Raw genomic sequence first — 137912 nt, 5'->3', positions numbered from 1 at the left:
TGGCAGCTCCACCTACTCTCCACCATATCTTGCTCCTATGCAGTCCTCCAACAAGATCTCCCAGATGGATGAGGCCTCTGCTTTGGGGCCTGTGCACTGGTGCTGTCAGGCCCTGTCTTTGTCCCTGCAGTACAAACAAATATCATCCCTATCGAGACAAATTCTGAGATGGCTAGGCTTACAAAAGACCGTCCAAAGCAAACACAGGCCTTAAGCACCATGTGCAGCTATAGATTACACAGTGCTATGAAGGCCATTAACATGCTTTGTCATGGAAACCGCATGCGTGAGAAAAGCCTCAGTCAGATGAGGAGAAAGTTTGGTGAGAAGCTCTTGTCCTTGCTAGCCAGGACATACAATAGGGTTAGGTTTAGGGTTAGGGTTAGGCTAACCCAGGAGGGATTCGGGCCCTGTTGGAAACCACAGAATGTGTTTTAGACAAAAAGGTCACCAGGGAGCACTAAACCACAGCAAACGAGTCCAGGGCACCAGGGGGTTCATAGGGGTCATTACGCTGTACTGTGCAATATGTAACCCAAACAGCAGAGGGCGATAGGGAGGTCTAAATGAGATAGGGGTGTATTTAGCACACTAAGTGTGTTCAGAGCCCATGGGGAGTTCATTGTAAAAGGATATCATGCAGGGTCATTACACCGTACCGTGCAGTATATAACATGTACCAGCAGAGGGCGTTAGTCTCAATGTTAATGAACCATACTTATTAATCATACTGTGTACCTTAATATATTTAATGTCTTTGTTCTAATAGTTTGTGCTTTGTGGTAAACACAGCAAATGGTAAGGTAAGTTGATCAGTAAATTTTAAATGGCTAATTTTAGCAATAGTGTATGAATATAAATTATTACTACTATTATTATGCTCATATTCTCTAATTAGACTTGACATGGAACACATAAACAAAAATACCTATAAATGTTCAAGTCATCTAGTTTTAACTGTGCTCCAGTGAGGGACTGTGCTAAGATTAGCAAACATGTGATTTTAGCCCACACCACAAATGATTTTAAGCCACAGCACGAATGATTTTAAGCCAAACCACAAATGTTTTTAAGCCACACCATGAACAACACTCATATTTGACCAGCATTCCTGCCAATAGCTTGTCCACCACTGTATTTAACACGGTATTTTTCACAGACTCGGGCTGCTACTCAGGTAAACATATCACTAAGACATTTATATGCAAACTGTCCACTTGGAGGCGCAAATTCCTAAATTTCACCAAATTTCAATACAAATCTGATGCTTCCTTTAAACAACTATTACTAATTCACTACTTACTGTAAAGAACTTGATGTAAGTAAGCAAACCTAAATCATTAAAATAAAAACATAAAAATCTGTAGCTGGTAAGAGTCTCACATAGGCTCACATACAGGTAATTCACCGTCCCTAACCCTAAGGCTAGCTATAACTCTAAGCCTAATGCTAATCCTAAGACTACTGTTAAGACTAACCATAACCCTAAGCCTAATGCTAATCCTAAACCTAACCTTAAGCCTAACCATGATGGAGTGAGATGACACAGACTGTACATACCGCACAGCCCTGCAAGGTTGATGCCATCCATCAGCACAGAGCATCATTTTCTGATGTCATTTCCTCTTTCATTTTCTGTGCAGTCATTACTGCACTAATGACAGTCTCATCATTATTCTTTGCTTCTCTGACTGGTGGATTAAGGATTAACATGCTAAATAAATATCACAAAGTGATTCCCTTTGCATTGGATAAATTGGTTACTATAGAGCATATTCCCTCATATGTGCCACTGGTAGAAGTCACAGGAGTAGAGAAAGTGCAGTATCAGTATATTTACAGAGCAGGGTCTAGTGATGGACTGAGCACTGATGCCACAGTGTGAATTTTGGAAAGCTGTAAGCCAGGGGCCCAGTGAAAAGCTAATAAAGACTGAAAGGTCAGTAAGGTATGTTATCATGAAGGCATATGAGCATTACAGGCATGGCTATGACTGCTGCAAGATGGGCGGCGAGGGAACTGACTGTGTAATGATGCGTTATTTCCATGCACAATTCCCTGACCTCATAACCTCTGTGGCCTAAACAAACTGTGTCATTACGTTGCTCAAACTTGAGCAACATAAGCGCAACAATGCCTTTCCAAGTGGATAAAACCTTCTATGGCAGCACATTTCAATAAAGGGGAAAACACGTATTATCTCTGAAAATGCAAAAAATCCATCCATCCATCCAGAGCATTACACCTGGCTCTCATGCTGAAGTGCAGGAGTGCCCGCACATGGTGGAGAAGGACCGCTGCGGTCAGACCTTGGGGATGTTCCATGAGCTTCTTCTGCATTGGTGCACTAATAAAAACACACATGGGAAAGTGCCAAGTTGCCTTATCACAGGATGTGCCTCTGCCATCTCCAGCCTGACCTTGTTAGGGGGCATCTCACCTGTGAGGTAGCAAGTCCAATGCTGTCTGATTTTCACCGCAGATATACTGCCCATTCATTTTCTCTAATTTATATTTATTTGGTTCCTGAATGATTAGCAGGATGTTTGTGTTGTGTACTGTTTGCTGTTTTAATTTGTTTGCACTGTGTTTACTTGTTAACACCAGGGGCAATGTCTTTGCACTTTGTCTTCATTTCACACTATATGTTTTTTTTTTATGTCTGCACTTTATGCACCTCACTGCTGTTTGCACAAGAATGTCCCCATTGGATCAATAAAGTTCATCTTCTTCTATCTTATTAATAAGACATGCTGCAAAGGACCCACTGCCAGTCCAGGCAGGAGGAAGCCAGGTGAGAGGAACAGCAGCTACTTGCTGACAGGGCAAAGATGGACCAACCAGCATCAGGTGAATACAACAAAGAAACTCACCGTGTCCATGCCAACATCAGTCAGACCTCAACACAGTCAAAGCACTAATTGTGTTCATGCCAACATCAGTCAGACCTCAACACAGTCAAGGCACTAATTGTGTCCATGCCAACATCAGTCAGACCTCAACACAGCCAAGGGACTCATTGTGTCCATGCCAGCATCAGCCATACCTCAACACAGCCAAGGGACTCATTGTGTCCATGCCAGCATCAGCTATACCTCAACACAGCCAAGGGACTCATTGTGTCCATGTCAGCATCAGCCATACCTCAACACAGCCAAGGGACTCATTGTCTCCATGCCAGTATCAGCCATACCTCAACACAGCCAATGGATTCATTGTGTCCATGCCAGCATCATCCATATCTCAACACAGCCAAGGGACTCATTGTGTTCATGTCAGGATCAGCCATACCTCAACACAGCCAAGGGACTCATTGTGTCCATGCCAGCATCAGCCATACCTCAACACAGCCAAGGGACTCATTGTGTCCATGCCAGCATCAGCCATACTTCAACACAGCCAAGGGACTCATTGTGTCCATGTCAGCATCAGCCATACGTCAACACAGCCAAGGGACTCATTGTGTCCATGCCAGCATCAGCTATACCTCAACACAGGCAAGGGACTCATTGTGTCCATGCCAGCATCATCCATACCTCAGCACAGCCAAGGGACTCATTGTGTCCATGCCAGCATCAGCTATACCTCAACACAGGCAAGGGACTCATTGTGTCCATGCCAGCATCATCCATACCTCAGCACAGCCAAGGGACTCATTGTGTCCATGCCAGCATCAGCTATACCTCAACACAGGCAAGGGACTCATTGTGTCCATGTCAGCATCAGCAATACGTCAACACAGCCAAGGGACTCATTGTGTCCATGCCAGCATCAGCTATACCTCAACACAGACAAGGGACTCATTTTGTCCATGCCAGCATCAGCCATACCTCAACACAGTCAAGGGATTCATTGTGTCCATGCCAGCATCATCCATACCTCAACACAGCCAAGGGACTCATTGTGTTCATGTCAGGATCAGCCATACCTCAACACAGCCAAGGGACCCATTGTGTCCATGCCAGCATCAGCCATACCTCAACACAGCCAAGGGACTCATTGTGTTCATGCCAGCATCATCCATACCTCAACACAGCCAAGGGACTCATTGTGTTCATGTCAGGATCAGCCATACCTCAACACAGCCAAGGGACTCATTGTGTCCATGCCAGCATCAGCCATACCTCAACACAGCCAAGGGACTCATTGTGTCCATGCCAGCATCAGCCATACGTCAACACAGCCAAGGGACTCATTGTGTCCATGTCAGCATCAGCTATACCTCAACACAGGCAAGGGACTCATTGTGTCCATGTCAGCATCAGCCATACGTCAACACAGCCAAGGGACTCATTGTGTCCATGCCAGCATCAGCTATACCTCAACACAGGCAAGGGACTCATTGTGTCCATGCCAGCATCATCCATACCTCAGCACAGCCAAGGGACTCATTGTGTCCATGCCAGCATCAGCTATACCTCAACACAGGCAAGGGACTCATTGTGTCCATGTCAGCATCAGCAATACGTCAACACAGCCAAGGGACTCATTGTGTCCATGCCAGCATCAGCTATACCTCAACACAGACAAGGGACTCATTTTGTCCATGCCAGCATCAGCCATACCTCAACACAGTCAAGGGATTCATTGTGTCCATGCCAGCATCATCCATACCTCAACACAGCCAAGGGACTCATTGTGTTCATGTCAGGATCAGCCATACCTCAACACAGCCAAGGGACCCATTGTGTCCATGCCAGCATCAGCCATACCTCAACACAGCCAAGGGACTCATTGTGTTCATGCCAGCATCATCCATACCTCAACACAGCCAAGGGACTCATTGTGTTCATGTCAGGATCAGCCATACCTCAACACAGCCAAGGGACTCATTGTGTCCATGCCAGCATCAGCCATACCTCAACACAGCCAAGGGACTCATTGTGTCCATGCCAGCATCAGCCATACGTCAACACAGCCAAGGGACTCATTGTGTCCATGTCAGCATCAGCTATACCTCAACACAGGCAAGGGACTCATTGTGTCCATGTCAGCATCAGCCATACGTCAACACAGCCAAGGGACTCATTGTGTCCATGCCAGCATCAGCTATACCTCAACACAGGCAAGGGACTCATTGTGTCCATGCCAGCATCATCCATACCTCAGCACAGCCAAGGGACTCATTGTGTCCATGCCAGCATCAGCTATACCTCAACACAGGCAAGGGACTCATTGTGTCCATGTCAGCATCAGCCATACGTCAACACAGCCAAGGGACTCATTGTGTCCATGCCAGCATCAGCCATACGTCAACACAGCCAAGGGACTCATTGTGTCCATGCCAGAATCAAGCCAATACCAGCATCATATCAGTGTGTTCAACAAGTAGCTTAAGCTCAATCAAAGGAACATGACCGGTCAGAGGAATTTCTTAAGTAAAATCTCTGGGAAAAGGTTTTATAAATTAATTAAATGAGCAACTTGTAGGTGAACGTTAACTTCCACCAATCTCCAAACCAGCAGATACCTCCTGGCCCAGAGCATGTCAGCTCAGCTGCTCCTCCGAATCCTCCCTCAAGGCAAAGGCAAGAGAATCTCCCTTTTCATTATTTTCTTTCCAATGCTTAGATTTCACTGAAGTTTATAATCAATGTTTCACATGTATGGATCGAAATCAGCATCAGAATCAGAATTATAATGCTTTTATTATCCCTGAGGGAATTGCCTAATGATGATTTTCACAGTGCCAGGCTGCATATTCATGGGTCTCATCGTGAGTGTGTATCTGTTTGGTCTGATGGGTTTCTGGGCACTGCATACTGAGCAGTAAGTGAATGGAATCGAGGTGTAAAAGCAGGACATGGAGATGCCTAGGGCCGCATATCATGTGACGCATCATCTCGTGTCTCTGCCAGCCAGCGAGCCAGTCGCACATATGCTTGCGTTTCATGACCTCACTCCCCTAAAGATCCTGTTTCCCTCAGCTGAGAGCTGGGCTATGCTTACATCTGCTGCCGTGATTATTAATTATTCCTCAGAGATGACTTAAAAACGCAGGGAGACTGCGAGCGGGAGGAAACACAAAGGCCCGCAGACAGGAACAAAGGCTGCCACGTGGGGCCTATTCTGCAGGCGCGGGCCGTATTCGCTGTGCGTGAGGTGCAGACCACCGAGGCAGATTTCCCTGGGGAGAGGGAGGCCAGCGAGATGAAACGGATTTCAGCCGAGGAGCATCTAGAGGTTTCTCCAATGCCAACGTGCATCTGGTCCCACACTGCCTCAGAGCTCTCATTTCAGAAACACGCTAACATACGCGCACTCATCTGCTCACACAGCACACGCTTCACAATGGGTATGACTAACCCTACGACAGTCTGCTAGCCCATTGTGACTAACCTTACGGCAGTCTGCTAGCCCATTGTGAAGTTGTATTTCCTTGTCTGTCCTCTGATCTACATTTAGGAAGACCATCAGCTGATGATTATGAAGGCGCAAACACAAGCCAGATAGGCCAGGCAGGACACAGACAGGCCGGGCAGGACACAGACAGGTAGACCCAAGCTCCAGGTTCGCAGCACGTGTGGTTTGTTTTGTGCTACACACTAACGATGAAGTTAAAGAGCAAAAAACTGGTGGATGGCTTCCAGTCAATGGGGAATCTGTTGTAGGAAAGGAGAAAATCATGACATCAATGAGGAAAAGATGACACCTACAAATGAAGACAGGAAATCGACCACCACAGATGAAACCACAATTAATACCACAATTATTGCTTTGTGAAAAACTCTCAGAAAGTGCAGTCCATCTCTCAGGATGCCAGGGCTGGGATGGTTTTAATTCTGATATTAAGTGTGAAATTCACGTTCACACGGTCTGCCAGACATTGGTGAAAAGTTTGCATTAATCCTGATAAATAACCAACACAACGCCCTAATAAAACCGTTTTCTATTCACGTACAATTATTATAGCTTAATCAGCAATACCGTAGCTGTGTACCTATGTTATATATTTTAGGTTTTATACGTATCCGTTTTTTTTAATAATACAATCATTTTTATTCGCATGCATATTGCGAGAGCTAAATAATATATTCGGATCACCCTATTCCCCTGCTTCCTAAAATAATTATCCTGCCTTGAATATATAAATCGTGAATAAACATGTAAACACAACCCTGCCCGGTGTATTTCATCACTGTCCGCCTGGATGGTAATTAATTTGGCAAGTTTCAAACGAGCCGCAAAATACTGCTTACGGCTCGTATAATCGCATTTTCACGCGTTTTAAACCCCGCCGTATGCGCTGGGGAACAAAAAAAAAAGGCGAGAAGGAAAGAAAAGGTTAAGTCGCGGAGAGCCCGGCCACCCCCACCGGCTGCTCCAGTCACTTCCAGCCAGCGAGCAGTAGGTGTCCGCATCTCCGCTCCGGCACCGACAGCCACACACGTCGACTGGGGGACCCGCAGCAGGCAGCACGGCGTCTGGCACGGCGCTGTAGCCCTTTCCGCCGGAGCCGGTGCGATGCGCCTTTTGTTTTGAAGCGGCCAGCCTCCTGTTCAGCCCACCCAGCCCCCGGTCCAGTCTCCGGTCCAGCTCGTCTTGCGCTGATGCGCCGCTCCGTGCTGGCAGTCTGCTAGCGTCTGGATCGTCTTCTTTCATCGGGAATCCGGTAGGTGATGCTCCGTTTTCCCCCGCCACTACACTCGACCGGCTGATCCCTCCGGGTCTCTTACCCCGGTATCGGTCCCCACTTCGGATATCTCCCTTATGACCTTTGATCCGAGGGTCTCCGGCGGACCGGACCGCTGGTAATTAACGGCACCTCGGATCCGGTTGTAACGGTACCTTACTTAACGTGTGTTTTTCTTAGCCTCTTTTATGGATCCTTCTCTTTTGCATTAAACTTTCTTCATAATTTAATTATTGTAACCTATCCGAGTCGCCTTTGCCTTTTAATTATATATAAAATAAATGTATATCTAATACTTAAAAATACGGAGGGTGAGCCGTGGGTATTCTTGTGCATTTTTCATTCATCGGTATCATTTAAATGTCGGATATTGCATGATATTTTTTTTTATTTAGGATATATTGTATGCATGTTTTGCACAGTGGCAATTAATGCAGAAAACATCCAAAGTGCTCTATCACATACTGCGTCTTGAAAAGTTTCACTCTAAAACTAAAGGACCGATGACTGATGACATTTCTCGACGCCTTAAGGTGAGACATTTCAGTGTGCTTATAATCCGAACCATTAAAAAACGTCTGGGGAGATGGAGCACATTAAACTGAGCGCAGATCATCTTTTTACAGCCGGTAATATATTTATTCCCGCCTGAGGAGGCCCCATCATTTGGAGGCTGTGCCGCTGCCCCTTTGTTATCTGCAGAGCGAGGGTGCGCGTGCCGCGCGTATCAGGTGTGCTGATTAAAAGCAAAGCACCAACACAGGCTACATGTCTAATAGCCTTTTATCTAGGGAAACAAAACCCAGGCAGGCTAGCAGGAGGAAATGGAGTCCCGTCAGGCAGCTGACACAACAGTTGTCGAGTGTTTGGCTCCGGCTTGGTCAGGCTGAAATCTGCCCGCAGTGGCCATCTTGGAGTCCCTGGGTAACTGCTGTGACCTGGAAGCAGAGGTTCTCCTCAGAGAATCGCCAGGGCTGCTCAGTGGCCCAAAAATATGACCCCTCACCTAGATCTCAGTGTGTCTTTGTCTAGTCCAGGTGTTTAACGTGGATCAAAAGAACAGTTTGTTATAGTGCTTTACGTGGGCTATCCAGAAAACATATGTCTGTATGCCATGAGAAAAATTAACGAAATATTTACCGAGGGTTTCATCCTGAGCTTCCTTAAAAGCACGTTTAATGCTCCGCGCACTTTTTGTAATATTGCATAAAATGAAAGCTTATTGACTGTCTGGTGCTCAGGCACTGTGACAGCTTTAGATGTTCTGTAGGTTCAGCTACTGATCTTAGAATCATGAAACCTGGCTCCTCTTTTCATCCCTGGCCTTGTTTTGGGTGAGCTTAAGACCGACATACCGCTTAAATAATCGACTTCAAATATATCAGTTAAGGCAGTCATTAAATAACAAGGGGGGCATTTGGGACTCCCAGGCTGCTCTCAGCAGAGTTTCATAATGAAGGGGTGTCGTGTCACATGTAAATATTGGTGTCTCTTGTTCCAGAGACGATGGCCAGCACGGTGAAGAGCTGTTTGTAACCCAGTACAGCTTGACGAAGGTGAATTCAACCCTCGCACTGCAGATTTCTTGTCAAACCTCCAGTAAACTACGGCCATGTCGAATATAAACAGCGCTCTCTGTGTCGAGAGCGGACAAAACATTGACTTGTCACTCTTACAGAAGGATAATCTTCAGTTGGACTCGAGTGGATTAAACACAGTTTTGGATTATAATGCAGAGATGGAACGCTACCGGTCCTTCGCAAACTTCTACAAAACGAACGGGGCATTTCCACAGACTGCGAAGATTGCTCGCATAACCACGCCAATTTTCCCCAGCGCCCGAATCGGCGTGTCCCCCTGGAACTGCGATAACGCCATGCTCTGGGGAAGAAAGTCAGCAGCAATCAACCCTAATAGGACCAGCATGCAGAGAAATGAGTCCCAGAGGGGCGAGAAGGTTGGCGTGCCGCCAGAGACGTTGCAAATGGCAAATAATAATTTCCTCTCCACCTTATCCCCTGAACACTGCAGACCTTTAGCGGGGGAATGCATGAACAAGCTGAAATGCGGCACAGCAGCTGAAGCGGAGATAATGAATCTCCCAGAACGCGTCGGAACTTTTTCCACCATCCCGGCTTTAGGGGGCATCTCATTACCTCCCGGGGTCATCGTCATGACAGCCCTTCACTCCCCCGCAGCCTCGGCCGCCGTTACAGACAGTGCGTTTCAAATTGCCAATCTGGCAGACTGCCCGCAGAATAATTCCTCGGCGTCCAGCGGCAACCCGGCCAAGAAGAAGAGGAAAAGGTGCGGGGTGTGCGCCCCCTGCAGGCGGCTGATCAACTGCGGGGTGTGCAGCAGCTGTCGGAATCGCAAAACCGGCCACCAGATCTGCAAGTTCAGGAAATGCGAGGAGCTGAAGAAGAAGCCCGGCGCGTCGCTGGAGGTGAGCCGTGCAGCCTTTCGTGTCACACAGAGCGTTAACCTTTTATTTAGCCACGTTTAAGCCCTCGCTGCCGCATCCACGCCCAGCCCCGGTACCAGAGCACGCTTGCCTTCTGAAATCTGCCTGCCCGCCTGGCCTAATTGGCGGTAATTAGGGGCGTTTGCGCGGAGCACAAGCTGAGCTTGGCTCAGACGCCCCTAATTGCTGCCAGTCAGGCTGGTGCTGGAAGGCGTCCGAGCGGCCCTGGGCCTGGCGCCGCTCCAAGCTGAGCTGGGAAATGCTTTTCAGCAGCACTGATGCCTCTCTGCGCTCGCTCACCCATTTTAGCCAATTATGTAAACTGGCTGTGGACGGGCGAATCAATATCCCACGCATGTTCCTGCGGGGGGGGCAGGGTTGTGCGCACGCACACGCGGCGCCCCGCGGTCAGCAGACCAGGGCTTTGGGACCGATTAATTGGCCATTGGCCCTCAGTGGCGCTGGCTGGCTGCCGTCTCTAGGGCCCAGTCTCCCCCCGCGCTCATTCGTTTAAATTCACTCTCAGTGTTTATCACTGAGCAACATAAATGCTGAAATCAGGCAGAGGGGAAGAGGGAGAGTTGTTGTTGTTGTTGTTGTTGTTTTTTTGAAGTTTTTTTAGGTATCATACAATGAAAACTGGACATCAGACTGCGTGACTTAATTATGTTTGTAAAACGATTAATTTACATGTCCCTACACCAAGAGGATTTTGATATGCTGTTAATTGAATTGTGTTGCATTTGACCACTTTAGATATAAACCACTAATTAACTAATTTGAGCCTGCGCTAAAGAGAGTTAATATGTCTTTTTCGCCTTTGGTAGAAGGTTTTTTTAGTTTCTTTAGTTCAAAGGTCAGTGGATGTCTCTAGAGACTCCTTAATGTACAGTTGTTTTGTTTATGAGCAGAGCGAATCCAAAATAATTCTGGTTAATTAATGATAAGATCTCTGTAAACATGACTGTATGTGTCTGGTATCAGTTGGACATCTGACGGTGATTTTCTGTGTCACCATGTAAAACCGATTCATACATGAAGTACAAATTTTCCTTTCAAAGTGTGAAATGAAGTAACACCAGAGTAGATCTGAAATGCATATCTGGTCACACCAAGATAGTTTGAAGGATATCAATTCCTAGGACAGACCGGAGAGTAATGTCCCCAGCCGGGTGCAGGACAGCTCAGCAGTGCCCCTGCTGGTTTCAATGGCCCTAGTACCTAAGACATGTTCCCTCATATTAACGAACACCTAAAGCTATGCAGGTACATGTTCTTTTTGCCATTTGTCTGGAAATGTAATGGTTTCTAATAAATATGTCAATATTTTAATGGGTTCTTGCATTCAGGTCGGTATCAGAGCCACTTATCAGCATCTTACAAAATCGATAAACAAGCTTTAAACTGTCTGTAATGGCTGAGGTTGCCAACAGTCTTACTTACAGATGAAAACCACTTCTCCCTCATTCAAGCTGCAAGTTTATTTACCAGAAGCCTTTATAGAAATGCAGCTGGGTGGGTTCTTATTGTGGTATTAATCCTTAAATGGAAGTGGGCAATTTACCAGAGTAAGTGTGGCACCTTTCTCTTGATAGTGCTCTCGGTATCCGTGGCGATCTGCCCATCACAGCTTTCTGACTTTGCAGCCGCTCCCTGCCAGGGTCATCCCCATACAGAGACCCCCTGCTTGCCTTGTGTGGACGTGATGATAAAATCTACAAAGGCTCTACATTCTCTGTCTGTCCTGCACGAGTAGCAAACTCTGACTTTGGCTGGTGTGTGTTCACCTGCGGATCCTAGGGGGTATATCCAGCCTCATTAGGATTCCCGCCCGGCGCACAGCGTGGCGCACACACACACACACACACACACACACACACAGACACAGACACACACAGCATGCCGCTTCACTGTGCGTGCTGTGATACATACTTTCTGCCTTGGGGGTAGTGATAAGACCCTGGCACTCAGGCACATTTGCCTGTCAGTGTTTCCACTTGGGAATCACCCTGAACTAATTATGTCTTAAGCCGCAGTGGAAAATGCAAATCACAGTTTTACTCACACCCCTGAAATCAGAGAGCCGATTTACTCTAATGCCCATTTAATTTGGTTTGCTAATGCAGGACATCAGAGGGCTTCCCGGTCTCTGTGCTGCCCAGTGTTGGTACTTCCGGGTCTCAATGCTGCTTCGTCCTGGTGCTTCCTGGTCCCACTCCTGCTTGATCTTGGTACTGTGTCATTTGGTCCCCCTACTACCATTTGGCCTTGGTACAGCCCAGTCTTGGACTTGCCCATTATCAGTTCTTAGTTTCAGTATTATCTTATTTCTGTCTTTGTACTGCTTGGTCCAGGTCACCGCTAGGTCTAGATACATCCTAATCTCAGTACTCCCCAGCATCAGTGCTGCCCATTCTCAGTACTGCTTGCTCATGGTGCTGCCTACTCTCAGTACTTTCTGATCCCATTGCTTCCTGGTCTTATTACTGCTTGCTCTCAGTACTTCCCGGTCTTGGTGCTTTTGGTATTGATACTGCATGTCTCAGTACTGCCTGGATTCAGTACTACCTGGACTCAGTGATTCTTACACTTGTTAATGTCTGGTGTCGGTACTTCCTGGTCTTCGTACTGCCTGGTCTCAGTACTTCCTGCTTCCGGCACTTTCTGCTCTTGGTATCTCTTACTGTTGGTGCTTTTGGTCTCAGTTCTGCCTATTCTTAGTCAGAGGCCTGTTCTTGGTAATTTCCTCTTCCCAGTGCTTTCTGGTCTCGTTGCTAACTGCTCGCGGTACTGATCGGACCCAGTACTTTCTGTTCTCGACACTGCCTGCTCTTGGTGCTGCGCAGGCTTGGTACTTTCTGGCCTCGATACTGCCCGGACTCATTACTTCCCAGGTTTGGTACTTTCTAGTCTTGATACTGCCTGCTCTCGGTACTGCCCGGACTCAGTACTTCCCTGGTTTGGTACTTTCTAGTCTTGATACTGCCCACCCTCAGAGCTGCCTGCTCTCAGTACTTCCCGGACTCATTACTTCCCAGGTTTGGTACTTTCTAGTCTTGATACTGCCCACCCTCAGAGCTGCCTGCTCTCAGTACTGCCCGGACTCAGTACTTCCCAGGTTTGGTACTTTCTAGTCTCGATACTGCCCACCCTCAGAGCTGCCTGCTATCGGTACTTCCCAGGTTTGGTACTTTCTGGTCTTGATACTGCCCACCCTCAGAGCTGCCTGCTCTCAGTACTGCCCGGACTCAGTACTTCCCAGGTTTGGTACTTTCTAGTCTCGATACTGCCTGCTCTCGGTACTTCCCAGGTTTGGTACTTTTTGGTCTTGATACTGCCCACCCTCAGAGCTGCCTGCTCTCAGTACTGCTCAGACTCAGTACTTTCTGGGCTGGAGATTGCCTACTCTCAGTACTGCCCGGACTCAGTACTTCCCAGGTTTGGTACTTTCTGGTCTTGATACTGTCCACCCTCAGAGCTGCCTGCCCTCGAACACCTATAAATATATACACTTTTGCTCTCTAATATTTTTCAGCATGTCTTCTGCAATAGAGGAAGGGATAGCTTCTCATGCTATGTAACACCCTCATTTTCTCAGGATCTCAGGATCTGAAGCTGTATTTTACAGTCTGGGGCAGGAATGATTTTAGTGTGACAGCAGCACGGCCTCCTGAATGACGAGCGAGGCTGTGGGCACCACCTATGAAAGTCATCACTACCAGTGGGAAGCTCATTTAAAAATACAAACAAAATGTAATTACGCAATTACCAATTATATAATTACATTGTGCCTCTTGTTGCAAAAGTAGAGATAGTGACGACCAGCTCAGTGGTTTGTAACCGTGTCATCGATCGCTACTGGTATGATGAAAAGGTCGCTCGCGCAGACCGTCCAGTGACGCTGTGGGCTGGTAATGAGCGTCTTTCTGGAAATAATGAGGAGGTTCCCGTTTGATGTCATGTCTTAAACCTTGTTTAATCCCTAGTTTACTCTGTTTCGTATTCACCATTTCATGTGTTTTTTTCCTCAGCATTTTGTTAGTAAAATAAAAGTTTAGTCTATTCTGCTGTCATAATAATTTGTTTAGAAGACCATTTACCTTTGAGCACCCGGTCCCCACTCCTGCCTGGCCATTACTATGTCTGCTTATGGATGCTGGTGGGTTGTCAGCTTCTTATAGACCTTAGAATCATAGTTTTTTATTGGGCTGTAGAGGGGTGGGGAACAGGACTGGGCAGGTGGGACAGGATTTTGGGGAAGGCGACAGGTGGAACAAGGGCTGACATAGTCAGTGTACGGTAGACGCTAATTAATAATTTTTTTGGAACCCAAGAACTGGTAGTAGAAAACAAGATCACTGGTCTCTGGAGCACTGTGAAAGGCACGTATCCCCCCTCCCCTACCCACAGCTGTGTGCACATATCTCTATTAGGCTCCTTGTTTGCTTTGTGTATGTTGAATAAATACAAACCAATAACAATGGGGCTGCACAAAGCCATTTTAATGGCACTGGTTTCATCTTAAAAGCAGGTCAGTTGTATGTTTTCATCCTGCTCCTGGATCCTGTCAGGCAAACTGCTCTTAGCCCATGAGTAACTAACCAACGAAAATGTCCTGGTGAATTGTGTAATGCTTTCACTATCAGGTTTGCACACCGGACACGCCGCGGGAAGGGTCCCAGTGAATCGTGTAACACTGTCCCTGTCGGGCTTGCACGCCAGACATGCTGCGGAAAATGTCCCGGTGAATCGTGTAACGCTCTCACTATTGGGTTTGCGCACCGGACACGCTGTGGGAAATGTCCCGGTGAATCGTGTAATGCACTCACTGTCAGGTTTACACACTGGGCAAACTGCAAGAAATGTCCCAGTAAATAGTGTAACGCTCTCACTATCGGGTTTGCACACCAGACATACTGCGGGAAATGTCCCAGTGAATAGTGTAACGCTCTCACTATCGGGTTTGCACACCAGACATACTGCGGGAAATGTCCCTGTGAATCGTGTAACTCTCTCGCTGTCAGGTTTGCATACTGGACATGCTGCGGGAAATGTCCCTGTGAATAGTGTAACGCTCTCACTATCGGATTTGCATACTGGACATGCTGCGGGAAATGTCCCTGTGAATCGTGTAACGTTCTCACTGTCAGGTTTGCATACTGGACACGCTGCAGGAAATGTACTGTGTGACGTCTCGTCACGGGGTGTGACTAGATTTTACTGGCAGTGTTAAGTCAGCGAGAGACAGGCTGACAGTCTGCGATCAGGCGGCGTGCATGCCGAACGCACCTCGGAGCTTCAGAACCCTTGGCAGCAGCTGATGGACACTGATCCGGCTCTTAGACATTCTTCAGCTTAATGAGAGGATGAGAGTGAAGATCCTCGAGGCTCATTTGCGCTCACGCCAGTAATTGCTTGGCCGTGTGTTTCACTGCTATCTGCTGGTATCCCTCCTGATTAAATCTGCGAAGGGAGACACCTGCCCCGACACGTGTTCAGCAGCTCTTCAGGTGAACGTGCAGTTTTATTCAGGGTTCCTCGGGGTGGCTGAGGAGGAAGTCTATCCACAGACCCTTCTCAGCACGTTTTGCCCCAATAGTGGGTTGTGTAAGGTGAGGTCAGATGCAGAGTGCAGCATCACTAGTGCACACTTTCCAAAGACTATGATGCAGGACTGATAAAAACAGCGTGAAAACTATGTTAGTCCAGAAAAAGAACAAGTCAGCTTTTACACTTAAATCATTTGAAGCAATGTTAAAAGCTATTGGTGTAATTTTTACTTTCCAGCTGTTTAAAGGGGCTAAACATACAACAAAATGAATCGTTGAGTCCTACTGGGCTTTTCACTAACCTGCTAATGTTAATTCCATTAGTGCTAATTGGGCTGCCTGCCAGACTCTCATGCTAAGCCAGGTAGCTCTAAGTTCGGCTCCCAATGCCTTTCCGCTGCCAGAGCTCAGGACCTTCAGCAGAAGGTGCTGTCGCTCCCTCGCCCTCCCTCTCCCTCCCGATGTTCGGTGTGTTTCCTGTAACCTCGCGACAGTCTTGCATCTGCAGTGTGAAACGGGGCTGCTTCACCTGCAAACCGGGTCACATCCGCACGATAATCAGCTGTAATGCTGGTGGGGCTGATTGCCGGGTGACACTTTACGGGGCGTGTGGATCGCTGGCGTCGCTGCGGACATGGCGCCCCGTCCTGTCAGATGGCGTGCTTAATGAGAGGCAGCTCCAGGAGCGGCACGCTCTCTATCGTGTTTGTTTAGACACTCTCAGAATAGGTGGCGGTTTCTGCCCGGCTAATGGACAGCTTCTCTGGAGGGGCGTCTGCGGGACCTAGAGTGACAGCCATGCGGCTCACCGGAACCCGCTGTGGTAAAAACAACAGGCCCATCCGATTGGGCCTAGAAGGAAAATGGGAAAACAGCCATAAATAAATACAAACCCGGAATAAATATCTCCTAACGGTTCTCCACCTAAATTGCAACTCCACGTTCCCGTTGAGACAACAGGGTTCTGTCATCCCACCACACAAACCGCTTAATTACGCCGGAGTCCCCGTGTGGCACCTCGGGCTACTCGCCGAAGCGGGCACCGTTTTTCCGGCTCACTGTGTCAGCTGCAATTTACACTGATCGCTTTATTCCCTGGACCTGGGCGTATATGAAGCGCCGACTCGCCGTTTTGCTCTTCATCTCCAGTTTTTCCCTCCTGGTGTAGCGTGAGAGCCAGGGACCTCGCTCCCATTATGGGTGATTCAGCCCCCACCCCACCAGTGGTTTGCTGAACATGTTAATGACTTTCAGTCTGGGTTTCTTGCTCAGTGGTACGACAGCAAACCTCTCCTACGTATAGCGTCCAGTTTGCTCACAGATGGTGACCTGTGAGTGAACTGTGAACAAAGGGAGGGAAGGAAGGAACACATTTATGGTTGACACAGTCCCTTACAAAAATGTCCTACGGTAATTACCGCACAGGTCCTGTCGTAGAATACTACACAAAGTATGCTTTATTTGTGAGGTGTTTCTGCCTGTGGTACTGCAGATATTCCTGTGGTATTCCTGAAGTATGTTCCTGTGATACTCTGGGGTTTGTGTGGTATTTTGGAACATTTTACCACAATAGGTTTGTGGTATTTTTCTAGTATTCCTGTGATAACCTTGTGGTATTTCTGTGGCATTAGTTGCTTTTTCTGTAGTATATTACATGCATGTTCTGTATTCCTGTGGTAGCTTCATGGTATTTATATGGTATTACTTGCTGTTCCTGTAGTATACTACAGGGAAGTTCTGTAGTACTCCAGTGGTAGATTTGGAGTATTCCTGTGATAAACCAGTGGCTAATATTTTCGTAATGTATTCCTGTGGTATATTCCTATGGTAATGCTGTGTTCTTTATTACTTCTCTTATGGTATCTTAACACACAGCAAAATGACCAATGATGCAAAATGGGGTCACAATATTATATATAATTTGATATTTAATTGAATGTCTTGCGTCCTTTCCCATGTGACTTACGCCTCCACACTGGGATATAGCTGCCTAACTGCTCATGGAAATATACAAAGTAAATAATTATTGTAGATTAGATTTAATGACATGATTAAAATAACACTTCTAATAAACTAGTACCACAAACGTACAGAGGAGCAGTCTCATCACCACTGGATCCATCTTGGAGGGAGACCTTCTCCATCTGCATCACTTTTGCCTCCTGTTACGGAGTGGGAGACCATCTCCACCCCTGTGAAGGTCTGAGCCAGCAGGGTGAGCAAGCCTACCACAAGAGCACCACACGTGATATTTTCCAAACCACACAATTGTGGTATCACCACAAGTGTGTACCACAAGACGTGCTGTAGAATTCCGATGACATCATGTTAGGATGTGGTATTTATGTAGTATATCACAGGAACACCAGCTGATTTTTTTTTAAGGGGCACCATTTCTGGTGATGTGTTCTGTGTCTGCGTCTGCATGTCGCTTCCCTCCAGAAGCTCCTTGGACCTCTTGCAGGCCTTCCTACACGCTAATGTGTTGGATAGTCAGTGTATGTCTGTGTGTGTTTGCACTGGAAGATTCAATGAAGTGAAGTGCGCCGTGGGGGTTAGGGTTCTGGCTTCAGCTGATTCACATTTATTTGGGGATTTTAGCAGGATTCAGGTCATTTGAACGTCGTGAGGCAATCGCTCCTTAATCTTTCCCACGTGAGACAGACTGCGGTCTTTCACCAGAGTACTTTGCGGCTGTCAGTGATCCCGGCCTGTGTTTTGCTGTGCGCTGAATGTGGCTGCCTGCCACTCACTGTATTCTTGTGTCAAACATCTGATGCTTCTCCGGCAGAAATGCTTTTACATTTTTGATGGAGAGCCTGAAGTCAGGCGTATGAAGTAAATGGCTGCCCTCGGGCCTGCATTGCCAGTTCAGGCACATTTTACCTTTGTATTCCTACCAAAACCAAACCTGCTCACTTTCTTATGATTGGAGAATATTGTGAGTTTAAAATATCGCTGCTTACATTACATATTTTGGCATATTGCAGAACTTATCCAATGACTAGTTATCTGTATGGTGAATTACTCACATATTTATCAGGGGATCAGTAAGTAATTAACAGCTGTGCCATACAAATGAAGTTAACTATATTAGAGTTACCCATGCTGGGCCTAGTTGATACAAATATTCGCAACTGCTTATTCAGCACAGTGTTGGCCCTGAATGGGATGAATTCACTGTAAATATTCCAGAACAAATATCCATATTCATATTTCCAGTTTTTGTCATTCCTTTCTGATGTGTTCTTTCTTATCATACATTTTGCAGATAATGTAATAGAACTACGAAAAGTGAGCTTGTATTTAAATGGCTTTCAGCCTTTGCATTCTGACAATTGTATGTTAAATAGCAGTGAATCCACTGGACCAGGAGCCTCCAGTCTTACACGCTGCGCACTGCAGTACACTGGCATGTCCACCCCTGCTGTGAGCACCATTCGCATGGATTCATGGTTCACTGCGTAACTTGAAATCCTTCATTTTTTATAACATGCTCATATGCACTTACATACACCACGTTCATCTGCCTGTTACTGGCGGAGACAGATCAGCACTGTTTTCCTTTGCGTATATATGTGCAGTTGAAATTTTGCTTTAATTTAATGTAATGTTTCAAGGTTCATCATGCAAGCACAACCACATAACACAGAACCTGCTGGATCCTGCAAACCCAGACCAACATGACAGGGAACCTGATGGATCTGGCAAGCCCAGAACCATGTGATAGGGAACCCACTGGATCCCCTGAGCTTAGATCCACATGACAGGGAACCCACTGGATCCGGCAAGCCCTAAACACATGACAGGGAACCCACTGGATCCGGCAAGCCACATGACAGGGAACCCTCTGGATTGAGTGAGCCCTGCTTTGCATTTTGATTTCGGAGGCCTTGCAGAGTGTTGCCTCATTTGCCTCCCTCTCAGAGACTCCCTCATCATCCAGGGTGACGCTTGGCGATGCCTTCCCCGCTTCAGAGAATTTTTAGATTTCGGTCGGGGAAGCGAACATTTCCGTGACAGATCCCCTGGTAGCATCACGCGTCTGCGCTCTGCCTGTGAATCACAGCTCCCCTTCCTGCCTGCGCGTGTGTACACACCCCCTCCTGTTTTACAGGATGCCACAGCAGATGAGCGAACGGCTAATTGAGATTGCGGCTTGTCACTTAGTAGCAGACCTGAAGGAATGGAGAGGCGGGCAGGGCAGCCTGCTTCTCTTCATGGGAGTGAATTACACAGCATTGCAGAATGGGAGATCCTGGACAATTACTAACCGCTGTCTTAGGCCTGTGCTGCTCATGCAGTGTGTAACAGCAAGCGCAGTGTGTAACAGCAAGCGCAGTGTGTAACAGCAAGCGCAGTGTGTAACAGCAAGTGCAGTGTGTAACAGTAAGCATGGTGTATGACAGCAAGCGCAGTGTGTAACAGCAAGCATAGTGTGTAACAGCAAGCACAGTACGTAACAGCAAGCGCAGTGCATTACAGCAACTACAGTGTGTAACAGCCAGCTTAGTGTGTAGCAGCAAATGGAACGTGTAACAGATGGTGTGTAAGGCTTCTCAATCTCGTTGCATTAGTCTATTGCAGCCACAGTTTAAGATGTTCTTGACAGTCTTCAAAAAATACATACACCTTAAGTTCCCAATGCTACAGCAAATCTGTAAGGCCAGGAAGGTCATGGGGTAGGAAACATTTACAGCTTGTATCTACATTTTATTGAACTCTTTTAACCTTAGAAATAAATCTGCATGTTTTGCTAACATGGGAAATCTCCAACTGACCCCATAGAGAAGATTAATGTCCCTTGATTGATTTTTGTGACATTAAAATATTGGCCCTTTAACCATACAGGGGTGCTGCTGTGGTCTCGACGTCAGGTCACAGTGTGAGTCACAGCACCCAATGCGAGTCACAGCCCCTGCACAAGTCATAGCGCTCAGTGCGAGTCACAGCATGATGCCTTATTTTACTTATCTTTAGTAACCATTCCGAAAATCAGCTATCAGTTCTGGGCACTGCCTAAATCTCTCTCGATCTCTTAAGCCTTTTGCTCGCTTGATTCCCTACAGTGGCGTGGCTCTGTGTGCCATCTGCTGCAGAAGGCATTTGGATGGATGGATACATAGGCATACTTCATGTATAAATGCTCAATTACATTTGAATACCAGCATAATTATACTATGAGCATTCTGCAGAATATTTTTAGTTTTGTGGTCATATTTCTCAGTGATACACGGTTCCTCCCCTTTGCCGTGACATTTGTGACATCCTGAGTCCGTAGCCTCATGCACTCTGCATCCCAGCTTTACCTCATGGCCAGATGAATACATGTTATGTAATTAGCAGGCCTTTTGCTAGCAGAGCCTTCCATTTGTCTGTTTGCACGGCTGGATCATGCTGCAGCCTGGCTGGTTGGTTCACTCACTGTCCGTGGTCGACCTGCCGGTATCACCAGGGCAGCCAAAGCCACTGGACAGGATCAAACGAATGACACGTTGTCAGTCCAGCGGTGACAATGCAGTAGCTCAGTATGCATTTTGAAATAAAAAATGTACAGTTTCTCCTGTTGTCCTCTTATGCAAGCACTTTATTATATTCCAGAGTATTGAATTATTGACACAAAATCTTGGAATCTCAGGAACGGACTTGTCTGCGTATCTTTGAGGCCTGTGCCTCTCACTCATATTATTCCCTAATTGTACAGTCTTACTGCTGGCTGGTCCGGCATTTTGGGCCACATTTAATCTCAGAAATAACAGGAGCATCTGGGCAGGGAATCATACAGGATGTGCTTAGCGTGTGAGCGTGACGTCAGCTGCAGGAATGGGCACGATTTGGCCCCACGAGCGTGTGTGTGGTGTGTGAGTGTGATGTTAGCTGCACGAGAGGGCCTGATGTGGCCCCACGAGCGTGTGCGAAGTGTGTGAGTGTGATGTTAGCTGCACGAGAGGGCATAATGTGGCCCCGCGAGCGTGTGCTTATATGAGTCTGATGTCAGCATCTGACTTGACATTGAAGGGCATCTGACATCCTGTTTGCCATTATGTGACATCCTGAGTGGCCAGAGGACAGATGTGATCTTTCTGTGATTCCCATTCAACATTTTGTTTCTTTGGCATAAATTTGTTTTCTCTGCTCAGATACAGACAGACAGGCTGAGTAGTAACATGTAATGTTCATGCGTGTGCACATATGCACATATGTGTCCTCTGATTGGGCAGCGACCTCATACAGGCTCTGCGTGTCTCACACGCCTAACTGCGGACGTCCTTGTGTGTGTAGCTGAATAATAGAGTGAAAAGCAAGGTTTTCCTCTGAATAGAGGTCGAGGCAATCAGGCAGGGGCGTGTAAATGGAGCCGCTGTTAATGCTACCCACCCCCCTGAGCCCCCCCGACTGATTGTTCTGCCTTGCAGGCTTGAGCCGTCCCTCCCCAGCACTCCTGCAGAATAACATGGCTGGAAAGGCGTAACACGTCTGTTAGGCGCTGTCACCTGTCAGGGCCGCTCGCCCCACGCCACCTTCCTGTCTGCTTGTTTCCTTTTTGTTTTAATTCCCCTTTTTGCGTAAGATGCTCACTGATGGTTGTCACTGTGCGGCGAGGTGGCAGACAAAGGTTGGTAAACTTCCTGCTTACGGAGAGAGGTCCCGTCGGCATGAACACGCAGACGAGTTTAAACGCAGACGTGCAAAAGCCGAAATAATGCGGCTCCTCGTGAATTGGAAATGATGCTGGGCTGCGGCGAGGGGGTGCAAAATGTATTGGTAACTATGGCACCGAGCCAGCAAACGAGGAGAGGGAGGGAGAGCGAGAGAGAGAGAGAGAGAGTCTGGTGTCAGGCTAGAAATTATTTATTTATTTGGAAAGCTGTCAGAATTTCCTCGGAAGAATTGCAGTTGTGGAAGGTGGCGTGCTTCCCAGGTCCAGCGTTAATAAATAATGGGCATGTCAGGGTAACGCATGGCCCCGCGTTATAATGAGCATCCGGGAGCGTGTGACCAGCGTCCCGGCCGCCGATTTATCTTCCTGCGTGGAGGGACGCTCTGTCTCCTGACAGCACGCCAGCCACGCTCCCCGTCGCCGTGCCGCTCACAGTCGCGCTCTCTGCTATTTTTAAGCCTGTCTTTTTCCATCCCGATGCATTTTTCATGTTTCACGTGCCAAAGTTCCAAAGACTTCATTTGGGGAGGGGGGAGATTTGCGTTTCTCAGCAATATCCTGCCTCAATTACAGAGGGCTCCAGATTTTATGAAAGGAGGAAATAGTGTGTCCCAAAAAACGGCAGGGAGGTGGCGGGGTTGCGGAGTTCAAAAGGGTAATTTATCCCCCGTCTGTGGGTGCGGTGGCGCTATTTAAGATGCGTGTGGGGTTTCATCGGGGAATATGAGTGCGGGGGGGGGGGGCTGGGATCCTCGTGGAGCCCCTTGGCGTTTAGCTGCCGACTGTTTTCGCCTCTTCTGCTCCATCACCCTGACATTAGCCATTGATTCCAACTCCCCGACACTGCTCATTATCATCCACATCACACCAGGCAGCGGGCCCCAGGGGGGGTGAGACTGAGGGACAGGCTAGAAGACAGACGCAGGCACAGGCTATGAGACAGGACAGTTCAGACTGGCTTTACCTTGCAGCTGTAACAGGACACACAAGTCCTTTCATGAGCCCATGGCTTTTCTTTCAGTCCCTCCATACCCGAGATCCCTCTGCCCTTTGGGTCTCATTGTGCTTTCTGTCCCTCCATACCCAGGATCCCTCTGCCCCACGGGTCTCAGTGTGTTTTCTGTCCCTCCATACCTGGGAACCTCCTGCCCTATGGATCTCAGTGTGTTTTCTGTCCCTCCATACCCGGGAACCTCCTGCCCTATGGATCTCAGTGTGTTTTCTGTCCCTCCATACCCGGGCTCCCTCTGCCCCACAGGTCTCATTGTACTTTCTGTTCCTCCATACCCTGGGATCCCTCTGCCCCACGGCTCTCATTGTGCTTTCTGTCCCTCCATACCCGGGATCCCTCTGCCCCACGGGTCTCAGTGTGTTTTCTGTCCCTCCATATCCGGGAACCTCCTGCCCTATGGATCTCAGTGTGTTTTCTGTCCCTCCATACCCGGGAACCTCCTGCCCTATGGATCTCAGTGTGTTTTCTGTCCCTCCATACCCGGGAACCTCCTGCCCTATGGATCTCAGTGTGTTTTCTGTCCCTCCATACCCGGGATCCCTCTGCCCCACAGGTCTCAATGTGCTTTCTGTCCCTCCATACCCAGGAACCTCCTGCCCTATGGATTTCAGTGTGTTTTCTGTCCCTCCATACCGGGGATCCCTCTGCCCCACAGGTCTCAATGTGCTTTCTGTCCCTCCATACCCGGGTTCCCTCTGCCCCACAGGTCTCATTGTGCTTTCTGTCCCTCCATACCCGGGATCCCTCTGCCCCACGGATCTCATTGTGCTTTCTGTCCCTCCATACCCGGGATCCCTCTGCCCCACGGGTCTCAGTGTGTTTTCTGTCCCTCCATACCCGGGAACCTCCTGCCCTATGGATCTCAGTGTGTTTTCTGTCCCTCCATACCCGGGAACCTCCTGCCCTATGGATCTCAGTGTGTTTTCTGTTCCTCCATACCCGGGATCCCTCTGCCCCACGGATCTCAGTGTGTTTTCAGTCCCTCCATACCCGGGATCCCTCTGCCCCACAGGTCTCATTGTGCTTTCTGTCCCTCCATACCGGGGATCCCTCTGCCCCACAGGTCTCATTGTGCTTTCTGTCCCTCCATACCGTGGATCCCTCTGCCCCACAGGTCTCAATGTGCTTTCTGTCCCTCCATACCGGGGATCCCTCTGCCCCACAGGTCTCAATGTGCTTTCTGTCCCTCCATACCCGGGTTCCCTCTGCCCCACAGGTCTCATTGTGCTTTCTGTCCCTCCATACCCGGGATCCCTCTGCCCCACGGATCTCATTGTGCTTTCTGTCCCTCCATACCCGGGATCCCTCTGCCCCACGGGTCTCAGTGTGTTTTCTGTCCCACCATACCCGGGAACCTCCTGCCCTATGGATCTCAGTGTGTTTTCTTTCCCTCCATACCCGGGAACCTCCTGCCCTATGGATCTCAGTGTGTTTTCTGTCCCTCCATACCCGGGAACATCCTGCCCTCTGGATCTCAGTGTGTTTTCTGTCCCTCCATACCCGGGATCCCTCTGCCCCACAGGTCTCATTGTGCTTTCTGTCCCTCCGTACCGGGGATCCCTCTGCCCCACAGGTCTCAATGTGCTTTCTGTCCCTCCATACCCGGGATCCCTCTGCCCCATGGGTCTCATTGTGCTTTCTGTCCCTCCATACCGGGGATCCCTCTGCCCCATGGTTCTCAATGTGTTTTCAGTCCCTCCATACCCGGGATCCTTTTGGCCCATGGATCTCAATGTGCTTTCAGTCCCTCCATACCCGGGATCCCTCTGCCCCATGGGTCTCATTGTGCTTTCTGTCCCTCCATACCGGGAACCTCCTGCCCTATGGATCTCAGTGTGTTTTCTGTCCTTCCATACACGGGAACCTCCTGCCCCACGGGTCTCAGTGTGCTTTCTGTCCCTGTATAATTAGTGTTGATCTACCCTACAGGTTTCAGCACACTTTCTACCTCTTTGTACCCGGGTCACTTCATCCTGTGGGTCTCAGCAGGCTTCCTGTCCCACCTTGAAGTGCAGTGTGGGCATTATGGATGGTGCTGAGCCACGCTTCCATTCAGACGGATCAATGCCACCAGTATTGATTCCGAGCCCCATGTTTATGCGAACCTCCTGCTCTACATTTCCTCTTTTGGGATTCTGCAGCTCTGTCCCTGGGTGTCTGACACTCAGAGATTCTCACAAGGCCTTTTTACCATGCAAAGTCACACCTCTTTCTTTAATTGTAAGGAAATGTTGCTTGTGAGCCCTGCCTGCTGCTCTTAATTAATGAAGACGATGGATGAAGGTGTTCAGAGCACCGATGTCGCCTCAGCTGGCCCAGTGCCATGTCATTCACTGGCCGTTTGATCCTCCACAGCCTGCCAAGGTGGCTTCCTCACAGCTTCCCATCCAGGAACTCTACACTCACATTCAGCTCCCTGCAAACCTGTACTCCAGATGGTACTGGAGGCTTGTTTTTTATGTTGATGGCGACTGGCCGATGTCAGAGGTGTGTACGTGAGGCGCGGCGTGCCGGACTCATGCGGGACAGAGAGCACGGCCGCGGGCATGTGTCGTATGTTATTATGTGACAGTGTTGGCCCTGTTCCTTCTGTCAGAGATAAAAGGTGCAGAATGAAAATGGCGGCTCATACAGTATGTATCCGCGCACGATATTCATGCGCTATGTAGCAGCTTTTGGGACGCAACGGTTTAATAATTTTGCATTTTCTAAAATCTGACACCATTTTAGATGTTTATATTGAACTCTTCTCGCATACCGTTGTCCTTTGTACCTTTAACCCAATTCAAATGCAGATTTTGAGGTTTTCAAATGCCAGTTGTTCATGATGTGGGTGAAGCAGCAAAAATGGAAGAGCAATGAAATAGGCAGACATCACAGAAGGTGCATGGGAGACGAACCCTGTGCCCTCGCAGGGTCAGACTCCGATTCCAGATCATGTGGGTTTGGTCCCACTTTCATTTAAAGGACCCACACTCTGTGGGAGGCCCATTAAGCCAGTTCTGGCTCTAAGGAGATGCACACCATACAAACAGTCCTCAGATGGGTCATTTTTGGTGACAACCGGAACCATTGATTCCCTGTCGTGTATGCAGGTACAATATGGCTGAAGGTTAAGATTGTTTTCATTCTATGTAAAGAAATACATGAATAATAAGGGGACCGCAGATGATGGCCGCCGTGTAGATAATCAGACAATGTGAGCATCTTCATGTTTCAGCACACGCCTCTCTCGCTTCTGTGTTTGTGTCCTGTAGAGGGCGCCGGTGAGCGGGGGCGAGGCTTTCCGGTGGTTCTTCTAGCGCTCCAGCCGCAGCACCACCACGCAGGTCGACGTCGGGTGGCGCACTGGTCTGTGCTCGCGGGCCCTGGAGAGCCGGACTCCATCTTTCCGAGCGGAGAGAGTCGGAGGAGACGGAGGAAGTGGAAGGTGTTGGAATAACCCTGTGATTCCTCTCTCGTGTAATAATGTCCCTTTCAGCTGTATCATCATGTATATTTTTGATGTTAATCAATGTTTCAGTGTTGTGACTGGACAGATGACAGTCATTTCTAATGGACTCAAAAGACAATCATGGCAAAGAAACTGAATAAAGATACAACAAGGATGAGCGTGCAGCACAAAACTACAGAATAAATCTGGAGCAATAATCTCATGGCTAATCTCACTATCGCCTCCTGATCTGACTAAGTGCTGCTTCACGGCCTTTAGTCTGGCTGTGCTTCACTCAACATATTGACCTGGGATTTTTGCACACACACGCCCTCACACACACTCAGACGCCTCCCTTTCTGTTTATTCCCAGAATCTGAGACCGCCGTCTATCTTCACAAATGACCCACACAGAAGGGGCTTTTCTGTCAGCAGTACCCCCCCCCCAGAACAGAGCACGTCGTCTTGTGGCTGAGGGGGGTGGGGGTCTCGCACAGGGATGGGACTGTAACCTGAAGGAATTTCAGGTGCAGGTCCAACGCCTTGACTCTTTGAGACACATCATTTTCTTTAAAGCCATCTGACATATATATAACTTCAGAGGAAGATGCCATCATTTTTCACAGAATGATTTTAAGAGTTTAAGGATTTCTTAATAAGTATGTGACATGACAGATAAGCGTTTTAGCAGTTTATGTTGTTTTAAGTCCAGTGGGAATGAGAAGCTGGTGAGTTTTATTAGCATATTCCTGGGATGACTGAGAGTCTCTGGCAGTGCTACGCTCGAGCAGCCTGGCACGCACCGTCCGGAAGGTGAGCGAGGTCCCGGGTCCGAGGGTGAATAGCGCACATTCCAGCTCAATGATTAATTATTCAATAAGTTGCTCATTGTCTTAATCCCTGCTGTTGCATGTATAAATGTGTTTTGGTTTGAAGGGTTATTAAGGATTTGTATATTGCTGTTGTGATGCTTTTATGTGTTCAATAAAAAAGATGGAAAAAGCTGATCTAGCCATAGAGTTTCTGTGGCAAGGAGAATTAAACGTCACTCAGGACTGAGCAGATTCTGCCAGCTTGTTTGGATCAGTCGCAAGTGGCTGCAGAATGTTCCCTGGCCGGAGCCGTGCCGAGAGCAGCCACTACCCCCCACCCCCCCCCGAAGCTGTGTTAGGGTCTTCCTACCTCAAGGCTCAATCCATCACCAGGCCAAGGTGATAATACAGATCAGAGGGCAGCAGGGGGAGGATTAAAAGCCAGCATGCCGTTCCTGACCCCCCACGGCAGGGAAGATGCTTAGAGCGGCCCCCACGACAGGGGAAACTCTCCTCCCCACCAGCATTTCGCTTTTCTGTTTTTGCAATACAAAAACATGATCAGGAAAAAGTGCTGAGCTTGCAGTCCCCTGAACATGTGCAATTCCGACTATATGAAAATACACATAATAAACTGCATGTCATTTCTTCATACAAGCAACAGACATTTCTGAGACTATCAATAAGGAATAAGCATTTTTTTTACCTTTTCCTGAGCCCCGTGCTTATGCTCACCACTGCGGGCTTTTCCTCGTTCCCGTTGACATTACCTGAGCACACGGATGAGCTGGCTGATGGCTTCGCCTGTAACAGTGAGCTGGAACGCCGCGGCTGAAAATCTTCTCCCACGGCGGCCCCGTGCGCCCGATGCCGGCCTGGATGCGGGATTTCGGCATGACATCTCCTCTGCGACGCGCTGACAGCACCGGAGGATGCGCCTGGGGATCAGCGTGCCGTCGGTCGGTGCCGGGAACGGCTGACGGTCCCGAGGTCTCTCCGGTGTGCAGAGAAGATCTCAGACGTCAGAGACGGTAGCCAAGCAGGACAAAGCAGGTGGGATTCAGGAATTGCTGTGTGTATGTGTATATCTGTTTGTGTGTGTATATATATATATATATATATATATATATACACACACACACACAAAGCATATATGACATATTATCTCCCTCGGGACAGCAGCTTTGGATTCGTCATGGCAACGTTACACTATGGTGAGGCAGGGGGCCGTGTTTGGTGTCAAGGGCCCCATAGCCGCCGTCTTCCACACACCGGCATCCTGCCTCCACTCTCATCACTTATTTAGCAAAACATGGAGATCACCGTGCAGCCAGCTGGGGGAGTGTGAGAGAGCACCATCATCCCTGACGGAGGAGACGGATCCGATGGAGGCCGTGTGGCCGCAGTGGGGGGGCGGTGGAGCGCCAGTACCCTTTGATGGGAGTGAGATTTACACACGCTCGCGACGGGCAGCGCACATAAATCTCTGAAGTTGTGAGGGCCGGAGGATTATAAATCCTCACAGCATCGATCGCGCTTCTGTCCCGGGGGCATCTCTGAAGCCCAGTGGAAAAAAACACTCTGGATTTATAAATGTTTCGCAGCTAGAGAGACCATGATGCAGACTTTTAAGGCATCGGCCCTCCCTGATCCCAAAACGTGACATTAGTTATGATCGCTCGATTACGAGTGAAAACCGGCCCCTTATTTTGCTCACGGCTGGATGCTGGATGACGCCTTGACCTGCGTGTGAGTTTCCCCCACCAATCTAATTTAATCAGTGTGGAGATAAGGGGATTAGGTGAATCGATTGCTCGACACAGTCTGTGGCATGTGGTTATGTACGTTAATGTCTACATGTTCCTGTAGGGACAACTTTGGGGAAAATGTCCCTTCAAGAATACGAAATCCTGACCTAATGTTATATTATCTTAAAGCAAAACAACTTCTGTGTTTTTGGATTTTCGGAATTTTTCTGAAATCAGTCCATGCAGTAACAGGCACATGTGCAAATGATTTGGTAACCACAGGCTGGGTACGCGACTGGGTGACCGCAGGCTGGGTACGCGACGGGGTGACCGCAGGCTGGGTACGCGACGGGGTGACCGCAGGCTGGGTACGCGGCGGGGTGACCGCAGGCTGGGTACGCGACGGGGTGACCGCAGGCTGGGTACGCGGCGGGGTAACCGCAGGCTGGGTACGCGGCGGGGTAACCGCAGGCTGGGTACGTGGCGGGGTGACCGCAGGCTGGGTACGCGGCGGGGTAACCGCAGGCTGGGACTCCCTACAGTCATAGTGCATCTGATCACGATGTTCGGAGTTAATGAGTAAATGTTACCAAAATGGAAGGCAACAGCAGCCACTCTGTGACTGGACGAAAGAGCGGCCTTATAATTAAAAGGGTTCATTAACAGAAAGTTTCCGTAATGAACTCGCTGTTATTCAGCCAGTAGCCGTAAGCAGCTGAACGCTGTCAGCACAGCATGGGCTGAAGCTGCATTTCCCTTGAAAGGCACATGTGCAGTTAGGGTTTGGATAAGCCCTGTCATTACAGGCATGTCTGAGCCACACGAGAAGCCCATGTGTCGCAGCCCCACATGGCAAAGGGAATCCTCACCCAGCTCAACAGAATGCTACTTCCAGCAAGCAAATGAGTGCTTTTGCATATGATATGTTTATGATATTAGAACCGGCTGCCTATGTCACGCAGTGGGGCCCGTTTGGGGGGGGTCGGGGAGGTATGCCCCTCACCCCTAATCCCACTGCAGCAAAACCAGCACTGAGCAATGGAGCTGAGTGAGGATGGATCTCGCGTCCTGATATTCCGGCTTCCTGTTCAAAATGGCACATTTGATGGATACAGTGAAACATACAGCAATGCTTCAGGGGTCCTGTGTCCTACCAGAGAGGAGCTGTGGAGTCTCCTGTGGAGCTGTGGAGTCCTCTCTTCACTGTCCTCCTGGAGCCAGGAATTTTAAGTCCAGTGGGAATGAGAAGCTGGTGAGTTTTATTAGCATATTCCTGGGATGACTGAGAGTCTCTGGAAGTGCTACGCTCGAGCAGCCTGGCACGCACCGTCCGGAAGGTGAGCGAGGTCCCGGGTCCGAGGGTGAATAGCGCACATTCCAGCTCAATGATTAATTATTCAATAGCTGGTTGAACAGGTCAGGCATTGTGGTTGCGTATTAATGAGTACCACAAAATGGCAGTAGCTGAAAAAATGGAGGTAACATCGTGGTCTGTCCCGAACCACTTCTTGATGAACAGCTCCATGACCAGTCTGCTCTGAGCTGCCCCCTAGAGGCCAGTTAGAGCCCCAGGTCACTCAGTCAGTCCCTATTCTCAAATGCTGCGGCCCATACTGCCCCCTACAGGCCGGTCATGGCCTTGGGTCACACAGTTGGCCCTTACTCCAAAAGGCTGCCGCCCATAATGCCCCCTACAGGCCGGTCATGGCCTTGGGTCACACAGTTGGCCCTAACACTGCATTCTATTTACCTCAGAGGTCAGGACCCAGAACTGGGAACGACATCACCTACGAGATAACAGCGTTCCAATAAGGAATAAGCATTTCAAGTCGGAAAGCCATTTAGCAGTGCCAGGGACCCATTTCAAAAAGCAAGATTTCTTGTTTACCTGGATCATTTGTCAGATTTAATTTACCCCAGTTTAAATACCCATTATCTTCTTTCACTTACATTTAGCCCAGAATACCTTAAATCCGACAAGTTGTCCACTTGAGCAAGGAATCCTGCGGGCCCCAGTTCTTACCCGGTAAATTATTAGCTATTGTTAGCAATATCAGTGGATAACAACATGCTATGTCATATTTTACTCATGCAAACATCATAACAACAAGTCCACAGATAGTGGTTGGACAGTACTGTGTGTACGACTAATTTAATGAGCCACAAATAAGACATAACTGCTAATAAACAGGGCAAAACCACAGCTTTAACTTCTGTTGGTATAGGATACAGCCATCTTGAATTCTGAGTTTGGGGTTTTGTTGATTCGGTTGATGCCGAAGTAATAGTCAAATACGTAAGATGGGAAAAGTCCCATTTCACACTCTCAAATTTTAAGATTTGAGTTTCAAAGTGGGGGGCAGGCAGGTGCATATACAGCTTCTGAAGGCCATACTGCCCCTTACAGGCTAGTTATGTCTTGGGTCACAGAGACGGCACTTACTTCCAAAGGCTGCCACCTGTACTGCCCCCTAAAGGCTGGTCAGAGCCTCAGGTCACTGAGTCAGCCTATACTCTGTAAGGCTGTCATGCATACTGCCCTCTACAGGCTGGTCAGAGCCTGGGATCACATAATTAGCTCTTGCTCCCAAAGGCTGCCATCTATACTGCCCCCTACAGGCTGTAGAGAAACCCGGGTCACTGAGTTAGCCTTTACTCCCAAGGGCTGCCCACTACTGGTTGCTTCATCACCAGGCTGGCTGCATCTTCAGAGTCTGTTTGCTTTCAGAGAAACACTCTCAGTGCCAATAACAGCTGCAAATTCATGAAGAGTAAGGAAAGGGGACGATGAGCAGGTACCTAAAAACCCATCATACCCAATCACTGGAAACAAAGAGAAGGAAGAGGTGAAGCAGTGAAGATAATGCACTTCAGAGTCACTTACTAACACTGTCACTTCAGAGTCACTTACTAATGCTCTATCACCTCAGTGTCACTTACTAATGCCCTGTCACTTCAGTGTCACTTACTAATGCCCTGTCACTTCAGTGTCACTTACTAATGCTCTATCACCTCAGTGTCGCTTACTAATGCCCTGTCACTTCAGTGTCACTTACTAATGCCCTGTCACTTCAGTGTCACTTACTAATGCTCAGTCACTTCAGGGTCACTAACCTTCTGACACTTCAGGGTCACTTACTAACGGCCTTTTACTTCATAGTCACTTACTAACACTGTCACTTGAGGGTCACTTACTAATGCCCTGTCACTTCAGTGTCACTTACTAATGCCCTGTCACTTCAGTGTCACTTACTAATGCCCTGTCACTTCAGGGTCACTAACCTTCTGACACTTCAGGGTCACTTACTAATGCCCTGTCATTTACGAATGCCCTGTCACTTCAGTGTCACTTACTAATGCCCTGTCACTTCAGGGTCACTAACCTTCTGACACTTCAGGGTCACTTACTCACACACCTTGGGGTGTGAGTAGCTCATCTCGGGGTGTGAGTAGCTTACCTCAGGGTGTCAGTAACTCACCTTGGGTGTCAGTAGCTTGCATCAGAGTGTTAGTAGCTCACCTCAGGGTGTTAGTAACTCACCTCAGGGTGTGAGTAGCTCGCCTCAGGGTGTGAGTAGCTCGCCTCAGGGTGTGAGTAGCTTGCGCTTCGTCAACCACTCTTCCACCTGTGAGGAGTGGGAGGGCAGGTGGCTGCCATGGTTCCCATGGACCTGCCCCATCTGTTCTCAGTGTGGACAAAGATATTTGTGTATGTATTTTATTGCTTTTTGTTTGCTCAGTAACCCTAGCCCTGAACACACCGCTGTGTACAGTGTTCATCTCTTTTCCTTTCATCCCCAATCAAATGGCAATTCTTCCTTTGTTTATCCAGAAACTAGTACATTGTGCGGTGCAGCCCCAGTCAGCTAACTGCTCAGCTTGCCCTTCAGTGTACCAAACAGGAAGTGCTCTGATCTTATTTAACTGACTATTCAGGTGACCAGCCAGGAAGGTCACCACACGTGTGTGAATGCTCCTCACCATGTGTATGGCACAGTCTGCATGCACGTGTGTGAATGCCCCTCACCATGTGTATGGCACAGTCTGCATGCACGTGTGTGAATGCCCCTCACCATGTGTATGGCACAGTCTGCATGCACGTGTGTGAATGCCCCTCACCATGTGTATGGCACAGTCTGCATGCACGTGTGTGAATGCCCCTCACCATGTGTATGGCACAGTCTGCATGCACGTGTGTGAATGCCCCTCACCATGTGTATGGCACAGTCTGCATGCACGTGTGTGAATGCCCCTCACCATGTGTATGGCACAGTCTGCATGCACGTGTGTGAATGCTCCTCACCATGTGTATGGCACAGTCTGCATGCACGTGTGTGAATGCCCCTCACCATGTGTATGGCACAGTCTGCATGCACGTGTGTGAATGCCCCTCACCATGTGTATGGCACAGTCTGCATGTTGGCTTCCTCAGAGATTCCACTTTCAGTAGGTATCACTTACAGCTTCCAGGGCTGCTGCCCCTCCTCCCCCCCACCCCCAACGCATCGCTCCCGCTCTTCTCCTCCCCTATCATCAGGATTTGTGCATCTTAACCCTGTAGCACAGGATTTGTGGTTATGTGTGGGGTCTTTCGTGGTGACATGCGGGTTCTTTCATGGTGACATAGGGTCTTTGTGGTGATGAGTGGGGTATTTTTGGTGACGTGTGAGGTCTTTGTGGTGACGTGTTGGTTTTTGTGGTGACATGTGGGGCCTTTTGTGGTGACATGTAGGGTCTTTGTGGTGAAGGGTGGGGAGTTTTTAGTGATGTGTGGGGTCTTTGTGTTGACTTGTGAGATCTTTCGTGGTGACATATGGATTCTATCATGGTGATGTGTTGGGTCTTTGTGCTGACACGTGGGTCTTTTGTGGTGATATGTAGGGCCTTTGTGGTGACGTGTTGGGTCTTTGCAGTGACGTGTAGGGTGTTTTTGGTGATGTGTGGGGTCTTTGTGGTGACGTGTGGGGTCTTTATGGTGACATGTGGGGTCTTTCATGGTGACGTGTTGGGTCTTTGTGGTGACGTGGGATCTTTGTGGGGATTTTCTGATGATGCGTGGGATCTTTATGGTGACTTTTGGGGTCTTTGTGGTAATTTGAGGGACTTCTTGGGAACATGGAGTTTTTGTGGTGATGTTAAGGGACTTTGTAGTGACATTTGGGGTGTTTTTGGTGACATTTGTGAATTTTGTAGTGAGGTTTGGGGTCTTTTAAGTGATGCGTGGGGTCTTTCTGGTGACATTAGGTGTGTTTGTGGTGTGTTTGGGTCTTTATGGTGCCAATTGTGGAATTTGTGTTGACATTTGGCATCTCTGTGGTGACGTGGGGTCTTTGCAGGGACATTTGCGTGTATTTGTGTGTGTGCGTGTGTGTGTGTGTGTGTGTTTGCATAGATCACATTTGAGGACCAAATTGTCCCCAAAGTGTAGTAAAACCTGAAATTTCCCTACTTTTGGGGACATCTTTTGAGGTCCCCATTTGGTTAACCTCAGTTTTATAAAAACCTGTGAATGCAATCAAAAAAGTAAAGATGCCAAAAGTCTTGTATTTGGGTTGGTTACTAATGGTTAAGGTTAGGGATGGGTAGAGGTTAAGGGTGTCATGATTGGGATTAGGATTTTTCCCATAGAAATGAATGGACGGTCCCCATTTAGGTAGGAAGACCAACTTGTGTGTGTGTGTGTGTGTGTCTGTCAATGCAGCAGAAAGTCATTTGAATGACCGAGCAGCAGTGTCTGGGGTTAACACCCCCTAACAGTGACTTCCAGCCCCCTGTGTGCTGTATATGATACGAGTATCAGCCCCCCCATCCATGACAAGGTGTCTGTGAGTGCACGCAGCTGGCTGATGAGCAGGAGCAGCTCGCGATGGACGGTAACCGTGGAGATATTAGCACGCGCTGCGCGTCTGTGAGTGCGCGCGGCTGGCTGATCAGCAGGAGCAGCTCGCGATGGACGGTAGCCGTGGGGATATTAGCACGCGCTGCGCGTCTGTGAGTGCGCGCGGCTGGCTGATGAGCAGGAGCAGCTCGCGATGGACGGTAGCCGTGGGGATATTAGCACGCGCTGCGCGTCTGTGAGTGCGCGCGGCTGGCTGATCAGCAGGAGCAGCTCGCGATGGACGGTAGCCGTGGGGATATTAGCACGCGCTGCGCGTCTGTGAGTGCGCGCGGCTGGCTGATGAGCAGGAGCTGCTTGGGGCGGACGGTAACCGCGGGGATCCGGCAGCGAGCCACAACGCGGCAGGCAGAGGGAGGGATCAGGAGTGCAGCTTCCTGATTAAGGGTGAATGATTGCCAGGCGGGGGGAGGGGAGCCGAGGGGAGGGGGCGATTTAACACTGACGGAAAGCCTCAGACGTCTCCCAAGGCCAGAGGCAGCTGCGGGCTGTAGATTTCCGCTGGGCTGTATTAATGGAACTGTTCCGCACGTCCGTTTTTTTCCCAGCTTTCTGCTTATGGATTGATCCTTTTTCGCTGAAGAAAGTAAACTGTTTAAATGAATCTCAGACATTCATGCGCACAGGCTAAACGCTGTGGCAAACGTGTGAGTCACACACCTGAGGTGAATAAAGCCGCGAGTGTATGCCGGCACAGGAAGCGCAGCTGAGAGCCACTGCTGTTCCTGCCTGCATTTCAAAATGGAGCAGAGTTGCACTGTCAATATGAGCACAATTAAAGAGCGTTCAGGCTGCGAAGCTGCGCTGCAGCGACTGCCATTTACCTCCAAGGCACATGCAGACAAAAGACAGCCCACATTTTAAAAGTACGAGCATCTGTGTCATTGTTATGTCTGTTGCCTGGTAACCAGCATTTTCATGAAGAGACCTTCTCTGAACTGCATGATGTGAGGAAAGGCGTGCATTCCATTCCAACTTCCCACCATATCGTGCGATTGCAGCAGATCCACTTCACTCTGACCTGAAAGGTGCTAATGCAGCCAAGAGACAAAAGATCTCACACATCTGATCCCCGTGGACGAGAGCTGCATGTCATCCTAATTATTCAAATGCAGATTGTCTGATTTCCGTTTGGGAAAATGCACATTGCCCAAGTTCAGATCATGCAAATGTACACTGTTCAGTGCCCTCTGTTGGTAATGCTGCATTCCATTTGAATCAGAAGTCCTAGACCGAAATTTCAACTGGAACGTCCCCTGAAGTCCGAATTCTGACTCAGAAAGTCGGAAGAACCTCTGCAACCCCAACCTCAGAATCCAAGATGGCTGCGCCCTTCATCAACAGAAGTGAACGCTGTAGTTATATACCGTTTATTAGCACTTACATCGTATTTGTGGCTCATTAAATCAGTCATACACACAGTACTGTCCAACTGCTATCAGCGGATATGCTACTATGGTGTTTGTCTGCTCAAAATGCCATATAATGTGTTAACAACTGGTATTGCTAACAGTGGCTAACAGTGGACCTGGCTGTTTCAGAAAGCAGGATTTCTTGCTTAGCTGGATAGCTTGTTGGATTTAAGGTGCTTTTTGAGACAGGTCCCTGATATTGTGAAATGCCTTTCCGGCTTGTACTGGAACGTGGTTACCTCGGGTGTGACGTCATTCCCAGCTCTGACTTCCGACCGCCGAGATAAACGGAACGCAGCATAAATCCCAAGCCACTGCTACTGACACTCCCATGTCGTAAATATGCCTATCCCTGCACTATTATTCATTTTTAAGGAAATAAATATATAAAGACCACAGCTAAGGGCAACAGACTAAGCAGGCTGAAGGGTTTGTCAGATCTGAAGGTCAGATCTAGTCTGACCTGATTACAAACCTTTTCTGATCAGCTTCATATTTAGATCTGTAGACCCAAACATGCTAGGGCTACATACTAAATAATGAAAACATTCACAAAATATTAAAACGTGACTGTTACCTTCTGACTTCTGCAGTTTGGCTCAGTTACAGTATTTAGCAAATGTCAACTGAAAGCAGTGTCATTTGCCCGTCTCTGAGAAGTAAGAATCCACCATCTTCAGTCCTATTTTGGTATTTAAAGCCTAATGCTTATATACACATACCCAAAACATTATAATATACATATAAATACTCAAATAACTTTAAAAACCAGGGAGAGTTTTTGCAGATAAGTGTGAATGTCTGTGCTGATATGCAGGATGACAGAGTGCTCCTTTTACAGGCATGTTATCATTTAAACTGTCCTTTGAACAGCAATCATCAGATTCTTTAAGAAAAAGACACCAGAACTCATCTGAGAGGAACTTCGACTTCATCTGAAACCACCCTGAAGATCAGCGAATGACACTTAGCAGATAAAAACAGGCCAGACCCACAGAACCTATATAGCAACCGAAACTGAGACCTCAGTGTAAAACCTTCAAATGTCATCAGCATTAATGTGTTTCTACCATCCATCCATCCATCCATCTGCCAAGCGCTTATCCTGCGACCAGAAGGGCACATGCCTGGGCTGCCCTGGGGATGAGGACACTTGCCTGGTCACATATTGCCAGCTATTTACAGGAAATGTCTCACTTCTTCAATGTCTCCCTTCCTGTCTCACTGATCTGTGTACAGATCAGTCATGTGAGCAGATACATGCAGGGACAAGTGTTGCAGGGACAAGTGTGTTTTTACTTACACATACGTGTCACATGGCTGCCAGGGAGCCAGTGCTCATTCAGCACATAGAAAGATCCAGAAGTAACCAAAACATACAAGACTTTTGGCAGTTTTAGTTTTTTGAATGCAGTTACAGATTTATGTAAAACTGAGTTTTCCCTTGTGGGGACAAAACACATGGTCAAACACAAGTGTGGATTGGCCATTTGGAAGCTTGCGAAGTCTCTAATGAGGCCCCCTCCAATCGGGCCAAAAATACCAAGCCCCCCCCCCCCCCGAATATACCAAGGGGAAGTCTCCCGACCGGCAGCAAATGACTGCCGTCACAATAAAGGTATCCTAAGCCTTCCATAAGAAATTAACGGTGTTTCTCTTTGATCTGTAAGTAAGGTCTGTCATTAAAATGTAATAGCATACAATTTCTCGAGCCTTAGCGGTTTTGTGTGAATCAGTCCAAATCCACCTGTCATGTCCATCCCATGCACCATGAAGTCTGCTTCCCGTACCACATGATTGTCACCTGACTTCTCATAAATTGACCATCAACCGTAACACATTCCAGCTCATTCATAATATTACCACCTATTGAAATGTAGCTGGCTGCGTTTCTGTCTAACTGTGGGAGTCGCATTATACCCAATGAATATGGTCCATCACCGCAGAATGGTGATGGACGTCCCCGTTCTCCCCGTCGCGGTCAGCCTTTATCACGCCATGGTGCGATGTCTCAACATCGGCTGTTTGCCGTCCCTGATCATCCTGGTCATGAGACAGCGCTGTGACCGCATCTCTGCAGAAATGTGTTACAGGATGAATGGCCTCACAGACGCAAGTCAGGAAGAACAAACACGTCATCTGCCCAAAGAAAGCAGTGCCACAATCGACCTTATCCTCACGACATGAAAAACCCAGTCAGCTGGTGATTCTGACACAGGGCCGGCTCTGCAGCCAGAGGGCGCTATGTTCCTGCAGCTGCCCCTTAACCAGGGCACAGAGCAGCTATTGGATTATTTAATTGGCACCGCTTTGGAATGAGGCCCATACCAAACGACAGGCCGTGTGTGACTCCCACCCACGTGGAAGCTGTGGGGGGATGGTCTCTTAATCCCAGGCTATTTGGCTGTGGTTGTGCTCCGGTGATTAAGCAAATAATCTTCAATTAAATGCAACTCAGCCTCGAAATGTCGACTCCCCAGCGAGCACAAAGAGGCACTGAGATATCCCCCGTCAAAGACGATGATGCTCCGTTCACACAGTATTCAGCAGCAGTCATGAGGCATGGAGAAAAGCAGCCTGGGCACCCCAGTGCTCCTTTAAACAGCCGTAACCCTGTGCTGTGCTCTAATTACGCAGCATTACCGGCTGAAAGTGCGGAGGTGTCTTTAGAATGTGAGAATATGCAGCTGATGCCTCTTGGGTTGTAGATGTAGCAGCAGTACCTGTAAATGTTCACTCATCTGACTCTTAGTCTTTTCACCAACCTTGGTTCATTTTACACATCCAGGCAGTTACCCTGTTCCCCCCTGCGACAGGTGGGATGGATTGTGAAAGACCAGGGCATCCCCCTTGGTGGGGAGGGGTTGGGTAGTTCAAACAAATTCCAGGGGGCTCCAAAACTGATAATTTGACGCCATGGCTATGTGCTAGGCCACCTGATCTCCCCTGGATGGAGGCCACCTGATCTCCCCCGGATGGAGGCCACCTGGTCTCCCCTGGATGGAGGCCACCTGATCTCCCCCGGATGGAGGCCACCTGATCTCCCCTGGATGGCACCCACCTGATCTCCCTTGGATGGAGGCCACCTGATCTCCCCTGGATGGAGGCTGCCTGATCCCCCCTGGATGGAGGCCACCTGATCTCTGTGGGATGGAGGGCATCTGGTCTCCCCTGGATGGAGGCCACCTGATCTCCCTTGGATGGAGGCCACCTGATCTCCCCTGGATGGCACCCACCTGATCTCCCTTGGATGGAGGCCACCTGATCTCCCCTGGATGGAGGCTGCCTGATCCCCCCTGGATGGAGGCCACCTGATCTCTGTGGGATGGAGGGCATCTGGTCTCCCCTGGATGGAGGCCACCTGATCTCCCTTGGATGGAGACCGCCTGATCTCCCCCGGATGGAGGCCGCCTGATCTCCCTTGGATGGAGACCGCCTGATCTCCCCCGGATGGAGGCCACCTGATCTCCCTTGGATGGAGACCGCCTGATCTCCCCCGGATGGAGGCCGCCTGATCTCCCCCGGATGGAGGCCGCCTGATCTACCCCGGATGGCGGCCACCTGATCTCCCTTGGATGGAGGCCCCCTGATCTCCCTTGGATGGAGGCCGCCAGATCTCCCCTAGATGGAGGCCGCCTGATCTCCCCTGGATGGAGGCCGCCTGATCTCCCTTGGATGGAGGGCACCGGATCTCCCCTGGATGGAGGGCACCTGATCTCCCCTGGATGGAGGCCACCTGATCTCCCCTGGATGGAGGCCGCCTGATCTCCCTTGGATGGAGGCCGCCTGATCTACCCTGGATGGAGGCCGCCTGATCTACCCTGGATGGAGGCCACCTGATCTCCCTTGCATGGAGGCCACCTGATCTCCCTTGGATGGAGGCCGCCTGATCTCCCTTGGATGGAGGCCGCCTGATCTACCCTAGATGGAGGCCGCCTGATCTCCCTTGGATGGAGGCCCCCTGATCTCCCTTGGATGGAGGCCCCAGATCTCCCCTGGATGGAGGCCACCTGATCTCTGTGGGATGGAGGGCATCTGGTCTCCCCTGGATGGAGGCCACCTGATCTCCCTTGGATGGAGGCCACCTGATCTCCCCCGGATGGAGGCCGCCTGATCTCCCCCGGATGGAGGCCGCCTGATCTCCCCTGGATGGAGGCCGCCTGATCTACCCCGGATGGCGGCCACCTGATCTCCCTTGGATGGAGGCCCCCTGATCTCCCTTGGATGGAGGCCGCCAGATCTCCCCTGGATGGAGGCCGCCTGATCTACCCTGGATGGAGGCCACCTGATCTCCCTTGCATGGAGGCCACCTGATCTCTGTGGGATGGAGGGCACCTGATCTACCCTAGATGGAGGCCGCCTGATCTCCCTTGGATGGAGACCCCCTGATCTCCCTTGGATGGAGGCCCCAGATCTCCCCTGGATGGAGGCCGCCTGATCTCCCTTGGATGGAGGGCACCTGATCTCCCCTGGATGGAGGCCGCCTGATCTCCCCTGGATGGAGGCCACCTGGTCTCCCCTGGATGGAGGCCGCCTGATCTCCCTTGGATGGAGGGCACCTGATCTCCCCTGGATGGAGGCCACCTGATCTCCCCTGGATGGAGGCCGCCTGATCTCCCCTGGATGGAGGCCGCCTGATCTCTGTGGGATGGAGGGCACCTGATCTACCCTGGATGGAGGCCACTTGATCTCCCTTGCATGGAGGCCACCTGATCTCCCTTTTTTTTCCAGAGAAGCCTCACATGCAAGGGCGTAGATTTGCTCTGGACATTGGTGGGGACCTATGACTCCACCCCCCCCCCCCCATCCCCTTAGCCCACCCACCAACCCCACCACCCCAACTCCGTCCACGGAATGCATGTTTTTTTAATATGCTGCAAAATGCAAAATCACTTTACATTAATACTAGCAATGCTTCGATTGATATTAATCCACTTGAAATGCAATTCATTAAGTTAAATTAAGGAATAGTGTAATGTCAAAGGAATGGAACCACTTAAGGAGTAAATAGTGAGTAAAGTTTTTTTGGGGGCTGGACAATGCCTTTAATAGGCCTCACCTTTGACCCTAACTCTTCCCCTCTGACTGCACTAGTACCTGACAGGATTGCCACCTGATGAAATAGCGTGACAAAAAAGTGAGACATGTGAGTTCAAAACTTTTGCCAAAAACACTAATGAATCACTTACATCCTCAGCCTATCACTCCTCATAATGTTAAATATTAGTATAATCAACATGTATAATACACACACACATATTATAATGTTATATATAATCAACATTCAGATTCACCTCCTGTGACCTTGCCTCTTCACCTAAACTACAACATGGCTGATCTGCTTCTGTCCCCTAATAAAAAAACATTGAGGGATTCCTTATGAGCATTGACAGAGAACGCCTCAGCTTATTATTGGTAACATTGTTAAATCTCAGGACAACTAGGTATAATAATATCAAGTCATCGTTCAACATCACGTGTGACCCCTTCTCTCCATCACTGTCTGATGCACAGCACAGTTGTTTAGGTTCTGTCACCTGACAAAACAGGATAAACACATGCCATTTAAACAGCAATCATTTTATTTCACTTTTTCTGAGTCTTTGTGTGCAAATCTCGAATCAAATCATTAATGTTTGCCAAGTCAGTGAATGCATTTTAAAAACTATTTGTGCGAAGTGGATTGTCTATTGGTGAACTGTCAATAAAATTCTAGCCATGGCAATATTAGTATGTAGCATATCAATTTCTTTCACAAGACTGATTTCTGACAAATAGTCGTAATTAGATTAGGAGAACTGACAGGGATCATATTTATACTTTTACATTTAGCTGTTTAATCTGCTGTTAGTTTTAAGTCCGTATTCACAGACTATAGCCTGCCCTGCTATAATGAATGTGCGTCAAAGCGGTAAAAAGAAAAAACTCTACTAGCATTAACGTTAACTGTTGTCGTTACTTTGATGGACTTTGATGGATTCATTAGCGAACTTGAAGTGACTTACACTTTTCTTTGAAAAAAAGCTCCTTATGTCCAGCTTCTTTTTTTTTTGCTGCCACCATCCTCACATGTGTCACCCAACACACCTTCTTGCACGGGGAAAAAAATCCACTGCATTTGGCGCTGCTTGTATCTGAACGCAGCCACAGCCTCTCACATGATAGCAGGGAAATGCACAGCCAATCAAAATGTTCATATGTGTTTTGGGGGCGGGAGGACTCAAGGAGAGAACGTGATTTATCCCTTTCTGCGTGTCTAGGTTAATGTTGACAGCACGATTGTTTTTTTTTTTTAAGTGGATTAAATTATTGGTGGGGACATTTCAATGGTCGGAGGATATTGGTGGGGACACATCCCCTCCGTCCACCCTAAATCTACGCCCCTGCTCACATGAGAGGCGTGACTGAGTGATAGATAGTGACGCTGATCATAAAAGGCTCACTAATCATTCATATTGTGATTTTTCTGACCCAGATTTTTAAAAGGCACCAGTGTCATCAGATGCTTATGAGGAAAGTACAGAGCAGCTGTGATGCCAGGACAACACAAGTAATATTCACATCTTGTTTGTTTTTCCTGCATTAAACACCAGCTCCACCTTGAAAAAGCATGTGAAAACCCTGCATTGCACAAGGTTCTGTCAGGAAACCCCATCAAATGATAAAATACACAGATCTGAAAATGGCCCAAAATAGGCAATGTTGCTCAGGGGAACTGAAACCGTCCAAAAGCTCTCTCTGTTTAATCATGATGCACCGTGGACTGAATGGTGCACCGTACCAAAGAGTATGGTAATCACAACCTCCTCAGCCACTGTCCCTGCCTCCATAAACAGAAACAGGCCATCAGGAGGGACAACCAAGACTCCAGGAGCTGAAGAAGCCGGGTGCGAGCAAGCAGGAGACGCACGGACCATCCTGATCGGGCATCATCAGCATGTATCATCAGTTTGATTCCTATTCTTATAAATCCTGTTAGAAAAGAAAATGTGAAACGTGCAAATACCCAAATGCTGCCTGTTGTTAAAAAGGGCTTTTATCTCTATTTTACATTGATTTTACTTGGACTGTTACAAGCAGAAATAGCAGTCTGTCAGTGCAATAATCATATTACAAGTTATCTTGATCGCTTACATGCTATTATGGGGGCAGCATGTAACTTAATGGGCTAAGCCTGTGTGCCTGTAATCACAAGGTTGCTGGTTCAAACCCAGCCTCAGCCCGCCTGCGGGTCCAGATCCCTGGGTGCTACTGCAGGTGGCTTCCCTTCACGGACAGCTTGAAGTTGAGGGAGGAATAAAAAGAATTTCCCCACAGGGACAATAAAGGATCAATTATTATTATTACTGAACTTATTCACTAAACATCCTTAAAACATAACGGCATCTACCAAAAGACAAACTCATTTACCCTGTTTTCACACATGATTCAGATTTGTTGAACTCTTTGTGAAAACTCTACACAGAAAAGCCTTCATAAATCATTGCCTGAGCCATGTGCTCATTTGGAAAGTACTGGCATTCAATACCATTAATTCAAATCAGCACACAATTATCCAGGTGGAAACACTAAGAGTCAAAATTGTTCACACACTAAGCAGAACCTTCAATAGATAGATAAAAGGGTGTTAGGTCAGATCATTTAATTTTGGAACAATGGATCCAGAAAGATGCAAAGGAAGAGAAGGAGGACAATGGCAAGAAGGAATAGGAAGGGGAGGACGAGGAAGAAGAGGAAGGACAAGGAGACAAGCAGTGTCAGATGAAATTCGTGCAACTCTTGTCCACCATGTCCTTGTCCATGGGATGTCAATGAGGGAAGCCGGACAACGAGTGCAGCCAAAGCTGAGCCGCTTCACGGTCGCCTCTGTAATACGAACCTTCAGAGAGGAGAATAGGTGGGTGTTTGTCCTGCTTTGTGTTGTTACAACACATACATGTACAGTGGCTGTTTGCTCTATTGCACTACAGTATGTGCTGTCAGAAGTGCATTAATTACTATCTCCTATGCAGTCTCAGAAATATGGAGTTACTGTATGCTCCCATCTTTGTAAAAAGATGTTGTACGTTACAGTATCCCATCAGTACTTCTGTTTTTGTAGGACGGAGAGACGACCACCTGGCGGAGGCAGGCGAAGGCTGTTTTCAGAGGAGCACGAGAGGGAGCTTGTGAATATGGTCATCGCCAACAAAGTGATCCGCCTCCAAGAGATTCAGCAGAGAGTGATTGAAGACCAACACACATTTAGAGGGATAAATGCTGTCAGCATCTCTACAATTGACCGCATCCTCCGAAAGAACAGGTTCAGGATGAAACAGGCCTACCGCCTCCCTTTTGAAAGAAATTCTGACAGGGTCGAGGACGAGTGCCAGGACTATGTACAAGTATGAATTTTCATATTGTATGAAGTATTTGAGTCTTCTCCTCTTGCAATACATACTCTACTGTGCACTCATTGTATACTTACTGTGTACTCATTGTGTACTCTACTCTTTATGGATGAGGCAGGATTTAACTTATCCAAAGGATGGAGAAGGGGAGGAACATAACTGGCCATCAGGCTATTGTGAATGTCCCTGGCCAGAGAGGAGGGAATGTCATTATGTTATTGGCCATCAGCCACCGAGGTGTCCTCCACCGCCATGTCACCCTTGGTCCCTATAACACCATGCTCCTTCTTGTTTCCCTTGATGCAGTCCAGCTAAACCAGAGGGAGCCAGCACAACTAGAGCAGCCTTGCTACATTGTCATTTGGGACAATGTCAGCTTCAGTTGGGCTGCTCTGGTTCCTGACTGGTTCACCAATAAACTTTCTGCATCTTTCTGCCTGTATAGTCTTCCTTTTAAACCCCATAGAGGAGTTTTTTTTTGGCATGACGGTGGAAGGTTGAGACCCCTACATCCACGTTCACCTCCTCCAGGCCATGGAAGAGGCTTGTCAGGGGTGGATAACACATGCAAGGGGGATTTTCCACTGCTGCCTGGTTAGGGCTAATATATCTTATGATGTTAATGAGACTCTCTGACCTGATCCAGACCAGAGATGGGATGCTATGGCAGAATAGATTTTTTTTGTTGTTTACTGTATTGGCCTTTTTATTGTATTTTATTTCATTGATACTTTACACTCTATTGGTTCTGAAGTTGTACTTTATGGTGGAATAAATTAGCGAATAAAAAATGTGCAAATGTAAACATTTGCTGTGTCTTTTATTGTGTTCATCATGTAAAGGTTTTTGTGTGTCAGAACCATAAGCAACATTACTGGGTTTTTACAGTAGTGTTTTGAATTTATCTTGCCAGTGTGTTACTGTTGTAGTATGTGTGTTTTTGAGGGCTTTTGTGTTACGGCAAGATTGAGTGGAGAATTTTGTCTTGACCTGGAACCTGGAAGTTTTTGGAGTTGAGTGAGCAGTTATGTATTTGTGTTTAGAGTTTTGGGAAATGGAGGCATAATTTCAAGAGATGTGTTTTAGCAATCGAGAAAAACTGTAATGTTCGTCACTTGAAATAAGGACCACTAAATCACAGCTTTGAATTAATTTTCAAATTAAAAGGAACATTGCAAGATAACTTTTTTGTCACGAGATCATGAGAAAAATAAGTCAAGATCTTCAGGCAACAGAAAGGAAAAAACAAAGATAAGTGTCCTCTCTGGACTTGTGTTGCTTTTGGTTTCTGTAAAATTCATATTTTTCAGATTAACCCATTAGAAGTAAAGTGATGGTCTTGTATTTGTAAAATATCTTGGGCAGCTGGATGGGCCTGTGAGCGAGTAAAATACACCCAGCTGGCTCTCATTCAAATAATGAAAGTCGGTCTGCTAAAAGCCGGCTCGGGTGGGTGGGGGGAGCTCACTGCTCACAGACCCAGCCACATTGCTGCAGCATTCCCACCCCCCGGAAGAGGGGGCACAGCATTAGGATTGCTGTATAAATCCAAACTAAATGGCATTGCCTTTTAATTAGATTTAGGGTGAAATTAAAGATTTTTAGATAGCCTTTGAAACAAGGTGGCTGGGTTTGCAGGAGAAGAAAAGTCCCATATGAATAACTATCATTTCCTTCGGTCTTGATGTCTGCAGACATGCATTCTTACGACAGCGATACACAGGCATGTGCGAGGCTGCCAGCATGCAGATGGCCGCAGGTCCTCCTTAAGAAAAGCACCTTAAAAGATTATCTTGGCTATTTCACTACCACTGAGGCGGCACTAATAGTCAGAGGCAGATAGCGAAGAGCCGCACTGAGCCGCGCTGCACCGAGTCTCGCAGAGCAGGACCTCACAGTGCGGCGTCGGGGATCTATTAGACATTCCCATCTCCGCGCCTCATACATATTGATTTGTGACACCAAGCAGCAGGGACGGCTGCCTCGCGGGGGTAATATATTTAGCAGGTTTGCAGGGAGGAGCCACACAGCGCATGAAGATTAGCAGCATGGGGCCAAAGCCAGACCACACACGCATCCACACACACCTCCGCACACACCTCCACACACGCACCTGCACACGCATCCGGACACACCTCCACACACGCATCCGCACACACCTCCACACACGCACCTGCAAACGCATCCGCACACGCATTCGCACACACCTCCACACACGCATCCGCACACGCATCTGCACACACCTCCACACACGCACCTGCACACTCATCCGCACACACCTCCACACACGCATCGGCACACACCGCCACACACGCATCCGCACACACCTCCACACACGCATCCGCACACACCTCCACACACGCACCTGCACACGCATCCGCACACACCTCCACACACGCATACGCACACACCTCCACACGCACCTGCACACGAATCCGCACACACCTCCACACACGCATCCGCACACACCTCCACACACGCACCTGCACACGAATCCGCACACACCTCCACACACGCATCCGCACACACCTCCACACACGCACCTGCACACGAATCCGCACACACCTCCACACACGCACCTGCACACGAATCCGCACACACCTCCACACACGCACCTGCACACGCATCCGCACACACCTCCACACACGCATCTGCACACACCTCCACACACGCACCTGCACACGAATCCGCACACACCTCCACACACGCACCTGCACACGAATCCGCACACACCTCCACACACGCACCTGCACACGCATCCACACACACCTCCACACACGCACCTGCACACGAATCCGCACACACCTCCACACACGCACCTGCACACGAATCCGCACACACCTCCACACACGCATCTGCACACGCATCCGCACACACCTCCACACACGCATCTGCACACACCTCCACACACGCACCTGCACACACCTCCACACACGCACCTGCACACGAATCCGCACATTCAGTTCAATTAAATTCACTTTTATATAGCACCTTTCACAACAGAATCGCCCCAACACGCTTTACATGGGTGTGTTGTGATACAACATCATTAAAGTAAAATAATACAAAAACAGGGAAAAGGGAAGAGAAATAAATGAAAGGAAGAAAACCAGAGGACAACTGAGGACAGGAACCAAAAACTCCCAAGTAAGAAAGAAAAAAAACCTCTGGCGGCCAGGCATGCTGACATTATTGAAAGTGTGTAAACTGAGGTCAAGGTCAAAGCCAAAGCCCATCATTGAGTCAGTTCTCCATACTGGCCTGTGCAGGATGGCAGATTGAAGACTGCACCCACAATGTTGCAGTTTATAAGTCACACCCACAATGTCACCCATCCCCATGGGACTGAACCCGGACTCCAGCTCCAACCTGGGCACCATCTGGACATGTGGGAAGGAAGGCAGAGAGCACGGGGGATCAGAACATACACTGACAGATTAATGGACAAGAACAATACATCAAATTGGAATGTACAGCAGTACCATCAGCCACAATTACGATGTGTTATATGTTAAGCTGTGGGTAAGCTAAACTGAAGGAATAGATTTCCAGTCAAGATTTAAAGATAGAACAATTTGGCATCCTGAACATGAGCTAGCAGACCATTCCACAATATAGGGGCCCTGTAGCGGAATGCTTTACCACGAACTGTCACTTTATTTATATGTGGAACGTCAAGAAAACCTGTGTTCTGTGATCTGAGTGGATGATGCAGCTTTTAAACTTGAAGTAATTCTGTTAGGCAGGCAGGTGCTAGACCTTTAAGTGCCTTATATGTAAGTAGGAGAACTCGCACATGTATTTGCACATGTACCTACACACGCACCTGCCCCTACATGCACATGCACATGCACACACACATCAGCACATGCATCGGCACACACCTCTGAACCCGCACACACTGCCCGGCACCCGCACATGCATCCGCACACATCTCTGAACCCGCACACACTGCCCGGCACCCGCACATGCATCCGCACACACCTCTGAACCCGCACACACACTGCCCGGCACCCGCACATGCATCGGCACACACCTCTGAACCCGCACACAATGCCCGGCACCCGCACATGCATCCGCACACACCTCTGAACCCGCACACAATGCCCGGCACCCGCACATGCATCCGCACACACCTCTGAACCCGCACACAATGCCCGGCACCCGCACATGCATCCGCACACACCTCTGAACCCGCACACACTGCCCGGCACCCGCACATGCATCCGCACACACCTCTGAACCCGCACACACTGCCCGGCACCCGCACATGCATCCGCACACACCTCTGAACCCGCACACACTGCCCGGCACCCACACATGCATCCGCACACACCTCTGAACCCGCACACACTGCCCGGCACCCGCACATGCATCCGCACACACCTCTGAACCCGCACACACTGCCCGGCACCCGCACATGCATCCGCACATACCTCTGAACCCGCACACAATGTCCTGCACCCGCACATGCATCCACACACGCACTCACACATGCTGCCCAGCACCCATGGAGCGCTCCCAGAAAACTGGGCAGCAAGAAAAACATCAGCCTGGCAGACCCGTGATGTGTTACAGAGACCTTTTCGATGTCCTGTTCCGTGTTTAAATGTTTCATCGTTTAACCCGCACACAATTTTGCAGGAAGCATCCGCTGGGTCCCGACATGTCTTTATGGGGTAACAATGGTGTCCATGTGCCCACTGTCCCCCCCCACCGGTGATGCCGCTCCAGGGAGCCCGTTCTAGTGAAAGGGTAATTGCTTAAAATGCCGCGGGGGTGGCCCATGCTCCGGCCAGTCGGGATGGCTTGACATCGCTCTGAGAGCACTTAACACAGTGCCCCCTCTGGCCCCTACACTCCGCCTGACTGCATAAGCAGCGGGCAAAGCCAACGTCACGTCCTTAAGGCCCACTTCAAAGCAGCACTCGCTGCCTCTGCAGGTGGATGCCACGTCCAACGCAGACACTGCCACCTGTCGTTCAGGGCGGATGGGATGCTTCCAGAATCTTCCTGGGCTTGGCGTCATTTTTTTGCCCTTGGTCAGAGGTTGAGATTTATTGGCGAATGTTGGGGTAAAGGAAAGGCTTGGATGAGCCCTCTGGCTCCCCCAATGGTGTACAAAGTAACACAGTACAGACAAAAGTACTGGGACACCTGGCCATTACACTCACAGGAACGTTTTTGACACCTCATTGTGAACCCATAGGTGGAGTTGGTCCCCCCTGTGCAGCTATAACAGCTGCCACTCTTCTGGGGAGGCTTTCCACAAGATTTTGGAGTTTGCCTGTGGGAATTTTTGCCCATTCATCCAGAAGAGCATAAGAAAATTACAAATGAGAGGAGGCCATTCAGCCCATCAAACTTGTTTGTGAGATCAGGCACTAATGTTGGATATGAAGGCCTGGCTCACAATCTCCATTCTAGTTCATCCATAAGGTGTTCAATGGGCTTGAGGTCAGGGCTCGGTGGGGGCCAGGCAAGTTCTTCCACACCAAACTCACCCAACCGCATCTTTATGGACCTTGCTTTGTGCACTGGGGCACAGTCATACTGGAACAGTAAAGGTCCTTCCCTAAACTGTTCCCACAAAGTCGGAAGCATTGAACTATCCAAAATGTCTTGGTATGCTGAAGCATTAAGAGTTCCCTTCACTGGAACTACGGACCCTAGCCCAACCCCTGAGAAACACCCCCATACCATTAACCCTCCTCCACCAAACTGTACAGTTGGCACAATGCAGTCAGGCAGGTAACGTTCTCCTGGCATCTGCCAAACCCAGACTCATCCATCAGACTGTCAGACAGAGAAGCGTGATTCATGATTCCACAGAACACAGAACATGTTTCCACTGCTCCAGAGTCCAGTAGCAGTGTGCTTTACACCACTCCATCTCACATTTGGTAATGCTCTTGGTGATGTGAGGCTTGCATGCAGCTGCTTGTCCATGGAAGCCCATTCCATGAAGCTCCCAGTGTACAGTTTTTACACAGATTTTTACACACTATGCACCTCAGCACTGGGCGACCCGCTCTGTTACTTTATGCAGTCTGTCACTTTGGGGTTCAGTTTCTGTTGTTCCTCAAGGCTTCCACTTTGCCATAATACCACTTACAGTTGACTGCAATATCTAGCAGGGAAGAAATTTCACAGTGTGACTTACTGCAAAGGTGACATCCTGTGACAGAACCACGCTTAGATTCACTGAGCTCTTCAAAACGACCCGTTCTTTCACAAATGTTTGTAAATCTGACTGCATGGCTTGGTGCTTGATTTTATACGCCTGTTGCAGTGGGTCTGAAAGAAACACCTGAATTAAATGTTTAAGTTCCAATACTTTTGTTCATATAGTCTACATTTCTGCAGGGTCTCTCTTGAATCTCAGAACATCTTGAATGAGACGTTAGAGACTCTGAGTTCTCATTCTGACTTCCTTGGTAATTTGGTTTGTCCTTTAGTGATACCCAGTTTTCATCAATTAGCCTATGCATTTTATGCTTCTAAGAAGAATTAGTCTAAATAAATATATACATATACAGTTACTGTACTGAATGCATAAACATGAAAGGGAGTATTACACCGTACATGTATGAGTGTATTTAATATGGAGATATCCTATTTTATATCTGCAGTGCTGTGACATATGTGTTTGATTGAGGCTGACACCTTTAGGGTGAGCAGAGCACTTGATATTCCCTGTTAATGGATTCTGATCGGAGTGCTGAGGGCGGTGATGAATCACCAATGATGTCTAAAATGCTGAAAGATGGTCTGACCTGGGTGACAGAGCTGATACCTTGGGCACTGATGCAGTCCGAGCCAATATCACTGCCTCCACTGCAACCACTGACCATCACTTACCCACCACTGCCCCCTGAAGGCATGGTGAGTGTCTCTATAGCGTGAGCAGGTGAGTCATACATCACCAGTCACAAGCTGGGGGGTGGAGTCATACATCACCAGTCACAAGCTGGGGGGTGGAGTCATACATCACCAGTCATAAGCTGGGGGGTGGAGTCATACATCACCAGTCACAAGCTGGGGGGTGGAGTCATACATCACCAGTCATAAGCTGGGGGGTGGAGTCATACATCACCAGTCATAAGCTGGGGGGTGGAGTCATACATCACCAGTCACAAGCTGGGGGGTGGAGTCATACATCACCAGTCATAAGCTGGGGGGTGGAGTCATACATCACCAGTCACAAGCTGGGGGGTGGAGTCATACATCACCAGTCATATCCTGGGGGGTGGAGTCATACATCACCAGTCATACCATGGGGGGTGGAGTCATACATCACCAGTCATAAGCTGGGGGGTGGAGTCATACATCACCAGTCATAAGCTGGGGGGTGGAGTCATACATCACCAGTCATATCCTGGAGGGTGGAGTCATACATCACCAGTCATATCCTGGGGGGTGGAGTCATACATCACCAGTCATATCCTGGGGGGTGGAGTCATACATCACCAGTCATAAGCTGGGGGGTGGAGTCATACATCACCAGTCATAAGCTGGGGGGTGGAGTCATACATCACCAGTCATACCTTGGGGGGTGGAGTCATACATCACCAGTCATATCCTGGAGGGTGGAGTCATACATCACCAGTCATATCCTGCGGGATGGAGTCATACATCACCAGTCATACCCTGGGGGGTGGAGTCATACATCACCAGTCATATCCTGGGGGGTGGAGTCATACATCACCAGTCATATCCTGGGGGGTGGAGTCATACATCACCAGTCATATCCTGGGGGGTGGAGTCATACATCACCAGTCATATCCTGGGGGGTGGAGTCATACATCACCAGTCATACCCTGGGGGGTGGAGTCATACATCACCAGTCATACCCTAGGGGGTGGAGTCATACATCACCAGTCATATCCTGGGGGGTGGAGTCATACATCACCAGTCATACCCTGGGGGGTGGAGTCATACATCACCAGTCATATCCTGGGGGGTGGAGTCATACATCACCAGTCATACCCTGGGGGTGGAGTCATACATCACCAGTCATACCCTGGGGGGTGGAGTCATACATCACCAGTCATACCCTGGGGGGTGGAGTCATACATCACCAGTCATACCCTGGGGGGTGGAGTCATACATCACCAGTCATATCCTGGGGGGTGGAGTCATACATCACCAGTCATACCCTAGGGGGTGGAGTCATACATCACCAGTCATACCCTGGGGGGTGGAGTCATGCATCACCAGTCATACCCTGGGGGGTGGAGTCATACATCACCAGTCACAAGCTGGGGGGTGGAGTCATACATCACCAGTCATATCCTGGGGGGTGGAGTCATACATCACCAGTCATACCCTGGGGTGTGGAGTCATACATCCCCAGTCATAAACTGGGGGGTGGAGTCATACATCACCAGTCATACCCTGGGGGGTGGAGTCATACATCACCAGTCATATCCTGCGGGATGGAGTCATACATCACCAGTCATACCCTGGGGGGTGGAGTCATACATCACCAGTCATATCCTGGGGGGTGGAGTCATACATCACCAGTCATATCCTGGGGGGTGGAGTCATACATCACCAGTCATATCCTGGGGGGTGGAGTCATACATCACCAGTCATATCCTGGGGGGTGGAGTCATACATCACCAGTCATACCCTGGGGGGTGGAGTCATACATCACCAGTCATACCCTAGGGGGTGGAGTCATACATCACCAGTCATATCCTGGGGGGTGGAGTCATACATCACCAGTCATACCCTGGGGGGTGGAGTCATACATCACCAGTCATATCCTGGGGGGTGGAGTCATACATCACCAGTCATACCCTGGGGGTGGAGTCATACATCACCAGTCATACCCTGGGGGGTGGAGTCATACATCACCAGTCATACCCTGGGGGGTGGAGTCATACATCACCAGTCATACCCTGGGGGGTGGAGTCATACATCACCAGTCATATCCTGGGGGGTGGAGTCATACATCACCAGTCATACCCTAGGGGGTGGAGTCATACATCACCAGTCATACCCTGGGGGGTGGAGTCATGCATCACCAGTCATACCCTGGGGGGTGGAGTCATACATCACCAGTCACAAGCTGGGGGGTGGAGTCATACATCACCAGTCATATCCTGGGGGGTGGAGTCATACATCACCAGTCATACCCTGGGGTGTGGAGTCATACATCCCCAGTCATAAACTGGGGGGTGGAGTCATACATCACCAGTCATACCCTGGGGGGTGGAGTCATACATCACCAGTCATAAGCTGGGGGGTGGAGTCATACATCACCAGTCATACCCTGGGGGGTGGAGTCATACATCACCAGTCATACCCTGGGGGGTGCTCCAGTCGCAGTAGCAGTTTGGAGCAGACAGAGTCACATGGCGTCTCTCAGAGGTGAGTCTGTGTGCAGCATTAGCATGGGGTGGCCCGTAGACATGAGATAATGAAGCATTAAGGCAGTGGTGCGTGTGTGAATTCATGCAGAGAGGATCCTGTCGGAAAAGACACCACAGCCTGTGGCCATAAGCTGAGGATGTGCTTGTCATTAAACTTTCCATACATCTCCTTCCTCTCAGGTCACACATGTGCCTGAACAGATTTCTAACTGGCTATTTCTTGAAAGGACTCTCATAGCCTGAAGTTGAACCTGTCACGGCCAGCTCGTCCGATCCTCCTGTGTGCCACACCCCCTCATATCCCTCGTGTGAAACCCCGATTGTGACCAGCTGTTTCCTGTTTTGCTTGTTTAGTTCTGTGTATTTAAGTCAGTTTCCCCAGATCTGTCATTGACGTATGTACCGTGCTCTCCTGTTTAGTCCATTTTATTCCCATTAAAACCTCGTATTTGGAGTATTGTCTGCCTGACTCGTGATTCCCTGCTTCTTGCCTGCTCGCGGAACGCCGGTCATCACAGAACCTGTCTGGCTCTCACTATTCTTGGACCTTAGCCTTCTTCTTTCAGCATATCCTTTGTTTCATACTCTGCATGTCTTGGTGTCACAACCAAATAGACAGGTTAACTCTCTTAATGTTAAATTGTTTGTTTCTATTATATTTCTTTGCACAAAATTAAAATTTCAGACCAGAACATCCCCCTTTCTGCCCCTGGGTGCCTTCAATATCAAACATCACAGCCTCAAAATGGTCAGTTACATAGTCAGAGGTTTTAAAAATGAATGGAGCATGTTTATGGAAGGAGTTTTTGTTAACGGTGGAGACTGACGTGGGGAACAGGTTGGACTCTGAAAGGCTGGTTATGCAGAACCATAGGTGTCTGTGGGTATTTAATGACTTAATTGAGAACAGCTTCTGCCAGTTTCCTGGCCAGGAGCAGTTTCACTGCTTCTTTCCCTAATTTTAATTAGTTGCAAATTTGAATTAATTAAGAGCTCAGCTGGGAGGAAAACAAGTTTTCCCCAGGACAGGATTTAAGAATGACTGCTTTGGCCAAATTAACACTCCACTGATCCACACTACATGTTTAAATGGCTTCCTGAAGCTTCGGCATATGTACATTTTCAAACACTGCTGGGTTTTGGTCTGTCCTGTGAATTTTGAATGAGAAGCAGCTATGTAGGTGTGGAGGCAGTCTGCATGAAACTGAAGGAGACCATCTGAGCCGGACATATGGACCCTGTATGCATCAGATTTTTTATTCTTGTTAAGTCTCGGAAAATTTAGTGAAAAACTATAAATGAAAATAGTTTCCTTTATAACATGTAAAGAGTATATAACAGTGCATGCCTGATTTCCTATTAACTGGTGGTTTAGTCAGATTCTAGGCCGTCCTTTACCTACTAGTAACCATTTCATCCCATGTAACCGAGCAGTATTTCATATCTCTTGTAGAAAGAATGCCTGGAATTTTCTCTGCTGTTGTAACATTTTCATGCTAATAAAGGTACTGAAATGGTGAACATATTGTAAATTTATGGTAGCAAAGAATATTGAGTCTTTTTAGTGCATGTTAAGTGACTAACATGCAAATGTAAAAATTCTGAATAAATTAATGAATAAACTGGTAGCATATGTGGATGTTCATGCGTCAATGGGGCAGTGGGCTGGCATCATGGAGCTGCAGGTTTCAGGCAGTGGGACTCAGCTGCCATGTTGTGTCAGGTTCCCATATGACTATCATTCCTACCAGTTCCTGACTATCCAAACTGAGCTTTACACAATGAACCCAAGGCAGACACGCTTAGCAGTATTTGCTATTGGGATGGTGGTCCAGTCTCAGCAAGTCTTAACAGAAGAACCGCTGGGTTAAGTGTTCATGATGAAGAAGGACACCTGTGACTAACAGATAATGTGCTTTCCTAGATAAAGCAGCCCTCACACGGCTTATATGTAGGCAAAGGTAAATGATGCGAATGTCCTCAAAGTGAATGATGTGAATGTCCTCAAGGTAAATGATGCGAATGTCCTCAAAGTGAATGATGTGAATATCCTCACGGTGAATGATGTGAATGTCCTCAAAGTGAATGATGTGAATGTCCTCAAAGTGAATGATGTGAATGTCCTCACGGTGAATGTCCCCATAGTGAATGATGTGAATATCCTCACGGTGAATGTCCCCAGGGTGAATGATGCGAATGTCCTTAAAGTGAATGATGTGAATGTCCTCACAGTGAATGTCCCCATAGTGAATGATGTGAATATCCTCACGGTGAATGTCCCCATAGTGAATGATGTGAATATCCTCACGGTGAATGTCCCCAGGGTGAATGATGTGAATATCCTCACGGTGAATGTCCCCAGGGTGAATGATGCGAATGTTCTCAAAGTGAATGATGTAAATGTCCTCACGGTGAATGTCCCCATAGTGAATGATGTGAATATCCTCATGGTGAATGTCCCCACGGTGAATGTCCCCATAGTGAATGATGTGAATATCCTCACGGTGAATGTCCCCATAGTGAATGATGTGAATATCCTCATGCTGAATGTCCCCAGGGTGAATGATGTGAATGTCCTCACAGTGAATGTCTCCATGGTGAATGATTTGAATATCCTCCCAGTGAAGGACATCCCAGTTAATGTCACTTGGTTGAATGTCCTCCCAGTGGATGTCCTCCATGAATGATGTTCTGGTGAATGTCCCATCATCTGTTTTGCACTGGGCACAGTTTCAGTATATTTAAGTAGGGAGAGTTTACCAAATTTATCTGCCACTGAAATCTGTCTAATTACCCTTTTAGACTATGATCAACTATACATATGCATTTTTCCAATTATCCTACATGTAGCAATAATCCGTTTTCTGTTGATGCTGTCAGTCATGTTACTGATCATCCTCGTGTAGGTAGGCATCCCTCCACCTTATCTGTGGATGACCAGCTGGCATCTCAGTCGCACCATCTCTGCATCCTGCAGTCTGCCCGCTAACGTTCCTCAGTCTGAATGACATCATTAATGTCTTCTGATGATACACATCTCGGAGGGATAACATGTGAGAAATAAAAGGATTCCCAGACTCACCCCGTGCCCCTGTGTGTGTGTGTGTGTGTGTCGTGGGGGGGAGAGGCATGTGTATGCGTGTTTTCATCTTTGGGGAGGCTGGTTAGGGGGGTAACATTCTGAGGTATGCCCCCCCCCCCCCCCGCTGGTGTGGCCTCACCTCTGTGGACACGTTCCCCCACCTGTGTGAACAGTGATCATCTAGAGGTCAGATGCCATCATACTGTGATCTGCACTTTTTATATCACATTTTCCTTCATTAAATGGTGAGTGGGGGCCGTCCCCCCTGGTGCTGACAGAGCCTTATTATCCCAGTGCTGAAGCTCGTCTCGGCCCTGCCAGTTGTTCCCGACTCGTTACCTCCTCAGCAGACAGCAGTCTCTCTTTGCTAATCAGACTGGCAGGAAAGGCGGGCGGACCCCAGTGCCAGCAAGCGTGTGCCGAGATGCCTGTCTCATCGGCATGGAGATGGGGACTGGCACAGCGTGCTCACAAGAGAGACATGCTCTTAAGGAGGTGTGAAGATCTGGCCCACAGCCTGGGCACTTTTACACAGAATTCCTGGATGAAAGGGAACGACGAGGCATGAGCGGGGGGGCGAAGCACCTGGCCTGGGGTGCATCGCAGATGACCAGAGCGTGACGTCACATACAATTTAGTGTTACGCAGACAGGAGGGGTGGGGCTTATTTCCAGTAACTGAAACCCCGGGTTCGTCGTGCTTGTTTCCTTACAGCCATCTATAAACATAAGCATAGACATAAACAGGCAAATGCACACTGCATTACTGCCTCTCAAACAGGCTCCATGAGGGTCCGTCTGTGATAAGTCATAGAAATATTAAGACACCTAATTAGGAAGTGCTAAAGGGAAATGATGGTACGTCTACATCTGATGCTACGACCTTAATTCAGCGTGGTGCCATGACAAGGCGGCGCTGACTACTCTAGCAGATGATTCTCTCCTGGATTAATCTGAAATTAAAGGCATTAGCCTCACAGGTCGTGCTGGGAGCACCGAGCTCACACTCATATTCCAGTAGCAGCTGCTCTGCACATGGAGGACCAGCCCCCCCCCCTTCTCCTAACAGGAGCCCCAGTTCACCACAGCCAGCCCTCATTGGGGTCCAGGACGTTGGGCTAAGGTCCTCCAAGATAATCAGCCTGTCTGTCTTCTCTAGATGCTGCCCACTGCAGCAGATCCAGCTTTAAAGCTACTCTGGAATAACCCCAGAAGAAAGCTGTGAAAACGTCACTGGATCAGGTGACACACAGCCTTTCCAGAGTCACTCCACCCGTGTGCTGCTCAGTGATGGGGAAGGGGGGGGGCACTAGCTCTCATCAAGCTGCCTGGCCTCCCCTGTCAGGTGACCCCCAAGCTCTCCATACACCTATGGCAGGCACACACACAGACTCACCGTCTGGAGAAAGCTGTGATTCCTGCTGGAGCTGTGAGCTGACGGCGCTGTGACGGGTTGGAAAGTGCCCATACGACTATATGATCATGACATATTTCCAGAGAAGGACCCGGCCGCACTGTGGTGGAGCTTCTGAGGGAGGCGGAGGGGGCACTTTGGGGTGTGGCCCCCAGCATCTTCTGGCAGACAGAGAGAGGAGTGTATTCACAGGGCCAAAACCCCTTTATCTGAATGTGTGTTGTGAGGTTTAGCTTAGCATGCTAACTTGAGTTTAGTGGGTGACATGGCTAACATGGGAGTTTCTGAGTACCAGGAACAGAGCCTTTACTGTCAGGAGGGGGCGCTCTGCTTCACAGTGTAAGTTCACACCACAGCCTGTTAACACTAACACTGGCAAAGTGTTATCTTCGGACAACGCTCCAGAGTTTGGAGCGATACTGAGAGATTGTGGGCTGCCGGGAAGCTGTCCAAATGCACGTCTTATTTACCTTTCTCCAAAGGCTGTAATTAAGCCTCCCACCCCCTTGGTGAGGGAGCTTGTGGGGATTTTGCCAATAGGAGCCAGCAAGTTGTCTCGGGCGTAATTGGTTAGGGAGGCACTCTGGGAGCAATCGTTGTTTAAATTGAAATTCCTGCTGATCCTTTCCTCTGTGTTTGTGCGGCAGAAATCGAATTACTAAACGTGACCGAAGTCGGTCTAATTAAGGTTTATATCATTTTTTTGAGACAGAGGAGCTCTTGGGTATAATGAATCCCTCATCGGGGACCTCAGTACACTCTCATGCCCCTCCCATGTTCCTGCTTATGCCCCCCCTATGCCCCCCTCCCATGTCCTCCCATGCCCCTATGCCCCCCTCCCATGTCCCTCCCATGCCCCTGCTTATGTACATCTCATGGCTCTACCATGCCCCTCCCATGCCTCGCCCATGCTACTCTCATGGCTCTACCATGCCCACCCATAACCCCTCCCATGCCCCTATGCCCCCCTCCCATGCCCCGCCCATGCTCCTGCTTATGCCCCTCCCATGCCCCTATGCCCCCCTCCCATGTCCTCCCATGCCCCTGCTTATGCCCCTCCCATGACTCTCCCATGCCCCTATGCCCCCCTCCCATGACTCTCCCATGCCCCTATGCCCCCCTCCCATGACTCTCCCATGCTCCTGCTTATGCCCCTCCCATGACTCTCCCATGCCCCTATGCCCCCCTCCCATGTCCTCCCATGCCCCTATGCCCCCCTCCCATGACTCTCCCATGCTCCTGCTTATGCTCCTCCCATGACTCTCCCATGCCCCTATGCCCCCCTCCCATGTTCCTCCCATGCCCCTATGCCCCCCTCCCATGTCCTCCCATGCCCCTATGCCCCCCTCCCATGACTCTCCCATGCCCCTATGCCCCCCTCCCATGACTCTCCCATGCTCCTGCTTATGCTCCTCCCATGACTCTCCCATGCCCCTATGCCCCCCTCCCATGACTCTCCCATGCTCCTGCTTATGCTCCTCCCATGACTCTCCCATGCCCCTGCTTATGCCCCTCCCATGACTCTCCCATGCCCCTATGCCCCCCTCCCATGACTCTCCCATGCCCCTATGCCCCCCTCCCATGTTCTCCCATGCTCCTGCTTATGCTCCTCCCATGACTCTCCCATGCCCCTATGCCCCCCTCCCATGACTCTCCCATGCCCCTATGCCCCCCTCCCATGTTCCTCCCATGCCCCTGCTTATCTCCCTCTCATGGCTCCACCATGCCCCTCCCATGCCCCGCCCATTCCACTCTTATGGTTCTACCATGCCCACCCATGCCCCTCCCATGCCCCTGCTTATGCCTTGCCCATGCTCTCATGCTCTTTTTTTCCTGCTGTGATTACTGATAAAGTTGCTGAATTTCCTTTGTTTTTAAACTGACTGCAGTGTTTCTGTGTGCGTGTGTGTGTGCATGTATGTGTGTGTGTGTGTGTGTGTGTGCACGTGTGTGTGTGTGTGTGGGGGGGGGGCAGGTAGACCAAATGTCCCCACAACATGATGTGAACCAGTTATTTTGATATTGTAGCGACCATTTTTCTGGTCCACATAAGGATAGCCTCAATTTTAGAAAAATTGGTGACTGCAATCAAAAAGCTAAAAATGCCAAAAGTCTTGTATTTTGTCTGCCTTCTTATGGTTAAGGTTAGGGCTTTTTGGAATTTTAGTTTGTCCCATAGAAATTAATAGATGGTTCCAAGCCATTGAAGCCCAAACATACAAATACAGGTCTGTGTGTGTGTCTGTGTTTCCACTGTGTTTTGGGGAGTCTGTGTGTGTCTCTGTGTCTGCGTGTGTTTGTCTGTCCTGTTTTTTGGCAGTCTACATGTATCTGCGTGTCCTGTTTTGGGCAGTCTGTTTTTTTGGCATCTGTACACCAGACTGCCTGCTACCTGTGCTTCTTGGGAACTCTGACCCTGCCCAGAATGACTGCTTCTGGGAAAATGACTAAACAATTAAGTGACTCACGCGTATTTATGTCGTCACTGTACGTTCCGAAAGGTATTTTTAGCAGAGGTACGCTGTCTCTGCCATTCTCAGTAAGAATCTCAGGCTATTGGCTGCATAATCAGCTATAGCATCTCCTGGAAAGCTGCTATCAGTAAAGAGGCACTGGTCTGCTGCTCAGAATCATCCGTGGTCTGTTGCATCTCTCTATTTTACTGTACATCTCGGGGGGGGGGGGGGGGGGGGGGCAGAGCCATTGTTAGCAGCAGGGCAGTGATTCATCATTTAATTACGATTTGACAAATGTTTGCTCTTTCCTTGCTTTCCCCCCCCCACCCCCCACCCCTGTCACACGCCTTCCGGGATTAATTGGAGATGTCTGTCTCTGTGCTCCTGGGCAGAGGCTACACGGTCTGTCAGCAAGGGCCGGGCTTGCCGCTTCCCGGGAGCGACGCCACCGCCAGCTGCTTTGTTATTGTTTTCAGCTTAACCCCTTCCTGTCCGCGTACCTCCGGCCCATCGCCGTGCAGCCCTCAAGCCGCCAGCAGACTCTGCCAAATCGTGCTAAGAAGCCTCCCAATCCTGCTATTATTTTTAGGAGAATTAGGAGGAAAGCAATGGGCTGGCTAAGGCCTGCAAGGTGGTGTGGGACAATAGCTGCTGAACAGGGAATGGAGTGGGGTGTATACTATACCATGATGTATGCCTGACTGTGGAGTATGCCTGATTATACTGTATGGCTGATTGTGGTATACCTTATTGTGATGTACATGTATGCCTGATTGTGGTGTATGGCTGATTGTGGTATACCTTATTGTGGTGTATGCCTGATTGTGGTGTATGGCTGATTGTGATGTATGCCTGATTGTGGTGTATGCCTGATTGTGGTGTATGGCTGATTCTGGTATACCTTATTGTGGTGTATGGCTGATTGTGGTGTATGGCTGATTCTGGTATACCTTATTGTGGTGTATGCCTGATTATACTGTATGGCTGCTTGTGGTATACCTTATTGTGATGTACATGTATGCCTGATTGTGGTGTATGGCTGATTGTGGTATACCTTATTGTGGTGTATGCCTGATTGTGGTGTATGGCTGATTGTGATGTATGCCTGATTGTGGTGTATGCCTGATTGTGGTGTATGGCTGATTCTGGTATACCTTATTGTGGTGTATGGCTGATTGTGGTGTATGGCTGATTCTGGTATACCTTATTGTGGTGTATGCCTGATTATACTGTATGGCTGCTTGTGGTATACCTTATTGTGATGTACATGTATGCCTGATTGTGGTGTATGGCTGATTCTGGTATACCTTTTTGTGGTGCATAGCTGATTGTGGTGTATGCCTGATTGTGATGTATGGCTGATTGTGGTATATCTTATTGTGATGTACATGTATGCCTGATTGTGGTGTATGGCTGATTCTGGTATACCTTATTGTGGTGTATGGCTGATTGTGGTGTATGGCTGATTCTGGTATACCTTATTGTGGTGTATGCCTGATTATACTGTATGGCTGCTTGTGGTATACCTTATTGTGGTGTATGCCTGATTATACTGTATGGCTGCTTGTGGTATACCTTATTGTGATGTACATGTATGCCTGATTGTGGTGTATGGCTGATTCTGGTATACCTTTTTGTGGTGCATAGCTGATTGTGGTGTATGCCTGATTGTGATGTATGGCTGATTGTGGTATACCTTATTGTGGTGTATATTGTATTGTGGTGTATATTTCATTGTGATGTATGCCTGATTGTGGTTTCCCTTTAAGTGCTATACATTTTATTGTGGTGGATACCTTATTGTGATGTATTTTAATGCAGTACATGCCTAATTGTAGCATACACCTTACTGTGGTGTATGACCTATTGTGGTGTATATGTTATTGTGGCATACACTTTACTGTGGTATACCTTACAGTATGCCTTATTGTGGTATATGCTTTACTGTGTATGCAGTAATAAGGTATACATCACAATAAGGTATACGGTATAAAGATGCATACACCACAATAAAGTGAATGTCACAATAACATATAGACCACCATAAGGCATACAGCACAATAAAGTGTATGCTACAATAACATATAGACCACCATAAGGCATACAGCACAATAAAGTGTATGCTACAATAACATATACACCACAATGTCATAAAGTAGTAGACTAGTCTGCAGGGATCTTTCTAGTCTAGACAAAATACTTATTGACAACTACACTACAGAAATAACCATTTGAGTTAAATTTCCCTTTGTGTAATACATGAGAATTAAATTTTTATATTTGAAAATATGGTTAGTACATAAACATGAAGGGGAATTATGGGCCATTGTCACACTGATGCCCAGATCGAAACACACCTGCAAAGCAAACATATATAAATCCAGGTCTTCCTCCACTGACTGTCTGTTCCCCGCTGTTGTTGGCATAGAAACGAGTCAGTGTTCACATCCTAGCATCTGACTTGGTTTTCACATTTCCTGTGGGCCGCTGATATCGACGAGTTTGTGAGCGCCTCTGCTTTCAAGTGGACGGTCTGCAGATTTCAGAAGCACCTTTATTGTACCCTGTGAACAAAGGTTTCTTAGCAGACAGCAGTTAATGTATGCGGGGGGTTTTAAGGGGGGGGGGGGGGGCGGGTTGAATGACGCGGTAACTGAGATGCGCAGAATAATTGGGTTTTATTCTACAAACCTCTGCTTCAGCCAGGCAATGACTTCAGCCTTATATCAAGGTTTGCAGTGTGAAAAACAGAACTGTGTGTGTGTGTGTGTGTGTGCGCGCATAAAAATCAGGGTCTGTCCTGATGCTGTTTGGGCCCATGCACTCTGCCCATACTGTCATTATATAAAAGCATGGCCATAGCCAAGGCGTATTCTCACATGCTCATCTGGGGACAGCCTGTCAATTAACAGGAGGACGCACCCCCCCCCCCCCCCCCCCCCCACCCCGGGGAGAGCTACTGGGAGAGCCCAGCTAGTACCACTCAAGTTGTATGGATCCTGCACAAGCTACACATGTGAATAAGGGCAAAAATATGGGATTTTATATGTGACAAACACAGAAAATGACCAAGGAAGATGAGCTCCCCCTTCGGGTCTGGTTAGGGTTAGGGCTTCCTCTGCTGCCCCCTGGAAGATTTAGAGCTAAGGAAATGTGAGGTCTTATGTATGAAGCAGACAGGAAATGCAGGATTTTATGTATGAAGCAGACAGGAAATGCAGGATTTTATGTATGAAGCACACAGGAGATGCAGGGTTTTATTTATGAAGAGCTCGTATGCAGCTTCTGTCAGGCTCCAGGAAGTTGCTCTTATTGAATCTCTATGGAAACCTTTGCTGACAGCAGATACAGCTCCCCCTAGTGTTCACCACAATGTCCTTCACCTTCACCAGCTGCCAGATGTGCCACACAAGTATCTGTGTGTTTTACTCTTATTGCCACCCATCAAAGTAGTGGGCAACATGATTACATGATGCTCATGCAATACTCACTCCATGGTCACAAAATACTCACAGGATGCTCACACGAGGCACAAACAATGCTTAAACCATGCTTCCAAATTGCTCACATGATGCTTACACGATGCATACACAAAATGCTTATGCTGTGCTCATATGATGCTCACAAGATGCAGTGTTTCCCCTAGGTTTACAGCTTTGGGGGAGGGGGGGGGGGCAGATGGACTCCAACAGGATTCATGGTGTTCATGGAAGGCTATTTAGTTTGTTTAATAAAAAGAAAATGTATAGACCTGTTTTATAGGAAAGGTAACCTTAGATGACTTCTGTTGTGATCTGGCGCTATATAGAAAATAAAATTAAATTAAATTAACTTGACCTTCAAGGGGGGGCGGGGCGCGCCCCCTAATATAATGGTAGGGGAAACACTGCGATGGACACACAATGTTCACACGATGCTCACACAAATCTTACATAGTACTTAAACAATGCTTACACCATGCTTACATGATGCTCACGTGATGCATGACGCTTACACAGTCTACACACAATGCTTACACCATGCTCCCATGATGCTTACTTGCACAGGAAGCACTAAACGTGCAACATGTGCCTTTTGTGTGTGAAAGTCAGCTTCTAGGTGGAAAGAGAACTAATGAAAGACATTTATTCCACATATCAGATGCGGTTGTAAGACTCACAGACTTCATACAGAGCAGCACACATATAATCCGCTGCTCGTCCTCCATATAATACAAAACACTTCTGCTCATCTGGCATCAAGAACTGAACATGTGACTCCTTACTTTCTTCACAGGTGAGCCGTTATCATCCTTACCTTACTTTTACCCACTACTAATGTCACTCTGAGGTTACTTCAAGGGCTTCAGCTACCTGCAGCCCCCTCCAGGCCAGACAAACAGCTTACCCAGGATCCTCTGCTCTCCAGATGTCACACCATCTTCAGCGGTCTTCCAAGTAGAAGAAGAATAATGTATGTCACTTGGTACCAGTTAACAAAGGAACACATTAATGTGTGTGATTAATGACTGTACATCACAGGCTGTGTCCCTGCTGATCAGCTTCATTCAGGCAACCCCCCCACCCCCACATCACATGCTGTGGGCTGGACAAACACATGTGACTGCCAACTTGTCCCTGGGGCAGTTCTAGCATTGTGAGGTCAGATTTTTACAGCATAAGCCCAGCAAAAGCTGCTTTTCAGATAACTGCTGCCAGGAGATCCTGGAGAAGAATCCTCACACTAGTGTGATGGACAGGCATCTTGCCAAAGCAGAAAGCCTCCTCTGTCCCCTGTGCACTTTGGGACAGGAACTGCAGGCCTAACTCAATAAGCTCTTATCGAAAACTGATGAATAGGTTCACAAAGACTGCACACAACACATTCAGTTCCCAGTCCCTACTATTGCTGGTTGGCCACTCGCGGTAAGTGTTCTGTCCAAAATGGATAAAGCGTGCCATGTAACATGGACCAAGCATGCTGTCTGACATGGAAAAAATGTGCTGTCCAAAATGGATGAAGCATACTGTCTTACACGGACAAAGAATGCCATCCAACATGGATCAAGCGTTCCATCTGACATAGACGATGCATGCCAACTGACATGGACCAAGCATGCCTTCTGACATGGACCAAGCATGACTTCTGTCATGGACTAAGTGTGGTGTCCAAAATGTATGATGCCTGCCTTCTGACATGGATCAAGCGTGCCAACTGACATGGGCTAAGCGTGCCAACAGACATGGACCAAGCGTGCCAAGCAACATGGACCAAGCCTGCCTTCTGACGTGGACCAAGCATACCGACCAACATGGACGAGGTGTACCGTCCGACATAAACCAAACATGCCTTCTGACATGGACCAAGTATGTTGACTGACATGGACTAAACATGCCTTCTTACATGGACCTAGCACGCCAACCAACAGGGACCAAGTGTGGCTTTGGACATGGACCAAGCATGCCTTCTTAAATGGAATAAGTGTGCCTTGTGACATGGACCAAGCATGTCGGCTGACATGGATTAAGCATGCCTTCTGAGATGGAACAAGCATGCCAATCGACTTGGACCAAGCATGTCTTCTGACATGGATCAAGCATGTTGACTGACATGGACTAAGCATGCTTTCTGACATTGAATAAGCATGCCTTCTGACAGGGACCTAGCGTGCCAACCAATAGGGACCAAGCGTGGCTTCTGAGATGGAACAAGCATGCCAACTGACAGGGACTAAGACTGCCTTCTGACATGGACCAAGCATGTCGGCTGATATGGACCAAGTGTGCCTTCTGACATGAACCAAGCGTGCTGACCGACATGGACCTAGCATGCTGTCTGATATGGACTAAGTGTGCTGAACGACATAGACCAAATATGTTTACCAACATAGACCAAGCATGCATTCTTACATGGACTAAGTGTGCCGACTAACATGGACCTAGGAAGCCAACTGACAGGGACCAAGTGTGGTTTCTGACATGGACCAAGCATGCTGTCCAACATGGACCAAGTGTGCCTTCTGATATGGACCAAGCATGCCAACCAACATGAACCTAGTGTGCCTTCTGATGCAGACCAAACATGCTGACCAATATTCCAGACATGCCTTCCAACAGTCAGGATTTGCTGAGGAAGTTCTTGCTCACATGACATTTGTGGGATGTTGTGAATGTTCCACAAATGGTAGTTTGACATTTGCTGAAGGTCTTTCTGAAGCTGTGACCTGGGTTTAATTTACAAGCAGAGGAATCTCATGCAAACAGCAGTAATGTATAAGAATTTATTAATTCTTAAAATGGGTATTCTTGATTTAAAAAAAGTTCACTGGTTTTATAATCCCATTTTAAGACTTTTTCTGCATGTTATTAGATAAACATGAGAAAAAAGTTGGCAGGAACTGTTTGACAGCCCACATTCAAAATGTGCTCAGTCTGTGCAGGAACCAAAAGAATGGATGAGGAAGATGAGGAAGCAACAACTGTCTTAACATCTGGCAGCCTTGGAACAAACACACAGCGCACACTCACACAGCACACGCACATGCACATGCACACACTCACACAGCACACGCACATGCACATGCACACACTCACACTCACACAGCACACGCACATGCACACACTCACACACACACGCACATGCACACACTCACACGCACATGCACATGCACACACTCTCACACACACAAACACGCACATGCAGTACTCCACAGAGGCACTGTACACCCCCTTTAGTGTCTTCAGAAGCTCATTGCAGATAATCTTTTGATACCTTGGAGCATTTCACATGTGTAATGTATTGATCATTTTTTTCAGTGTCTTGGATATTTCCTCTTTGGAGGAAGACACTGCTTCACGCAGCCATGTCCCTGAATCAGCCCTCAGAGATGCAGCCCTCTCCCCACGGCTCAGAGAAGCAGGATGTGCTGCCGGGGGGGTTGAAGGAAAGGGCGCCAGCTACGGGCAGGAGGTGACTAAACACACACATACGGACACGCAGAGAGACAGATACACACAGCGACAAACACACAAATGCACACACACAGACACGGACACAGAGACACCCAGATAAACACATGGATACACACACTCATACAAAGACGCTCACAAATACGCACACGCTATGTAACAGGTCACATGACCCTAATCAAGGCCAGTGAGCACTTTAATGATCTTTCAACAGCATGCATAATTAGGTATTACGCATTTCTGCAGGATAATGATGGTAATGGCTGGCCTGTGGTACCTGCCACACACAGGTCACCGGTATCTGGCCCGGCCCACACAGGCTCCCTCCCCTGCGCTGATGCAGGCCGCCTTCACACTGTCTGACATTGATTACGCCTCCTGCCCCGGTCATGCCATGTGTCTCAGAGAAGGTGCACATCCCAACTGGACCAATCGCAGTGCCTCAGCGGCACATCCTGATTCGGTAGCTGCTGTCAAGCATTTCTTTACTGCACAGTGGCAGTGAATAATGTGTCGTTAGCAGCAGCTCACAGTAGCTTATGTTTGCCCCCTAGTGGTCATATTGTGCAAAGCCCTGTTTGGACAAAGTCATTCTGTTCCATTTGAAAATGCGTAGAAAATACATGAGTAAATGAAGAGGTGCTGGGATCATTTTCTATTGTGCTGTTATTCTGTGTGAATCTCTCTTTCATTATCCAGTGTAAGGTTAGGCATAACTGTAAAGCTGCATGAAGAGCTGCTGGGGTCTCGCATTTTCTATTGTGCTGTTATTCTGTGTGAATCTCTCTTTCATTATCCAGTGTAAGGTTAGGCATAACTGTAAAGCTGCATGAAGAGCTGCTGGGGTCTCGCATTTTCTATTGTGCTGTTATTCTGTGTGAATCTCTCTTTCATTATCCATTATCCTGTGAGGGGGACTGTATGTCTCCCAAGCGGCATGGGGGCTGCATGTCTCCTGGGTTGCGAGTCTCCTATGCTGCGTGTCTCCCAAGCGGCATGGGGGCTGCATGTCTCCTGGGTTGCGAGTCTCCTATGCTGCGTGTCTCCCAAGCGGCATGGGGGCTGCATGTCTCCTGGGTTGCGAGTCTCCTATGCTGCGTGTCTCCCAAGCGGCATGGGGGCTGCATGTCTCCTGGGTTGCGAGTCTCCTATGCTGCGTGTCTCCCAAGCGGCATGGGGGCTGCATGTCTCCTGGGTTGCGAGTCTCCTATGCTGCGTGTCTCCCGGCAGCATGGAGGTTGCATGTCTCCTGGGTTGCGAGTCTCCTATGCTGCATGTCTCCCAAGCGGCATGGGGGCTGCATGTCTCCTGGGTTGCGAGTCTCCTATTCAACGTGTCTCCCAAGCGGCATGGGGGCTGCATGTCTCCTGGGTTGCGAGTCTCCTATGCTGCAAGTCTCCCGGCGGTATGGAGGTTGCATGTCTCCCGGGCTGCATGGGAGCCGCCTGTCTCTTGGACCACGTGGAGGCTGCGTATCTCCTGAGGTCGCATGTCTCCCAGACTGCATGGGGGCCATGTGTCTCCTGGACTGCGCGTCTCCCAAGCCGTGTGGGGGCTGCGTGTCTCCTGGGCCGCGTGAGGGCCGGATGAGGGCCATGTGTCTCTCTGGCCATGTAGGGTGGGAGCTGCATGTCTCCAGGGCCACATGGGGGTCATGCTTCTCCCAAGCTGCGTGGGGGCTGCGTGGGGACTGCGTGGGGCTACATGCATGCTGCAGTGACAGGATGCCGGGGCAGTCAGCCGGCTATCATACTTTGTCAATGTCATTCCTGGGAGGAGGGACCCACAGTAGCTGCATGTGTCTCTGTCACCATAAGTGAGCAGCATCAGGGCGTCTGATTCTCGTTGATTCATAAACCAAGAAGCGGAACATTCCTATACTTTAAGTAACTCACAAAATGCACTTCAGTTTATAGAAGTGTATAAGTTATTTCATCAAAACAGACCATGATATGATTCATACTCTCATATTTTCCATCACGTGAAAAATAAATGCATGTAAAACAACTATTGTTTATGTTCTGTGTGGTAGATTAAGTGCTGCAGCACACAGTGCAAATGTAAAAAGCCCATTGGCATATCATCACATAAACTTATATCCAATCAAATCAAAGTTTATTAAATGCACAGCAGTACAACAAACAGAGGTAGATGTAGCAATGAAATGAGTTTCCCCAAGAACTCACTGTACTGATATGACAGCAGTATTAAATGATGATTTAATGTTCAAAAATTACCTCACAAAATAAAACCCTCACTATCCTTGGAACACCATAACATTCATGATATACTTAAATGCTTAATAAATTGCCACAAACATAAAGAGCGTATCACCAAAATGATTAAACACATGGTGTGTCAAGGTTGGCACCATCTGTCTCTGTCCCTTGTGTTCCGTCCCTGTTTGGCCAGTAAGTGTTGCTGGCCATCCTGTTCCCTCCTTGTGTTCCGTACCTGTTTGGCCAGTAGGTGTTGCTGGCCATCCTGTTCCCTCCTTGTGTTCCGTACCTGTTTGGCCAGTAGGTGTTGCTGGCCATCCTGTTCCCTCCTTGTGTTCCGTCCCTGTTTGGCCAGTAGGTGTTGCTGGCCATCCTGTTCCATCCTTGTGTTCCATCCCTGTTTGGCCAGTAGGTGTTGCTGGCCATCCTGTTCCATCCTTGTGTTCCGTCCCTGTTTGGCCAGTAGGTGTTGCTGGCCATCCTGTTCCATCCTTGTGTTCCGTCCCTGTTTGGCCAGTAGGTGTTGCTGGCCATCCTGTTCCCTCCTCTGTCTTGTAACCCTTTAGCCCCAGTGTGTCCTGTAGTTTTCCGGGGCTCCTGTGTGGCTCATTGGGTTGGGTTGGTAGCTGTATCCTCCAGGCATGGCTTCAGAGCTGGTCAGAGCCAAATCTCATCTGCTTCATTTTATTTATTTCTTTGTGTCCCTAGTCTTGTTATCTTCTCTCTTGTCCTTGGTCTTCCTTGTGTGTGCTTAGTTCACTTCTGCTCCTGTTTGTATTTTTGTTCCAGGTAAAGTTTACTAGTGTAGTAATTCCTAGTGCATGATTAGTGTTCCTAGTTTCAGTGTTTGCCACGTATCTTCTGTGTTCATTTAATGTTACTGCTTCAAGCTGTTTCTTGTGGTTGCTGTGCCTCAGTTGATTGCTTAGGTGTCTTACACCTGTTCCTTGTTTGCCCCGGCTTTCTGTGTGTATTTAAGTGCCTGCCTTGCTCTGTTCCGTAGTCAGTCATTGCGTTTGTGTTACCGCGTGTTGTTACTTTCAAAGTTCTGCTCGTGGTGTTGCCTGGTTCCCATTGTAGGTTTATTTGCGGTTCTGTTTCTGATATTTACCGCAGTTTAGTTCTGACCCCTCGTGGTCCATTTATTTTCTGGTTTCCCCTTTGTTGTTTTGGGGTACCTTTTCCGAAAGCTTTGTAACGCTAAGTAGTTCATTATCTAGTACTTAATATCGATCGTTAATTAGCACGCATTTCCCGAAAAACTTCGTAACTGAAGTAGTTCCACATCTCGTTCGTGGATTTATTAGGGCTCTGACCCACTCGTTATTTTGTACGTCGTTTTTTTTAGAACTTTTGCCGGCTGTCCTGTCACAGACCGAGAAATCGTCCAAAATAGATGACAAAAACAAATTTTTTGGACAACGTAATAATGCTGATGATAAGAGGTCAATATTGCAATATAAAACTATGAAGTCGAGTACAAATTAGCACAAACTAGGCTCGTTGTTGTTACACCTGTATGCCATTTCAGTACGTAATAGGATTGTGCACCACTCAGAACTGACTGTACCCACTAAACATTGGACGTCGGATAGACGTGCAGATCATGTCTATATTGGGTCCGTCAGTCCATGACCAATTCTGGACATCTATACAACGTCCAAACTAGGTCCACAATTTGAACGTCCATCCATGACCCAGCTTGTACGTCAATATGACATTCAACATTTAAACGTAATTTTTTGGACGTCATGTGGACGACTATGACAGGTGCAGGAAATATAGTTTTATTTACAAATATCAACATTGCTGTTATCAACAATTTTATGTGAATACAGATTATTTATAAACAAACATGATTTATTATGTTTTAGCATATTGATTTATTCAGTACGGGGATTTTTTGTTCTTGTTTTTCTTTAACTGGTTTATTTATTTCAATTAATCAATTTATTTGTTTATGCATATATGTATTTATCCATATATCTGATTATTTATTAGGAAATGCAATTTGTGGGAATTAGAGTTCTGAAAATATATCCAGGGCTGCAGATAAACTGGTGCGCAAGTACGCATTCACCTTTAAAAGCGATATGTGCGGCAATCAATTGCTGTGACAGTGCAAATGCGTACGTATTTTATATGCATTTGGTCCGTCTATACCACAAATGAAGTACGAATTAGCATATACAGGTTAAAATGCACAATAATTTCTTGTCATATCAGCGCAAATGCACATAAAATACGTACGCATTTGCACTGTCACAGCAATCGATTGCTGCACGTATCGTTTTTAAAGGTGAATGCAAACTTGCGCACCAGTTATCTGCAGCCCTGCCTATATCTACCCTTAAAAGTGACGCCATAACAGCCATTCCTGGTTGACGCTCAAGAGAGGCAAAGATTCAAACAGTCAACGCCACTCTGATTGGCTGAGGCAACAAGCCAGACATTTTGGCGCGATACGGCATGTTCAAGGCAATGGAAACGGCCGCACGGATTTTCAGCCTGCTTCGCAAGTTCACTACCTAAATCCCTATATTGAGTCCACCCATCGTTTTCCTGTAAACTGAAGGTAAGCTTGGTCAGCCTAATAAATTCTATGTCCGTTTGTACGTACAGTGTTAGCTAGTTTAGCGTTTTTCTCTTAAATTCCCAAAACTGCTGTGGTTACAGAAGTTAGCATGTATTAACGGCACAGATTTATTTGTTTTGCCTTAGCTTGCTGCTATGTACAGCACTCTTGGTTCAGTTTCAATGGTATTTTGACTGTCCACGAGAGATCATGTCATTTAATGTAAATGTAAACTGTTTGTATCTTGCAAATTGTGAATTCGTATGACTATTAGGGTTGCCAACAGGATAGGTCGAAAGCTAGCTAGCAGCATGACAAGGAGTTCTAGCTCGTGGCTAACTAGCTAGAGTCCGTAGACGGGGTTCACGGAGGATTCGAGGTTGAATGATGTTACCCTCAGTGACTTATCATTCATTAAATGAACATAAGTTTTTGTCTTTTTCTGCTTGTGCAGAAGGAGTCTTGAAATTTGATGAGGCCGCCACTGAAGAGTACATCAAGATGCATGTTTCAGAGCACCTCAAGCATGCACCTCAAAGACATGGAGGTGGAGTATTCACTCAGGACTGATAAGCCCAGCCTACAGGACTTTGAACCAGAATTGTTGTTCCCCATGTTCGTTCTGAAAACCATGTGAAAACTGAGTAGTGCAGAGCAGCCTGTAGCAGTTTTAAGTTGTAGGATCTCTAGAATGTCTTTTAACTGGTGCCATGATGATGCTGCTGCAGTTCCAAGTTCTCTGTTCAGATGACAACTGTCACTCTGCCCGTGTCTCTCTCACACACACACACTTTTCCCAAATCAGTTAAATTTATAGGCCTCCTTTATAGGCCTTACTTTGTGCCCTGATGTCTTCCTTTATTACCAATGTTATGTGTCAATGGTGCTGAACTGTGTCTGGCTTGGTTTAAGGACTAAAGGCCAGGGGTCACAAAGTGTATTAGGTCAGGTATATAGACACATTTCAGAGCTTCACAATGTTTTGGATGACAACCAGCAGCCCTGTTTGTTTTATTATTATTATTAGTAGTAGTAATATTATTTTTTAATAAAGGTTTAAATGGGGGTTTTGCGTTGTGATTTATTTGTCAACCTATGTGTATAACTGTTACCCATGTTTCCAGAGGGTGGAGGGCATGTTTTCTGAACCAGTTGATTTTCCTGTAGCTTTTTGGCTGAACAGGTAGTTTGAACTGGAAATGCATTACAACTTTGTATGCGTCTCCAGTTATCCGAGACAGTCAAATTAAGTTATTGGAATATGAGCTAGTCCCATTTCAGAAGGTGGCATACTGTTCCAGACCATTTTCCAATAACTTCATTTGATTGTCTCAGCCACAGATAACTGGAGATGCATACAAAGGTGTAAACAAAGCTACTGAAAAATTAACTGGTGGCCTATAGAAAACATGTCCTGCACCCTCTGGTAACATAGGACTACAGAGCCTATAGAAACAGTATAAAAACAATGTCTAAAATGAGTCTAAGTTTGACGTTGAAAAGACGGCCACAGCGACCACATGTGGACTATAAATAGCTCAAACACAGAGGTCCCATGGACGTCAACACTAGACGTTCATTAGACGTCAAAAAAAAGACGTCGCCTGGCGTTACAAAACAACCCCTTCAGTGGACCAAAATTGGACGTCCAAAAACGACATATAAAAGACGTCATTCCGACGTCACTTTGCGCAGTGGGTAGAATGACCTTAACAATCAAATTCAGTTCATAAACTTGCTTGAAAACACGGTGCAGAATCGCAACGCAACTTCGAATATAATTAAGTAGAATTCAAATGGAATTGATTTCACATCAATTCGTATGCATAGGGAAACTGCAGCTTTAATAATACAGGATAATAGCAGCAAAACGTACCCATCGGCCAAGCCCCCACCCCCTCCCCACTCCGATCGAGCACCTGCCTTGAAAGGTCTGTGCATGTCGCTATTATTTATGGTAACACACATAAACAGTAAAATAAATGCTCCCTGACAAGGACTTGTATGACTGGCATAAAGCAAATGCATATTGTTAGAACAAGCTAAAACAATTACACAATTATCTTATACAGTCATACAAATATGAAGTTATACTCACCAGTACATATATGAGGTCAATATATACATCTACCATGCTGGAAGAAAATAAGTTATGTAATTATTTATACTTTGACATTCCTGTGTTGTATGATGCATTGAATTTAAATTAATTTAATTTTTCTTCCTGTCATTCCAATTCAACACCTTACAGGATGTGGCCCAAGTCAATTCAAAATCAATTAAGTTCTGAATAACCCTGGTAGGCTACATAATGAGCTAACCAATCAAACCTGCTTTGTGTTCAGTCGCATCTTTTGAACTGGGAAGGTGAATCACCCCTCATGACCAACCAAGGCAGATAATTAAAACAGAAAACAGCATTTGACACAGCACCATCCAGGAAACTGATTTTGCAGGTGGTCATGAACCCCTTGGACATTCTCAATAATGAACAATAGCCTGAGCTGAAATAATGAGCCTCCTTGGTCTGGTGCAGGATAAATTGGAAAGAGGAACATACCGGAATTTTGCCCTCAGTGCACCGTGCAGCTTCTGACAGCTCTCTGCTTCTACGCCCCCTGGTGGAAACACACGTAGACCTCAACCATTCCTTACTTACATCATAATCTTGTTATTCACTGAAATCGATTAGTTTTGGGAATGCCAGCCCTGCTTTCTTAATAAAACCCTTCTGTCTTGGAGCTGCCACTGGATCACTTCTCTTTGTCTGAGCCATGCCACGTTGTGTCTCGTACGGCATGCAAGTGGAGTCGTGAAGTCCAACGAACGAGGATTTATTGGTCTCAGACGGGCAGAACAGGACAGGATCTGACACGACGCAAAACAACATCAATGACAATTCTAGGGAAGACTGACTCAGACGAGGACTAAATCCACAAGACTAGGCAAACAGAACAGGTGAGAACAATCAGGGATGAACACGAGGTAACAAGGTGGGCGTGGCACACATTAGGATCGGACGGAGCGGGCCGTGACACGTTGCTGTGACATGGTGATACAGTAAGTAATAAAATGGCATGCAGGCCAGGCAGATGACGGCATATTTTTATATTCAGGCCTGCAGATTGTGGGCACAGGATGGCACTGTGACAGGGTGAAACTATAATGACAGGGAGACACTGTAACTGGGCAACGCTGTGAAGGGGGGGCCCTGTGACGGATTGACACTGTGATAGGGTGACACTATGATGAGAGCCCAATGACAGGGAGACACTGTAACTGGAAAACACTGTGAAGGGGGGTGGGGCGGTGATGGATTGACACTGTTTAGTGCCTGGCTGTCAGGCATTTTTAAACATAGTTTTGTATTATTATTATACACTCACCTAAAGGATTATTAGGAACACCATACTAATATGGTGTTTGACCCCCTTTCGCCTTCAGAACTGCCTTAATTCTACGTGGCATTGATTCAACAAGGTGCTGAAAGCATTCTTTAGAAATGTTGGCCCATATTGATAGGATAGCATCTTGCAGTTGATGGAGATTTGTGGGATGCACATCCAGGGCACGAAGCTCCCGTTCCACCACATCCCAAAGATGCTCTATTGGGTTGAGATCTGGTGACTGTGGGGGCCATTTAAGTACAGTGAACTCATTGTCATGTTCAAGAAACCAATTTGAAATGATTCGAGCTTTGTGACATGGTGCATTATCCTGCTGGAAGTAGCCATCAGAGGATGGGTACATGGTGGTCATAAAGGGATGGACATGGTCAGAAACAATGCTCAGGTAGGCCGTGGCATTTAAACTATGCCCAATTGGCACTAAGGGGCCTAAAGTGTGCCAAGAAAACATCCCCCACACCATTACTGTACACCACCACCACCAGCCTGCACAGTGGTAACAAGGCATGATGGATCCATGTTCTCATTCTGTTTACGCCAAATTCTGACTCTACCATTTGAATGTCTCAACAGAAATCGAGACTCATAAGACCAGGCAACATTTTTCCAGTCTTCAACTGTCCAATTTTGATGAGCTCGTGCAAATTGTAGCCTCTTTTTCCTATTTGTAGTGGAGATGAGTGGTACCCGGTGGGGTCTTCTGCTGTTGTAGCCCATCCGCCTCAAGGTTGTGCGTGTTGTGGCTTCACAAATGCTTTGCTGCATACCTCGGTTGTAGCGAGTGGTTATTTCAGTCAAAGTTGCTCTTCTATCAGCTTGAATCAGTCGGCCCATTCTCCTCTGACCTCTAGCATCAACAAGGCATTTTCGCCCACAGGACTGCCGCATACTGGATGTTTTTGACTTTGCACACCATTCTTTGTAAACCCTAGAAATGGTTGTGCGTGAAAATCCCAGTAACTGAGCAGATTGTGAAATACTCAGACCGGCCCGTCTGGCACCAACAACCATGCCACGCTCAAAATTGCTTAAATCACCTTTCTTTCCCATTCTGACATTCAGTTTGGAGTTCAGGAGATTGTCTTGACCAGGACCACACCCCTAAATGCATTGAAGCAACTGCCATGTGATTGGTTGATTAGATAATTGCATTAATGAGAAATTGAACAGGTGTCCCTAATAATCCTTTAGGTGAGTGTATTTCAAGCCTTGTCATGTTATTGGATTGAAATTTAAATAGATCATTGATTTAATTGATAGATTTAAGCTCTCAAACATTTTAAGTCCTGTATTTCCATTCAGACGGTCTTTTCAGGTAAAATGAGTGCCTTGTTTGGTAAAGTGGGCCCATCTATTTTGTAATCTAGAAATTACTTTACCCGTAACGATTCTGAATATTAATTAATGGTAAACTGAATACATAAAATCTTTTACATTAAAAATGGAATTAATCAGAATAGTGGATTTTTGTTGTTTTGTCTTAATTCTTTAATATTAAATAATGTAGATGAAATTATATTCACTTACAGGTTAATTAACCTACATGTTATTTAATAAAAAACAGTGACATCTAGGTTCTTGCTTTGTTGGTAGATGCTGTGAAGATCCTGCTTACACCTGTAGCTGGTCCTTCACTGGAAGCTCAGCTGAGCCGCACTTATGCCGAGTCGAACCCTCGACAGCCATATGTCTGTGATGTGATCATGGGCGTAAATTATGGGGGTTGTAGCCCCCCCAATAAATCAAAACCAGCTAATACAACCCCCCCAATAATCATGTTTCCCCCGTAATGGGTGGAGACCTCAACCCCCCCAATGTTCCAGCCAGAGTTACGCCCTTGGATGTGATGTTCGTCTCCCTCCAGCGTCGCTTTGGACAAAAGCACCTTCTACATAAATCAATGTAAACATAAATCACCCAATAGCCCTTTTTCTTCTGCACAAGATTCATAGATGCAGGATAGAGTGACGCCACGCTTAGTCACACCTGCAGCCCTTCGCAGAGAGGAGAGGGGCACGTTCCACACTACGGCAGGAAGTCAGGCCTGCGCTTCCTGCACTCACTGGCTGCCCATTGTATTCTCTCCTCACTGCAGAGATTCTAATCCCTTCCCCTCTTTAGCTGCATTTTCTCCCCCTCTCTGCTGTTGACCTACACTGTGTCCATCTCTCCTTCGGCATCCTACCTCTCACTGACTTCATATTTGATGCCATTTTATTTTTATTTTGAACGGCACAGGTTACAATAAGCATTATTTAATATATACACACACAATGTTCCAGGTGATAATGGGTAATGAACTCTGGAGTCAGGGCAGTGTATATATATATATATATATATATATATGAACAACCACAACACATACAATGACTGATCTGGGAAACAGAGGTAGACGTGGACTGATATACACTAAACAGGTCAAAACTAACATCAAACAGCTGGGAACAATCAGGGTAATACACGCGGGTAATGAGGGGGCGTGGTACACACGAGGATCGTGTATAAGTATCAAGAAAACACTATATTTTATACATTAGAACAAAATAACTGCTTCAATGATATACTTTTAATTAATTTAAAGCACTTGAACAGTGCCCCACATTACCTGAAAAACACTTGCCCCGCACCATTATTAACATTTACACAAAAAAAAAACGAGACCGAGGGCAAAGCTTAAATTGCATACTTCTTCTGAATTCACTGTATTCATTTAAATGTATAAAAACATGAATACAATGCATTTTAAAACTACACGCATGATTAAACAAAAGTAAATGAATGAACTGACATTTATACTGCAAATGGATGTAAGTGGCTTCATAAGCAGATGCCTGACTGCTTGGTTCCCGTTTTCGTGCCGTAAACATGCGGAGAGCACGGGGATTTCCGCCGTCCATCCAGCCATCAGTGCACCCACGCGCAGCCCGCCGTCCATCCAGCCATCAGTGCACCCACGCGCAGCCCGCCTTCCTCACCAAGAGGGGAAGGTCATTTTGGGCAAACAAAAACGCCTCGTTTCTGAACGGCTGTGCGATTGCTAAACACACCCACACCATTCGTTCAAAACAAATTCATTACAGCTCTATTCATGGTTCACCTTGATCTCCTTGCTTTTGCAGAGCGCTCGTCTCACTGCAGCTTCCCGGACGGTTACGTATAGGTATGACGCATATGTATGACCGCAGCGGGCACCGCATCCCCCATGCTGGAATTCAGCCGTTCGCGTTCAGTTTTCAGCCTTTCATATCTAGTTGTCAAATTGAACCCCGTGTCCAGTAATTAGCAGCTTGTTAGTTATGTAGTGTTTGCTTAATGGGTGTACGAGGCTCTGCAGTATCCATGTGCCCAGCAGGCCCGGACTGGCCAGTCGGGAGACCCTGGAGAATTCCCTGTGAGCCGCTTATCTGTTGTGCCGGTCAGAAACAAAATAAATTTACGCGTTTACCTTACAAGTTTAAAATTGAGCTAGTCGGAAACAAACTTTAGAACTGAAAAGCACGCCTGATAATGTTAATCAGTGAGTCTAAAACCACAATCGTGCTGCATAGCGAAAACCGCAAATTCGCTGTGCAATCGCTGGGTGGGCGAGGTAGGCGGCTGCTAATGGCTTATTATGGCTCATCACTGGAAGTTTCTCAAACGATGATGTCAGAAAGAGACCAGGCGGAGCTGAAAAAGTCAGACTGCTTGAAGAGTTCAATATGCTATTTATGATTTATTTGCTTTTTAAAATGTCATTTATTGCGACAATAAGACTTAAATTGTGGCATCATTCATCGAGGTTCCCCCAGAAAGAAGCCAAAATGAGTTGGCATTGGGCATAAAATTCCCGGGCACTCTGTGCCTGATGCCCAGAGCTTGACATTTCAATAAGCAGGTGTCAGTATTCACCTTGTTATTTACTGCCGGCAGCCTGGACTATGAGATGTGGCAGATGCAAGGAGCGTATTCTGAAGAAAAAAACAAAGATGTAGCGGGCCGCGGCCCTGCATGCTCGACGGTGAGCGGCGCGTCTTAAAGCAAAACGACAAAGCAATTTCCGTCTCTTCCCTTTTAATGTCACATTTGCTATAGCCGGTTCGACGTGGGTTGGAAAGTGAAAATGTCTGCTTCTTAGGATAAAACTCCTTTAATCGAAAAAAAATAATAGGCCTATATTAATTCGTAATAAAGTACTGAGAAGATGATTGTATATTAATGAAAAAAAGTAAAGATTGTTTTAGACGCAGTAACTGTAGGACAGTTATTACTATTACAACAGTGATGATTATTGCCAACTATAGCTGTTGGTATGATGCCCTTATGACAGAATATTGAAAATGGTATGCCGGTGTCTTACCATCAGCTGCACCAGCGGTGTCTGTAATGTCTTTATCTTAAAATCCAAAATGTATTTCAAGCCTATAGGTTATAATATTCGCGCACTGTATTCGTCAGATAGGGCTGGTATACGAAATACGCCTATACTATATAATTTATAAAAAAAACAGTACGACAGAAAACTGAATCCGTGTGTCCTTGACAGCAGTATGATTGTTGTATATGATCTGCATCACCTGTATGCCAAATAAATGTAATAAAAAATAAACAGAGACCTACCGTAAGTTTTAGGAGAAACGTTTCCAGACTTTAGTGCAGAGTGGCTGTGCGTGTTTGACAGCCGTATAAAAGGCATTTAACGATCGAGTATAAGAGAGCGCGTTTACCTTACAGGATATATTAATGTTTTGCTTTTCATTCGTTCCTAATGCTAACAGAACGGTCGTATTATTTCAAGTTAATTAATTAAAAATGTCAGCATGCGCTTCATATGCAAAATATAATGAAATATTAAATATATATATATATATATATATTTAATTTCATCGAAATGAATAATGATTTCTTTTCGATGGCATTTAGTTATATTAGGCTGTACAACAAGATTGTGTATTTACTTTGTATTATAGTTTTTTATGGGGCTATTTTCTAGAAAGCGCAGTTTAAATCCTGTCGACCTTTTTATTGGGATTTTGGTTTGAATACATTTAATCTTACAATGTCGTCATACAATTCTGTGAGAAAAAAACATGGAAACATGCAAGCTGAATGTTTGTTTTGCTTTAGCGGAATGTATATTGAATTATCGGTGGAAGTTAAACTTAAAAACTGCATCTCTGTTTTGGGCTAAATTTATCTTTTAATGGACGACAGAAAAATGAGCGGCAGGTCATCTGTGTGTACATTTTAATGCATTAATTTTGGTCGAAGACGTCAGCTTTTTGTTTGAATAACAACACAGGTTTATTAATTAATAGCAGGCAGGGGCCAAAGAACACGAAAACCTGCAGGTTGAAGGCGGCTGTGAGATGGGACCATCGCCACCCCCCTCCCCCGACCGCTCCGCCTCATAACCCACTATATCACACGGCCGCTTGCGGCTTCCTGTTTGCTTCGCTGAGGCTGCGCGTCACGGTCTGCGCACCGGGCAAGTCTGAGCAGATCCACAGCCGGGGAGAGAAGCGTTCCGAGCCCCTCCCGCATCCGCCAACAGGCTGGACATGCCGTCTCCGGCCGTCATGCGGCTTGCGTACCTGTCAGCAGGGACACAGCTTTAGTGGAAGCCGTCGAGCACAATGGATCGGGTGGATGTGCTGACATCGGCCGCGGCGACGGGGAACCACGAAAACGTCCAAGCTCTGCTTCAGGCGGGGGTCGATGCCAACGCGGTGAATAGGTTCGGACGGACTGCCCTCCAGGTCGGTGCCTCGACCGCCAGAGCATCGCCACCAAAATCATTTTCTGGATGCGAGGTGGTGTGGTGTGGTCATGTCAAATAATCTAATAATCAGCACCTAACGGGCTACTGCTTAAGATTTAAAATCCAATGTTATAATACTGCATTGGTTCCGTTATCAAATGCTCTGCATTTCCAGGGTATTTTGGTCTAACAGTATCACATAATCAGCGCTTAAAAACTACAAACCTACCATTCAATTCAGACTTTTTATTACACTAATAGTACTTTTAGACTTAAGATCCATATTATGATATTAGTTCCGTTATAATTTTATAAACGCTGCATTTCCTAGATAATTATTTTAGTCTAACCGTATACCACATAATCAGCTCTTCAAAAGACTACAAAAACCGACCATTCGATATTCAACATACACTATGTATTATACTGCTGTTTAAGATTTAATACCAGTATCACAATGTTATATTTGCTGGGGTATTTTTAAAACTTGATAAACTCACGAAAATCTCACGGCATCACATAATCAGGGTTTTAAAGAAACTTTAAGAAAACGTAGAATTAATACAAGCCCTGTATTATAGTGATAATACTGTTTCAGAAATAAGGTCAGCATCGCTAGGCTATATTTGTCACTTATTGTAGCGCAATATGATTAAAATTTTTCTATTTTTGTTTATTTGTATTATAAATCCGCAGTTACGATTTGTGAAATAATTTGTAGCAAGCATAAAACTAACAAAACTAAATGTAAAAAAATCCATCACGCAGTTCCAATTTCGGGCTATAATTGTTCAGCAGATATTCTGGTCACTATCGTTTTATATGGTGCATAACGGAGTGGAGTGTACAATTTTTAATTTTATTATTAGTTAGTAAATCAGAATCAGAAACTTTCAGAAAATTTGTCATTATACAAAGGTTTAACGAAAATTGTGTACAGTCCTTTGCAATGCAAAAATAATATAATATTGCAAGCAATAAAATAAAATAATTTAAAATACCTTTTTGTGCATAAGAAACTTAATATATAACAGCAGGTTATTGCACATTGTAAGTTTTAGAAATATTGCACAGATTTAACTTGGTATTGCACAGGTTTGTGAAAGATCTTAAAATCCTAATCTAGTAAAATCCTATAGGGTAGTTTGGTTTTTTGATGAATAAATAAATCACTTTAATAAATTACTATTAAATTACTAGAACGAAATTGTACTTGAGTAGTAGTCCATATTGATAAAAAAAAACAAAAAAACAAAACAAAACAAAAAAGCCTTTAAAGGGTCTTAGGCACTGAAAATATGTATGAGCAAGCTTGCCACCTAATTGTCTACTAATAGGCAGTGTTTTAGTAAAAGACGTGGAATGGTACACCATATTTAAAGTGAATCATAATAATGATTACATAATAATAATAACAAGAACTGACAATAATAGAGGTAACATTCATACTCGTCGCCGTATTAAGGTAACATGTACTGTAATACTAAAATACTCACCGATTGTTCAGGTCATGATGATGGGAAGTACCGCCGTAGCGCGGGTGCTCCTCCAGTACGGAGCCGATCCCAGCGTCCGGGACCGCGACACCGGCGGCACGCCGCTGCACGACGCCTCCAGAGGAGGCTTCCTTGACACCGTGAAGGTCCTGGTGGCGCACGGAGCTGAAGTCGACGCCCGGGACTACGGAGACCAGCGACCGATAGATCTCGCCAGGGAAAACGGGTATAGGGACGTAGTGGATTTTCTGGAATTACACCTTCATTAAGCAATACAATCCACATATGACGTGAAAGATAGTATTTATATCGAAAAGCACATTAACCACTTTTACTGCTTCTAAGGTAATTAATGTATTCGCGTAGTCTCGTGGTAAAGTTTAGCTTTTCAAAGTGTTTATAAATTAACGGTACACCATATCAGTTAAAACGGACGATAGGCGCTCTTTTTATCTTTTATCCTACTGTTTCATTTTTCAGAACTAGTCGATTCAGGCGATATTGATTTTACAAGATAAAGCGCTTGTATGTTTGGCATGAAAAAGCTGAAAATATGGCAGGTCGATTTGTACCAAAGGATTCAAAAGCTTTATTGTCGTTTGTGCAAGTAGGATATATAATAGGGCCAGTTGCGCGCCTCCCTTCAGACTTAAAAACATATAACGATAAATACCAAAAAACAGCAAACAACAAACTGGAACTGAATAGTGAAGACGGCATAAAAATACAGCCGACCTTGTACTGGACTGCTTGTTCCTCAGCAACATGACTGAAACTGTATCATAATTAGGCCTGTAGTAGTATAGGGTTATTCCGTTTTGATCATATAATAAAATATAAGGTTTTGGTTAAAATTATTATCGGTGAAATTTAGAAGTGTGAAGTCTATATCGGCGTAAATCGGTTACATTTAAATTTAAAATATTTCGGTGCGAAATATTAGGTAGGAAATATTTTACAACTGAAAGTTCCGATACTGAGGCGGCAGTATCAAAAGTCCTTCATTGTATTTTGTTTTTGTGTTTGTTTGTTTTTTTTATACGGCACTTTTAAATTTATTAGGTCCAATTTTGTGGCGGGTCAAGAGCAAATATCATTTCATAATTACTGAGGTTTCTTTTTAAAAAGCATGAAACCCATTGTCCGGGGTTTGCCGGAAGCATGCAGATTTTTGCGGATTTATAACGACTCTTAAATTTCTTGTATAAACGATTTCTTTCCTTTTTTCCCATTTACAGTTTTTATGCTTTCTCTGGGTTAATGTAGCCTTATTGTAACCTATGGCTTACAGTTTAGCTTATACAGGATGTACTCTCACTGATTATGTTTCTGTACAGCTACTTCCTACCTGGGTTAAAGGCCTATTAGAATAAAATATTGGCATACATGATTATTGAAATAAAACGCAAGCGTGAAGTGAAGTGTTTTTAATTAGATGCATGTTGACGCTGTGAATACTGGGAGCGCTCGGCGCTGTTTCATTTGCCATGTTTCTGTTATTTACCTACCACTATAATCGAATTAACCCACTTTACACAATCAGGCAGCGCTGATATTTCTCGCCGTTCTCGGCCTTTCAAGTCAAGTCACACACTTAATGTTCATTTTAAAATATGCAGCACACAATGAAATGAAATAGCATTTGTCCTAAACTTTAAAAACTTTTAAAAAATCATAAAACAATAATATAGACGAGACACACATACCCACACAGTGCACACACGCATATACACACATACCCACACAGTGCACACACGCATATACACACATACCCACACAGTGCACACACGCATATACACACATACCCACACAGTGCACACACGCATATACACACATACCCACACAGTGCACGCACGCATATACACACATACCCACACAGTGCACACACACACACGTTGGTCTTCCTATCTAAATGGCGACCCTATCTAAATGGAAAAACCCTAAATCCGAATCACCACACCCTTAACCTCTATACCCATCCCTAACCTTAACCATAAGTAACCAAACCAAATACAAGACTTTTACAATAATTTTTACCTTTTTGATTGCATTCACAGATTTTTATAAAACTGGGGTTATCCAAATGGGGACCTCAAAAGATGTCCCCAAAAGTAGGGAAATTTCAGGTTTTACTACACTTTGGGGACAATTTGGTCCTCGCATGTGATCTATGCAAAGCCACACACATACACGGACACATGCTTCTGGTCTTTGGGGTCCACAACAGGCCGCAGCACAGAGGACTGAGACGACCTCGGAAATGCTTCAGGCCTAAAGCACAAATGAGGAAACTGAGACTGAAAAAGGAGAAGCAACTGGAATAAAACTTTGTACGATAGCAGAAATGGAGTTGCGAGGGTGGGGTGAGTTCGGGAGAAAAGCTTTAACCAAATAATGAATGTGTGATTATCTCGTTATTTTAATGTGCGGCTACACGTACAGAAATCAGGCATTGTAACGAATGTCAGTGAATGCGGCATTAAATTCTATGCAAAACTGTAATTATCGACTTTCGACATAGGAAAAATGAACTAGAAAATTGCCATGAGTATGTTAAGGATTAGCCTAGTTCTATGTAGACACATCAGATACATGCCGTCGCATACGTTGGTGTATAATTATACAGGTATAACTGAAAATAATTTTCAGAATCAGCTGATTGTTTTTACCTGTTTTTACCTGTTTTTACTGGATGGGTTTAGGTTATCTCCTTTCAGGTGAATGAAGGACAACTACAATGTACTGTAGTTTACAATATGAGCTGCACGGCGTTCTCCTGGGAAACGTCTGCCGGAGACTTTGGCTCTGGTTCAAAGCCTATTACCATATATGGGCCCTTGTCGCTGTACGCGGTCTGTTTCATGCCAGAACAAACGTGCTTCAATTTACAAAAATCCTGAGTCACTGTCTTCACAAGTGGACAGTCTCGTGTCATTGTGTTATGCACACATGGCAAATTAAAAAAAAGTTTGTTAAATGAAAGACATTTCTATCTGTCACAGAAGCTAAAGAATGAAAATGAATAATAATGATAATAACGATAATCACCCCAACGTCCCAAATGAGGACATATAAGCTATGGGGAATTCAAATGGCCGGGGTCTTCTCGTGGTTCAAAGTCCAAGTTTTCCTGTCACATATAGCCTACATCTGAGCAGTGTAGTCCCCTATGAAATCCGTTTAATATCTTCTTAATTTCTGTTTGTTTTTTCCAAATTCCATTTTTTTCGGATTTATTTTGACCTGTTTCAAATGATAAGTTTTTATAAGGTGCCAAACCGAAAAATTAGCATTTAAGGAGACAGTCTCCTGCTTTTCACAGCATGACGTGTTGCTCCGTCTATCTCTATTGCCTGTATCCACTCTTGCGTCCTTAAAGGCTCCTTTCGTTTCGGCAGCTCACAAAAAACTAATTCTAGGTTCTGCATGGATATTCGGGTCATTTGGTGAGTTAATATAAAATTTAAGCATATAGGTTTAAGTGTATGTAGCGAGTCGGGCATCATTTCTTCTTTAGTAGTCCGAGTCGCGGTCGTGTTGAATAAAAGCACCGGGCGAATTCGGGTCGCCCGTGAACGGACCCGTGCATCACCGGTACCTACACCGCAATGGAGTAAACGTTAGAGCCGCTTGGGAAGAGTAGCGCCAGAACTTCTTCATAGCGATGGCCAAATGGGGCCACTGAAAATCTTGGGGTGGCACGACAAAACGAAAAACCGAGCTGAATTTCAGGAATTCTGTTATGCTGTTGTAGTATGTAGCTAATTGAAAACTATGAGAAAGATTTAAGGGATGGCCTACTGATATACTCTGGTTTCTTGTGTTACATTTAATGTTACAGTGATCACATGTGCATAGACTTAAAATTACATAGTGCAATTAACATTTTGAGTTCCACAATAGTCCTATTTTAATTTATGTATATGGGAACAAGCTTAACCAAGTTTAAAAACATCACACTAGTCTCCAATTATGTTCAATACAACTTATTTGCCTATACACAATTCTATTCAAACTAATCAAACTGAACTACTAATAAATATAAATCAGAAGGCAGAAGTGATTATGTCATGACTTGTAACTTAATGGAAACACACTCTAACCATACATTTATCCAAATGATGTTACAGAGGATACTACTATCTGGCCTAATGATCCATTTCCTTACAGTCATCACTTCACCTGTTGGTCCAGGAACAGGTCAAACACCTGCTTTTGCTGAGTCCTGCGTCGCCTCTCTAACCATAGTTGCTGTCTATCCCTGATCTCCTGCTGTCTGATGTTCTTCATCTTCATCTCTTACTGATGCTGTCGGTGTCTATCTATCATGCTCTGCCTCTGCTTCTTCCTCTGCATCCTCCTCTTCATTAAGAGGGGGATGCTCCCCTCTTGGCTCTCGATCTCCTGCACTAACTTTCTTCTTAAAGTAAAGAGAGAGATCTATAGACTTTCTCTTCATTGTCTGCAAACTGACAACATATACAGTATACCAGCACCAGCTAACGTTAGCAAGGTAATTAAATTCGGCACTAAAACGTCACTCCAGCCGCCAAAGTTTACTGAATAAATCATTTCCACCCTTCTTTTTAGAAATTATGACTTACTCACTCACCGGTCGTCTTCTTCCTTAACTCCACGTGCGACCGGCGTTTGTTGATGATGACCAGAGACCTGCTGAGCTGCTGCTTTCTGTCAGCCCCCCCAGTGTGTGAATCGAGAGCTTCTTGCTGACTGTGCATTTGTTGAAACGCATAATTGAACAGAGAAGCATATCATGCATATGCAACCGATGAGAGGGGGCCCAGCAAATTTAGCAGTGGGGCCATGGACCCCCCTGGCCACTGCATGGTGGCGCCAGTGCTTGGGATGTGCCCCAAGTCCCTGCAGTGGGAGCAAGGCTTATGGTTAGGCAACATCACGGAACTCATTTGGCCAGATTTGGCTACGGCAGAGTCCGTCCTGCTAAAAACTCTCTGGCTATGCCTTCTGAGTGAGTACTTTACACTATCTGGACAACTGCAAAATGTGAAAAAATCGTAGGTTGAAAATGTCAATATAATATCGACACAATACGCACAATTCCGTGCCAATAAGTAAATACCGCTTTTCACGCCTCGATTCCGCGATTCTCTCTGTGTTTTTGGGATCACAGAAGCCATAGGACCATAGCAGTGAAATGCCTTTCGTCATGCTTCCTGTGTTGTGTTGAAGGAAGTATGCAATACAAAGGAAACAAAAGAGTATAAAAAGAGAAGAAATTATCAGAGTAAAATAAAATGACTGCAAAATAGACAATAATAGAGAGCAGTATATCAGCAGTGTAAAATGGTGTGCAGTGACAGCAGTATACAGCAGTGTAAAATGGTGTGCAGTGACAGCAGTATACAGCAGTGTAAAATGGTGTGCAGTGACAGCAGTATATCAGCAGTGTAAAATGGTGTGCAGTGACAGCAGTATACAGCAGTGTAAAATGGTGTGCAGTGACAGCAGTATACAGCAGTGTAAAATGGTGTGCAGTGACAGCAGTATACAGCAGTGTAAAATGGTGTGCAGTGACAGCAGTATACAGCAGTGTAAAATGGTGTGCAGTGACAGCAGTATACAGCAGTGTAAAATGGTGTGCAGTGACAGCAGTATACAGCAGTGTAAAATGGTGTGCAGTGACAGCAGTATACGGCAGTGTAAAATGGTGTGCAGTGACAGCAGTATACAGCAGTGTAAAATAGTGTGCAGTGACTCCAGCTTGCCAGGTTCTCCACCTCCTTCTGGAAGGCTGTTTCATCATTACTGACCATCTGACCCATCATGTGTCGTCAGTGAACGTGATGATGGTGTTGGAGCTTAACATGGCCGCACGCTCGTGTGTGTCCAGGGAGAAGGGGGCTCAGCACCCAACCCTGGGGAGTTCCTGTGTGGAGGGCTAGGCTTGGGTCAGCTTGGGTCTGCCTGTCGGGAAATCCATGACCCAGTAGCATCGGGTGGAGTTCAGCTTGGTGATCTTGTCCTTGATCTTACTGATGAGTTTGTTAGGGATTATTGTGTTAAAAGCGGGGCAGTGAGCAGGATCTGCATGTAGTTCCCCTTCCTGTTATCCAAGTGGCTGAGAGCAGCATGCAGGAGGAGAGCTACTGCGTGAATAGTACTATGTCCTGTGACAGGATAGCATGGATAACACTACAAACAGGTCGTGCCTCACATGTACTGTGTTGTGTTTCAGTCCAAGTTCTCATGTTCCCAGGAGCCATTTTTTGTTGATTTAACACGAAAGTTGTTTGTAATTCTTAAACTTTTTAAAACTCTAAGCTGTACATGTGGTACAAGTTGATTTTTAGACTAGTTTTAGAGAACCGCCATAAACGTAAAAACGCAAAGGGCCTTTCCCCAAAGCAGTAATCCTTTCTCAGAAAGGTATGTGCAGCATGAAGGAATTATAGTTAATTGAATTTTGAACACTGCATCTCCTACAGCCTGCATTACGGTGCGATGGGACAATGAGTGTGGTTAGGGCTGTACAATCAGGCTGTTGTGGCCCCAGCCTTAAAGCCACTCAGCCTGAAACGCTGCACCCCTCCCCACCCCGGTCCTGTCCGGGGCCTGAAAGCCCATCCTGATCCTGTCCCAGGCCATCTGGTTCTTCCTAAAGCTTCTCTGTTATTCCCCAGGTACTCCTGACCAAAGGAGCTTCAGCAGTCAGGTGTGTCACACATCACCTGCACATATCTGTGTTTCCCTGATCTTTCAGTGCATCACTGAACCCTGTGGCTCTCTTCTATCCATCCATCCATCCATCCATTCACCTTTCTTCAGATTCCCCAGTAACTGCTGCTTCTGTCAGTCCGACACAAGACGGCTTTCAAACCAAACATGGTTACAGAGCAAATTCCATTGACGGTCACTAGTGAAAAATCATACCTCACGTTGCATCTTAAGATATTCACCAGCAAACAACACACATCCTGTCTCCCAGCCATCATTCTGGGCATGCAGCACATTCCCTGAGAACATCGCTATCAGGCAGCAGCTGATTTAAGCACAAACGGGAGAAGGACACAACAGAACGAAGCATAACTCTCAAATGAGGTCACAGTGTAGTGCCATTAGCTGTTTATATGGTTCAGGTTCATTGCACGAGAGACTTAAAGATAAACAAATCATTACTTTAGCTAAGCTGGTAAATGGTAAGAGGAAGTATTTGACATTTATTTTTATTTCATCTTAGTTAGTTTTGGAACCAAAATGTATAATTGTCATTTGGTTGTAGTTTTTATTTTTGTAACATTTCAATTTATGGAAATGTTTTTGTTAATGATTAGAAACTTGCATAGTCAGTACATAGTGCAATCAGTTCTTATAGCATTCATACCACACTTCATAAACGTGACTAAAAGAGCAGCTTTGCCTGTTGTATTGGAGCTAGAAGAATGAACATTCAGTTCCGTGGACGGTCTGGTACTACGCCGCGATACACATACTTTCACATGAAGATTGAATCAACCCTGAGCCACGCCTGAGAGCAGACAAGGCAGAAGCAGCACGACTGGTTAGAATGCTGGTGGCATTCATTCTCATGTAAACACAATTTGTCAATATCATGGTCAGAGAAAATTATGCAGGTTTTGTCCATATATTGTGCAAAATGCAATTATCACCACAGGTCTAATGACATTTTTTTTTCCTCACGATGTCAACATAGCAAGAAAGTTCTGGTGGGAGAAAAGAGCCTCACCCGTTGTGGCTTTATGGGTGTGGCCTGCTGGGAGAGGTGTGTTGAACATCACTCCATACAGTAGGTGGTAGCAGTATGCACACTGGTATGCCATGGTGATGCATCACTCCGTACAGTAGGTGGTAGCAGTATGCACACTGGTATGCCATGGTGATGCATCACTCCGTACAGTAGGTGGTAGCAGTATGCACACTCGTATCCCATGGTGATGCATCACTCCGTACAGTAGGTGGTAGCAGTATGCACACTCGTATCCCATGGTGATGCATCACTCCGTACAGTAGGTGGTAGCAGTATGCACACTGGTATCCCATGGTGATGCATCACTCCGTACAGTAGGTGGTAGCAGTATGCACACTGGTATCCCATGGTGATGCATCACTCCGTACAGTAGGTGGTAGCAGTATGCACACTGGTATCCCATGGTGATGCATCACTCCGTACAGTAGGTGGTAGCAGTATGCACACTGGTATGCCATGGTGATGCATCACTCCGTACAGTAGGTGGTAGCAGTATGCACACTGGTATCCCATGGTGATGCATCACTCCGTACAGTAGGTGGTAGCAGTATGCACACTGGTATGCCATGGTGATGCATCACTCCGTACAGTAGGTGGTAGCAGTATGCACACTGGTATCCCATGGTGATGCATCACTCCGTACAGTAGGTGGTAGCAGTATGCACACTGGTATCCCATGGTGATGCATCACTCCATACAGTAGGTGGTGGCAGTATGCACACTCGTATCCCATGGTGATGCATCACTCCGTACAGTAGGTGGTAGCAGTATGCACACTGGTATCCCATGGTGATGCATCACTCCATACAGTAGGTGGTGGCAGTATGCACACTCGTATCCCATGGTGATGCATCACTCCATACAGTAGGTGGTGGCAGTATGCACACTGGTATCCCATGGTGATACATCACTCCGTTCCACTCTGTTTGCACGTTCATGGGGAGGGTCAGCCACATCAAAGGTCATCCCAAACCAATTACGGCATAGTGAAAGCAGGCTATTGAGCCCTCCAATCCTGAGCCGGCATCAATGTTGACTTAGCAACATGCAACATGTTTTTTGCTTGTCATCAAAGTCATGGCTTGTCATGGTGGCGAGACAGCCACTGTGAGAGATCCATGGTGAGAGAACCATGGTGTGAGAGCTACTGTGAGAGAGCCACAGTCAGGAAGCGATGGCGAGACAGCCACTGCGAGAGAGTCACTTTGAGAGAGCCACGGCGAGAGAGCAATGGTGAAAGAGCCACCATGAGAGAGCCATGGCAAGAGAGCCACCATGAGAGAGCCACGGTAAGAGAGCAATAGTGAGAGAGCCACCATGAGAGAGCAATGGTGAGAGAGCCACCACGAGAGAGTAATGGTGAGAGAGCCACCACGAGAGAGTAATGGTGAGAGAGCCATGGTGAGAGCCACCATGAGAGAGTAATGGTGAGAGAACAATGGTGAAAGAGCCACCGTGAGAGTCTCCTGTTCTCCCTTAGTATACCTTAAGAAATAGCCAAAGTAATTTTCTTGAGATAACAAGAAAAACAGAAGCTGTAATTAGACATGCACCCACTTTACAGTTAATCCCTGGTTCACACACGAGGGATCCACACTCATCGTGGATCAATTACGGCCTGTTACACCACCACACTTAACTAGATCCCTTTAAACCTTATATCACTTACCCTAATCCCTAAAAATAAAACAGCTTAAACCAGGACAGTTACAGGGAGCTATTTGAAAATACCATGAATTACAGGGGGGGGGGGGGGGGGGGGTGTTCCATCATCTGTCTAAAACCCACAATTGGCCCAACATCAGCTGAGTAAATATTACTTTATCTTCAACATGTACACAATAGAATGGAATGAGTGCATTGATGACACATTCTTTGTTTACTGAATGTCTGACATTGTGCTGTGCATGGGCACGCCTCTGGGGGGCAGTAGTGGGGCGTGTGCTCAGCCTTACAGGCACTCCTCCACAATGAAAGGCTTGATGACAAAGGTGACCTCCTTCCACTTCCCAAAGTATCTCTGCTGTTGGGTGACACAGCTCTCCACCACAAAGCTCTCGATCTTGAGCAGAGGCAGGTTCTGCAGGTGACGGTACGAGGCGACTATTCCCCAGTCTTCATGGCAGTTGGCGCAGAAGAGCTTCTTCTCTTTCATGATGCCCATGTACTTCCTGGGCCGTGGGTGCGGGCTTGCGATGGAGCGCTCGAAGATGCTTTTGTCCAGAACTATGTGCTGCGATTCCTGAGAAAACAGCGTTCGTGGATCAGACGCCTTCACAGCCAATGCTGGAAAGGGCTAGAAAATCTTTGGTGAGTTTCCATGGAAACTTTCCATGGGAAGTTCAACATGGAGTATTTTGGGAATTTGCCTATTGGGGGTCATTTTGGAGAATGCAGTTTTGTAGCCATTTTCGGTTTTTACTTTTTACCACTCATATGAAATACATATTAAACTGTAAACATGGACATACAATGTTCTGAAAGGTAATCAGCTACCCCTCAAGTAATCAAACAAGCTAATGAAGGAGGTAAAATCATTTAGCTAGTTAGCCGGCAAGCTAGCTACCAGTCTTCCTAGCTATCTGATGTGAATGAAGTTTGGGTAAAGTTTATTCTGTGATTTAACTCAGCATAAACCTGGTCGAAAAATCTTTGCTCATCCAAAGGCCTGTAGGTAGCAATAACCTTACAAATCCTCCCAACATCAGCTGACTATGAGGTCAGCTGGTCTCTCTTTGGCAATACGCACACAAAAGTCTGCATAAGGCTCACAAATGTACAAACAGCAATTCAGGCAAACCTGAGGCTCTTTGATCATAACCCACACCCATCTGACACTTCAGCTAAAGCGGACAGCGACTTGTATGGACAACTTCCTCCTCTGAAAATTCCCAGAATTTACATCCATAATCATGGCTAACAAAAGCCTCCACATAGGAAACATGAGGAAGACACCACCACATGGGGAAGACACAGACCACACTTCCAGCAACAGAACACTAAACTGACATGTGACATCACCACATGGGGAAGACACAGACCACACTTCCAACAACAGAACACTAAACTGACATGTGACATCACCACATGGGGAAGACACAGACCACACTTCCAGCAACAGAACACTAAACTGACATGTGACATCACCACATGGGGAAGACACAGACCACACTTCCAGCAACAGAACACTAAACTGACACTTGACATCACCACATGGGGAAGACACAGACCACACTTCCAGCAACAGAACACTAAACTGACATGTGACACCACCACATGGGGAAGACACAGACCACACTTCCAACAACAGAACACTAAACTGACATGTGACATCACCACATGGGGAAGGGACAGACCACACTTCCAGCAACAGAACACTAAACTGACATGTGACATCATCACATGGGGAAGACACAGACCACACTTCCAACAACAGAACACTAAACTGACATGTGACATCACCACATGGGGAAGACACAGACCACACTTCCAGCAACAGAACACTAAACTGACATGTGACATCACCACATGGGGAAGATACAGACCACACTTCCAGCAACAGAACACTAAACTGACACGTGACATCACTGCATAGGAAAGACACAGACCACACTTCCAGCAACAGAACACTAAACTGACATGTGACATCACCACATGGGGAAGACACAGACCACACTTCCAGCAACAGAACACTAAACTGACATGTGACATCATCACATGCGGAAGACACAGACCATACTTCCAGCAACAGAACACTAAACTGACACGTGACATCACTGCATGGGAAAGAAACAGACCACACCTCCAGCAACAGAACACTAAACTGACATGTGACATCATCACACAGGGATGACACAGACCACACGGCCAGCTACAGAACACCAAGCTGACACATGATATTATTACATGGCAACGACAAAGACCATTTGCCCAGCCACAGAACCGAAAAAGAATTAGATTATGGATCTGTGCCCGTTTCTGGAAAGTTGTGGATTTCAATCCCATGGCCAGGAGAGAAATCACAGTTAAGTTCATCTGCCTCACGGATGCTAGTGCAGTGCACGTACCTTCAACACTCTCAGGTCATCAGAAAAACATGCAAACTTCTTGCACTTTGCACAGAGAAGCTTGTGGTTTTCCTCTGTTCTGGGGTTGACAGGAGCTGATTTCTCATAATCCCGTGTGGTCTTATCAGACTTCTGTAAGCTCTCGATCTGAGGGACATCAGGTGAAAGGGAAAGTGTATTAACTTCAGCTGAATCCACAAGAGGAACCCGGCATCTCTGCTTCATGCTGAAGGCAGAGCAAGTCCAGGTATATCAGGGTGGAGAGGAGTTTAGCAACAGCAAAAGCTAGAAAATTAAGAGAGACGTCAGCGTGTGGATACTTGGTCGGCATGGAGCCCTGGGGTGAGGAATTCATCTTCTGTACTGATTATTGGCACAGAAAGTCGAGATCTCATCTGAACTAACCCCGGGACCCCATGCCCCCTGTCCACACCCAGCCGTGCTGGTTTCTGTAAGAACTGAATTCTGTGAGACGCAGTAAGAGCCCAGTACCGTCTGTAGCATGTGCTCCTGGGAAGTCTGCAGTCTAGCCACAGCCTTTTCCACCATCTTCTCCTGAAGCATGTTCTGTCGTTCCTTCTCGATCCGCTCCTTTCTGCTGGAAATGAGGATGCACTTGCTGCCTTTTGCTCGGCCGCGCCCTGGAATTAAACGTTAGCACTGGATATGCGGGTGACACATGAGGCAGAATTTTAGCTGTTCAAACCATCAGAGCCCAGCCACAGTGTGCTGAGAGGCCCAGCAGGCTTGGAGCCCTGGTTCCCCAAGCAGCACTCACCTCGGACTTGGACGGTCTTGATCATGTTTCCAATGTACTCGTACATCAAGACGAGGTTGCACTGAGGAATGTCGACACCTTCATCGGCCACGGAGGTGGCAATGAGGATTTTACTTTGGTCGCTCGGTTTTTTAAAGGACTGCAGGATGCCCTTCTTGTATGTCTGTGTCATTCCTGCTCAGGAAAGCAATGGGAGGAGGTCACAGTTTGTAGTGTGACTGTAACAGAGGATCTTAGTGTGAATTATTATAAAAAATAGATCACAGTATAAAACCTGTGACCAACAACATGAGTGAAGCCCATTTGATACACGAGTCAAGGTCCTACACACCAGAACCTGAGCTGCCCATCAAAACTGTAGGCTTCAGGAATCTTAAGGAGTCCGTTTCCTCAATCCAGTTTTTCAGTGCCTAAAAAAATGAAATTCATGGGTGAGTAAAAATACCAAATAGGTAAGATCCGTCATCATTGCTAATGCTGTGTTCCATTTGAACTTGAAAGTTGGAATTTCCAAGTTCCTAGTCGGAATTCTGACTCGGAGGAAAATTGTAGGAACCTCTGCAACCTGACCTCAGAATTCAAGATGGCTGCCCTTTATCAACAGAAGTGAAAGTAGTTATATGCTGTTAATTAGCATTTACGCCTAATTTATGGCTCATTAAATGGACCATACACACGATACAGTCCAACCGCTACCTGTGGACATGTTGTTACAGTATTTTTATGCGCAAAATACCACATAATTTGTTATCAATTCGTAATGCTAACAATAGCTAACAGTGAACCTACAGACGTGGACAAATTTGTTGGTACCACAAAAAAACAAAAACCCAACTATCTCTGAAATAACTTGAAACTGACAAAAGTTTAACAACATCCCTTATTGTTTATTACATTCACAAATATTTTGTGGCACCAACTTTTGCAGCAATCACTGGCAACGAGCGATCACTGTACTTCACAATGACACGTCTGCATTAGCCAACCGGTAGTGTGGCTCACCGTTCCTGAGCAAACTGCTCAAGTTATCTTAGGTTTGCAGGGTGGTGTCTCCACACTGCAATTTTAAGATCTTTCCATAGATGTTCAATAGGAGTAAGATCTGGGTTCATGAAGGACCATTAAAGAAAAGTACAATGTTTTTGGCACCTGTGATACTGATTAAGGTTAAACACTTAGTTTGAAAAATAACTATAATGCAAGGATAAATAGTCTCTTTAGGGGTACCAACAAATTTACTCTATCACATACCAAAGGCATGCAGGTATACACATGCAGGTATACACATGCAGGTATACACTTTTGAATCACTTTTTAGGAGAAATTAAGCATTGTTTCAATGAGCTGTAAGGGTATCAACAAATTTTTCCACGTCTGTACCCAGAACTGGTACTGATAAATGGCTTTCCAACTTGTACTGGAACGCAGTTACCTCGGGTGTGATGTAATTCCCAGCACCGACTTTCAACCTTCAAGGTAAATGGAACACAGCACAAATGTACTTATCTAGAAAAAAAACACTCCCTCCCCACCTCGGGCTCTCACAGCCCCACCCTGGGCTCTCACAGCCCCACCCCACGCTCTCACAGCCCCACCCCACGCTCTCACAGCCCCACGCTCTCACAGCCCCACCCCACGCTCTCACAGCCCCACGCTCTCACAGCCCCACCCCACACTCTCACAGCCCCACCTCGGTCAGAGCCCTGGTCCTGACGAATAGCAAGGTGCGGGTCTCCTCGTCCTGTGTGTACTGCTCATCCAGGATGAACTTCAGCCTGGTCAGCTTGGGATTATCCCTGTCTCTGCGCTGACTCAGCATGGCCAAGAGGTGGTGCTCTTCTGCAAGGCAGATAGGACATGGACCATGGCTTTTCAGGCTCCACTGAGCATCCTCACCCTGATCCCTGTGGCAGAGTGATGCTGTCCTTGACACTGACATCCACGCTTATCACACTCATGCATGACCTTGTGTTTCTTCTACCAAAACACAAACTCATGTTGCCAATTTCAGGGTAATTCCTGTTCTGACATTTTAAATGTACCCTCAAAACGGGCAGTTAATTCTTGCTCAATCTCATCAAATCCCGCGTCTTTGACTTGTTTGATGAAATCCTCCAGGTAGTTCAAGGCATCCTTAGTCCTGGCGTCTTCGTTGATGATGAGGGCATCGTTGTATTTCTGAAAAAGAGGACAGACAAAACAACGTCTCCTCAAAGAGGGATGTTCTAGCGGGATGTCAGAGTGAGGTGGGTCAGCGTGGGGGGGGCTTCTCACCCGCAGGTGCCCCATGTAGTTGAAGAGCGCCCGGCACACCCTGCTCTCCTCTTCCTTGTCCTCCAGCTGCAGGACCTTGCACTTCTTCTGGATGTCCACGATCCATTGCTCATACTTCTGTGTGCCATGTTCAGAGGTCTGCAGGTTGGACAGGGACCCTGTAGTGAGAGAGTCATGTCACGGTGCTGTTTCTTAGTGCAGAACAAGCTCAGCTTCACACAGGATCCCAGGCTGCCCGAAACCCTACCTATGTCATACCAGCGCCTGGCCTGACTCTCAATGTAGACCATGATATTGCGGATAATGGACACAAACTCATCATTGGCAAGTTTTTCGACTTCAGAAAAATCTAGAATGTAAAGAAAGGCCTGTCAGTTATCCAGGTCAGTGCAGGCTGGAGATCCGATGCTCGTTTTTGTAAGTGTGCCTCTACCTTTCTCAGGAATGTGAACGAACGACTGAAGTTCTTCTTTGTTGTTGTTGACAGTTGAGATGATCCTCGTGTCCAGGTTGGCACATAACTGGCAGATGTTCATTTCAGCTTCCTGCGAGTTCCTGAAAGTGCCAATTCCCACTGAAGCCGTCAGGCCCACGATCTGAAAATGTATTTAAATGTGATTTATTGATTTGACAACCCATCCCCCCCCCCCCAAATTACGCCCATGTCCTATCGGCATGTCTTTGGATTGCGGGAGAAAACTGGAAATCCACACGACATGCAAACTGGCTGTGTTCAGTTATTAAGAAATATGGAAAAAGAACATTTAATGAAGAATTTTGAAACAAAGGCTATTGTTGTTTTTAGTTTGTAAATTTCCAATTCTGTCAATAGAAAATGTGAAATGAATGAGCTGAATTTATTGGAAGTTGTAGTTTGATTATGTATGATAGGGCAAGGAATAACACAATAAAACCATTTCTTGGCCATAGATGACATGTTTTTGTTTATTTGTTCTCTTCAGCGTACTTTCATACAATAAAAGTCTGACATACCTGAGGAAGCGTCTGGTGCTGCTGGCTAAGTTTGGAGTCCAGGTATCTGCCCATCAGCATGTTGTAGGGGTGCTTCCGGGTGGCATTGTGACATTCGTCGAAAATAAGCAGTGTGAAGACGGAGAGCGAGGGCACAGTCCCCTTATTCAGAGCATTCAGAAGGATCTGAGGCGTCAACACAATGATGTCATTCCCCTCAACGATGACATCCATGGACACCTGGTCCTCCATGTCCCCACAAACGCCTTTGATTCTATAAACAGAGTGGTGTGCAGATGAAAAACCGACTGCTCCTTACATGGCATCCATCAAAAGAGCATGTGTGAGACTCACCTGATGCCTGCATCGGTGCTGTTAAAGTACTCGAGGAACAGCCTGAGCTGCTGCTCATACACAACCAGCTTGGTGGCCAAGAAGACGATCTTGGCCTCCGATTTAGATCTCAGGTGATGTTCACAGATGGCAAGAGCAACGAGGGTCTTTCCGCAGCCTGAAGTGACGGACAGGGAAACCAAATTGCTCAGTGCATGTAGTGTATTATCTCTAGGGGGTCATTAACATTTACACAAGAATTTTCTCTTTAACAAAGCATGTTATTTGGCAGTAATGAAAAGCCAGCTGAGGTACTGCTGGCTGTCGTTAGCAGTATGGGGGGACCTGTAGGGCCGCAGATCAGCGTGTTCCTCCCCTGCAAAGCCGGCATCGCCAGTTCCTTCTGATACTCCCTCAGTCTGTACCTCCCCAGTGTCACGCCACCTGCGAGCCCAGTGCTGCCTTCTGCCAGCAACAAGGAGTAAAGTGCATGTGGAGTGCAGACATCAACTTGTATATTTGGATTCAGGGACTCATGTGTCAAACAGGGAATACCTTGTGCTTGGTTCCAGTTGGCGCTGTTCAGGGATGACGCACACTCAGCCTGTTCTCTGTACTGGAACACGACTGTTGTGGTTCCCACATCTATTTCCATTTTTTCTTCTGCAGATTCTGGGAAACAAGTAAAAAAAAACAGGAAATGAATATGACCACAAAATGAAGAATAGCGGCTTCATAAATCAAGCTTTACCAAGTTTTATTGATAATTTTACCCCTTTGACACCTCTCCCATCCAACCATTCTGCATAAGCACAGTACACAGAGCACTGGGCCTTCCAATTATAACAGCAAATTCTGCTGATATAGTTTATAATTGCTAAAGGGAGGTTATTTTTTACATGACTGTAGGAGGAACTGAACTACCAGCGTGTGTGGAGGGCATAAGTACAGCAGACAGTAGCTGTGTAACTGTCAGCGTGTGTGGAGGGCACGAGTACAGCAGACAGTAGCTGTGTAACTGTCAGCGTGTGTGGAGGACATACTGTAAGTACAGCAGACAGTAGCTGTGTAACTGTCAGCGTGTGTGGAGGGCATGAGTACAGCAGACAGTAGCTGTGTAACTGTCAGCGTGTGTGGAGGGCACGAGTACAGCAGACAGTAGCTGTGTAACTGTCAGCGTGTGTGGAGGACATACTGTAAGTACAGCAGACAGTAGCTGTGTAACTGTCAGCATGTGTGGAGGGCACGAGTACAGCAGACAGTAGCTGTGTAACTGTCAGCGTGTGTGGAGGGCACGAGTACAGCAGACAGTAGCTGTGTAACTGTCAGCGTGTGGAGGGCACGAGTACAGCAGACAGTAGCTGTGTAACTGTCAGCGTGTGGAGGGCACGAGTACAGCAGACAGTAGCTGTGTAACTGTCAGCGTGTGTGGAGGGCACGAGTACAGCAGACAGTAGCTGTGTAACTGTCAGCGTGTGTGGAGGGCACGAGTACAGCAGACAGTAGCTGTGTAACTGTCAGCGTGTGTGGAGGGCACGAGTACAGCAGACAGTAGCTGTGTAACTGTCAGCGTGTGTGGAGGGCACGAGTACAGCAGACAGTAGCTGTGTAACTGTCAGCGTGTGTGGAGGGCACGAGTACAGCAGACAGTAGCTGTGTAACTGTCAGCGTGTGGAGGGCACGAGTACAGCAGACAGTAGCTGTGTAACTGTCAGCGTGTGTGGAGGGCACGAGTACAGCAGACAGTAGCTGTGTAACTGTCAGCGTGTGTGGAGGGCACGAGTACAGCAGACAGTAGCTGTGTAACTGTCAGCGTGTGTGGAGGGCACGAGTACAGCAGACAGTAGCTGTGTAACTGTCAGCGTGTGTGGAGGGCACGAGTACAGCAGACAGTAGCTGTGTAACTGTCAGCGTGTGGAGGGCACGAGTACAGCAGACAGTAGCTGTGTAACTGTCAGCGTGTGTGGAGGGCACGAGTACAGCAGACAGTAGCTGTGTAACTGTCAGCGTGTGTGGAGGGCACGAGTACAGCAGACAGTAGCTGTGTAACTGTCAGCGTGTGTGGAGGGCACGAGTACAGCAGACAGTAGCTGTGTAACTGTCAGCGTGTGTGGAGGGCACGAGTACAGCAGACAGTAGCTGTGTAACTGTCAGCGTGTGTGGAGGGCACGAGTACAGCAGACAGTAGCTGTGTAACTGTCAGCGTGTGTGGAGGGCACGAGTACAGCAGACAGTAGCTGTGTAACTGTCAGCGTGTGTGGAGGGCACGAGTACAGCAGACAGTAGCTGTGTAACTGTCAGCGTGTGTGGAGGGCACGAGTACAGCAGACAGTAGCTGTGTAACTGTCAGCGTGTGTGGAGGGCATGAGTACAGCAGACAGTAGCTGTGTAACTGTCAGCGTGTGTGGAGGGCATGAGTACAGCAGACAGTAGCTGTGTAACTGTCAGCGTGTGTGGAGGGCATGGGTACAGCAGACAGTAGCTGTGTGTGTGCGGCGCACAAGCCACCTCTCTCTGGATCCAGTAGCTGAAGAAGCTCCGTGTTGTCACAGTGCTCCAAAGCCAGCAGCAGCAGCTTGAAACAGTTGGATCTGTCTGACCTTTTGAGACACTCCACCAGCTTCTCAGCGGCTGCAATGTGGCCTTTTTGTTCATCAGTCTCAGGAAAACAGGAATATGAGCAACTATAAAAACATGCATCTACCATTTCATTTAGAGATGACACACCACAGCACACAACAACGAAATGTGTCCTCTGCATTTAACATCTATGTGACATTGTGACATGCAGGGGGCAGCTAATTCAGCGCCCGGGGAGCAGTGCTTGGGTACGGTACCTTGCTCAGGGTACCTCAGTGGTGTCTTGCTGGTTGGGGATTAGAACCAACTATCTTTCAATTACAAATGTGCTTCCCTAACCATCAAGCCACCACTGTCCACATAGACTTTAGTCTAAGTGTTTTTTTAATTCATTAAATTCCAACATTTTACTGTACAGTATTACAATAGTTGTATCTACTCACGGCTCTGATTTCCTCGACTTCCCGGGACACAAAGCAGTCTGTCATACGTGTGATGATTTCACAAGGTTTTATTTGTTTAGTGAAGGAGGCTTCAATCCGTTCCAGAAGTTTCTTGTATGTACTCATTCGTTCAATTTCTTTAAAGTCCCACTCTTTGATGGCATTATAAAGGCCATTATACTCTGAAAAACAAGCAAAATGTCATTCCCGTCCATGTTTCATGGCCCTAGGGAAAGGCTGTCATTATGTGAATCCAGGGAAACATCTGAATTAGTCAATATTCAACTGACATCCTAACTGTTTTCAAAGACTCAAAACCACACAGGCAAAGGAAGATGATTCTACACACGGAGCAGAAGTCACATGAAAAATGTCAGATGTCCTTATAACACGTGAGATATCGTGTTTATTATGCTACATGTGGTGTGTCTCTCTTCCTCTTTGAGATGTTCTTGCATACCTCCTTCTAGCAGAGCATCCAGAAAGCCCTGGAACCAGCCCATCTCTTCAAGGTCGCACATCTTCCCCAGGAGCAATTCTGCAGCTGTGGTCACAGACCTGTTTTCCTCTGACAAAATTCTCTCCACTACAGCTGCAGATCACAAGGTGTACATTTTTAAGACACAAAGCTCACAATATACATTATCAGAGTTCACTGCCCCCTGAGCATGTGAGTGTATGCACCATAATCAGGGAAGTAGCTGAGGGAAGGGCCAGTTTAAAACAGCGAGCCCACAGAAAAGCCAATGCACATTTATGTGCATGCTATAGTGCCCTCCACTCCTCAACAAATGTCTTTAACAGTTCTGTTTACTCAGTAGTATTAATTCTGACCTTTAGTATATATGAAATACAATGTTTTTATATGCATATATGTTCTGTTACAGAATGCATTTTCCTTAGTGAAAGCAATAATAAGTTAACAAACCTGTCTCCAAATACGTCGTCAGGAATCCCTTGATGTTGGAAGGACGTATTATTTGCACAATGTAATTTCTAAATTTCTTTAGGTTTTCTTTTTCGTCTTCGTACATTTTAGCTTATTGCCACTGTACTGGTTTAACTGAAGTCAGTAAACTATGTTAAAGAGCTACAGAGCGCAGTGCCTATTTAAAATGCACCAGCTTCCTGGTTTCGTTTCACAGGGACGCTTTCCATTGAGGAGAATCGAAAGTGAAACTAGAGTCATGGGACACCTAGCGCTCCAACCTTCCAGTTACTAATGAATAGAGTGAGGAGAGCCTGGAGCCTGTCCCAGGCAGGACAGAGCAGTGAGAGAACCTCCCTGGGACGTCATTCAATCACAGGGCGTACACATGCACACTGTCACGCGCACAGGGTCTGTGGACCGCGGGAGGAAAACTGCAGGACACTGGGATGCCGACTGTACACGCACCGAGCGGAAGCGATGTCCATGAATACAACACGTAGTCTTCTGCGATTTGACGATATTATCATAATCGACGATAACGAACAAATAACCAGAGGTTGTTGCCTGACCTTTGTCGGAGAAGCAGGCCTTGGCAACATACAAAGCAAGGCAACTAATGGATTTATGATGTGGCGTTCGGTTTAGCCTTGTAGCTTACGTTTAGAACACAGTTTTAAATATAAAAAAAAGGAAAAAAAAGTTTTAAAAATCAGTATTATTAACTCTTTAACTTTAACAGAATCCTTAAAGTTTGTAAACCACGGCTTTATATGGTTTTAGATGGACCGTGAGATGTATTAATTATCCGGACCACCGACACATCGTTTCCCTCAAAGACAAAATTATGTGACCCTTCCACAATCTTTCGGCTTGGTGCCGCGTGCGTGAATTCACGGCGCAAGGAACGAGTTCCTTACAGGAACTATATACTCACGTTCCTTTCCTTGCAAATATTCGTTCTTTTAATTCTTCCGCTTGTCCTCATAAATAAGACAGGAATGCTGCTTCGCTCTTCTACTATACCTAGTGAGGCATGTAAGGGCGTACTGTAAACGAGCATATTATTAGCTGGGAATGAAACCTGGAACTTACTGTATATACACCTGTAGTGAACTAACGACCGAGAGTTTCTCGTTTAGTGATGGAAACTCCGGATCTTTTTAGTGAGCCTGATCATTTGGCTGTTCATTGATAAGACCCGGCTCTTTCGGCTCCCTATTTAATTAAGCCGAATTTAGCAATGTTTCGACGCATGTCATTTAATTACTCAGTGTATTTATACATTTATAATGTATTTATTCCATGCAGCTGAATGAGTCCAATCATGTAAGTTGCTAGCAGATGTTGGGAAACGCACCCCTGAACAAGAAACCTGAAGGACTGAACGAGTTCGTGAGCGAGTCAGTGAACAAGAGACTCAGGCTACTGAACGAGAAAACCGCACCTTGGTCGTGATTCAAATACACCATCTACTGGTGTAGTTTATTACCTACATGTGCATTGACTTCGCATATGCAATTTAATTTTAGAGATGCAACATTTTCACGATCAGAAATGATTTGAACCAAATTATATGTTAGCGTTTGGACTCGTCAGCAGACCGTGTCCAGCTGTTAGGTTTGCTTTTGTAACAAACATGAATAGCTAAGGTACAATGTTAAGACTAAATTACATTTCAATAACAAATCAGACATCCCACCTTTCGGGAAGCCCCCTGCAAATTAACAGCAACTTCCTGAAGCCCGCAAATGATGGGCAATGTCCCGGAAATCTGCTCTTCCACTATTCAGTGGTGGGAAAATTAGCAGGCAAGTTTTACTGCTGTTTACCGCTAGATATTTTAGCACCACTAGCCCCAGTCAGGAGATTCTGCCTGACCGCTCACCCCTGTCAGTAGTACCATAACAGCAACACTGGGCTCCCGGATGACTCTCTGAAGTCAGTATCCTTATTTCAGCAAATACTAGTATGTGTGGGGGAGGGGGGTGGTGCTGGAAAATTCTGTATTATCCCGCTATTTAAATGAAACTAAAATAATGCATATTATTTTGCAGACATTGCCCAAGCATATGGTTACAGCTATGGGTCCCATTTCAGCTCCTTAATTCTGATCTAGTTTAAAAAAAAAAAAATGGGACAAATCAAAGGTAAAACACAAAACTCTTTGTTATACAGCAGTATTACTTTCTCTACTAATTACAATGGGAAATAACTCACAAACATTTTTGGCCCCCTCCCAGCGCACCGGACACCAAACAATTAAGCAATCAAGAACACCAGGTGTGCTGGGGGGGCAATTAAATAAGGGAGCAGGTCCACCTTGATCCTTGAAGCCACAGACAGCAGTGCATGGGCACCAAGAAATGGTTTGGATGACGATGAAAATGCAGTAACATAACACAGTGACTGTAGCAAGACTGAATGCAGCTCCTGATCCTCAAATGAACACCCTGCAAGCAGAGACTTAACACTCATAGGTAGAAAAGCTGAATAAAGGTGCTGTGGTGAAGGAATGAAGAAAAACCAGACTCCCTGTTCCTGAACACACATGCAGTACAAAACTAATGATTATACTGAAATGAAACATTACACCTGTATGCTAAAGGGTTCGATAACTGCAGTAACGTACACAATTATCACAGAGGCTTATTACACGAGGACCAAAAAAAGGCTAAAAGGTATCAAAGTGTTTTCCACTTTCAGATAATGGCACTTTTTTGAGGTGCTGACTAGAATAACAAATTCAGAATACACAAACAAGTCTTTGAGACCAGTATTTTACTGCATAATGAAAAGCTTTGGGATACCTTGTTTTCAAATAGGCATAGATGAAATTCAAGTGTATGGCTGACCAGTGCATCCTATTTTTACACCTGAAGAGGGAAATATCCAAAATACAAAAGAAAAAAAAAAATACATTAAAATTTTCAAAAACTAATAATACATTTTAAAACAGGAAAAAGGATGGGAATGTTGGGGAATCAGGCAAATGTTATTTTGAATCATTTATTGAGATTCACAACAAAAATCTAATAATGTCTATTTCAAGGCTCTCATCATCAGGATTTTTAATATTGTAGTTAGCAACACAAAATGCTCAAATACTCCCTAGGATGAGCAAAATTCACCATCAAGATGTCTGACCAGATCCTTTATTGATGCTGAACTGCAGAACAGTTTGTCAAGTTGACTTGTGGGTGTGTGGTATCTGCCTTCCCTTTTCCCTGAGTAGTACAGCACATCAACATACTATAAACATGTGTGGAATGGTAGGTTAAATCAGTAACTCCTCTTAAATATTAAAAGACAGAGAATACACTGTCACATAAATAAAACAGCACTGGACAGACAGGTATCCAAAGCTCAGCGTCTTAAAAAAAAAAGAGAGGCTCCTGCATGTCACAAGCTGCTGTACAGTATCAGGGTGTTTTTATAATCCAGCTTTAACCACCAATGTCCCACAGAACACAAGCCCTCAGAGATGAACAGGCATGTTTAAAGAACAGACCTGACAGAGTCTCAGAGGCAGCAGCTGGCTACATTAGAGTCCGTGGAGTTTAACGACCTGCCCTGTTCTGTGATCGAGGACACGCCAGTGCTAGTGTCGCCCCCCAAAGGAACAGGCCTCTCGTCCCTCTTCATCTGCAATGTTTCATCTTTATTGCCTTCAAAGTTGACTTCAGAGTTCAGAATGTCCATGCTGCTGTTCGTGTCGATCGACATGACATGCTGTTCCAAGTCCTGCAGAATGGACTCCAACAGGCTGGTGTCACCGGGAAGAGCTGTACTGTCAGGGGGGTGGCTTTCCATACTGGTAGGGGGGACCAGGCTGGTGTCAGCATGGTCACTGTCGCTGTCGATGGTGATGACCGTGGGCGAGCGCTGCGGCAGCCTCTCGGCACTCCGGTGCCGCCGGCTCTTCCTCTTGTGCTTCTTCTTCTTCTTGTGGTGCCTCCTGCTCTCTCCCGTGGCTCGGCCTTCAAAGATGATCTCGACGCTTGGGCTGCGACTCTTCCTCTTATGGGATTTCTTGTGGTGCCGTTCGCTGCTCCCCCGTTTCTCCCTGAGGCTTGAGGAGGACGATGCATGTCTGGAGGAGCGCTCCTTGGAGGTGTCCTCCAGGTGCCTGGTCTTGTATTTCCTTTTACCCCCTGGCTTGTCATCCCGGGAGCTCCGGTACAGTGAGCAAGAGCCACGCGAGCTTATGCTGGACTGGCTCCTGGACCGACTCCTGGAGCGCCGCCGTTCCCTGTGGTGGGATTCCCTGGGACTCCCATGTCTTTGTGAATGTGCACCATAACTGAGGTTTGAGTACAGACTGGAGGACCAGGACCTGTCCTGCCCATAGCCTGCGTCAGTCCTCTCCCGCTCCCGGCTGTAGTGCCTGTATAACTCCCAGCCGTAGGAGTATGACCTGTCATGACTGCGTCTGGACCGACTGTGGTGTTTGTCCCGTCTCCGCGTCCGTGAGCCATCTTTGTACAGCAGCTTCTCCCTGCTGTGGGACCTTGAGCACCTTCTGTCTCGTGAGAGTGTGCTATCACTGTTCACAGAGACTGTCGGGCTTCTCACTGACCAGCTCTGCTCCGTGCTTCTCGAGCGCCTGCTATGGCTTCGACGTGACCTCTCCTTACTTCCAGATCGACTGACTCTCTGGCGCCTCTTATCATCCCTGCTAGGAGTATGTGTCTCAATCACCTGATATTTGTCCCTACTGGAGGCACCATCTGTGCCCATTTCAGAATAATCCCCTTTAGAAGGTGAGCACCTATGCTCGGGGTCCGAGGGGGTCCAATTTGGCCGGTCCAGCCCAGAGCTCCCAGCTGACAGCTCCCGCCTTTGTGGGGACTTGTGTTTGGACACAGAGGAGCATATCGATGATGGAGGACTGAGGCTGGGGAAGCGAATGCTCTGGGACTCCTGAGGGACATCTGTACTCTCAGGCTGAACAGACTCTTCGGAATCGGAGGACAGCTGCACCAGCTCTGGCGTCCTCTCTGCCATGGGCTTCACATAGCCCACGATGACACAATCGTCTTCCCCTGAAGAGACCTCCCCGTTATTGTTTGCAGTCGGATCATTCTTCACCTGTGTATTTTGCTGCTGAGTGTTCCTGGCCTCCGTGGGCCCCTCCCTGCTGCTGGCAGACTCCGACTCGCTGGTGGATGCCATGGGCGCCTCTGTTTGCTCTGTGGTCGAATACGATGGCCCCGGGGTCTCGTCATCCCACGGAGCCTGGCTTAAAGTGCTGCCCTCTGCAGGTCTGGGCTGCTGGCTGAGATCCACAAAATTGACCTCGTCTTCGGAGATGGCGATGACAGAGGAGTCGGAGCTGCTGCCCTCTTCATAGGACGGTGCAGGACAGTCATAAACAGCTTGTTGGTCGTAGGCCTCCATATTAAATGGGGACCTGGCAAAACTGATAAACTCATGCAAGAAATGATCGGTACGAGTCAACAGGAAGGGCCGCAGTTCATCCTGGATAGCCTGGTCCTCCATGTTGTAGCGGGTGATGCGAGACATTATGATATGCTGCACGATGTTGACCAGCGAGCCATGACTGCCGTAGAGCACAATCAGCTCCCGCCGCAGCCAGGGCAGCAGCCGGTGCAGGCACGCCGGGTTCCTCTGGAAGAAGGTGGCTGAGATGTCCCTGTAGCGGCCGCCGTCACGCACGCTACGGACCCGCACCCCCGTGCGATACAGTGCACGCCGGAATGACACCATCTCCTGCTCGCGTAGGTGACGCGCTGTCCTGCCCTCGCTCTGGGCTCGTCGGCGTGCAGCCATCACGGACATCACACGGTGAAACGCAGTGTCCTGCTGCAAGGGCACAGTCGCCGCCAGCCCTTCAAGAACGCCCACGTTCTCTGGGGGGGGCGACGCCCTCCTCTGGGACTGCCTGCGATCCCACGTCTGCGTGGTGCGGTACCTGAACCTGCGGCCCTCTGGGCTGCCAAAAGAGCCGTTTTCTGTAGGCCTCAGCACAAACTCCTTAAAGTCATTCTCAGCCTTGATGGAGTGGAAGATGGAGTTGAAGGGTTGCTTGCATAGAGGACATTCCGCTTTGTTCTTGGACCACTCATGGATGCAGCGAAAACAGAACTTGTGCAGGCAGCGGTCGAGGTAGGCCATATTGTTAAAGCGATCGAGGCAGATGGGGCATTTGGAGTCCGGGGAAGCCTCTGTCGACACAGCCTGAGACACTTTGCCTGCTCCATCCTTCTTTCGCATCCGCAATTTCATTTTTGTGGGAGCCATTATCTACAGATAAATTTAAATAAAAGAAAAATCACCATTACAAAATGCAAAGTGACCTTTTCACCCCTTATTTAAAATATAACAGAAAAGCGGGAGGAAAAACATTAATATGCTCAAGCAGCAGTTTGCCTGTAACAGTAGTCAAATTAAAATTACTGCTGTTTTTACTCTAAAACTTAAATATAGTGGGTAATGTCATAAACCAACAAGTCTTAAGACCTAATGTTAAATGACAGCTGAAATTACGTTTACTTTGTCTTTAACGACATAATAGGATTTCTGAAAATACGCTTCGATCACTAATCCGCGTTACTGTACTCTGAGGTAGTTTCTAATTTCCCCCGCGGTTAATAGTGATGGGTAACGGTTAATGGTGCTCAATAACGGGTATTAATAGAGAATATTAAGGGTTTTATGCTTTCCTTCTGACCCCGCGGTCAAGCCCGTGCAGGCGACCCGCACTGGCCAGGAGTGCTGCTGGTATTATTGGGCGCGAGGGCCGGCATAGACAGCCGTACGAACGGCGCTTAACCGACACCGACCGTAACGGGACATTCCTGTGCTCTTTATCTAACTAGTTAGTACTAGTAACGACGCTCGACTTTTTCGGCCTAGACAGCGAAGCGAAGCTAGGCTAGGCTAGGCTAAGGTAAGGTAAGGTAAGCCGTGCTAAGCTAAGCTAACGGCCCGCAGTGACACCCACCAGCCGTCCGCAGGGCTACAGATTCTACGGCTACCGCGCTAATCTATCAAGACGGCGAAAGCAAGCGCCGAGACCTGGCGGTAAAGCAGGCGGCCGGGCCTTCACTCCCGGATACCCCTTACCAAGCCCGTCAGGGGAGCCGCCGGCTACACGCACCGGCGGTACCCGGCCCGAAGGACGCCTTCTTACCTGAAACGAGGATTCGAAAAGCTCACGGTATCCGTGAGCCCGGATCCGCCGGACAAAAAGGCCGCAGGTCACGGCCGCCCGGCGGCGAAGTACGCCCGGCAAAGCCGGAAAGCGGTCGGATTAATTCGCTGAGAGCCCGAAGACGACGAACTAGCCGAGCAGACAACATCCCACATACGGAACGACGGACCGCCGCCACAGGCCGCCCGCAGGACCCCGCTCCACTGCTTCGGAACATACGTCCATCACCATCATAGATGGAGTGTGTCAGTAAGACAGCGCCCTCGCATGGCCGGGAGGTCCCATCACAGCTCGCTTTAATCATGCTGCCTGGATAAGTGCTTTGACTACGTGTTGATGCGTGGTGTTTGTCATATTATGCCATAGTTATTTTCTTTACTTAAAATATGTAGATATCACGTAATTTGTTGATTGCTACGCAGCTGTTTAGTTGGAGGAAGTACTTTTTATGCATTTCATTGCGGGTTTCTGCTGTATATCTGTGTCCAAAGCGTTGGATTCCTGGATCTGTTTCCGGATTTTTGTATTTCGTTTCCTGGGCTCAATCGACCAGATTCTGTACATCCAGCTGGAAACGCGACGGGGCAGGACGATGCGTGTTAGTGTTAGGGCCTTGGACACACTGTACTCCATTGTGAGTAACGTAGGGTATCGATCCTAAGCATTTCACTTATAATCACGACAGACTGTAATGTGCATTTAGGATTAGCCATCATTTTTCTGAACATAAAACGCAGCGAGCATGATCATGATTGCGGTGTCTAATTAGTCAGCGTGAGAAACGTTTAAATGACTTTGAAATGCATTTAAATTGGAATCCATTTAACCCGCTATAAATGTTTTTTCTTGGTGTTTATATATATATTGAACTTTTTTTCTTTTTCCTTTTTATTCAGATTCTACTGGTTGTTGTACTCCTGTCATGGGGATATGTAATTTATGGAACTAGAATAGCTGCAAAATGGCAGCTGGAGAAAAGGCTGCAGGCGCAAGTGTGAACTTTAAACGGGAGAAACAGCCTTTTCTCTTCAAACCTGGCCGCCGCCGGAAGCCTCTCAAGTACCAGCAGCATTGCGATATATGTTCCTAAACATCATTTCATAATTGTATTTTAGATACGTCGTTTTGTTCTTCTTTTCCATTTGCCGGACTTGACCATTTTAATTGTTTTTATTATTATTTTGTGGATAATACAAATGCGTAAGAGTCGTGTTTTTGATTACCTTTTAAATAATGTATTAGCAATAATTCTACAGATAAATAAAACTCTATTCAGATTTTTGTGACCTAGCTTGCTTGATTACTGAATTTTACTGGCGTAAAAAATACTGAAAACAAGAAGAAATCCTGAATAGCAGACGCGTCGCAGTGTGATGACGTAATTATTTACGCCATTATAGTAAATTGTGCTGGGAAGCGTCCCCTGTTGGACCGAAATAGATGTCACTCTGGCGCTGCTAGCTGGACAGGACCAGAATTTAGTAGTCTGGCCGTTTACATACGAATAATTTTGCTTTTTTTAACCTTACATTTAATAGACAAAAATTAAAGTAAGCTGAATGGTGTTTCATTTGAATACAGTAACGTTCCAAAGTCCATAATAATAAATTAAAAGATAAAAAAAATCGGCAGATGAGGCCACCACCATTGTGTCGTCAGCAAGATTCACAATGCAGGAATGGCTTGCTAGTGACACTGGTGGTGGGCCTGATCTCCCTACCTCAGTGAGGTGGTAATGATAGATTTTAGGAGCCAGAAGAGGAGGTACACCTGGCTTCAGATCTGTGGGTCCCCAATGGAGAGGTTGAGGTGGTTTAAACACAGCCAGACAGCGACTCAAGAGGTTTCAAGGTCTTTCCCATCATTTTTACATAAACTGTTCAGGATAGTGGCCTTCAGGATCACCAGTGACTCCACCCACCCCTCACATAAACTGATCAGGATGCTGAGTCTTCAGTATCACCAGTGACTCCACCCACCCCGCACATAAACTGATCAGGATGCTGAGTCTTCAGTATCACCAGTGACTCCACCCACCCCGCACATAAACTGTTCAGGATGCTGAGTCTTCAGTATCACCAGTGACTCCACCCACCCCGCACATAAACTGTTCAGGATGCTGAGTCTTCAGTATCACCAGTGACTCCACCCACCCCGCACATAAACTGATCAGGATGCTGAGTCTTCAGTATCACCAGTGACTCCACCCACCCCGCACATAAACTGATCAGGATGCTGAGTCTTCAGGATCACCTGTGACTCCACCCACCCCGCACATAAACTGATCAGGATGCTGAGTCTTCAGTATCACCAGTGACTCCACCCACCCCGCACATAAACTGTTCAGGATGCTGAGTCTTCAGTATCACCAGTGACTCCACCCACCCCGCACATAAACTGATCAGGATGCTGAGTCTTCAGGATCACCAGTGACTCCACCCACCCCGCAGATAAACTGTTCAGGATGCTGAGTCTTCAGGATCACCAGTGACTCCACCCACCCCGCAGATAAACTGTTCAGGATGCTGAGTCTTCAGGATCACCAGTGACTCCACCCACCCCGCACATAAACTGATCAGGATGCTGAGTCTTCAGGATCACCAGTGACTCCACCCACCCCGCAGATAAACTGTTCAGGATGCTGAGTCTTCAGGATCACCAGTGACTCCACCCACCCCGCAGATAAACTGTTCAGGATGCTGAGTCTTCAGGATCACCAGTGACTCCACCCACCCCGCACATAAACTGATCAGGATGCTGAGTCTTCAGGATCACCAGTGACTCCACCCACCCCGCACATAAACTGATCAGGATGCTGAGTCTTCAGGATCACCTGTGACTCCACCCACCCCGCAAATAAACTGATCAGGATGCTGAGTCTTCAGGATCACCAGTGACTCCACCCACTCCGTACATAAACTGATCAGGATGCTGAGTCTTCAGGATCACCTGTGACTCCACCCACCCCGCAGATAAACTGATCAGGATGCTGAGTCTTCAGGATCACCAGTGACTCCACCCACCCCGCACATAAACTGATCAGGATGCTGAGTCTTCAGGATCACCTGTGACTCCACCCACCCCGCACATAAACTGATCAGGATGCTGAGTCTTCAGTATCACCAGTGACTCCACCCACCCCGCACATAAACTGATCAGGATGCTGAGTCTTCAGTATCACCAGTGACTCCACCCACCCCGCACATAAACTGATCAGGATGCTGAGTCTTCAGGATCACCTGTGACTCCACCCACCCCGCAGATAAACTGATCAGGATGCTGAGTCTTCAGGATCACCAGTGACTCCACCCACCCCGCACATAAACTGATCAGGATGCTGAGTCTTCAGGATCACCTGTGACTCCACCCACCCCGCACATAAACTGATCAGGATGCTGAGTCTTCAGTATCACCAGTGACTCCACCCACCCCGCACATAAACTGATCAGGATGCTGAGTCTTCAGGATCACCTGTGACTCCACCCACCCCGCACATAAACTGATCAGGATGCTGAGTCTTCAGTATCACCAGTGACTCCACCCACCCCGCACATAAACTGATCAGGATGCTGAGTCTTCAGGATCACCAGTGACTCCACCCACCCCGCACATAAACTGATCAGGATGCTGAGTCTTCAGGATCACCAGTGACTCCACCCACCCCGCAGATAAACTGATCAGGATGCTTGGCCCTCAGGATCACCAGTGACTCCACCCACCCCGCAGATAAACTGATCAGGATGCTTGGCCCTCAGGATCACCTGGGACTCCACCCACCTCATGTAACCTGGTTAAATTTTGCAATTAGATTGTAAATTGTAAAATACATGTAAAATGTAAAATAAGATATAATAGATATAGATAGATATAATAATAAGCATGAATCTAAATAGAAAACACTACCTTCTCTGTTTTAACGGTTGACCTTCAGAGGACAGGTTAGGTGGTTTGATGAACGCAATGAGTGTATGCTTTGTAAAATTCATTGGTTGTTCAGGATTTGTTTTCTTTTGCGCCGTTTGACTGAAAAAGAAAGAAAGAAAAGATGCCGAGCCAGTCGGAGACTCTTGTGCGTGCAGTCTTAGGGAGAGCAAGTAATGGCGGAGTTCCGAACCTGTCGCTGTCAAGATCTGGTTGGGGTGTCAGCATCTTTTGCCATTTGCTTGAACTGCGTACAGCAGGACTTAGAATTCTCTTCTTTCTTTTTCAACGGACTAGTTGTTCATATGGACTGAGACTGAAGAAAATTTCACGGACAGTATGGTTTTGGGGGAAATGAGATGTGTATATGAATATGTTTTCTTTTATAATTAATCTAAATAGTTACCCAGGGTGCACCTAAATTGACTATTATAACTTAAATATTTGCTTGTGATTTTTTTTAATGGTATATATTGCGTAATGATCTGGATAAGTTTCCTTGCATTTCTTATTCATTCTGCTGCTCTTTTGACAACCCACTAAATATCTTGTATAATTAATATTGTAATACATTTTGTTGTGTAAACAAAAGCCAGATGTGCGGATATTTATTTAGCCGTTTATACCTAGGTGTCGAACCTAGGTGTAACTTTTAGGGTAATCTACCTGCCACGTTATTTGGCGAGCCAGACAGAAGGTGTAAATTAGGCGTTTTGTTTACATTAAATTGATTATGTTAAAGTTACATTGGGGAATACTTTGTCTTTTGAATATTTGAAATATATTTTGTTATTGAATTGCAACAGGCTGCACAAAATGGAAGTAGTTAAGAGGGAAAGTACCCAATGTCCAATTGGACGTATTAGTTCTGTGAAGTTTCTGATCTATTGAAACACCATGGTTCTACAGGTAAGATAATTCCCATTGACGATCCTGCATCCAGATTTCATAACCACTCTATTGTAGAATACCAGTATGGATCTGCAGTGGAATCAATCAGGCCCTTACTGCCTTTTAACTATCCAGTTAAAAGCAATCCACCCCTTACATATCTTATACAATCCCTGGACACTTTATTCTTCTGAGGAATGTACTGATGCCACAAGTTCCTATCTTGACACACTGCTAAACAAAGTGGTAGGTCATTCAGTGATATACTACCTGAAGATGCACACCAAGTTAGTGAAAACCAAACCTTTACCTCCAGTCACTCAACCATCACAGAAGCCTGTCACTCATCAAGTCACACATAACACTGATAAACCCAAAAAATCCAGAACAAAACCAGGCTACTGCTTCCGGTGTGGAGAAGATGGGCATAAGGCAACTGCCTGCACAAACCCTCCAAGTAAAGGGGAAACACTGCGGGCAAAACGGAAGGAATGGGAAACGGCAAACAATTTAATTGGTTCAGCCTCTTTAAACGCTTAGAGTTTCCAGTTGTGGGACAAACCGGAACTAGTAAACTCGGAAAACATCCCAACAAACAAAAGAAACATCACACACTAATGTGTTGCAAGTACACAGGAAACTCAAAGATGCTACCTAGAAAATTAGTAGGATGGACATGCACTGCTCGGGTTAAATAGCTGGGGTGGACTGTAGTTGTCTTTTAGACACAGGATCACAGGTGATCACTGTTCCTTTTATCAGAATTGTCTCACAGAACAGCCCATACAACCTTTACACCACTTACTGGAAGTCAGTGGAGCAAATGGTCAGCCTGTCCCCTATAAGGGATGTATGGAAGCTCCTGTGACTTTTCTAAAGGAAATAATGGGGGTAGAAATGGAAGGAGTCACATTAGCACCCGATCTGGAGCCTAGCAAACAGTCCTGAGTTTTAATAGGTACAAATACTCTCGATTCTCTTTATGATGGATATTGCAATTCAGAGAAGCTTGAACCCCACTCTCTGTGTTATGTATCCAGAGTCCTGAATTGTGAGATAAGCAAATCACAAACGGTTTCTTTGGATCAAAAAAAAAAAGAAAAGAACCAATCGTACCTGCAGCAAGGCTGTCAGTGGAGAAGCAAACATAAATTGTATCTGCTGAGAAAAATGTATCCTTCTTGAGTCTTCATCCATGTCATCTCTCCCAGGTGTACTTTTGTGCAGTGCTGTAGTTCGATTGTAGTCTGTACACCCTGATCAGCTATCAGATCAACTGCATAATGAAACTGACTATGATGTTATTTTACAGCCTATTGCTGAAATGTCTCCTTGTTGAGACTCTCATTCCTGAGGAATGTGCTGCAAATTCCATATCTTCACCTAACAGGCCTGATCTGCATCAGAGACCAGGCCTCAGCTTTGCGTTTGGGGGATCGCCGTTGTCACAAGAATGTAAAGATAGAATTACAAAGATGCTGAACAGTATGAGAGAGGTCTTTGCACACCATGACCTTGACTTTGTCTGCACATCAAAAGTGAAGCATCACATTAAACTCTCCGATGAAACTCCCTTCAAACAAAGGACATGACCTGTTCACTCACAGGACAGCTGCTGTCTGGCGCCACCTACAGGGATTAAAGGATACTGGAGTAATCAGGGAGTCAGAATCTCCTTTTGCATCTCCAATTGTTGTTTTCTGTAACAAGAATGGAAATATAAAATTGTGTATTGACTACAGGAAGTTAAACGCTCAAACCATTAAAGATTCTTATGCTTTACCCAATGTTGAAGAGTCCTTTTCAGCCTTAACTGGTTCTCGGTACTAGACTTGGAATCTGGCTATTATCAGTTAGAAATGGAGGAATCTGACAGACTATAGACTGTGTTTGTATGCCCATTTGGCTTTTGGGAATTCAGCCGAATGCCACAAGGTACAAATGCTCCAGTACAGCCAAAGTTAGCATTTCACTGTATCTGTATGAGTACAACTGCAGGTAACAAATAAAAACTTTGACTTCAACTTTGAGTAATATCAGCGCTAACATGATGTTACAAACATCACCTGCTTCATTAAGGAGGCCCAACAGCGCCTGTACCGCTTGTGACAGCTAAAAAAATTCAAGCTGTTACAGACATCGATAGTGCAATTTTACACAGCTGCAGTCAAACCCATCATTACATCCTCCATCTCTGTCTGGTTTGGCTCCACATCATTGCACTCTAAGTGGAGACTACAGTGAATCGTGTGATGTGCCGAGAAGATCATTGGCTGTCAGGATCTCCCTCCTTGAAGAAAACAGCACCTGAACCCTGGCACCCCAACCACTCCCCCTTCCAGTGAAAGCTGAGGGCCAGATCGCTGAGCATAAAGAGGACTCATCATCTGAACAACCTCTTTCTCCAGACCATTGGCTCCTAAACAATGTCCCGTGACACTGAACCATTCCACACTTAATCACCCACTGTACTTTCTACCTTTAAGCTTATTTGCACATCCCCAAACTGTCTGTGCCCTGTGTATCTTGTCGTCTCACCCTTATGCCTGCATGTTTATCAATAGCACATCTTGTCGTTTGCTGTCTCTCACTGTTTTCAGTCTAGTTATTGTTTTGTGTCTGTTTTGACAGTATGTTTAAATTGTAATGCTTTACATTAAATGCACCTTCATAATGCCTTTATAATGCATTTGTAGAAAATTCATAAGCAGTGTGTAAGTATACTGTAACATCCTAACAGACCTTAAGAGTTTTAATATATATTGACAAACACTATATGACAATAACAAACATTATAATTGTATAATCATATAATGTTTCTTATTAATGTACATTAAGGCTGTTAAGGTATGTTAGGATGTTACGGTATACTTAAATGCTGCTTATGAATGTTCTATGAATACTTTACAAAGATGCAGTTACCATTTAAATTGTGAACCTGTGCCAAAACAAATTCCGTGACTTTTTTGAACATGGAGCATAGCACTTCATAAGCTTCATCATCACAACACAACTCACAATCGTTCTACCAGTTCAACCTAAAATAATTATAAATGCCTTGCATCTTTCTTCTTATCAAAAAGCATGAAGACTGTGGTTATAGTGTGTCATAACGCATTTATAACAGTTCATTGTCTACTTCCAGTTACCGATTCACAGTATAAAGACGTGGAGTATACTGTGAGTTATGCTGTCTGTGAGCTGATGAACATTAGGGTTAATATTCCGTCTGCGGTTGTGAGAAGCAGGTGTGAGGCTTGGCTGCGCTGTACAGCTGCCTGCTCCGCTGCTCTCCCGCGTTTCCCTTTGATCGGAAGCCCTTTCACAAATGCTAATGAAATGGGTGCCTGGAACACAGAGTCGCCCCTTTGTCTCGTGTTCCTTACATACGCATTTCATTAGCGTGAGCTCTTTATGGGGGTCACCATCGCCTGCTTCAACAGATGAGAAACATGCAAAACCTCCCTCCCTCTTCGGGCAGATATTGTAAAAGGTCCTGTTGAAATATTCTATTTGGAGTTACAGCTTTGTGCAAAATAATAACAGTGTATCAGCAGTGTTTCAAATCATAGATGATGATCATTCCCTGTTCTGCTGACGCCTCACCCATCCCTCACCTTGCAGGTAACTGACTGCACATTCAAAAACGTGCCTGGTGAAGGTCTGGCTCACTTATGGCCAGAAAAGACAGCACATTTCTTCATTTTTATTTAAAACCATGAAGCCCCAAAGTGGATCTGAGTTTCCCACTTTGGCCAGAAGGAGTCGTATGAAGAGGGTATTCACTCAAACTCACACTTTATTTTAGACTAAAGGCATGTATGTATACTGTATGTTTCTAAAGCATGATGGGTAAAATTTAAAAATTAACTTCACAACCAGCTGGAACTAACAAAAGCTTTTAGCTACGCAGAGTTAGAGGCTGAAATCACTTTTAGCTGAAGGTCCCAGGCTCTTCTACGTCAATAATGAGGCTATGATGTAAGCAAGCGGGCATGGGTCACATGCTGTCTATCAGAAGGTCGCTGTTCGGGAGGAGTGGGGAGGAGGTGCACTGCTTCTCACTCTCTGGGGCAGCGGGGCGCTTGCTGCTCTCATCTTGGTCGCCAGCCCCCCCCTGCTTCCCCTCCAGCCAGTAGGTGACCATGTCACCCTTCCCCTGTGGAGAGAGAAGGAAAGCAAAATGGCGGCAGAGGCACCATATAGGTGTAGGGAATCTGGAACATATCTGGATGGTCTGGGGTGGAGCCCAATGCGATATGCTTGCATGTGGCTCAAAATGTTTAGCAGCGTCCCTGAATGGCGGTGAATTTGGATGTTGGCAAGTATGGACCCAAAGGGACGGCACTGACCTTGACCTGTAAGAGCCCACGACAGATTAACACATATCCTCCGATCTCCTCCAGCAGGCAGAAGGTGCTGGAGCTGCACTGAATCTTCAGAGCTGCAGGAGACACCATTGCTGATTTTTGAAAATGGGCACTACCTGCTGCATATCAGCGGGGCAGCATGAGGCACAGCTACCTCATTCATGAGGGTTGTCTTATTATATTTGATTCTGTCCATTCTCTGTATGGCCTCATTCTGTGGGTCACCGTTCTAAATGTTTTATATATGATGCAACATTGCACAAAACCCTGCAGAATTACCAGCGACATTCTCTTGTCTGTTTTCTTAGTGTTGTTTATATGCACTTGTAAATGTAGCACTTGGAAACAAGATCTTTGATTTTTAGTTCAAGACAATCAGGTTGTAGCAAAGGCACTAAGCACAAATATAGCATGGCGGCCTTTGGGTGACGCAACCTGATGGCCATGGTACCTTCGCTGGTCGACTCCATCCTTGACGCTGTATTCACCGTGTCCCCAAACAGACAGTACCGTGGCATCTTGGTCCCCACAACGCCGGCCACGACAGGACCTGAGAATGAGCCGAGAGATGCTGATAGTAACTGACCCCCCACCTGAATGCCAGCACACCATAGTCCCTACCGAAATGTATGCCAGCACACCATAGTCCCTACCCGAATGTATGCCAGCACACCATAGTCCCTACCCGAATATATGCCAGCACACCATAGTCCCTACCCAAATGTATGCCAGCACACCATAGTCCCTACCCGAATGTATGCCAGCACACCATAGTCCCTACCCGAATATATGCCAGCACACCATAGTCCCTACCCGAATGTATGCCAGCACGCCGTAGTCCCTACCCGAATATATGCCAGCACACCGTAGTCCCTACCCGAATGTATGCCAGCACGCCGTAGTCCCTACCCGAATGTATGCCAGCACGCCGTAGTCCCTACCCGAATGTATGCCAGCACACCGTAGTCCCTACCCGAATGTATGCCAGCACGCCGTAGTCCCTACCCGAATATATGCCAGCACGCCGTAGTCCCTACCCGAATGTATGCCAGCACGCCGTAGTCCCTACCCGAATGTATGCCAGCACGCCGTAGTCCCTACCCGAATGTATGCCAGCACGCCGTAGTCCCTACCCGAATGTATGCCAGCACACCATGGCCCCTACCCAAATGTATGCCAGCACGCCATAGTCCCTACCCGAATGTATGCCAGCACGCCATAGTCCCTACCCGAATGTATGCCAGCACGCCATAGTCCCTACCCGAATGTATGCCAGCACGCCGTAGTCCCTACCCGAATGTATGCCAGCACGCCGTAGTCCCTACCCGAATGTATGCCAGCACGCCATAGTCCCTACCCGAATGTATGCCAGCACGCCATAGTCCCTACCCGAATGTATGCCAGCACGCCATAGTCCCTACCCGAATGTATGCCAGCACACCATAGTCCCTACCCGAATGTATGCCAGCACTCCATAGTCCCTACCCGAATGTATGCCAGCACGCCGTAGTCCCTACCCGAATGTATGCCAGCACGTCGTAGTCCCTACCCGAATGTATGCCAGCACGTCGTAGTCCCTACCCGAATATATGCCAGCACACCATAGTCCCTACCCGAATGTATGCCAGCACACCATAGTCCCTACCCGAATGTATGCCAGCACGCCGTAGTCCCTACCCGAATATATGCCAGCACGTCGTAGTCCCTACCCGAATGTATGCCAGCACACCGTAGTCCCTACCCGAATGTATGCCAGCACACCATAGTCCCTACCCGAATGTATGCCAGCACACCATAGTCCCTACCCGAATGTATGCCAGCACACCATAGTCCCTACCCGAATGTATGCCAGCACGCCGTAGTCCCTACCCGAATGTATGCCAGCACACCATAGTCCCTACCCGAATGTATGCCAGCACGCCGTAGTCCCTACCCGAATGTATGCCAGCACACCATAGTCCCTACCCGAATGTATGCCAGCACGCCGTAGTCCCTACCCGAATGTATGCCAGCACACCGTAGTCCCTACCCGAATGTATGCCAGCACGCCGTAGTCCCTACCCGAATATATGCCAGCACGCCATAGTCCCTACCCGAATGTATGCCAGCACGCCGTAGTCCCTACCCGAATATATGCCAGCACGCCATAGTCCCTACCCGAATGTATGCCAGCACGCCGTAGTCCCTACCCGAATGTATGCCAGCACGCCGTAGTCCCTACCCGAATGTATGCCAGCACGCCGTAGTCCCTACCCGAATGTATGCCAGCACACCATGGCCCCTACCCAAATGTATGCCAGCACGCCGTAGTCCCTACCCGAATGTATGCCAGCACACCATAGTCCCTACCCGAATGTATGCCAGCACGCCATAGTCCCTACCCGAATGTATGCCAGCACACCATAGTCCCTACCCGAATGTATGCCAGCACGCCGTAGTCCCTACCCGAATGTATGCCAGCACGTCGTAGTCCCTACCCGAATGTATGCCAGCACACCGTAGTCCCTACCCGAATGTATGCCAGCACGCCGTAGTCCCTACCCGAATGTATGCCAGCACGCCGTAGTCCCTACCCGAATGTATGCCAGCACGCCGTAGTCCCTACCCGAATGTATGCCAGCACGCCGTAGTCCCTACCCGAATGTATGCCAGCACGCCGTAGTCCCTACCCGAATGTATGCCAGCACGCCGTAGTCCCTACCCGAATGTATGCCAGCACGTTGTAGTCCCTACCCGAATATATGCCAGCACACCATAGTCCCTACCCGAATATATGCCAGCACACCATAGTCCCTACCCGAATGTATGCCAGCACGTCGTAGTCCCTACCCGAATGTATGCCAGCACGTCGTAGTCCCTACCCGAATGTATGCCAGCACGTCGTAGTCCCTACCCGAATGTATGCCAGCACGTCGTAGTCCCTACCCGAATGTATGCCAGCACGCCGTACTCCCTACCCGAATGTATGCCAGCACGCCGTAGTCCCTACCCGAATGTATGCCAGCACGCCGTAGTCCCTACCCGAATGTATGCCAGCACGCCGTAGTCCCTACCCGAATGTATGCCAGCACGCCGTAGTCCCTACCCGAATGTATGCCAGCACGCCGTAGTCCCTACCCGAATGTATGCCAGCACGCCGTAGTCCCTACCCGAATGTATGCCAGTACGCCGTAGTCCCTACCCGAATGTATGCCAGCACGCCGTAGTCCCTACCCGAATGTATGCCAGCACGCCGTAGTCCCTACCCGAATGTATGCCAGCACGCCGTAGTCCCTACCCGAATGTATGCCAGCACGCCGTAGTCCCTACCCGAATGTATGCCAGCACGTTGTAGTCCCTACCCGAATGTATGCCAGCACGCCGTAGTCCCTACCCGAATGTATGCCAGCACGCCGTAGTCCCTACCCGAATGTATGCCAGCACGCCGTAGTCCCTACCCGAATGTATGCCAGCACGCCGTAGTCCCTACCCGAATGTATGCCAGCACGCCGTAGTCCCTACCCGAATGTATGCCAGCACGCCGTAGTCCCTACCCGAATGTATGCCAGCACGCCGTAGTCCCTACCCGAATGTATGCCAGCACGCCGTAGTCCCTACCCGAATGTATGCCAGCACGCCGTAGTCCCTACCCGAATGTATGCCAGCACGCCGTAGTCCCTACCCGAATGTATGCCAGCACGCCGTAGTCCCTACCCGAATGTATGCCAGCACGCCGTAGTCCCTACCCGAATGTATGCCAGCACGCCGTAGTCCCTACCCGAATGTATGCCAGCACGCCGTAGTCCCTACCCGAATGTATGCCAGCACGCCGTAGTCCCTACCCGAATGTATGCCAGCACGCCGTAGTCCCTACCCGAATGTATGCCAGCACGCCGTAGTCCCTACCCGAATGTATGCCAGCACGCCGTAGTCCCTACCCGAATGTATGCCAGCACGCCGTAGTCCCTACCCGAATGTATGCCAGCACGCCATAGTCCCTACCCGAATATATGCCAGCACGTCGTAGTCCCTACCCGAATGTATGCCAGCATGCCATAGTCTCTACCCGAATGTATGCCAGCACACCGTAGTCTCTACCCGAATGTATGCCAGCATGCCATAGTCCCTACCCGAATGTATGCCAGCACGCCATAGTCCCTACCCGAATGTATGCTAGCACGCCATAGTCCCTACCCGAATGTATGCCAGCACACCATAGTCCCTACCCGAATGTATGCCAGCATGCCATAGTCCCTACCTGAATGGATGCCAGCATGCCATAGTCTCTACCCGAATGTATGCCAGTGTGCCATAGTCCCTACCTGAATGGATGCCAGCGCGTATCTGCAGCATTGTGCTAGGCTTGTGGGGGATCCTGAATGTCTTACAAACAGCCACCAGGTCCAGGGCCATGCTGGCAATCTCAGAGGCATGCAGGATGCTGTTCACCTTTGGCACACCTGAGACGACCATGTCTGCAACACAAGCAGAGATACCTGGCATCTAACAAGCATGGAGATCCCTGCATAGCAGGAGAGGTTAAGGCGTGTTAAGGCTACTGAACAAGGTCTAATTACCGAACACAGGAAGAAACATACAGAGAAGGAAATCAGCACTTACATGCATCTCCAATAGTCTCTACTTTGTAAACATCATAATTGTCAATGATCTCATCAAAGGTTGTGTATAATTTGTTGAGGAAGTCGACGACCTGATAGGGCGTGCTGGTACTGGAGAGCTGAGTGAAACCAACAATGTCGCTACAAAACAGGGGATGCAGAGCCAGCCTCAGAACACAACAAGGGGCAACATTTCAGCTTGTAGTCAGGATGCAGGGGAAAGGCCTTCATCTCAGACTTACCTGAAAAATACCGTAGCGCTGACATAGCTCTGAGCCTGGGAGGGCTTTCCCTGCCTCAGGTCGTCCGCCACCTGTTTCGGCAGCATGCCTAAAGGGGGCAGCAGAGAGCGTGAGGGCCACAGCTTCCACATAGTGCCATCCAATATGAGGACAGAGCTTCCGGATCTTTTATCTATGTCAGTTCTGAGAGATGCTGCCCAATAAGACAGACTGAGACAAAAGCGTACCATTTAGATGAGAAACTTTAACAAGGAATTAGTAGGAACATCTCGAGATGGACAGATGTGACATACTGTATAAAAGCCGATCCGTTTTCTGTTTCTCGTGCATCAGGTCCTGGGTTCTCTCTGCTACCAGAACTTCCAGGTGTTTACTGTACTTCTCCATCTGGAGGAGACACAGAGGTTTGCCTTGAAGCACCGACATTTCTGTCTGCAGCGTTGCTGATTAGAAGGTGTAATTTTCCATCACAACATGTGTCCTTACCAGGTTCATCATCATATCCACTGGGCTAACCTTGCTGGGATTGATTCTGTGCACAAACTTCTTTATTTGCTCGAAGGTGGGCCTGTGAGTTGGGTTGTGACTCCGGCACCTGCGGATAAGCTACAGCATAGCCACACCTTGGTCAGCTGCTGGGTACAGGGGGGCCTCCGTTACGATCCGGGTCGAGGCAGTTTCAAAAGAGGTAACACACAGTCACCTCATTAAAGAAACTTAAGCGATGCAAAACTAAAAACATGCTCAAAGATCATAACTAATGCCAAACTATCAGTAGGAATGAGTCGGTAGGATCAGCAGTATGTGATGCTTGTTTGGGTGAGTGAGGAATAAGGTGCTGATGTAAAAACCAGTGCCTCAAACAACGCAACACTGAGAAGTACACCTGTCCCCCCCCCCCTGCTTCAGGACTAAGTGAGATTTTAAGAAGTTGACCCAAGTGAGGCAGATTTCACATATCAAGCTGGGAGACACCAAGCTAAAGAAAGACCACAAAAAAAAAACACATGAGGAGCCATTGGATCTTCCATTCTGCGGGCTGGTGCCCCTACCTCGACGTACTCGGAGGGACACGGGCAGGTGCTGTCCGCCTTTCCCAATATGAGCTCCGGGAGGGGAGGGCACCAGGCGTACCCCAGTGAGCCGTCCTCTACCTGTGACACATGCACACATTACACCACAGCTACTGTATACAGGAAAGCAACACACAAAACTTTTACACGATAAACACACATTACACCACAGCTACCGTATATAGGAACATGACACAAAATGCTTTTACACAATACACAAGCATTACACCACAGCTACCGTATAGAGGAACATGATACACAGTACTCTTACATGATACACACGCATTACACCACAGCTACTTATAGAGGAACATGATACACAGTGCTCTTACATGATACACACGCATTACACCACAGCTACCATATACAAGAACACGATACACATGCATTTCACCACAGCTACCATATAGAGGAACATGATACACAGTGCTCTTACATGATACACACGCATTACACCACAGCTACTGTATACAGGAACACGATACACATGCATTTCACCACAGCTACCATATACAGAAAAGCAACACAAAGGCTCAGAATATCAATATCAACCAAAATAAATCTCAATGCACCTATTAAGCATCGATTATCACTTTTAAAAAAAACATTTTATTTCTGTATATGCAGAACTTCTTTACAGAAAAAACTATTCTACAGCAGAATCAGTGCCAAGCGCTATTTTTATATGAATTGTTCAGCATCAGACACCTGCCCGATCATTCTGGAAGACCATTTGGGAATGTTTGGTGGGGAACTTGCTTAGTTTCAAGATGATGCTACACAGACACACCACAAACAGAATGTAGGTATGAAATAAACACCAGTTTGTCATTCGAAAAATCACTTGAAACTTACAGGGACCGGATCGTTTCTGGTGGCAATTTCCAGTAAAATAATCGAGTAACTGCAAGAAGACAGTGATGTCATTAAAACAAGAAGTAACCACTGCCACTTGTCCGAATAGCAGCCTGGTGGGACGCTTTGAAGGGTGAGGGGTTTGAATCCCACTTTCAGCTAGCTGTGTGTGGAGCCTGTGTACCCCATGTGTCTGGGTGACTTTCTTCTGGGTACTGCATTTACCTCCCACAGTCCAAAAACATGTAGTGAAGTTTTTAAATTGCATATAGTGTGTGTGTGTGTGTGTGTGTGTGTGTGTGTGTGTGTGTGTGTGTGTGTGTGTGTGTGTGTGTGTGTGTGTGTGTGTGTGTGCGTGTGTGTGTGGACAATGTGACAAAACCTGTTATTTTGACATTGTGGGGGACATTTTTCAGGTCCGCATAAAGATCTGTGAATGCAATCAAAAAACTAAAAATAGTTTGGGGTCGGGCTAAAAAAAGTCTCGTATTTTGTTTGGATACTTATGGTTAAGGTTTGGGCTGGGTAGGTGTTAAGGTCGTCATGTTGTGATTAGAGTTTTCCCCATAGAAATGAATGGAGAGTCCCCACAAAGATATAATTACAAACCTGTGTATGTGTGTGTGTATGTGTGTATGTGTGCCCTGTGATGTGTTCCTGTGCCTAGCGCTACCTGGGATATGTTCCAGGCTCATCTTACTGGTTGAGACGGCTAGATTAGAACTGTAAAATGGTTCTGTACTCTCTGCACATTTATTCCGAGCATGGTTGGATTAGCACTGTAATATGGTTCTAAACTCACTGCATGTTTATTCCAAGCATGGTTGGATTAGCACTGCAATATGGTTTTGTACTTGTGACACATTTATCCTGAGTATGCAGTTGTTCCATACTGCTACCTGAACACATCTCCTGCCAGTGTGGGCTCCATACTGGAGGTCTGGGCTTCTGGCGGCAGGTATAGCTGGCGCTGGCGCTGCTGATAGGTGCTGCAGGTCACCTCGGAGTCCTCCCTCCTGTACGTCATCAGGCAGTGATCTAGAGAAACAGGAGCACTGAACTCCATATAGAATCTACTAGTGGCTAGATATTCCCGCTCTAGGAAGAGTATGGATCCATTCCATCCTATCCTGGGCAGGATGCCAGTCCGTCACAGTCACACTGCGGACGATATAGAGTGTTTTTGAAGGGAGGGGGGCAGAGGACATGTAAACTGCACACACACAGAGCTGGGGAGAGATTCACAGTCACATAAACACGGGGAGAACATGCAAACTGCACACACACAGAGCTGGGGAGGGATTCACAGTCACATAAACACGGGGAGAACATGCAAACTGCACACTCACAGAGCTGGGGAGGGATTCACAGCCAGAAAAAGACGGGGACAACATGCAAACTGCACACACACAGAGCTGGGGAGGGATTCACAGTCACATAAACACGGGGAGAACATGCAAACTGCACACACACAGAGCTGGGGAGGGATTCACAGTCACATAAACACGGGGAGAACATGCAAACTGCACACTCACAGAGCTGGGGAGGGATTCACAGCCAGAAAAAGACGGGGACAACATGCAAACTGCACACACACAGAGCTGGGGAGGGATTCACAGTCACATAAACACGGGGAGAACATGCAAACTGCACACTCACAGAGCTAGGGAGGGATTCACAGCCAGAAAAAGACGGGGACAACATGCAAACTGCACACACACAGAGCTGGGGAGGGATTCACAGTCACATAAACACGGGGAGAACATGCAAACTGCACACTCACAGAGCTGGGGAGGGATTCACAGTCACATAAACACGGGGAGAACATGCAAACTGCACACACACAGAGCTGGGGAGGGATTCACAGTCACATAAACACGGGGAGAACATGCAAACTGCACACTCACAGAGCTGGGGAGGGATTCACAGTCACATAAACACGGGGAGAACATGCAAACTGCACACTCACAGAGCTGGGGAGGGATTCACAGTCACATAAACACGGGGAGAACATGCAAACTGCATGCACACAGCTGGAGGTGAGATTCACACCCCAACCCAGCAGGTGTGAAGATGAATGTCTCAGGAATTTATGCACGTTATCATTAAAACACCAAACCTTCCCTGCTGCTGGCACAGGGCACAGCAGATACTCCCTTCCAGGATTTTCTTTACCTATTTGCCACAGAGAGTCTGAGAATCTGTCATGCTCTACCTGTAATCTTACAGACCCAGCGGTCATCAATCACACAGTTGGTTGACTTCAATCTTCCATGGCATATGCGGTGCTGGTGCAGATAGGCCATGGCCCGGGCAATGTCCATGGCGAAGGAGAACCTGCGAACCCGTGGAAACACCTTCATCTCAGATGACTGCACCTGCAGATATATACTTAAGCTGGAAGCCGATCTTCCAAGGCTCCCACCTGAAGCCCCAGTTGAGGGGGATCTCCTCGTTGAGGAGGACGTCGTTCAAACTGCCCTTAGGACAGTACTCTGTTATAATGGCAACATTGGGCACCTCCACACAGCCACCGAAAAACTTGCACAGGTTGGGATGGTCCAGCTCCCTGGGCATTCGAAACAAGAAGAAGGAGCTCACAGTGAACATCACTACAGGTGGTCAAAGCGGAACAGCCAATGGCTGCTTATTCATAGTGTCACTCACCTCACTTGCTTGACTTCCCGACGAATCGTTCTTGTGAGGGAAAAGGACTTTGTTTTGATCTTCTTGATGGCAACTGTCCGTCCATCACTACATAACATGTTAAATGAATTGAAAATGAATAAATAAATGGCCAAATTAATGTCGACAAACAGACGGAGCATTTTGGTGTTTAAACCCAAGAAAGTAAATGTGTCAATACTGTATGGGGGTGGGAGTCGCTCACTAGATGCCAGTAAGGGTGAAGAGCTGCTTGCGGGAGGTGGCGTACGCTCCGGTGCAGGAGCTGAGGGCTGTGATGCAGCTGGCATTGGAGTCACTATTGCCGTTGGGGACGCTTATGATGCTGCCCATGATGGTTCGGGCTGTCGGATCTGGAAAGATAAAGGTTCAGGGTGTGAAGGTTCAGCGGCTCTGAACGGAGACCCAGGGTCCGAGCATCCAGAGATCTCCTGGCACGGCGACATTCCCCAATTCCTGTGATGCTGGGACATACATAACAGCGTAGGTGTAATTAACAAGAGCAGCACTTAACGAGGGCTCCTGTAAACAAAACCACTGGGGCTCCATTTCAGCAGCGTGCTTCACTCTGCACTCATTCATCTGATCAGCTGGCAGACGGATAATTACCACTGGGGGGGGGGGGGGGGGGGGGTGATCCACAGTCCCCATGGTCTCAGGCAGGAGCTCTTTGAAAAGTGCACCACAGCCTCCGTATTTAATTTATTTAATTACTGATTGATCAGCTGAGGGTTCACATCGAGGCAGGCAGTCCTCATCGTCGGTTATGTAGCAGAACAGGAACATTTTATACACAGACGGTGAAGGTGTATTTATGTTTGGTCAAATCTGCCAGTGACCAAGATCTCACTCATCACCTCATCACAGTGAAAAGTCAGTAAAGTACTTTCTGAGCAAGAGCTCACACATCATCAGCTTGCTAGTAGAGTACTTGCACAGTACCTTGCTTTATCTGGCTGTAATCAATGATCCAGCTTTCATCCCAAAACATCTTCTGCTTCTGGTATTGAAACCACTGTTAAAAAAGAAGGGAACCCAATGTTACTTACTGGACCATGGTCTCCTCTGATCTGTTACTCACTGGACCATGGGCTCCTCTGATCTGTTACTCACTGGACCACGGGCTCCTCTGATCTGTTACTCACTGGACCACGGGCTCCTCTGATCTGTTACTCACTGGGCCATGGGCTCCTCTGATCTGTTACTCACTGGACCATGGGCTCCTCTGATCTGTTACTCACTGGATCATGGGCTCCTCTGCTCTGTTACTCAGTGAACCATGGGCTCCATTGCTGTGTTACTCACTGGACCCTGGGCTCCTCTCTCCTCTGATAAGTACCTTAATGCAATATCCACATGTTGGTTTCTCACCAGTCCGGTTAGCAGGAAGCTGATGAAAACCAGCGTCACCGGGAGGCCAATGGCCACCTTGATGGCAGCCGTCATGGGACATTCTCCGCAGTCAGCAGGACAAGTGGAGCACATCTCGTCTTCATCACAGAGTCCATCTCCACACACTGGCAGGGACAACACCGTCTTTATTTCCTCACAGGAGAATATGAGCCATACTGGCACTGCTGTGATCTAATCCCTTTTGTGGTTCAGACTCCACATTGTAGCGGAGCTTCCTCCCTTTTCCTGCCTATCTGACCACCAGATGCCTGTGACGACAAACTGAAGAGCCGCTCAGTGCTAGTGCTCTCAGGGACATTCTGCATGTTCTGGTACCTATGGCTGGGAGAACCATGCTCTTCGCTTCCAAGGCAGCCTGCATCTTCCCCACCCGGATGTGGGCGATGAGCGAGTTGACTCCCAAGTGGAAAAGGACCACCTGCAGGAGGAGAGCGTGACACACACGGGTCATGGGTCTCTGTATAACAAGAGGATGCTCCACACACTCTGCCCACCTTGGCGGTCCAGTTGGTCTGGGTCATTTTGCCAGCAGTGGAAATGGTGTGAGTGAAGATCCTGCCGTCGTCTGGGATCCAGGGGCCGCAGATCCTCTCCTCCACCTAGTTCAGGAGCAAAGAAGAGGAACAGAACAAGCTGGAGTGTTTGGGGTCGAGCACCTGTGGCTCCCTGTTCTCAAAAGCTTCTTAAGATGCACCAGGAAGGACAGAGGGCTTACCATGTAGCTCATGGGGCAGGAGTGGATGTTGGCATGGTGGATGCAGCAGTTCTCTCCATTTGCATCTTTCCAGTTGGATGGACACTCTTGCTCCTCACAGAAACGCTGTGCAGAGGCAGCATCGCGTATGGAGCTAAGGAGACACAGCGGAGAGGCTGCAGTGTCAAAGCCCTTTTACTTCAGAAATGGTACCTGTTTTTATACTGAATTTGCATGATATAATTGAGCAGGATTCTGTGCATAAATATGCTCGGCTCTGACAGATTGGTATGCCTGTAGTTGGTATGCACGCAGTACCTCTTAGTGAAGATCCTGTTGTCTATGGCCCACTGATAGAATTCCACAGACGCTGTCACTGAGTATATGACGTTGAACTCCAGGCCGCTGATCACCCTTTCTGGAGGTCTGCTCACCCAAGCCATCTCCAGACCTGACAAAGAGCAAGCATACAGTTCAAAAGACAGCCCAGTGTTGTCACTGAGGACATGGGACAGCAGCACTCATGTACACCTGGAAGCAAAACCAAAAACACTTAAAAATAAAAGATACATTAAGTAGAAAAATCTATCCACACATTCCTCACTCAACTGACTATCCAGCACAGTGACGCAAGGTAGAAAAAATATGAATGAATAATTTTGTTGAAGAATCGCTTGTCTATTATTACGAATAATAAAAATGTAGTATGTTCTGCGTTGCCAACGACAATGACAGAAATTCCTCGTAGATCTTGAACTTCACAGATAAAACGTTGTGATTCTAACATCAATTACAATTAATATTCAAATCTTCAGAAACCTCGCATGACAGAAACCGCCTAGTGGACATCGGGAACGCGCACATGAAACATGGATTAAAAAAACATAAATACGTCAAATTCGGCTGACTGGGAAGTTATGTGATTTACAGCTTCCCCCTCAGGTAAAGTGTTACCGTATTATCTATTCAACGTAAACATAAAACATTTTATTAGAGTACAGTTTACATATACATGTGTGTGTGTGTGTATACATTAAAAGTATAACACAGAAAAGTGTCATATACTACATATGGCGATTATTTGATAATTATTTTTTAAAAATAAGCCAATAGGACTGTGACAATAGTCTAAATTTCCTCTTATAATATAAATGCTAAAAATAATATAAACACACTTGTGATTAACACGATCCAGTCAAAGGGCACAATCTCATAAATAAAAAATGTAAACTTGCCTCCACACTCTATCATATTCTGCTCGTCCGGTTTCTCAATAGGCCAGCAGTCGTATTCGGTGTTGTCCAAATCGTGCCAGCTGGTCACCGTGCTTATAAAAACCATCTGATGAATAAAAATAAATCAGCAACAGTGATAAACAATATAGAAAACAGGAATCTGGTGGGATTAACAGTTATTTACAATAATGGTCTTATTCGGGAGTCATTTTAAAGACCACATTAATGGAGAGTATTAAGAATAGTCACCATCAGCGCGAATCCACAAACGTTATTCATGATCAACGTCTGGAAGGAGCCCCAATGTTCGGCCGGTGCGGAGCGACTCTGTGGGCTGTGCGGATCTTGGCTGGGCGTCGAGACCGGGGGCGGTGAGGACGGGGCCACGTGTCACTTCAAAGGTGGACGGGGGGGGGCGCATTTATATACATGTATATGTAATGTCATAAAAACCCGTTATTTTTTCGGTCCCCACAAGAGGAAACCCAATATTATAAATATCTGTGAATGCAATCAAAAAAATAAAAATGCCAGAAGTCTTTTGTTTGGTTACTTACCTTGGGTTAGGGCTGGGTAGTGGTTAAGGTCGTCATGTTGCAATTAGAGTTTTCCCCATAGAAATGAACGGACAGTGCCCACAAGAGATGAGTACATGTCTGTGTGTGTCTGTACCTGAGCACCATCGCTCAAAGGCGCAGGCTTATTTAGTGTCTTTCGTTAATCCAGTAAGTGTTTTTATGACACTGAATGCACTCTTGTTCTTCCTCACTCCTCAGCCCTGGTGTATTACTGTCAATTAAGTGTCCAGCCTCTAATGCAGGGTTCTCCAAATCTGGACCTCGATTCCAAACCCAAGCCCTGTTTTCAGTTCTCCCAGGTAGTTAGTTTAATAATTACTGATTCTGATTGGTCGTAGGCTTCACACCTGACTGACAGGTAAAGGAAGGTTGGAAAACCCGCAGTGCTCGGACCTCGATTTGAATAACTCCTGTGTCATGCTTGAATTGATCATACTCCCACTTGTGTACGTGTGTCAGCGTCCTGCTCCTTTTAGGTTGCGCTGAGTAAAATGAGGACACTGAATCTCAGCTGTGATAGATAAACAACAGGACCGAGAAACCCGCCTCCTACCGCAGGCAGCGTGAGGAAACCCGGTGCCAGTGGGGTAGGGAAAGATGTAGGGTTTATACCGCGACGCCTCGGGACTGGTCAGCAGGAGCAGGACCAATTCGGCATGCCTTGCACCAGGTCCTGAGTGGCCAATCGGGGGACCCGGGAGAATCCCCGGTGGGCCGCTTAGCTGTTGTGCCGATCCATGGGCGTAAATCCCGGGGGGGACGGAGGGGACATGTCCCCCCCTATTCGAGGGTTGTCCCCCCAAAAAAAATTATAAAAAAAAATAAATCGCACTATTGTGAAAAATATATGTATGTATACCTATATATATATGTATATATATGTACCTAAAATAATTCTGTAAGTACAAAAAAAAAACAAACGCAAAAAATGCATTTACAAACAGTTGAGTTCCCCCTCCCCTTCCTCACAGTGGTTTGGCCAACTGCCTGCTTTCCCAGGTCATCTCACCTACTCTACACACACGAATCAGGTGTGTGGCTGCGGCTGAATTAATGTTGAATTCCAGTAAGTAGGGTATTTTATTCACTTTAAATAAAGCGATTCTCTTTAATGTAGTTGATGCAGACTCATTCATAAATTAGTTGCGGCAAAAATGCTGATTACCGATGTAATTTTCCACGAATCTGCTATATTAGCGATTAAAATATTACTTATCTAGTTAACGTTAGCTTGTTTACAATAGCTTGTTGCATAGTGCACTGCAACTAACACGCCAAAGCCGTTTCCCATGCATTGTTTTATTTGTGACGACTTGGCATAATGTTAACTTAACATTAACGGCCACAATTAGCATATTGTTTAGCTGTGCATTTACTAAATGAGCACTGTGTTACGTCCGAACTGACCCCACTGTATTTTTTTTGTTTAATCAATTTCTATTATGCATTTAAACAGTCATGTTTAAATTTTATTGTATGTTGATGGCTTGACTGTAAACAACATAACAAACAATGCAATAAATAGTTTTGCAATAAAAATCTGCTTTGTCATTGAACCTGAGAAAAACTTTGAAAATAACCATAATGACGCAGTCTCCATGCTACAATAATAATGATAGAAGCAAAGTTTTTCATTGTGGGGACATATCTTTATAAGTACAATATTTAACTGTATTATTTGTGTCCCCTTCAAAAATTGCTCATGAGAAATTTTATATTTATTGTCCCCCCCTACTGTTAAATGAAATTTACGCCCATGTGCCGATCATAAACAAAATAAAACTAAATTTGACAATTTAAAATTTGAGCCGGTCGGACGTTTGAGAACATTAACCAGGGAGTCTAAAATCCCGATTGCTGACGTTTGCTGTGCAAAGAGAAACGCGCAAATGCGCGGAGTCATGTGGGCGCAAGCTCAAGGACTATATCACGTGGACGAATACCGGTGCCGAGTGATTGGGTCGCGGGAGGATATGAGTGGGGGGCAAGACCGAAAGGAGTTCAGCACGTTTCTTTGATGTACTGGTGTGTGCTGTAGTTATAAAAGTGCCGTTGTCTCTAATATAGTAGGTAACAAACGGGACACGCGGTACATTCGTCTGTGCGATCGCTCGTCACTTAGAGCTGAGGTGCCACAACTATAATGGCTTATTATGGCTCATCACTGGAAGTTTCTCAAACGATGGACATCAGAAAGAGACCAGTTCCTTATGCTATTTATGATTTATTCTATTCTTCATATGGCAGTAATAACTTTATTGGGATAACAAGACTTGAACTGTAAAATCATTTATCAAAGTTTCCCCAAAAACGAAGACAAAATGCTTACCATGCATAGCACTGCATGTACCAGTAAACAGGGTAATTAACGTGTATTTTTGTTTTATTTAGCACGTGCCATAACAGTGTCATGCTTACCGTGTAATGTGCATGTTCTGTTAGACTGCAACCGTGAATTGTCTCACATTAACTTGGCTTCCATGCCTGTGCTACTCGTAGTTCAACCAGTGTTGGGAATGAGCAAAAAGAATACATTTTACTTCTAAAAGAACTGTCGTTTAATTTGTATAATTGTCTCACTCGCCACAATACCGTAATGGACCCCTGGTCCATTGCCGCAATTACATAATTCCAGCATAAGATGTGGTTAAAATACGATTTTATATTACTTAAATGTGTTATGAAATGTTTTGAAACTAATAACTACACATCTAAACATCCCTGTCCAGATCCTTGCTAATTAATCATTTCAGTGATTCTATCCTTAACACAGGTGAGAATGTTGATGAGGACAAGGCTGGAGATCACACTGTCATGCTGATTGAGTTAGAATAGCAGACTGCATGTTTTAAAAGGAGGCTGGTGCTTGAAATCATTCTTATTCCTCTGATAATCATGGGTACCTGCAAGAAAACATGTGCAGACATCATTGCTCTGCACAAAAAGGGCTTCATGGGCAAGGATATTGCTGCTAGTAATACTGCACCTAAATCAACCATTTATCGGATCATCAAGAACTTCGAGGAGAGAGGTTCAATCGTTGTGAAGAAGGCTTCATGGCACCCAAGAAAGTCCAGCAAGTTCCGGGATGTCTCCTAAAGTTGATTCAGCTGTGGGCTCACTCACAATTTTGCCTAAGAACACAGCCATGAATAAAGAATGGTACCAAAACATCCTCCAAGAGCAACTTCTCTCAACCATCCAAAAACAGTTTGGCGATGAACAATGCCTTTTCCAGCATGATGGAGCACCGTGCTATAAGGCAAAAGTGATAACTAAGTGGCTCGGGGAACAAAACATCGACATTTTGGGTCCATGGCCAGGAAACTCCCCAAACTTTAATCCCATGGAGAACTTAAGAACATAAGAACTATACAAACGATAGGAGGCCATTCGGCCCATCAAGCTCGCTTGGGGCTCAATCCTCAAGGGATGGGTAGACAAACAAAAACACGAATTCTGACAAACTCCCAGGACTGATTATGCAAGAATGAGCTGCCATCAGTCGGGATTTGGCCTAGAAGTTGAATGACAGCATGCCAGGGTGAATTGCAGAGGTCTTGAAAAAGAAGGGCCAACACTGCAAATATTGCATAATCTAAATGTAACTGTCAATTAAAGCTTTTGACACTTATCAAATGCTTGTAATTATACTTGAGTATACCATAGAAACATCTGACAAAAAGATCTAAAAACACTGAGGCAGCATACTTTGTGAAAACCAATACTTGTTTCATTCTCAAAACTTTTGGCCACGACTGTAGATTCACCTGTCAGATTTCTTCCGTTAGCGTGAAAGTCAGAAAGCGTGTCACGCCAGATGAGAGATGGCAACCTTTCTATTTTGTTTTCAGAGTTTATTGATTGGTGTGTGCATTTACAATAAACATACTATAAAGGGAAATCGTTTATGGTATTTAATCCAATTTGAAAATGCTGGACAATTAAAGGTTACGTTTTACTACATATGTACCTTGTAATATTCATAGTTTGGCAAAACAAAAAACTGCAGATCCGTAATCTTTATCTGATCCGGCTTTAGACCAATGTACACATTCAGACCTGCATCCGTTTTGCAGATCCGGACCAAAAGTATTGTTACCTCCTAAACCTATATGGAGTGGTGTATGTTTGCTATCTGGGTAGCTAGTTAACAGCCAGCTACCCTGTGCTACTGAATTTTTATATAATATACTCAGCAGAATTTCAGGATGCCACAACACCCAGGGTGGGCATTTCTGGGGATATAATCTACCGCTGGCGGTCGATTAGTGATGCTGGAGGTAGGTGGAGCTTTAGATGATGCAGGTGTGATGGTGCCGCAGTACTCAGC

At 46.9% G+C, this 137912-nt stretch overlaps 5 protein-coding genes and 2 long non-coding RNA genes across 9 annotated transcripts; 4 read left to right on the top strand and 3 right to left on the bottom strand.

Moving 5' to 3' along the window:
• Positions 1-7277: 7277 nt before the first annotated feature.
• Positions 7278-27759, top strand: LOC111854007 (CXXC-type zinc finger protein 4-like). 2 transcript variants are annotated; one of them, XR_011981833.1, is made up of 4 exons: positions 7278-7612; positions 9135-10079; positions 26577-26749; positions 27126-27759. XR_011981833.1 is itself a non-coding variant. In XM_072697790.1 (3 exons), exons 2-3 carry the CDS (start codon positions 9246-9248, stop codon positions 26619-26621), a joined length of 879 nt encoding a protein of 292 aa, XP_072553891.1. In that variant the 5' UTR covers positions 7278-7612; positions 9135-9245; the 3' UTR covers positions 26622-27759. The 2 variants fall into 2 exon arrangements, 1 of the variants encoding a protein (XP_072553891.1); XM_072697790.1 differs by having other exon boundaries at positions 26577-27759.
• Positions 27760-72557: 44798 nt separating this feature from the next.
• Positions 72558-74147, top strand: LOC140593539 (uncharacterized). Its single transcript, XR_011993937.1, has 2 exons — positions 72558-73082; positions 73537-74147. It is a non-coding gene; the product is annotated as an uncharacterized lncRNA (long non-coding RNA).
• Positions 74148-81875: 7728 nt separating this feature from the next.
• Positions 81876-85141, top strand: cdkn2a/b (cyclin-dependent kinase inhibitor 2A/B (p15, inhibits CDK4)). The gene is made up of 2 exons (XM_023841781.2): positions 81876-82227; positions 83737-85141. The coding sequence occupies exons 1-2, from the start codon at positions 82105-82107 to the stop codon at positions 83992-83994; spliced, it is 381 nt and encodes a 126-aa protein (XP_023697549.2). The 5' UTR covers positions 81876-82104; the 3' UTR covers positions 83995-85141.
• A 5834-nt stretch (positions 85142-90975) lies between these two features.
• Positions 90976-104418, bottom strand: rigi (RNA sensor RIG-I). Its single transcript, XM_023841797.2, has 18 exons — positions 103848-104418; positions 103380-103511; positions 102920-103101; positions 102405-102555; positions 100452-100568; positions 100242-100361; positions 99918-100074; positions 99585-99837; positions 99025-99187; positions 98839-98940; positions 98592-98749; positions 98360-98495; positions 98008-98156; positions 96649-96727; positions 96318-96491; positions 96032-96180; positions 95540-95686; positions 90976-93714 (listed from the first exon to the last, which is right to left on the bottom strand). Exons 1-18 carry the CDS (start codon positions 103951-103953, stop codon positions 93424-93426), a joined length of 2766 nt encoding a protein of 921 aa, XP_023697565.2. The 5' UTR covers positions 103954-104418; the 3' UTR covers positions 90976-93423.
• A 1575-nt stretch (positions 104419-105993) lies between these two features.
• Positions 105994-111252, bottom strand: LOC111859278 (TOP1 binding arginine/serine rich protein, E3 ubiquitin ligase). The gene is made up of 2 exons (XM_023841808.2): positions 111004-111252; positions 105994-110114 (listed from the first exon to the last, which is right to left on the bottom strand). Exon 2 carries the CDS (start codon positions 110109-110111, stop codon positions 107370-107372), a length of 2742 nt encoding a protein of 913 aa, XP_023697576.2. The 5' UTR covers positions 110112-110114; positions 111004-111252; the 3' UTR covers positions 105994-107369.
• Positions 111253-111316: 64 nt separating this feature from the next.
• LOC111859279 (uncharacterized) lies at positions 111317-112310 on the top strand. The gene is made up of 2 exons (XR_002841787.2): positions 111317-111658; positions 111921-112310. It is a non-coding gene; the product is annotated as an uncharacterized lncRNA (long non-coding RNA).
• Positions 112311-119617: 7307 nt separating this feature from the next.
• Positions 119618-134322, bottom strand: LOC111859280 (atrial natriuretic peptide receptor 1-like). 2 transcript variants are annotated; one of them, XM_023841809.2, is made up of 24 exons: positions 133559-134322; positions 133251-133394; positions 133002-133107; positions 132085-132217; positions 131788-131920; positions 131567-131671; positions 131388-131490; positions 131031-131176; positions 130602-130674; positions 129865-130012; positions 129642-129728; positions 129400-129543; positions 129190-129311; positions 127874-128012; positions 126975-127023; positions 126099-126200; positions 125533-125652; positions 125340-125433; positions 125047-125134; positions 124806-124945; positions 124508-124660; positions 120658-120756; positions 120189-120280; positions 119618-119995 (listed from the first exon to the last, which is right to left on the bottom strand). In XM_023841809.2, exons 2-24 carry the CDS (start codon positions 133278-133280, stop codon positions 119837-119839), a joined length of 2565 nt encoding a protein of 854 aa, XP_023697577.2. In that variant the 5' UTR covers positions 133281-133394; positions 133559-134322; the 3' UTR covers positions 119618-119836. The 2 variants fall into 2 exon arrangements, with proteins under 2 accessions (XP_023697577.2, XP_023697578.2); XM_023841810.2 differs by having other exon boundaries at positions 134192-134314.
• Positions 134323-137912: the final 3590 nt, after the last annotated feature.

This window comes from Paramormyrops kingsleyae, chromosome 12, assembly GCF_048594095.1.
Source record: "Paramormyrops kingsleyae isolate MSU_618 chromosome 12, PKINGS_0.4, whole genome shotgun sequence".
NCBI classification, from domain to species: domain Eukaryota; kingdom Metazoa; phylum Chordata; class Actinopteri; order Osteoglossiformes; family Mormyridae; genus Paramormyrops; species Paramormyrops kingsleyae.
Note: the sequence above shows the minus strand (reverse complement) of the source record. Positions and strands in the feature narration are given on the sequence as shown.

Coding starts and splice junctions, on each gene's coding strand:
- LOC111859280 (XM_023841809.2), bottom strand. CDS start 133,280: ATGAATAACGTTTGTGGATTCGCGCTGATG. Junction 129,312..129,399: donor CCCCTCAACTGGGGCTTCAG/GTGGGAGCCTTG, acceptor ACGGGTTCGCAG/GTTCTCCTTCGCCATGGACA. Junction 120,281..120,657: donor GATGGAGTCGACCAGCGAAG/GTACCATGGCCA, acceptor TGTCTCCTGCAG/CTCTGAAGATTCAGTGCAGC.
- rigi (XM_023841797.2), bottom strand. CDS start 103,953: ATGTACGAAGACGAAAAAGAAAACCTAAAGAAATTTAGAAATTACATT. Junction 103,102..103,379: donor GGATGCTCTGCTAGAAGGAG/GTATGCAAGAAC, acceptor CTTGTTTTTCAG/AGTATAATGGCCTTTATAAT. Junction 102,556..102,919: donor AAGTCGAGGAAATCAGAGCC/GTGAGTAGATAC, acceptor TGTTTTCCTGAG/ACTGATGAACAAAAAGGCCA.
- LOC111854007 (XM_072697790.1), top strand. CDS start 9,246: ATGTCGAATATAAACAGCGCTCTCTGTGTCGAGAGCGGACAAAACATT. Junction 10,080..26,576: donor AGCCCGGCGCGTCGCTGGAG/GTGAGCCGTGCA, acceptor TGTGTCCTGTAG/AGGGCGCCGGTGAGCGGGGG.
- cdkn2a/b (XM_023841781.2), top strand. CDS start 82,105: ATGGATCGGGTGGATGTGCTGACATCGGCCGCGGCGACGGGGAACCAC. Junction 82,228..83,736: donor TCGGACGGACTGCCCTCCAG/GTCGGTGCCTCG, acceptor CCGATTGTTCAG/GTCATGATGATGGGAAGTAC.
- LOC111859278 (XM_023841808.2), bottom strand. CDS start 110,111: ATGGCTCCCACAAAAATGAAATTGCGGATGCGAAAGAAGGATGGAGCA.